General features: G+C 39.0%; 1 protein-coding gene and 1 long non-coding RNA gene across 2 annotated transcripts; one reads left to right on the top strand and one right to left on the bottom strand.

Moving 5' to 3' along the window:
* Positions 1-215: 215 nt before the first annotated feature.
* GATB (glutamyl-tRNA amidotransferase subunit B) lies at positions 216-43674 on the bottom strand. The gene is made up of 13 exons (XM_030008750.2): positions 43501-43674; positions 41296-41446; positions 27692-27805; positions 24353-24551; positions 23232-23354; positions 19862-19975; positions 18814-18898; positions 18398-18442; positions 16130-16319; positions 9443-9576; positions 8952-9030; positions 3254-3388; positions 216-679 (listed from the first exon to the last, which is right to left on the bottom strand). The coding sequence occupies exons 1-13, from the start codon at positions 43647-43649 to the stop codon at positions 551-553; spliced, it is 1647 nt and encodes a 548-aa protein (XP_029864610.1). The 5' UTR covers positions 43650-43674; the 3' UTR covers positions 216-550.
* A 152-nt stretch (positions 43675-43826) lies between these two features.
* LOC115347713 lies at positions 43827-69280 on the top strand. Its single transcript, XR_003925591.2, has 3 exons — positions 43827-43934; positions 45165-45318; positions 69219-69280. It is a non-coding gene; the product is annotated as an uncharacterized LOC115347713 (long non-coding RNA).
* Positions 69281-121896: the final 52616 nt, after the last annotated feature.

Raw genomic sequence — 121896 nt, 5'->3', positions numbered from 1 at the left:
TCCTTAAGAAACCAGGAAGAATTACAGCAGTGGATGTTGTTTTCCCTTCTGCTAGGCATGGAGGCACACGTGGTCTTCTTAATTACTGCTAAGTGTTTTAATCATTGTTACTAGTGTGCTTGCACTAATTTACAATGACTTGTCATTGTGCACCACCAGATTTCGTGTTCAGGATCTGTGAATTTCCCTTCTCACAAAAAGGCAGCTAGAAAAGCTGAGTTTACACTTACTTTATTACAAAACTAACCACTACAGCTTCAGCTCTCTGCATACGTACGGACACCCCTGGGAACTCGTTTCCCGTGGCTGTGTGGAAATCACATTTCTGAATGCCACACCAAAGTGAGGGAGATGCAAGTGACTGTATTATCTCCTGCTGTTCTTTTGCTCATCTGCCTTGGGCTGATGCATCCAGGGAAGGGTAGGATGTAATGCTGCTTGAAGTATAACCAACAGTCCTCATGCTACTGCACCAAAGTTCATTTGCAGTGAACCAGACAGAATGAAGCACATGTCTTCTGCAGACACTTGTATGGTTTTTCTCTTGTGGCTACTCTGACAGCTTCTTCTCTAATAACTGCTTCACCAGAACAGGATTGGATCGTCCTTGTGTTTCTCTTTGTACCAGCCCAATTAACTTATTTAGAACTTTTCGATTTCCTGCCTTTATCGCCATAACCTTTAAAGAGAAAAAAAAACCAAAAACAAAACAACAGACACCACTGTTACAGGAAAATCAGACATCTTCACTCATTCACAGCCAAGGTATGAATAGTTTTGTCCTTTCAGATCATTGTGTAGAATACTATATATTTTGGGCTAAGGTGTTATTTATAAAAACTGCCTTCAGCTTTGCAATAAGCTCCTGCTCTGCTCCCATGAGACAACAGCAAGTCCCTACAGCAGCAAGGCCTTACAACTAATAGAAAGATCTCCTCTTATTGAAAAAGTCAGAAAACACTTTTGGATTTTAACAGAGTCTGCTACTTGAACAGCGACTTCCTGGAAAAGAGCCAGAAAAATGAGATGGACTTCTCTTGCTAATAGGATCTACCTTTTTACTCAATACAGTGTTCAGTTATAACAAGTAATTTGCATCAAATCATAATCTATTTGATAATATTTGTGAGGTCCTTCAAGCACAGACATAGGTGTTTTTGTAACAGCATGTTACTTCCTTTAAGCAAGGAATCCTTTGCAACACAGCAATTAATTAACCCATCAGAAATTCAACCTCCTATCAGGCAGCTTGTGCATCAAACACTGTCACCTGCAAAATAGCAAGGGCCATATTTAAAAGCTAAGTAAAGCCACTGAAAAAAGCATTGGAAATTTCAGTTTCGGGCATTCCTAAAGGAGATGCTACTGCTGAAAGACAAGCGTCTGGCCTTCACATTGTTTGTGTGGCAGGGAAAACATTCTCTACATTGTCAGAGTTACTGGGAAAAACATGATAGCTTCAATTAAACAGGATGTCACATTTAGAGATATTAAAGGAAGGATTGCGAACATATGAACCACCAACTGTGCCAATACCAAGCACAAATGCAAATATTGCTGCTCATTATGGTATCCGAATTATTGGCAGTCTAAAATCTCTGTGACGTCACAATACAGAAAAGACTCATTACTCCTGATCTGCTAGAAATTACCTATATGGGACAGAATGCAGAACAATCCAGGTGATACTGCATTTTCATAAAGTGCTCAGCATTGTCTTGAGCAACTGTAAGTTAGTTCATTTTAAAGAAAGTTACTATCAAAAAGCACGGCATACTTTTTTATTTTCCCTGTCAAGTACTCAGCTGATGCTCTTTTGTAAGGTAAGCTCTCACAGCAATTTAAAGCAGTGAATTACAGGCCTTCAAGGCAGCTTTTGCCTTGGCAAAAGATCATCTGGAAAAAGTAGGGAAGAGAGGCCATTCTACTGCATTTGGCTTGACTAAAACAGTGGAAAACAGAGAGGAATTACATTCTCAGAAAAAGCACTATTATTGAAATGGGAGTGTAGTTATGGACCTTCAGCTTCTGCACTTCCCAGTCAGTTCTCGTGTTCTTTCTATCCACACTTGTGCTTCCGTACCAGTCTGAAAATACAGCAGCACTTTTATCAGGCTCTGCAAATGAGTCAGTCTGATGGAGGTCACGCCGACCTACTGCAAGCTCATTCTCTTTATCAAAAGCTCTTGCCGAGCTGTTAGCATCCCCCAATGAGATCTGGGGTGGGTGGTATTGTTCTCAAAAGATGTTAATGTTTTTTTCCAAATGGCAAATGTATCTAGACAATGTTTATGTTAGAAACAAGCTATTCACTTCTGCTTTTACATTTTGCTCCAGAGAACATATAAGCACTTGTTTTCATTTTGCTTTTTATAAAGCAGATTTTAGACTCTGTCAAGATCCCTTCCCACTCCTCCCCTTCATGATCAACAATGGTTTTTTCCCTTTTTCCCAGCTCAGACCTTTGTAGACCGATGAGCCACGCAGGCTGCTGCATGTCCTTCCAAGGAGATGGGGAAGAGCCAAAACCCCATCTTTCCTACTGCAGCATTTGTGCTGCTGCCACAGCCCAGCAGCAGAATAGCAGAGCGGACAGCAGCTCTGGAGGCACCGATGCTGCTGCCACAGGGGTCCAGCTCCTCCCCACCCCACAGACATTGTCAGGCAGGAGAGCCAGCTAGACTTGTCTCTTTGGCAGAGGAGGGAGACAGGGACATGGCGAAGAGACAGATGCAAGTAAAATTTTTGCCTTGCCAGCTCTGATACAGTCTCTAATTCCATAACTAATATATGCCTTGCTGGCAGGTAACTTCAATCTCCAGCTTCAGAACAGTTTAACATTGTTGCCCTAATATCACAAGAGATGACACAAAAATCAGAGTTATGTGGCCGGGTGGCCAGGTCAGGTTAATGGCAGTATAGCTGAAGAGGGAAAGAGCCCCACAGTTCTGCTTTCCTGCATTAAATTTTTATGGTCTCTCAGAATGACTTAGCGCATTAGCCAGACTGGTAATTTCTTCTGCTGATCATTTTGTGTATGCTTCAATTTCCAAAAAACCACTTAGTAAAATAAGAAAGGAGAAGAAAAGCCTGATAATAGCAGAGCAGCAGCTTTAATGCTCCTATACTGGCTCTAGAGCTCAAATGCCAATCAAAAGGAGGAAAAAAAAAAAAAGAAAAAGGCCATTTTAACCCCCTTTTTAGAGCCACAGACTGCCATAGCGCACAAGCTTCCCAGCACCATCATAATCACCTCATTTTCTTGTCCATCAATCACCGCCTGGCAGATCTGTTCAAGCTCTTTTTGATCCTGTATCAGTTCAAGTTCCTTTTCTTTAACAATTTCAAGAGGAGTCTTCCCTTCTCCCTTCCACAATTCCGCAAGCACCTGAAAACAAAAAAGACTAGCGAAGGTCAGTGTCTTGACGTGCTTACATGCAGTATTTCAGTTACTGATCCAAGAAGCCAGATTTTAGTTAAAGCAAGAGCAGATTGTCTAAATGTGAACAAACACAAGATTTAATCCTGCGCCTCACTGAAAGAGCTCTTGCACCCTCCCTCCTTTTCTGCATCCTGAAATAAGACAAAACATTTTCACTTACTGCATGAGTACAGGTTAATGGGTCGTAACCGGTGCTCTGCAGCCTACCACAGTACTGGGAGCTGCCCGCTACTACCAGTGATGGTACCTCTTCAAAGTAGTTTGCCAAGCGCAGCCCCCGTGTACCTCGCTGCGCTGAGCCGCTGCTCCCTCGCTGGGAGAGGGGGGTACCACAGCAGAGACTGTCACCAACTGCAAGGCTGTTCCTCCGGCAGTACTCGTGCTCATCTCGCATTATTCACAAGAACTGCCTGAGAGCAGTTAAGGAAATGCATCTCCATGAGCAATGTCTCTGCCCGGGAACTGACGATTAGCTGACTATTGTACCAAGTCCAATCCCTGGTAACTCATCCCATTACCAGTCCTCATCAGCAAGGTGTAATGAGGATACATATGACAAAGCAGAAGAAAAATAGTGCTGAGCAGAATGAATGCAGCAGCTCCAGCCCACCTATACATCACCTCCAAGTACTGGACTGCTGGGTGAACCAAGGCCCCTGGAATAATCACTTGTTAACACTAGGGTGTTTTTCTATGCTGTAGCAGGGCTATCACCCTGGAATAAACTTGAGAGAAGAGAACATTTATAAAAAAACAATTTCCTTGGCCAGTCATTTGCTGTATTCCCTTTGCTCTTATTTCAGAGCTGTGGGAGGAGAGAAAGAAAACCCTTATTAGAACAGCTGCTTGTGCTCCATCCTGAACTGAAGATATAATTGTATGTTTGGGCCATTGCTGTGTACCAATATGGAAATAGATGTCACATCAAAATTTCAGCATTAAATACTCACTGTAGGATGAAGATGCTGCTGGGATGGGGAGACGAGAAGGGGCATGCAAACTGCGTGTTAAATAATTAGCAGGACAGCAAGAGAACTTAGGAAAAATGAAGCACGTGGGGTGGTATTTCAACTATCCCAGCAATTTTCTTCAGCATGAAGGATTTTCTGGTACAAAGACCTTCAGATAAACACTTTTGTAGCCACAACAGGTATTTAAGAACCATGCATTGACACAATTCCTGCAAGAGGTGATTTGTTTGCCAGCAGTACCCCAAAGCTTTTTATGGGATCTTATCACTCTGCTGGAGACCTTGAGAGAGGGTAATGACATGCAGCTTTATTGTGGCAGCTACATCTTGTTTTTTCCCTGTCAGAGGGTTAAAGGCAGATCACTATTAAAGTTACTGATAAGCAGCCAGAGTTACAACCACTATAAGTAAAGCTTTCAGATATTTATATCTAAATAAATCAGTGCAGTATATGATGTCTTCTACAAGATCTTCCTTCTAGTGCAGTACTTAAAAATCATCATGGCAGTGCTACCTGGAACACCCCTAGAAAGAAACACATCCAACAGAGATTCAACCTGTCTGCAGCTGCTTGCCTTTTTATTGTTGCACTCCATTGCTATCCCAGGCAGCGCCCCCCCCCCCCCCCCCCCCCCCCCCGCCCTCCTTCCCTGAGGGACCAGGCAGGAAGATTTTTTGTCCTCAAGGGCTCCCGAGGCACAGGGACAGTACATCACCCCTCAGAAGAAGGAGCACAGCTCATAACAAAACACCCTGGAAAGTCTGAAGCACTGCACAAATCAGGGGCTGGACAATGAATAAGCCATGTCGCTCTCCTGGAAAAAGGCAGATGTGATTTTTAGGACTGGTATGTATTCAAGCAAGATGTCATGGGCTGCAGGCAGGGAAAATCTGCAACAAACAAAATCTACGCAGCTGACCATGGCAGAGTTACCCAGGAGCAACTCATTCATCAGGCTGACTTAGATCAGTGGCAGGACAGCTTGGCAGTCAGAGATCCAGCTCTGATTCCCTGCTATTCCTATGCCAAATGTCTCCTGGCACCGAGAGAAGCTTGCCCATCAGAAACCTTGAAGGCACCAGATTTTCCCTGTGACATCTGCATCATGTGTACTTTTCAATTTGGTAACAAGCATCTCCACTTAGCTAGTAGAGCAACAATGTTATCAAGGCCCTTGCTTGTTTACAGGTATGTAGGAAAGCAGAAAGAGATGTGGCCAAGACCTGTCAAAGATGCACTTTTAAAAATGTGTTTCTCTACTTGGCAAGGAGTACGAATCTAAAGAAAGCAGCTTAAAAAATTATTTAAACTCATTTACACAAACTGCCTGCACAACAGGAGGATCAAATTATGAAGTCTCCAGAGCCAAAACGAGAATCTCGGGCCTCATTTCCATTACTGAAATCTCAGTAGTTTCTCCTATTGATTCTTGGCTGAGCGTGATTAGATTTTAATGATGTTCTGTGGTCTCTACCTACACAGGCATAGCAGCAAACCATTGGTCAAGATGAGTTAATCAGGACTTACACGTCTGGCTGCCACGGGCATCATATCAAACATTTTGCAACTGGTGAACGTGCCAGCTGACTGCTGTGCCTAAGAACGCTCCAAATGGAAACCCTATCTGCAGTGATTTGCTGCCAAGGGTGGGAGGGAAGCAGCAGGCAGTACCACTCGAGTCAGTCCGCTGGGCATCTCTCCTTTCCAGTGATGGAAGCCTCGATGTCTGGCAGTTGTCCCTCAGCCTCTGACAAAAGTGAGGGGCAGGCTGGGTCCAGTCCTCCAGATGGTATAGCCGTAATTGTCAAAGCAGATGGTTCTGTTTAGGTTTGTGTACTGTACTCATTTCCCTGCTATCTACTTTAAAGTAGGAATGCCAAGTGAGTCCGTGGAAGTTACTCCTATGTGGGTGACCTATGCAAGTGCAGAAGCAAACAAGACCTGGGGTCTGCTCTGCTCCATACCCTGCTACAGATCCCCGATGAACGTGCAACAAGGGTGCTCGCACGGAGTTGCTCCAGCACGGCTCTCAGCAGCAGGGGCAAGTTTCTGCTTCCCTGGCCCAGGAACCAGCCTCTTCCCACAATGGCATAACTCAAAGGCAGGCCCCTTATGCCAGAGATACACTCGCTGCCAGCCCTGCAAACGAGAACCAAGGCCCCATCTTGGGCATACTCCCCATCAGACTGGTTTCAGCCCCGGGTGAGCAGCACCGGCACCTCCCACTGTGGGCTTCAACATGGTGCCTCTGGGGTGGGCCACAGCATGTGCCTGTGCCAGTCCCCTGATCCAGGACACGCTCACCCCACACCCCTGCACACCGGCAGAGCTGTAAGCTGCTCCCCTTTGCACAGGCACGCCAGTCTGAAACTGCTTCACAGACCTCTGGAGTAGGATGCTGTATCTGATGGCAAGTTGGGCGTGAGCTCTGTAATTACTTAAGTGGCAATTATGTAAGAACACAGTGCCCCTTCCTTGGCATATGCATCCTACCATACAATGTTCTGGGTCTATAATCAGTGCTCACGGCTTTTATCTGCCTGTGTTTTAGTGCCTTATACAGCAGAGACTGAACACAAAACCTCTTAAAAACTTTAAACTGTTAACAGCTTCCTGCAGTGAGCATGTATGTGTATGCATGTCTGTGTGCTCACCCCATTGAACCTTTCCATCCTTTCTCGTTGGATCTGTCTCTACCACTGCAGTTCATTCTCCCCCACCCCAAGAGCTGCAATTCATCTGCTGTAGTGTATATATAGCCCTTTCTGCCCTCGGGCCATCCAGTATCTCTGCCTACTGCTGAGAATTGTTATAAACATTTGTTATTCTTCTGACATCCAGGCAACCAAAATACTTTTCTAAATGTGGCAAGGTTTCTGCAGTTTGATAGCATCACTCAGTGATGGCAAACAGTACTGTTATTTCTCTGTGTCCAATTTCAGAGCACCGAGGACAACATGAACATTACAAGGAGCTGGTAATTAAACAAGAAAAGCATCTCTGAAATTCTTGATGTTTCATAACCTGTCAGAAGTGCTGGCACACAAATATATCACAAGGCAAGAAACTCCCGTAGAAGAGCATTAGTACCCTGTCTCTACCTCCACAAGGAAGCCAAGAGTTAAGACTGGAGTTCTGAAGCTTCCCTTTCAAATGCAGACACCAAACTGATGGGTGAGCCATAACCCCGCAGGCACAGAACTGCTGTGCATTCCAATGCTTTTCCTATTAATACTTTATCTCCTTTTTGAAGCTTTTACTTTTCTAATCCCAAATTTCCAAATGCACATGCCTGAAGTCAGGCACTTAAATCCTTATTTATGATGCCTGCCATATGCAGCTGGCTATTCACAGAAGCAGACCAACAATACCAACTGAATTAAGAACCACGAGCATCTCCAAAAAGGAAAACAAACCAGGAAGTTTAAGTGTCTCCAAGCAGGGTAAAGAGCCACATTTGCAACAGTTACACCTGGTTTATAATCATGAAAAAAATGAACTGACTTCAATACTATTCCAAAGTTGTACTTGGATTAAATCAGTATGTGCTAGAAAAAGATGGAAACCTGCCCTGTGTATTTCAGTGTTAAAAGCTTGAAAGCAGACACGGCCAAGTTAAATATCTTCACTGGAAGTTAAACATCTTCATTAACACTTTCACTGATGAACACCTGAGAAGAAGCAGTCATCTAATGCCTCATCTAGAGGATAATAATTAATCTGAAAAGACAATGCGTTCCACATAAATGAGCCAACAACAATTTAAGGTGAATGACAGACTATTCCCTATCACAAAAACCCTCCAAATTTTGTCAATAAATGCAGCAGTCACCATACCCATCATAAGCACTTCACAATTTTAGATACAAATCATCAAGAGCTGATTTTTCAGATAAAAATCAAGCAAGATGATATTTAAAAAGAGGGAGAAACTAGCTTTACCATCAGTACTTGCTTGAGAGGTCCATGATAGCACTTGCTTAAAGAAGCAAGGATAAAAAAAACAGCCAGACCAGTCCACTTTTGACTCAGGGGTACACCAAAGCAGAACCCTTTTGGTGACTACACTCAGGTGAATTATATCCTTTTCCACATGCTAATGCTTGGGAACATAGGCCTTACTGTCCCTTAGTACCTAGTAACTGATACTCTCAGCTTAATTGCAAGCCATGGATTAGCTCCCACTGACCTTTCACTCAGGTCTGACTCGAACTGTGAAATTGAGATCTAGTGTCCAGTCTGTTCAGAAGCAGGATTTATTTAACTGACTTCAGTTCACATGGCTTAAATCTACTATTTGGCTTGTGCTCCCTTCTAACACTGACTATGCAGATATATCTACAAGATTACATACACACGAGGCATTTTCATCTATTATATGTATATAGTATAGATACAAAATTTATCCTTCATCAACAGTCTAAATAATTTCCTTTTGAAGCAACCTATGTACTGGTACACACTGATTATGGAATTGCTACACGAATGGAGTAAGTGGCCACAGATTCAACATACAGTAAAATCAAAAAGGTACTTACCTGCTTTGCTGCTGTAGAAGAAATTTCTTTTTTTTCTAGAAGGTTCAGAAGGTCAGCCAGGAGAAAAGGACTGACTGGGCTACGGAAAAAGGGGGCAGAAATTACCTCAGAGAATACGGTAAAGTAATATATCTAGGCTACTGTTGCTTGCCTAAAGATCACATGGTTTAGCATGACAAGCTAGCATTTTTCCTCCTGATACACTATATTCAGCTATGGTATTGATAGCCTGACTATGCCTTACCATTGTCATATTCCAATGAGGGAAGACTGATCACTATTCTTAACTACATGGTCCTCTTCTCTGCAAGGTATTTGGTTAACTTCATTCAGCAGGATAGCATCAAGGCCTACACAGTACTGCCTAGCGTAACAAACTTCACAGATAATAACTAAAGCAGAAGTGAGCAATGGAGTGACATGATACTATTCATGGTACATGAGAAAAGAATCACTTTTGTTTCACCATTGTAGTAATCAAGAAGCCTGACCTTTCCTTCACTGTAAGGGAATGTTGTTTCAAATAACTGAGCAGGTCATTTAGAATCCAGCCGATCACTTTCTTTGGCTTCATTTGGGTCTGTTTTACCACATTCTCAAAGAATTCTGTTAATCCATCTTCATTCTGCTCAAGAAAAATAAATGCATCAAAAAGATACCAGAGTGGAAACATGATTAATTATACAATTACATTTGGAGTATAAATACTCAATCCTAAAGTAAACTTGGTTTTGTGAATTCATTGCAAAGTCACAAGACTTTGGAGTAATTTTATTAACATAACAGCAAACAAACTATGTTATGTCTAGAATAGGTACATAGAGCTTATCTGCCAGCCTGTTTCAATGGAACTTTCAATAAACGAACAATCTTCTTTCTCTTAAGTCCTCCCTAAAATCAGCATTTGGGGAGAAGCTTTCTCATCTTCTCATGTGTTTTAAGTACAGATAATGCTAGAAAATATAATGCTGCCATCTAACAGGCTGTCATGCTATCTTTTACCAAGAAGAGAGTTCTCCTGAAACTGTCTACAGATATTTCACTCTTGATCTTGGAATCACTTCTATTTATTTTGGATTGAAGGAATAAGTTTAGCTTGCATTCACCCTTCAATGATTTGGAAAGGTCATACTGTAAGAAGCAGGATTTTATTTTTCTAGTTTTTTCAGAGAACCTATGTAAGCTTTTCCACAGCACCCTAAATGCTCAGAAGGTATGACAGTAGGGGATTCAATTTATAGCCGAAGTGAAATCTGAGATTGTTTTTAGAAGAACAGATAACTGCACAGTCTGTTGAATGCTGTGCTGTTTGTCATCAAGGCATTGATGGATCTTTAACTGTAGCACAGAACTCATTAGGTCTACTGGAGGCTGAAGGGTTACAAGTGGCAGCTCCAACCTTTTCAAGGAGGAATCCAAATCCAGCGTGCCATTGGACTACTGCAGTGTGCAGCATAAACGCACAGGAGGACAACCCAGCTCTCAGAAGTTGAGAGGCAGCAGTTTAGAGACAGCCAAGGAGCTATTCTAAGTATACTGCCACCACAGCAAAAACATTTCTCAAGCACATACTGACTGCAGCCAGATCTCAGAACAGTTCCGAGCGAAAAGAGCGCAGGTACACACTAAACCAAAGCCTGACTTTTCCACTCAAACACATCCCATCAAAAGAGTCTCATTTGCCCTTGTTTTTAAAGGCAATTTATCACCATAGCAATACAGAATTTTAGACTTTCCTCCTCAAAACTTTCACAACACAAACTTCCAACAGCTCTAGATACCACATTTTTCATTGGTAATGATGTATGGCTTTTCAGAAGACTGCAGACTACTGCTCTCTGTTCTGTGAAACAGAACAAAATGTACTTAGATTAATGGTTCATGTGCTGTAAAACCGGTGTGACAAAAATCAGACCCATCCTCTTTACCTTGAGACAGTGAGCAAAGAAACCAAGTTCTCAGCCTAGGAAAGCCACTGACGTCTTTTCTCAACCAAGGTAAACCCAGTTTACAACTCCCCCTAGTTATCCCATACACACAGACATAATTCCCTTCATTTCCATGTCTTATAATTTAACTAGCAGTTACTTTGTAATCAAATTATGTAAAATCTAAGGCTAAACAGACTAGAGGAACAAACTTGGCTTAAAAAAAAAAAGTAAAAGGAATGACATGATTACCAAAGTACAGTAAACTCGATTAAAAACTGCATGTGTATTAAGTGGAATTACTAAAGTGATGCATTACTAAATACTGTACTCTTTCTAATTCACCTCAGGATTCAATAGCACAACCAAACACTGATTATTTAAACAGCAGGTTCTCTTCCACAAAAACACCTGTTCAATTTACGTAGGAAGAAGTGAGCACATATAAATGCTCGTTTCTTTACACATGCTGCAGAAGATTTTACAAACACTCCAGGCAGAGTAGGTCTAGCTACAACATTATGCACATGAAAACAATGTCTGCGGATGCCACATGTCTGAATGCAGGCCACACAACTCAGATGCAGCATGTCCAACACTTTCATCATGTATAGGCCAGAAAGCATATCTCTAGAAGTGAGCACATTCAGACTTCTGGATACCAACAGCCTGGCTGGAGCTACAGCTCTGACCCTCCTGCCAGACCTTTGAAAATCAAGGAAAAACATACCTAGACTTCACATTTTAATCAGATGATTTCCAAGGCAGCAAGAACAGAAAAGCCCAGGAATGCTCAGACAGACTTACATATGCTACCAGGTACCGAACACCATACTCACTACTTGTGCACATAAAACCATACATATTCCCCAAAATTCCTTTGCATTTTGTTGTAGGTTTTTTTTAAAGTGACTGTCATTTTCTGTAGCCAAAGAGTAGGAAAACCCAGCAATGCTAGACTGAAATGAATAAGGCAGAATGTCAAAACATGAAAATGACTAACAGAAATGAAACATTTTCCTTAACTTCTTGCCATATTAGAAAAATGCAGGCATAACTTGATTAGCTTCAATTTCTAGATACTATACTACTTGAACTTTGATTTTTTACTTTAATTTGTTCTGCATTTTGGTCAACTTTCCTCATGCCAAATTCACTCCAACTACGCCCTCCCCCATACCTGTCCCTTGTGATAGGTCTGAGCTGAAAACCACCACATGCTCTAACATGCTGGTGTACAGTAATGCTAACTGACTGTTCTCACTTAATGGTGAATAATGTATTTTAATATTCATAGATGGAAAACCAGAAATCTGGAATTGCAGCACCATGTTTGTGATCCAGGCCCACTTGGTGCTCCTGTTACACACCAAATATGCTGTAACTTATTCCCTAGAGTCTCACTGGCATGAAATCTGACACACCAATATTTCAACCAGATGCAAATTTCTTAAATATGGTTTAAAACTGTCATTTAATAGTACTGAGATGTCTAAAAAACTAGTGATGGAGTGATTTCAGATACTTTTTAAAGAAGTTTAAAACAACACATTATTTTACAGAATACCATGGGTACAATATTTAGGGACATTGGGTCTGTAATGCAAACTTATGCTTTTAAAGACCAATAATGTTTCCTGAAAAAGAAAACTACATCAATGTTCACAAATAAAATTTCATTTTCTGCTTTCTTATTCCCATTTTCACCATCACAGTTCCCACAATAACCAACTGTGAGGTAACAACTGCTGCAAAAATGTGCAAGACTGTCAGGGGAAAAAAAAACCAGCAAATCTAGCCTATTAAAGCAGACAAGCAGAGCAGTCAAAGAAAGTTCAAACTTTTTCCTACAGCTTCTTATAAAATGATTTAAGTTCTAAAAATAAGCATAAATTCACCTGCACACCAACGTGTATGAGGACGGTGTGTCATAAACTCAATGGTCAAAACCAACTTGTACAGCATCCCACTTTTGACTGTTTGAAGGATTCACCAATGTAATTGTTCCACCAAAGCAATAAGCCAAAGCCCAAGTGGAATGGCCTGACTAAGCAGAGGAACAGTAAATGCACAGGAAGACTTGGAATTCCGATGAGAAAGGAAGTGATCAGACTGTTTTTTTTCTAATGCTGTATTATGACAATCGATCTATTTTTTGGTTGGACCTCCCCAGACTTCAGCACACTTTTTGAAAACAAACCGTCACATTAAGGTCTACGCCAAAACATCTTATTTTTTTGACTCAATAGAAAGCAAGACAAAAATATTATAATACCATAACTGCAAAGTTGTCAGAGATCCTTCTTGACTGAAGTATTTGCCAGCCTACCAGTTTACACAACAAAGTAGAAATTGCATGCAGAAATTGAGTACCCAAATACCACGGAGTCTACATGGCTCAAGGAATTGTATCTTTATGAGTAAGAATGGTTCTGCATGAAGACAATCAGAAACTTCTTTGCAATTTATACAAAACTGTCAAAAAAGCAGCAGTTTACACTTAAGAAATTTCAGATATAAAGATATTAATAGGTAATGCTCTCCTTCCATTTCACTACATCTTGTAATTAGGCAAAGCAGGAGTCTCATTCTCAATACTGCAGTACATACAGGCAGCAGCTATTGTATATGAGAATAAAGCTCATGAAGCAAGCTCAGAAACTAACTTGCATGCTGAAGTACGGTATTGTCTTATTATAACTTTGGCGCATAATGTTTTCTCTAACAAGTTGGCGCAGAACAGGGATTTTGCATTTCAGAGTCATCCCTCTACCACTGCCATTTATTTAATGAGCACTCCTGGGTGCTCTAACTTGAAAGAATGCTCATTAGATTTGTGCATCTGGCCCTATCAGCAATCTTCTGCAACTTCTGATGTAAGCTTAACACGGCAACGGACATACCGTTTTCAGATGAATTAAGGTTAACTAGTCTCCCAGTGAACAGGCAAGCAACTTTTATGGAGAGTATACATGCTGACATTCTAATGCACAATAAAAGAAGACCAGCAATGAAGAACACATTCACTTCATGCATTCAAATGGATGCATTATCTTATTACAAGCTGAATCCCAAATTTCAGCTTGGAGCTCATTAATTGTCTTACATGCTGCAAAAAGGAAAAAAAGTTAAAAGGGAAAAAGCAAAGGCAATAGTGGATTTCAGAGAACAGGTGGAAAGGAAGGGCAGTCGATGAGGCAAATATATATGGCTAGTTGATAGAGGCAACAGAAACCACACAGCAGAAGCCCTCAATACTAGCAAAATTGAAATGCACAAGAAGTGGGCTGATGCCAAGTGAAAGGAGTGGGTGTACTGGGTCTGGCTGGGATGGAGTTTATTTTCTTAAGAGCAGCCTGTAGGGTGCTGTGTTTTGGATTTGTGACTAAAGCAGTGCTGACAACACACCGGTGTTTTGGCTACTGCTGAGAGCAGTACTTTCTCTTTTTCCCACTCTGCCCCCCACAGTGAGCAGGCTGAGGGTGGGCACGAAGCTAGGCAGGGACACAACCTGGACAGCTAACCCAAACTGACCAAGGGGATGTTCCATGCCATATAATGCCTTGCTCAACAAGGAAAACTGAGGGAAGGGCATTCTGGGGGAGGTAGTCTTTGTCATTGGTTGGAGACTGGTTGGGCATCAGTCTCCTTGTGGGAGGTGGTGAGTGATTGCATTTGCATCACTTCTGGGTTCTTCCCTTCCTTTTTCCTTCACTTATTTAAGTGTCTTTATCTCAAACCATGAGTTTTCTCGCTTTTGTGCTTCCTATTCGCTTCCCTGTCACACTGGTGGGGGGGAATGAACAAGGAGCTGTGGTGCTTAGCAGCAGGCCAGGGTCAACTCACCAGAGGGGAGGAAGAAGTAAAAAAAGTCAGAAAAAAGGGGTCAGGACCTATCTACCCTTCTGAGCTCTGTTTATTTCAATATGCGAGAAATATGTTGATGTGAAAAAATGCATGCATGGACAGGAATACTGACTGTGAAATCACATTTTGCAGTTATACAATGAAATAGAAAGGTAAGAACTACTGACACCTCTCAATGCTATCACTGCAGCCTCAGGACTTTAATGAGACTTATTACTCACCTGCCCACCAAACAGTAAAAGATCTGCAACTCACTAAAATGGCACAGCACCACAAAAGCAGTTTTCCTAACAGCTTTCTTCACAGAAAAGAACCATTTTTATTTTTTTCCATAGAACCAGCTTCTGTACAAGTGTATTAAACTACAGACGCACAAAGGAGGGATATTAGCTAGTTAAGTTAGGTGCACTGCTCTCCCTCCATTTATAGTCAAAGGAAAGGAACTCCTCCAGAGGACAATTTAAAGTACTTATGGTTCCGCTCTGAATCTTACTCTAAAGAAGTCCTTTTCCTTCTGTCTCCACTAATTACAGAGGTAACCAAAGCAGGACACTGTCCTAGCTTAGCTGACTATGTGAAATGTCTAATCTTGGGTGGGTATACTACTCCCCACACAGAGTTATCATTGCCAAACAGAGATAATGCAGTTTGTATTTAAGAAGCTCAAACTCCTTTAGAATAATTTTGGAAGTTAAGAGACTTTTCTGTGACTTCCTTACCTATATCCATATCTTGATGAAATCTCATGCTGTGCCACACTCTTTTCTTTCTCATCCCCTCTTCTGAACCTATCCCTGGTAAATTGCATTGTGAGGTCAAAGTTGACGTTGTACAGACATTTTGTATATTTACCTGAGAATAAGTCGGGGGTTTTTTTGTTTGGTTGGTTTTTTTCCAAAATAGTGTGGAAGCCAGATCAACAGGCAAGTGAAGCTGAAAGATTTAAACTTTGGGTTTTGCTTCTGCAGTCAGGAAAACATATCTATTAATTTGTTAAATACTGACAACGTGCCCAGCCTTGTACCAGACCCAAAGACAAGAAGAGCAGGCACTTGCAGACAAGGGTTTGTCAGCAGGAAGTTGTACATTTGTTGCAATCAGTCACAGGTGCATGCATGTGTAGACAGAGAAGATCAATATTAAATAATAGTTACTTGACTGCACCTTGCATAAGAAACACTTCTATGCACACTGTGTATGGTTTCTTTTCCCCACCATTCTACATATATGGCTCCAAGGTACAAAGTATGCATTGGACATATTTCCAACTAAAAAACATCCATGAGAACTGCCAGCTGGTTAATATGACATTTGTAAATCTTTTCAAAAAACGTGCAACTTTGAAGTTGCTAGACTTATTTTTGCACTTGATCAATAACCTACCAATAAGGTGAAGCTGTGTTCAGGAAGAATCCCATACTGTTCAACAAGCTTTGCTCTCTTCACACTGGGGAGGTCAGGCAGTCTCTCATGAATCCAGTCAATATTTACCACTTGCTGATGGTTCATATTAGCTGGCAAAGATTTTGCATCATACAGAATCAATGGAGGAAGGTTTGGCTCTGGCATAAACCTAGTGAAAATGGAAAAAAAAACCAAAACCAAAAAACCAAACCCCAAAACCTTTATAATTATTTTCACTCAGAAGCTAAACAAAAAGGAATAAAATTTATATCACAAGTTTATACTTACCTAGAAGTTGTATTACTGTTTCAAATGAACAAAATATTAAAAACTCATGCCTTGGCTGCATCATCATTAAGCAGTAAGAGATCAACCCCTGAAAAGCTGCAAAGCCTCTATTTTCTTTCTTTGAATATTGTCCAAGAGTCGATGATAGAAAAGGGGTGATTAACTCTTCTGCACCCAAAATAATAATTAAAAAACCCAATAAAACCAATAAGAATAGATATGGAAACAACTCACTCCTTTTGGTATCAAGCATGAATTGTGGATCTGGACCAAAAATGGGAGTGGACTGGCAGGGAAAAACCCAGATTGACAGCCAACTGCCAGGAGCGATCTGGGCAGGTTGTAACCTTTTCCAGACTAACTTCAAAAATCTTGATGAAATCTCATGCTGTGCTAAAAGCAAAGTTACTGCGCTCAGCAGGGTGCCATCACAGAACAAAAGCCTCCCTTAAAGAGAAGGCCAATTGAAACCACTGGAATAACTGCGATTGAAGCAGAACCTTACTCTTACATGATCAAATGAGGGGTTCAAAAATATCAGAATAAAGGACATTGGGCACCCTCTACATTTACTATAATAATCTCTATTTCAAATCTGCCTAAACATAGATTTTAAGTTTAATCTATAAAGTGCAGCAGTAAGTTACAAAAAAACTGAAAAACAAAGTTTAATACTGATCATAATCTTAGTAATAATCTTTCTGGTCTTTATTTGAAATATCTCAGACTCACCAGTTTTGCCTACATTTTCATGAATTTTCTTTTGCTTTTTTTCGAATTAGTCTTGTTAAATAAGCCTCATGCCAGCCCCTACCAAAATAAGGAATTCACAAAATGATCACTGACTTTTCTGCTGCATTTCTACAAACAGTAATTTAAAAAGCAGATTCAAATTTAAAGTTTGTGGGATGTTTTCAAAATCCTTGCTCTGCTCTAGTAAGATCAGTGGTAGAATACATGTAGATCTAACAGGAACACAGATATGGCAAAGCTAAGGGGCTCTGAAAGCTCTTCTGCAGAACTGCAATTCTCCATCTGGGAAGTGAACTCTGGGAGTAACAGGAAGACTGTCTCTAGGATGCAAAGCTAGGTAACTACTGGGAGGACCAGCGCTAAGATGGCCCTAACCAGGGGAGGAGGCAGACATGCACAGAACAGGAAAATGGGTGCCCAGAGCAATCAGCAATCACTGAGCTGCATCACTCTTCCCCATCTCATCCAGACACCACTGTGATTACCTCCTGTCCTAAGGCACTGAGCAGCTGTGCTGCTGCTTTCCAGCTTTGCCCCAGCACTTGTTCCCAGCAGCATTTCTTCCTAAGAGGACTCATGGCTTGTCCCCTCACCCTCTGTCTAAATCCTTCTTGGGTGGCTGTTTATGGTTTGATGGCTGTCATCTCACATGGGTAGAAGGCAAGAATTACTTAGCAAGGTAACATCTTCATTAGGTCTACAAAGATCTTACAGTAAATACCTGCCTATGAATGCTGACACCTTTCAATAGTAGTTAGGATTTTCAGACAGTGATTGTAATCTATGATCACAGAATTTAAGCATGGAGAGGCTCGGCCTGCTATCTGAAAATCATTTCCCTCAGTATTTTCTTAAACTGGGAGCAATGCTTAACTCAGAATATTCTTACGTTTTATGTCTGGCATTCTTAATAATGCAGGTGTAGTGGCCACAAAGTAAGCCTTCAACTTACCCCTTTGAGCTAAGGTACTCCAGCTTAGTTTTGGGGAAAAGTCTATGGGTTTTAGCAGAGATGAGACACAGTTGTAGATCTGAACTGCTCAGACTAGCACTGATTTTGATAGGTCTCTTCCCCTTCCAGTTGAAGGTAAACTTCCAATACATACTCACTATGCTGACAAACTTTATATGCTCATTACCCTGACTACGCTTAAGAAATGAAATACATTCTCAGTTCTTGAAATGTTAACTTTATTAAAAAATTACCGATAATCCTGTTTTCCTTCTTTGTCTCTCATTGGTACAGTGCACCTAAAATAAAAACAAAACAAGTAAGATGTGGTAAGTGGTACACCACAGAATTAGTTTTATGGTAAAAACACAAAACAAAAACTTTGCCTAATGAAGATCAGGAGAGCTTCTTAAGGCCACTTCAAAGAATGTATATATGTAAGAGGGCAGTCATTTTCACACAGACACTGCTTGATGTAGCACACAATCTGTTGTGAAAAAACCTCGACTTTAGTAATAAATTACTATCTGTGAGGAGACTATGCTTGTGAACATTAGCTTTAGAAGACAGAAGTTCAGCAATACTACAGTACCTCTCCTGATCATGTCACTAGGTATCCCTGGCACACCAAAGCTGCTATTCCTGATGTTCCTCCAAAATAAAAACTCACCCAAGCTTGGAATCAAAGGCTCTTGTTTCATTCAGAATTGTTCCTCCATTTTCAAGTTCTTCAATTTGCCTCTGTATTTCATAGTCTGACAGAAACAAAAGAAAAAAGAATAAGCTTGTTATACTGCACTATTAGCTTTTGTATACTCCACTATTTCATTTTTCAATGCTATGCAGTAATGGAATAGTTTGTTGTTTGAACCTTAATGAAATAAACAACAGTAGTTACAGGCAGAATTATCAGTCACTGTCCCTCTCTCCAGCACTGTTTTTTTCTTTGCATGTTTTCCTCATCTTCTTTTATTCCCTTTAAATAAAAAACATTTTCTCCCAGACAATGCAGCCAAGCTGTACATTCCTAGTGACCTTCCTATCACCCAGCTGAGTTTTCTTTTGGAGATGTAATAATCATCCTTTCTTGCTTGTACCTGAGCTGCATCTGAACTTCATCCACACCACCTACCGTACTCAGCGGAAAGCAATCATCTACATTGAAAGACACAGCTACTGCTAACATATTTCAGCAGTAAACATGCTCAGCATTGAATCATCTGCTTTACTCTTCTTGCAGGCAGAGGGTTTCCTCTGGGAAAGGGGTGACAAGCCAGGAGCTGAGGGTGACCACAGCATGCTGGTGGTCTGAACAGCATGGGCAGAGGCATGTGCTATTAACAGGGTCTACTGACAGTCTCAGTCAAGGTGAGGGGATGAGTTGGGTCCAGGATCCATCCAGGGAGTTCAGTCAGAAGCAGCAGGAGGTAAGTCCAGAGACAGAACTGGGAACAAGACTACAGAACAGGTCCAAGGTCCAACAGGATACAGGACTGAAAACTGGCACACCTGTGATGTAGCTCAGGCAAAGTCTGAAGGCCCCAGCCTGAGCTTAAATGGGACTTCTGGACCCATGGGCAAGGTGCATGGATGGGACACCCAGATGAAGCTAGTCAGGGCATTTAGGGCCAATTACTACACTCAGAAGCCTGACATATTTCATGTCAGACCACAAAAAATATCTACAATGCTCCTATAATGAAGCAACCATCATTTACCTACTGCTTTTGCCAGGAATCGTATGCTATTGATATTCTTCACTTCAGTCCTCACTCCATAAGGCTCTCCAGGGTGATGCACAGAAACATTGGCATCCACTCTCAGCTGACCCTCTGTAAAAGGAAACTTCATCAACAGAATAGTCTGCCCTGTAAACTAGAGTAAAAAATGTTGTCATGCATTAATAAACTGCATGTTATGTGCAGAGCATTAATAGTAGACTTCCATATGTTCAGAAAGGAGTAACAACCACGTCATCATAGTGTTCTGCTCGTGATTCCATCTCAAGACTCTGCCTCCAATCATTCAAAATTTTCTGAGAATACTACTCTTGAAAAAAAATTACTGCTCATAATTCCTCTCAGAGAAAACTGCATGGTGCAGTGCAGCACAGATCCTCTAAGCCATATAGTGATTCTGATTCACAGCTCTTCGGTAAAGGGCAGAATTAGACAAGCAATTTAAAGGGGTGGATTGTGAGCTTCCATTCCTCTAAAAACAGCATAAAAATACCTTTTGGAATTACAATTTGATGGACATATGCTACCCTAGCATAGAACACAAGAACTTACAGTTATGTTGAACAGATTTACTAAGGTGTTCTTGGAAATTTACAGCTCAAGGACAAAATGTGAGTAGTAGTGGATTTTTTTGTAATTTTCTTCCTTTCCTTCAAGAAACTGCAATCTGCCCTGCCCCGCCCCCCAAATTTCCCTGGTTACCAAAAACTGAAACTGAATACAAAGTTATATATAAAAGCATCCTGCACTTTTAGTCCAAAATGGAACAATGTCCTTAGAGATGTTTAATGACTCAACCACAAGTAACTCGTAATTGTATCCTTCTAAGTTTTATCCCTCTAAAGACATCCCTTCTGAGAAGAAAAGGCTTGTCACAGTTATTCAACTAGTCGGAATAAACCACCAGGAGGGGTTATACTAAAGAGAAATATAATTTTTCTCATATTGCACAGTGAACATCTGTAGCCTTCCTCTTTGGTTTTGGTTGGTTTATTGTTTCTTTTTAATTTCAGAGATAAAAAGAAACAAACACTTACTGCTTAGATACAGTAGCATTATTAAAGAGAGCGAAAAATAACTTGGACTTAAACCTGTGAAGACATCTACAGCTTCAGAATCCATTCTGGTCAATAGATGTAAATTGACTAGAGAGGTCTCGGTACACTTTGTAAAAGTAGGCTGGATGATAGTGCACTAATTTCCTCTGCCTTCATAGAGTCTTGCCAGACATGCAAATGAAGGACAAAGGTTCTGGAATGACCCAACAACTCTTTGAAGAAAAGTGTTTTGCATGTGCTTCCTCTTTGAGGTGAAATGAGTACTTGTTCTAAAAGAAGAATAGTCTTGTCCTACCCTTGCTTCATTTTGAGACATGACCTGCTTCTACTTGGACGTAGGTGTCAATGTGACAAGACAATGAAGTTAATCAGGCATAAGTGAAAGGAGAGCCAGGTCCCAAATGTTCTTAAAAAAGCTTTTTTCCTTTAAGCCCAGCTTCTTTTCCTTTCACTTTGCAATGAAATCATCTTTTCATCTGTTTGTTGTTAATGAAATAACACTGATAAAACCAGGCACTTGTCTTCACTGAACACACCAGTAGAATGAAGGTAAAATATGAGAATGTAAAGCTGTTATTTGAAAGAAAGTAATTATAATGAGAGAAAACCACAGTAGAAAGCCCCTAAATACCACATCAAAAAAAAATCCAAATACTTTTAAAGCCAACTATACTGGAGGAAAAATATTACCAACACTGGAATTCTCCTCCAAAGTCAGAAATCTCACTGCGATAAAAGATATCATACTGCAATTCCAATGGCAATCTTAGGGCCAAATTCAGTTGTGATAAATGATGGTGTATATGTATGTCCATGAAGGCCTCTGAAGAAGCATGCAAACTGGCTGTTTAATATTAACAACTGTGCCCCATTTGACATGTGTAACACTAGTGAGAGAAAAGATTCAGAAACATATATAATGTCTAGCAATTACTATTTCCCCCTACATTAAATTAGATTTGCATCACTAGCCAACATTTATTGGATCCTGTTTATTGAGTAATACATGGACCACTCTGACTCAGTTCTCTAGGAGATGCATCCACTTATACTATGGACTGAATTTGTTGCCAGAACAGCAAGGCCAACTGTCACAGGCAAAAATATAGCTTACATTGTGAACACTAATAGGTAGCTTATAATTGGCTGTATGTGTGGAGGGGATGAATGCCCAAAACTGTACTTTTAAACTCTCAAGCAGGAGCCTGCTATTTGCTAGCTGTAACCATGGGCTGGTTGTAAATTTTGGTAACATTAGGACTAAGCAAAAATGGCATGACCTGAATCCTCCAATTAACAGAGAGACATGAGACAGCATCACCTGTTAGGAGGCTGATCACACGCTGTGCTTCTGTACATCACCTATTGCAAAGACTGGGGCCTTAGGGTTCCAGAAAGAAGAGCTGGTGTCAAAAGCAGGGGTTCCCAAAAGAGGAAGTGGTCTCAGAAAGGTAGCAGTGATCTTGGCTAGAGAGATCCTGCAGGTGGGGGAGGATCCCAAAGATCAGAAAGATGCATGGAGACAAATGCCAGGGAATACCTAGGACCTTGGCCTCTTAACACCTGCGACCAGTATCTGCAAGCCTGCTGCACTGCACAAACCAACACAATTTTCTGGCCCACCTCCCCAAACCAGCACTGATCTCCTTAGTGGGAAGAGAAATTGAGACCAAGTGAACATAATGCTGGTGGGGAGGGAGAGACAGAGTGAGTGTGTGAAATGATCAAGTAGGGTAAAAGCTGCAGACTCTCTGGTTCTTAAATTAACCCCAGCACCCATGTCTGCTATGCGCTGTCATTTACTCCATCTCACCCATGACACCAGCACAAGTTTACTGCCTACACCCATTTTATGACTAGCTGCGACCTAACATACAACTTATAAGATGATCCATGCTCCCACTACTTTGTCCCATAACTTCTATATTCTATAACTAATCCTTACTACAGATCTTCTGTGCTGCAGTCCTGTGGCAAGCAAGAGAGGACAGACAGGGAGAAACACCACAAGAACCCTGGGGACATTCCTTCCTGCCTAGGTTTATCCTGTAAAATTATTGTGTGAGGCAATATAAAATCCAGCACTGCAAAGCTCTGCAGATGAAGGCAGGCCCGTAAGAACACCTGAAGCATGGCAGACATTAGGACAGGCTCTGAGGATTCTAAGAACAACAGCTAGAAAAGGCTATGCATTACAAGCAACCACAGAGCAAAATAACCAGAAGCTGCAAAACTCTGCAAATGCAGAGAATTACTGGTGACAAGGGAACATGCCCTTCCCCCTTCTGTACCTGCCATGACTGCCTGGCTGCTCCCAAGCGTTTGAAGAATGAGCTGAAGCTCTCTGACTGCTGCAGCTGCTTCTTCCCCACAGCACATATCAGGCTCCATGACAACCTCCATGAGGCCGACTCCTATCAGGGAAAGAGACAGGAGATTTTCAACAATAGCTTTTGATCTTGGCATACTAGAGTACAACTGGCTAAACACATGAAAGCACTTGGGCTTTTTTTGAAAAAAATAAACCCCCATGTATTATTTAGTAACTGTCACTATGGGCCTGGCTGCAGATTGCTGTAAAAACTTATCCTCCTATTTTTTTAAAGGAGCAAACAAACTGCAGACAATCCTCCACCCTTTGATGACATGCAGATCAGAAGAACACATTCCTCTTCTGCCCTTCTCCAAGAGAACTCCCATTTAAAGCTAATCCAATTCCAGATTCATATTTTTTACCTTAACCTAATTTTGGAACAGAGAGAACTGTAAACAGATGTAGTCTAGTTTTTAGCTTCAGGATCCAGCTCTCAAAGAATATGAGCAGCCACAGCCCTTAACTTCAATGGACACTGTAGCACTGTGTCCCAGTCAGGCTAGGCCATCCAGGTTGCTGCCCACGTTGTGAGCTAATTTGGTTCATTCCATTTACAATTCCAAAGTTTGAAGAGAAAATCTACATTTTTTCAAAGCTAATAATTAAAAGAAGTGTCTGACTCATGCACTGACAAATTCCAACAGCTGCTCCTTCTATACACAAACTTGATTCACTAGGTCTGTGATTTTTTTTTTTTTTTAAAGAACAACGGATGCAATGGCAAGAGCTATTTAAGCTATTTAAGCTGAGTGGCTGTGACTGACACATACAGTTTTGAGCAAACTGGAGCCAACAGATTCCTAACTTGCTATTGCCAATTGCCATCAACCAACAGCAATGAGAAAAGTCCACTGCCCGTTAAAAAATTCAAGTATTCCCTTGCTTCAAGTGTAATGGTCATTTTGATGCATTTTTATTTTCAAGGGGAGAGACATCAGGCTGTTTTTATTTTTCAGCTGTTCCCTGTCACCCATTTACCTTTAAAGACTCATCCTACACAGAAAGGAGGAGAAAAATAGGAAAATAATCCAAGCCTACCAGCCCTATTCAAGTCAACGAGAGTCTGGCTCCTTGTGTCATCATGAAGACTCTTTCCACTGTCTTGCTCCAACTGAATTTGTTTAATCCTCACAGTTTTGGTCACCATCTGGCTCATTTTGTTGTCTATGCAGAGACTGTATGACAGTCTTCCATTCACCGCAATAGGAACTCTTTGCTGAGTGATTTGATAGCCAGCCTGTCAACAAAATTAGCTTTATACTCAAATAAAACATTCACTTTTCAGAAAGCAGCAGCATGACCAAGTGCAAATATCATAGACTAAGAACAAAACTGAAAATGCAACAACTTCATAGTGACCTATATAAGAAGACAGAACACATGCACATATAAATTCAGAAGTTATTTTGCTTAGCTGGAAAGGAAGCAAGCTAGAAGATGGGTCTAGAATTTGACATAACTGTGAGAAGCTGGAGGTCTGGAAAAAATAAGAGCACTCCTCAATACAGACAAGTATAAGATACCATACTAATGCAGAAATAATCAATAATCAACTGCACAACCACCTGCCAAGGATGACATAAATTTTACTGATACTGCCTTGGGGCAGGAAATGGACTAGAAGAGGTTCTTCCAGACCTGTGGTTCCCTGATCACGTCTGAAGCCAGTTACCATACTCCATCCCCAAGCTGGGACTATCACTCATCCTCCCATCAGGCTGAATATCTCTCTCCACCTGTTCAGAACTTTACTTATTAGAGGGGAGGCGAGGGAGAGGGAAGGGGGGTGGAAATCAAGAAAATGAGAAAGCTCAATTTCATTAATGTAGCAATTTAAAAGATAGACACTGCAACCCCACATAAGGCACACAGCTGGTAAATGCCACCTCATGCCTGGGACTCCACTCAAAGGGGCAACTGCTAGCCAGAAAGCGGGCTGCCAGTGACAAGGTATTGGAATAACTGCAATGATGTAAAAATACAGAAGTGAATCAATTACTCTGTTGAGGTAGGGTCCCCATCTCTTCCTCCTTCCTAGCCTGCTTGTGCCCGCAGAGGTGAGAATTAAAAAAAAAAAAAAAAAAAAAAAAAAAAAAAAAAAAAAAAAAAAAAGCCTGCCAGATTTCAATGAATTGGGAGGAGCATTTGCATATTTTGCAGGGAGGACGAGCTTACTCTTAAAAGGTAGAGATGGTGACAGTGCATTGGAAAGGAGAACAATGGTCTGGCCCTGTGAACAGCTCAATTTATATATGCAATGAAGTACACGACCTTCTAGCCATAATCACTATGAGAAAAATAAAATAACTGACTCTATGCAGCCTATGCTAATCACACAGCTCTTCCCATCTCCTAAAACTTCTCATTAAAGTGATTTTTGTAAAGCCTGAAATAGCGAGTGACAATAAATAACAAGAATCCCATTTCCCATCCAAAGCCCCATTTTCAGGAGTAACAATAATCCCATTGTCAAATGACCCTAAGAGCTGGATTTATTTTATCTGTTCTATACAGCTCATTAGCCTAAACTCTGCATCTTATTACAGGGTTCCTGACTAGATGTTTCACTATGAAATGCAGGTCGGGCCATTTATTGTCAGTGCTTAAACTGCAGAAGTCAGCCAGTAGAAAGCCAGAATTACATCTTTGAAGCTAATAAAATGTGTCAGCATCTTCTTTAACCCAATTTCCATGCTTATCTGACCAGAGGATCCCGTAACTCATGTCTGCAGACAATGGCAGCCCATTTGGTGCTGTACACACCTTCTTCCACCTCACTCTTCTCTAAACACATGGATGCAGTTTCTTTCTTATGACAACATTCTTCCATATAGCTTCTATGCAGTAGACTGATAGCAGCAGACATCACAAGAATATGAGACATTGTTTTCAGTTTAACAGCAGAAGCACCAAAGGCGGCTTGCAAACAAGTTTGTGATGTTTTTGGTGGTTTTTTTATGATGTGTAAAGGAATTTTGAAAGTCGCATGTATTTCCTGCTATTTCACTTTTTTCTCCTTCAGGTCTGGAAATGGGCTTTAAGATAGTATTACAAGTAAGGAAAAAAACCAGTATTGACAATTCAAACTGGTAAGTTTGCGGTTTACATTTCCAGTAGCTCACTACAGAGCCCCCAACAAAAGGGCCTCTTAATGGCTCACAAACATTAGCAAAGTTATCCATAGAAACCAAATCAGTAATTATATCAACTTCACAGAAGGGCCACAAGTTCCCAACCTGGAAGAAAACAGAACAGAAATCTCTTCTGAGATCCAGGTCTCCAGTGGACACCTATAGCATAATTCTCTTTCTAAGGTGGGAAGCAATTGTATTTGAATATGTTTTGTGTAACTTCAAAATATTTCCAGTGCCTGAACAAAATAGTGGGAGAGAAAGTAGTTTGGTGAATAATACAGCACCTCTACACTGTAATATGGGACCTGAGAAATCTCCCACTCTGCTTCTCCAGATGTCCAGGACACCTCACCTAAAGAGAGGATAAGCTAACATGCCTGATCTTTCTCAGATAAAATAGAAATAAATTTTTTTATTTTAGTGCAGTCATCAGATCTTCACCCCAAAATAAGAGGAAGTAAAACTAGTGTCCTCCCTTTGACAGGTTAGTGTTAAACTGAACATTCAGTACAAATAAGCTGACAGAAAAAAAAAAGTTTAAAATTAGAAGGGTTTAATTTCATTAAAATAGAAAAGAAAGGTCAAACACTGCTGCATCCTGTCACAAAGACAGGAGTCAGGTTCTTAAATTATTTCAATATTTCTACACCCATATCAAGTGAAGCAAAATGCAGCTGACTTCCAGTGACACCTTCTACCAAATGTGAAAGTTACCAACAAACCATACTGCAAACACTCAGTTTCTCAGTTTGTTTGTTTTTTTAATTCATTGGAACCACTGACTGAGAAAGTTTTAAAGGGAAATTAAGTATTTTTAAGTCCCTAAGCACACACAAGAAGGACACTACTATGTTTATACCACTGGAACCTGTGTTTGTTATACATTCACTTTAAATGAAGGACTATTATCAGACTGCTTTTACTCTAACAGACAATTACTACTAAACACCAGGAAGGGAGAACTTAAGGGGCAAAGCAGCTCCAGCTCCCAATTCAATTACATTAAGCTACTGGAATCGTGCAGCTAAGCAAGGAGTCAGCAATCAGAGCAATCATATTTAATCAGTGAGCACTAGGGTACAGCTGTCTACTCATAAGGGCACAGTGCAGCATCCTGTTGGAGTGAGCAGAACACTGAATGAAAACAGAAAAAGCATCTCTTCACTCATCCCCTATTGCCATCCGTACTCCAGACTTGACCTTTCCTACAGCTGTAAAGGGACCAGCCATACTGTGTACTTACAGGCAGATCTGCATAGAAATAGTGTTTTCTGTCAAACAAGGACTTCTTGTTTATGCTGCAGTTGAGTGCCAGGCCTGTCATCACTGCTGCTTCTACACATCTCCTGTTGAGAACCTAAGGAAACATGACACATGGTTTTTGCTCAGATACTCAGTATGTAACAAATGTGTCTCCCACACATTGCCTTATATGGAGCATACATTCAATTTTGCTTGCCTTCAGCCACCACTAGATCTCTTTCCTTGTGTGGGTAGTTCTTATTCATCATTGAAGTCATGGTAGCTACAAATCTGCAAAGCTTTAAGATGAAAAAACAAGCCATTCAGTCGTTTTGTCATGCCACATAAGGAGGCGTGCACTGTTCTGGCTTGCTACTTTTGCAAACATTCCAGTACTTTTGAATCTTAGATGGTGCAAGAGACAAACCATGGCAAATGGTAATTGACTTGTAACTAGCTGTCAACTCATACTGGGAACTGGAAACACAGGGGATTTGGATTAGGGAACTGCAGTGTCATTTCAGTAAAACACTACAGTACACCTGTAACCACAGAACCACAGTGAATTCATGAGTATCTACAGGTAGATCTCAATGCTTTGCTTAACCAGGATGAAATTAAGCACACTTACATGCTGCCGTGGTTTAACCCCAGCCAGCAACTAAGCACCAGACAGCCACTCACTCACTCCTCCCTTCCCCACCCCAGTGGGATGGGGAGGAGAATTGAAAACAAGTAAAACTCATGGGTTGAGATAGTAGAGTTTAATAATTGAAATACAAAGAGATAATGATAATAATAATAATAATAATAATAATAATGATGAAAAGGAAGATAACAAAAAGTGAGTGAAACATAACCTGAGAAAGACAAGTGATGCACAATGCCAATTGCTCACCACCCGCTGACCAATGCTCAGCCAGTCCCTGAGCAACGATCTGCCCCTCCCAGCCAACTCCCCCCAGTTTATATACTGGACATGATGTCACATGGTATGGAATACCCCACTGGTCAGTTTGGGCCAGCTGCCCTGGCTGTGTCCCCTCTCAACTTCTTGTGCCCCTCCAGCCTTCTTGATGGCAGGGCATGAGAAGCTGAAAAATCCTTAATTTAAACTACTACTTAGCAACAACTAAACACATCGGTGTGTTAATAACATTATTCTCATACTAAATCAAAAACACAGCACTGTACCAACTACTAGGAAGACAATTAACTCTACCCCAGCCAAAACTAGGACACATGCTTTGCTAAAACAGAACCAAAGAGACATCAATTGATCTCATGGCTACAAGTATACATGCATTTCCATTACCCAGCTAACCCATGGGATTAAGGTTCTTGCAGAATGCCACATGATCTGAAGACCCAGTACGGCCTTCAGGAAGAAATAAAGGAGTTAAATGCAGTTTCTCACCATGGACCCATCACTCTCAGTGCTACACCCTTCTATCTCCTAGCAGTGTCAGGATGCAGAGGAGAAAGAAAATTCCACTCCAAGGAGTACTAACAAGCAATGTTTCAAAGTTATGTTTTTCCCAATGTGCTCTCATTAATTTAACGGTTGGTTTAACTAACACCAAATGGATAAAACTGAAAAGAAAGTAAGACTGAATTTGTCTTAGTACAACTCTGACATGCTCACACTTACAGTATTTTGAAACAGGAACAGAACTTTATCCATCTTATTCTGCACTGTACAGCTGCCAAGAAGACAACTTCCAGCAGGACCATTAAAGGGGCACATTATGTAAAAGAATCTACATGACTTCATCTGCATTGACCAGAACATAAGAGGCCTAAATAATGTCTTCTTCAATGTTTCTGACAGTATTTGCTTTTTATATTCTCCAGCCTGATTTCTGAAAACAGATTAAACAACTGTACATTTCCCATCATCCCATGTCTTCAGCCGGAAAAAGAATCTCTTTGCTTCAGTCGTCTAATATTTCAAAAATCAAAATAATAAGAGAAAATATAAAAAACTCTTCATGTAACAGAAACTTAAAAATTGCTTATACAGAAAAGAAATTAAATATTTAAGACATTTAACGAGGGAACTTTCAGATCTTTAGTGTAGCTATATATGGCTAACTAGAACACATCATCTGTTCAGGCATATTTTATTTATTAAAAAATTTAAAAGATATATAAAGCAAATTTTAAACAAGAAAAAAGGAAGAACCATTTCCCTTTGAAATACTGATCCACAGCAAAATGAATGCAATTAGTCCTGACTGTAATCTAAAGCAAAATTGGTAACTACGAAATATTAATTTATTTTAGTATCATAGCAGCAGTTCATTATATAGGAGATGCTCCTGTTTTCAGCAATTAAATGCTTCCAGACAGTACAGATACTTTTTTTTTACTGCTCAAGGAAACTTGTAACAGTGCTAGTCAAATTGTGCAATGTTTAAAATATCATAATATTTCTAAATACACAGGCAAAATTTCCTCCTACTAAAGCCTTATGGCATGATCCTGTTCAGCTTTACAAATTAGGGAGGACCATGCCAGTCAGCTCTTTAACAACTGGTCACCAGAAACCATTAGGGCTTCCATAAAGGCTGGGTAGACTCAAACCACCACTGTGTCAAAGTAGTGAACTGGTGTCTTGCTACGTTTCCGGATGGTGCAGGGGTTGTAACTGATTGTGATCGGAGAAAGAGACAAAACCCAACTCCAGAGTGTTCAGAATCAGATGACTCTCTACTTCCTTAAAAATCAAAACTTATCTGTTTAATACTGCTCCATTTCTGAAGGACAACTACTACCCATTCCAGTGATCATGGCTGTGCACATAAAGCAGACTTGTTTAAGCAAACTACTACTTTTCCTTCAAAAAAGCCTAGCTTTTCAAATAATCTGCAATAATAAACATCAATTCAGTATGTGAAACTTCCCATACTAATGACCTAGAATAAGTCCCCCAAGCTTGTTTATGCAGTAAGCTGTTATTAAGTTGACAGCTTTGACTAGCACCAAAGATTTAAATTACTGGCTTGAACTGACAAGCTGCCAGTCTGGTATGTTAGCAAAGTGCTGGCCTTGAAAGCAAGCTGTGTAGTTCCTGCAATGGCTATGGACAAAACACAAGAGCCTATCAAGCCTTCTTAAATACATCTGGTCTTCTAAAATGGAAGCATCTCTCCTAGGCATTTATTTAAAGAAATTCCTAGAGAGCTATCACAAAAGGAAATGTAAATTGTTTGTATTAGAAACTCATGAGAAACCTTAACAATGGCATCACACCACCAGCACCATTTCCCTTGTAGCTACACTATTCTGCTAGAGCACCATGGTAACTGAGCGCTAAAGGAATGAAAGAACAATGCAACCAAGATCTCTCTTTTTCTGATAGTCATCTATTCTTTATAGCTAGTTCACAAGTAGAAAGACACCTTTAAAAATTTATCATCTTTATTTGCAAGGTCAGTTTAGTCAAGACCTTGGTTTTAAATACAAGACTACTCAATAGCTATACAAAACTATACACAATACCTTCAACAGCATAAATATCCACCAAAAGCAATTTTTTAACAGTTTTTTCTTTAACAGCATGTTTACTCCTTATGTTAATACATTAGAGAAAGCTGGCCGCCATTTAGGTGAAGAGATATGTTTCTATATTTAGCAAATAATCATTTTTACATTTTAAAGAGAGTAGATATGCAGCTTCTTGTTTTGCTAATGAGTATTATATAGGATAAGTTGTGGGGAAAAAATGAAGAAACATCTAGATCTCTCTCCTGGAAAAAGTTTATTTTTGCTAGCTTTAAAAAAAAAAAAAAGTAATCTTTGTCATAACAGTGGCACCCAGGAAGCCTAAGTTATGAAACAAAGTATTCCTTGTACTAAACACATAAAATTAAAATAATTCCCCAGAAATTTTAGAAGTTTTTGATTGTAGGTCACACATTATTAATAAATAATTAATAAAGTAGATTTCATATTAATTGGCTATCTTAAGACCTTCATTCCTACTTATAATCATGAAGAAATCAGCCTTAATCAGATTAACTACAGGACTGTTTATCTAAGAAACATTTAATTTTAGCTCCTTTCCATTCAAAATAACAGCTGGAAGAAGGAAGTAGTGCAAGGTACTTAGCCAGCTCTCTGTAGACCAGGCAGTAATATTTAGAAACCTCAACAGATAGATCTAATCATATTTCCCAGTACTCCCATTTCATATCAGTCTGATTTTTATTTGCTTCCACTAATGGATATACTCAGTCTTACTATTCTTGCTGTGTTAAAAGTATCAACTTGCTCCAATATATGGTTCTTCGAAGTGCAATCAGAAGTTAAACTTCAAAATAAACTCCTCTTGTATCTACTTCGTCTAAATGTAATTGTGACTGTTCAGTCTGACACTGCAGATGAGTACTTCAATGCAGCGTTCTTCCTTGGCACCCTCCCATGCACACAGAAGGGCATAACTGTCTTGTAGCTATGCATGTACAGAACATACATTACAATAAATTAAGAGCTAACCATTTCCCAAATGACCCATTTATTTCAACAGGTCTAGAATCAGACCCCATCCCTTTAAGCATACAGTAAAAATTTAAAAAACAAGCCAACGTAAGTCTTGTCATTTGTTTGGTCTGCAAAGAGCCCACATATTCCAAAAACAAAGGTCTCTAACTGCAGGAGAAATCTGAATAGAAGGCCAGCTTCAGTTTAGGGTCTTCTGCATTTCAGTCCAGCATCTACTTCACAGCATATTTCCTACCCTAATATGAATATTATGTTTGTTTCCCTAAGGAAAGCAGCAAGAGAGTAGAGGAAGAAGCACCAGACATTTTAAATTAAGATCTTAGATTAATAGAAAGAGGTTTCAGCTTAAGAAGAGAACAAAATGGCAACTGGGAACCTGAGGCAGCAAAGGAAGATTGGGGTGGTGGGTGGGCGGGTGGCATGAAATATACCTTAATACACTTTGTAACTTTATCTTTCTGCAGTCTGGTACCAAAGATGTATGCTGCTATACAAAACGCATTATTATTCCTAACCTTGTCTGGTGGCAAAGTTGGCTTACAGTGATCTAGCACACACTCATTCAAGTCATTATCTTAAAACCAGGCAACTCTGACATTTTAAGAAGCACCCAGCTCCCAAACATTTTACTTTATGTGTACTCAAAGAATAGGAAGGCACACTTTCTCAAAGCTGAAGAGCTAGTCTGAGAGCTCATATCCCAAGGTTTAGAATTGGAGGAAGCATCTTCCAGTGTCAGTGATGACCAGAAAAATTCAGCAGCAGTAGGGAGAAATGCTGACCCCTGGGAATAAGAAAAATAGGAAGGTATCACCAGATACAAAGCTATTTAAATACTGACCAACCTCTGGTTTGCCCAGCCCTTTGAGACAGGGGTTGCTAAAAAAGCACAGAAGGAAAAATCCATTCAGACCACTGTGTGGCCAAAGGGCTCAATGGTCTCAGTGGAATAAATCTGTTTTCTGGAGTGGTAGGGAAGCAGCCAATCCAGTAGCACTGCCCCAAACTATTGATCTTTGTGTCTCAGATCCCAGCAGCAGCAGCTAAAACCAAATAAACTTCTACCACGCAGAACCGGCTCCACACAGGAGAACCCACAGGGAAGACAAAACAATGGTGATAATATGGTTCATGATATCCACAATCAAACACTGTGCTTCTATGGTGTTCCCACCAAGAAGTCCAGTATCCCTCTAACATCCATGCCCTCCCTGTTGACAGCACAGTGTTCTGCGTCTGCCACATCTTTTCCTGACCTGTTATAAGGATGGTCCCTCTCTTAATGCCAGCTGAAATTTAAACCATTGACAATGCTATCTGATCCAGGACAAGTTAAATACAGGAAGATGCAGGGAAAACACTTCACTGCTTCTGGAGGTAGGGGACTGAGCAATGGCTAAAACCTAAGTTACAGAATGTGGTAAAATCCAAAATCAACCAGAGCTTTGAAGTGGACCTTCTCAGACCTTTTTTCCTACCCTGAGCTCCACAAAAAAGGCTAAAAAAGACTTTTAAACATGAATAACATCTGCCTTCTTCACTATAACCTAGATTGTTTAACTTGTAAAATAGAGAAAATTCAGAACACTTAGGACAGAACAGAGTTTATAAACCAACCCCTGCCCTGTTTATCCTTGCAGATGGTCCTTTGCTTGTAGGCTTGGGGAGGGCCAGCTCTGTGGTTTTCTGAGTTGTAACAAATTCTGACCTTTGATACACATTGACTGTCATTTTCTGTCATTTCTAAGTCTTGGCTATCTGCTCTCTGCTCCTTCTTGCAATCTTTGCGTGTCTGAAAGCCCACACTAAACACACACTAAAAATTCCCAGCCCTTTGCTCCAACTCCCTCATCCCTTTTTCCTCCATTTACCGTCTCCTGAAAAACGCTTATTTGCTCTCCAAAGAGCTAGCCATCTTTCCCTGCAGGCTGACCCAGATCTCTTAAGAAAGCAAAACATACAAATTGAGAGTAAACCAGAAGTGGTCTATCACACATAGAGACAAGAATATATTAATTCAGGAAAACAATAGGCAACATAATGCAACAAGTCTTGCAAAAAGCTATTAGGAAAGCAAAGTAAAATTCTTTGTTTTAACAAAGTTGTTCTGGAACAGCAGAACCAACTAAGACTAATTTCCTATAAATAATTGCCCTAGTTTGTTTTACCTAAGTGTTACCTCAGTAACACTCTCTCCTTCATGATTCCCCCATCTTCTCCCCATTTCATCAAACATCCCAAATTGAGTATAAAGCATCACAAATATCTGAATAGCAGCAGCCCAACCAAATAAAGCTGAGAGCAGTGGGGAGAAGAGAGAAGAGACTCAACTGCTAATTTCCTCTTCATTTGCTTGCTAATATATTCACAAAAACCTCTACAAACCTGGAATTTTTTGAGGCAAATTGGCTGAACTTGGCAGTGAAATTGCAAAACTAGCATTTCTGTATAGAAAACAATGGTTGCAGTGGCAAAATCTGCACATGTAACTAACAAACGCAAGTTGCAGAAGCTTACATAATCCTCTTAAAATCAAATACATAGTCATAATATATTTAAGGTGGCAAGGTGGCTGATAATCAGAGAGAACACAAAGAAATTAATTTTACCCCAGGAACCAATTACAGCCTAATTGCACCAAGATAGGTTTCAAACAAAATACATAAACCTGATGGTTACACATTACAGGAGACAGCTAACCATGAAGAGAACAAAGACCCAGCCTACAATTATCTGTCATTACTGTTGGACAACGTATTTCCTAAATACCTTTCAATGAAAAAACTCTTCAAAGAAAAAATTGTTAAGAACCAAGCAGCAAGATGTCAGTTTGCAAAGTTAAAATGCTAACAAAGTGGTAGAACCATGATTGTTACAGAAACTTTTGCTTAAGAGAGCACTGCTTTCATAAACATATATACAATATATACTACCTCGGATTTCCTTAAAGGGAGTCACCTGGAACCAGACTGTCTACATACTGAGAGAAAATTAAACACTTAAGAATGCCAGAGCACATATAGTGCCTGGTAAGAGAAGTAATAGAAATTTGCCCCCAGAAAACCCACTCACAGTTCGAACTTAAAGAAATTCCCAGCGCACTAAGAAAAACTACTGCAAAAAGCTAATGTGTGTTTCAGCAGCAATTTCAGACTGAATCCAGAAAGAGGGGACACTGATCTGTCTAGTTGTCAGGTAATGGTCATGCTGTCCAAAAGTATCAAACATGGCACAATAACCGCAGTAACAGAACTGTGTGTAAGAAAGGAATCAAGATACTACAAACTCCTGCTCCCTGCTAAGAAGTACAAAAATATCTGTATAAAGCAAAAGGTAAAGCAATAAAAAAAAAAAAAAAAGACACAAAAAGAGATAAGAGAAAATACATAGATAACATCAGTGATGCATTGAAGGATCTACTGAAACAGGTGATAGCAAGATGTTTTATCAACTCAGTGCCGTTCTAACTGGAAAGTTCACATCAGCCAGAGGGATCTGTTAAGGATGAACAGGAAAGCCAACAAGAACAACAAAAAGAAAGAGAGCTCAGTAGGTAGCACAGTTACTGAGGTGTTAAGGAGACAAAGCCCTACAGGAATTGTTAGCCTTGACAAAAAGATTAAAACACCCAGAATGAGTGTCAGAACTTCTCACAAATAAACCAGACATAGCAAAAAGCAAGAGAAAACCTTACAGGGGACTCCTTCAAAGCTTGAGAGAAGAGCAACAAACATCACCAAATACTTCAAAGCACAAAAGCAGAGGCGTCTCCAGAAAAATGGCATTTACAGGTAAGTACGAAATAAAGCTAAGCTAAGCAACAGCAGTAACTGAGGAAGTGTAACACTTCTCAGATCCCACTGAAGGAGATTAGCTCCACGGGTAACCCTGGGGCTGTGAATGATCCTAGGAAAGAGAAAGAAACAGAATGAGGAACAACCCCCACCATAACCCAGCCCTAAAAGTCAGCTGAAGTAGGCCTCCCTCATCTTTCAAATACCTCTCCTAACCAGTACAACAGTGTTGAACTGATTACAGCTTGAAATTATGTAGGCAGGCTTTAATCCATCACGCACTCAGAAATTTAAGGGTCTATAAACTGCAAAGACATTCTCAGGGAGCAATGGTTTGAAAGCCTATTTCGTTCCCGTAGTTTTTTTCTAAATTATGTGGGATTTTCTATTTAGAGGCTTACTGGGACTGTAAGTCCAGCAAGCTGGGACTGCATGAGCAACAAAAGAATGTTAACCACTGACTATACAATGCATGTAGAAAACCCAAATATTATCAGGAAAGAAAGGACTGCAACAGAAAGGTGCCATCAATTTCTAAGAAAATATCTCCATTTTCCCCCTAAGTACAATTATTACATTTTTTACTGAAAGAAGTAACAAGCAGTTAAAGTGAACCTAGACATAAGTAAATGGTTTAAAACAAGCATGAACTCACTTTTTCCTTCAGGTATGGCCACTAATTTACTTTTAGAGGAGAGCTCATGGATACAACAACCTAGGCATCACGTCGTTTCAAAGAAAAGAAAAAAATTTATACAATGGAAGCTAAACCAACATGCATACAAAGACCAGAGATTGTCCAGCTCCCCAAGAAAGGTGCATGCAATTAAAAATATAGTTATCAAAAGTCAAGCTAAGAAGCAGGTTTTTTTCAAAGCAAAGTAGTACAAGAAGGGAGTAAATTCATATGCATGCCAGCAGGAATGTCAAAACAAAACTGAAAGCACAAGTTGGTAAAGCAGCTGTTGCAATCACCAGATTTAACAGGCACAGGATATCAAAAAATCTAGTTTCATGCTGTATAGCATAAATCCTGGCCTCAAATGCTGTTTCTGTTCCAATATGTATAGCTGGCAGACAGATCCACCAAAATCTCACACAAACCTCTCAGTGCCTTTGAAAGCAAATGCATCAGGTAAATTTTGTATATTAATAATATCTAAAATTCATGATAAAGTCTGATAATCTATCACCCAAGACATCTGGAAAAACAGTGGGTATCTGTCACTGTCAAGGATGGATGCAGTGTCAATATAGGAAGGGGAACTAAAGCAGCTCCACATCCCCAAAATGGGTATTAACCCTGTCACATCCCTGGGCAGCCATCTCAACAGCGCAGCACTGCAGGCTGGGGAAGGCAACAGCATGATACACGTGCTCTCCGCTACTGTGCAGCGTTGCAGTGACATTCCTCAGCTTTGGAGAAGTCAGAGTCTGGAGTTTAATTTGCCAGTGGTGCAATACCAGAAGGATCAAGGGCTAATAGCTGTTCTAGCCCTGCTTTCTTCCATGAAAACATGTATCTGGTTGCCCAACTGTCATTATATGGGTAAGAGAAGATATAGTAGGACCCAAATGCATCCTTCTAACACTATTTACAGCAGGAAAACGAAAGGAGTTTAAAACAAGAGGATATGAAAATCTCAGTACAGGATAGTAGTGAGTGAGTTGTCAAGCTCTCAAGGATGTCCAGTGGAACAGGAAAAAAATGTATATTCAGATAAAATCATGCATCTCATTATATTCTACAGCAGTGTTCAACACCAATCTTACTCTGTTTCTTGAGGTCAGAAGGTATTTACCTTTTCTTCATTAGAAAGAGTGCTTGATCATTACCAAGCATTTCCAAAAACTCTATCTTAAAAAAAAGATAAAACAGATGCTGTTCACACCGTGAAGAGAATGAAATGCAAATGCATGAGAAGGTGTCAAAAATTTCAAAATACTTAAGACTCTAGGGCTAACATTCATTCAAATCTTATTAGTTTAAACCTTGGTTATGTAAATCCTAGATTATTTCTTAGTACACTTGCCTACAAAGAAATAGGATCAGGCTTTCACTTTAGTCATGTAGGAGACAAATGTAAAATGTGCATCTTTTCATGTGATTAGCAACAAAGACTGTAAGCACAGACAAAAAGGTTTCAGCCTTTAGCTACTACATCTACCATCTTATTTCTGTAGCTGAGCTATAATTAACCTTTAGTCAGCCACCTCCATCATGAGACTAGATAATCATGGATTCTCTTTGTGAGCCCAGTCCTATCTTTATAAACCTTTATAAAGATTATCAGAATTTTCAAAGAGGATAAATCAGACTGCGAGTGCAACCACCTTTATGGATCCTCAGAAGAATTTTAGATCAGTCTGCAGGTATGATGCACTATATGCCACCACACGTAGCATAAAACTTTCTTTGTAACAGGTCCTCTAAAGACACCAAGCTAAGATCACTGCAAAGTCCATTCCCCAGATAAAAAAACCTCAGGCCTTTGCACATTTCATTACATGAAATGTAATGTAGTCATATGTAGTCCCAAAGAAAGGAGATCCTTACAGTAATTTCAATGAGATGCTATCTGGTCTAGTGGTGAAGGGCACCACAGGGCACAAAAAGTGTGCAGAGTAGCATGGGATGTGCCATCCAGTCTCACTGCTTCTAAATCTACTTTTCTAATCAAAGCTTTGCCACATTATTTTTTCTCATGCCAAACAAGAGTGCACCTGCATGGCTATTCTTGCCCATAGCTGTCTCTCAGAGGCACATTACGAGAGCAGCAGAGTGAAATGGCCATGACACTAACACTGTGATAGTCCTCCTAAGGCCTTCTTGCAGCAGAAGCATAAAATAAGCTGTATTACAGTACAAGAAGAAAATATAAAGAGGAGAGATGGAGGAGGGCTAAACACATTCTTCTAGTTTCCCCTCTCCTGTGCAGACCACAGTAAAGCCTCATGCTCACACTCATTAGTGACCCAAAAATGTATAGCAACTAGAAAAGCTCCCTTTAGCACCATTCCTTCTGGTCCCGTTGTGAAGCAGCAAATACTAGCATGGTTGTCTATCATAACCATCTCATGGTCCCACAGTAAATTTAAATCCCTGTGATACTGAAAACTGCCCCTATAGTTCTCAGTTTATAAGAGCAGTTATTCTCTGCTACAGACAGCACAACTAATGTATTAAAACTTTGCTCCTATTTTTTTCATTTCTGAAAAAAACAGAGTCAAAAGGAAAGGTCAAATATTTACCTTCTAAAGAATCTTATTAGGCTACAATCTTAACATTTGTTAAAATGTTGTGGTTGGTTTTTTTTTTTTTACAAATACCTGGAAATTTTCAAAAACTACCTTCCGTCTTTCAAAATCCACCAAAATCCAATTCTACTTTAGATACTATTGCCGTATACAAACACATATAGTTACTTCAAGAAAATAAGCCCAACTGTTTGATCCCAGAACAAACATTGGCCTCTGACACTAATTCCTGTGCAGCAAGTACAACGGGAAAATAAAGCTATGACTACTGACTGGATTTTGTATCACAGTCTAACGTGCAAGAACATGTATTTTGTAACATTCACTTTCAACTCTATTTTCACCAGTTACTACAGTGAGAAGAATGTTTCTTCTCTTCGTACAGATAAAAGCAGCTGGTAGAAACTAACACAGCATCACTACTTTTAAATTAACTTAACCATCCTGCTTTTTGCTTCTCAGGTGCGGTTATATTCTCTGCCAAAGCCCACATGTACTGGGGTTTTCTCACAAAAGTCATACCAAGCCTCGTTTGTAAAGCACTTCAACAGAGGAAAAATAAAAAAAAAAACCCTCCCAGATAAATAGTAACACACATAAAAATGACACTCTTAGTAAATACTCATTTTTGTTCATTCAAAAACAGTTTTCTACTTGACTGAAGATAAGCATTAGACGATTTATGAGGATTTCTGTGCATTAACAGTATGTTAAGAGAAGGTCTAAAACCAAAATCTTGAACCCTTTTAAATTTCGTGACTATTAACTCCATAACCTAGCCCTGCCCCTAAATGAAAGGAACTAATTGTCCATGTTTAAGTCTAACTAGATTCTTCTAAAACCGAACAATTGCATAAGATTCCCATTCTCTCTGGAAAGTTTTCAAAACTTCCATATAGTTAGATCTGAAACTCAGCCCTGAATTACCACTGAGAGCAGAGTGAATTCCAAATTTTATCAGCATCTAAACTTCACTTCCTTAGGTTTCAATACCTTTGCAAATACAGAATGAATATATCAACTCATTTATCTTTTTAAGGATCACACAGCATATATTGAGACCCTAGAAATGCAGCCATAAGTTAACTCTCAATTTCAGAATATTATTTAAGGCTGTATTATGGTGATGAAAAGCTTCCAATAGATTAAAAAAATATATCTGCAACTGGAATTCAAACCTCCACCTTAATAAATATACTCAGTGAAACACTTTTGCATTAAATAATTTGACCCCATAATAGTCCCCGTATGCTTGTTGCATGAAGCAATGCTAAGTCTATTCAATATTTTCACTGCATAGTAAGAGCTTCTGTTACACTTTTAAAATTATTATTTTTATATTAAACTTGTTAGATTCCCAGAGAATTCTACAGTAGTACTGTCATAGCCATCACAAAGGTATAATTAAGCTGTGACTTCAAAAATTTATTATGTTGTCACTAACAAAATCTCATTGCTAAGTGCTAGCTAGCTATTCTTATTAGTCCACAATGTCTCACACTGATTACTTTTTTTTTTAAATAATTGTTTTGCTCTGGAAGTAGGAATGGTTGACACTTTCCTAAATCAGAGACTTGCTACTTAGGAAGCAAAGTACCTGCATAGTGAGACATTCCAAATGGCAAATGGCAGATACATAAACAAACATATGGCAAAGTAACATCAAATGGCCACTCAGAAATCTAAGATGTTCTTCTCTCATAGGATTTTAAGTATCTCTCATATTTAAGGAATTTCCTGTGTGGCATACTAACCAAATACACCCTCTCTGGCCTCAGAGAAATACCGCAATTCATTCAGTATGTCGAAGAGACACTCCTTATTTTTTTCCTTTGCAGAGGATATCGAGTATCAGTAGTGATAAGTAGGGAGTGAGTAAACTGAAAAGAAACAGTACTAGGCATCTCATGTTATCAAACAACCAGAAAATAGAAAAATACGTAGAAGTAGTTCTATAATCAAACCTTGGGAAGAACAAAATATTAGAAACATACTCAAAGTTGTCTGACATTAATCCTGATATAAATCAAGTTGAAGCATAACTTACTGGTAAAGTTCCTGGTAAAGAAGCATCAAAGAAAGATACCAAAGAGTTAGGAGGTGCTGCAAACTGGACTTGTGAACCAGAGAAAAGTTTTGAGTTGGAACTGATCTGTGCATGGATTTCCAGACCCACAACTGGTACCCACGGGGCAAGACTGAAAAGGAAAGAGGAAAAGGGAAATACAATTTAAATATAGATGACAGTAAACTCTATAAACTTCTAAAAATACAAGAATTAAGAACTTTTCATTTATTCTAAGAAAAATGAAATTGTAATTATAAAAAAATTGTAAATGATGTTGTAAATACATCTACAGTATAATGGCAAAAGTTGTGCTGCAATACTGGAGAACTGCGACTAACTGACAATATATATGGAGGGGACTGTATGGCAAAGTGTCTTAATTATATGTAGAAAAGACTGCCGTAAAAAAGAAAAGTAATGGTCTGAAACTTTTTTCTTCACATGAGAAATCTTAGAAAAATTAATGAGGCAAAGTTGCATGCTGGATGAACCCTAATTTGGTACCTCATGAAAATCACAAAATCATCACAAATATCAATTACTTTTCAGGTAGTTTGATAAATCTCCAACAGACAGGTGGCATAATAAATTATGTATTCTTTGTCAGCTAGTCACTTGCATGCTGGGAAAGGTGGCTCTCCAGAGCAGTGTTAGTAGCATATTAGCATAAACATTAGTAATCTGGTAATAGAGAAATCATCATTTCATCTAGAGAGCTACTGCTCTCTGAACATAATCCACAGAATAAAGCTTCTCCATATCATCTAAAAAGTAATTGCAATTCTCACATCCATAACCTTTATATGGACAAGAGAAAAAGGTCACCTTTACAGTATGAATTGGTTGACAGTTTCTGTAAGTAATTATCTGGCCTTGTACAAATGAAGTGGCACAAATAATACTTCAGTGATGAAATCACATTTCTACGGCAGAATACTTCAGCAGTGTAAGCACCCTGATAGCTATAGGAGATAAGCAAGCTATTGAAAAACATCAAACAAATATATCAAGTACAGTGTTCTGTCCAAAGGTGAACATAATACACTGCCAAGATTTTAGTTCTCTCTCTGCCCTCCAACAGCTGAGGACATCCCTACAAACACCAAACTAGTGACGCAGAGGCCACTTATATTGCTGGTTTAAGAATATTATCATAAATGATTAAGGTTCAGATGTTTAAAGGAGCTAATACATTTTCTTTTACTGAAATGTATTTTCTTTCATATTTTCAGCTATTCATAAAATACCTCCAGGTTTAGGAAAAAATGGTGGTTTTTGTTTGGTTGTTTTTTTAATTTTGGAGGCAAATTTATTTCAGTGTTTCCTGCATTCTTCAGAAATGCATCCCCATCACATCATGCCATTAAAAATTACATCAGGCTTCTCTTAATCAGTGCGTTGTCTTACACTCAGGCAAAAAGATACATGTTATCAGTCAGTCCTCCAGTCCTACTAACAACAGCCATGAGAAACCTGAAGTTTCTCGCCATGTTTCTTCAAGGTTTGTTTATTTGTGTCTCTAAAGAATCAGCAGCATACTTCTGCCGGCGTCTGCACAACTTCACTTGGGTGATCAGCTGTACACAGAGAAACCGGCATCTCACCAGGAAACATAAAGCCTTGTACAGGCCATAACTTTCAGTTGCAGCAGGAATAAAATGTTCCGTTCCAGGCACACTGTCAAAATCTCACAATTCTCCGCTGGAAAAGAAAGCTTCCTTTGGACCAGAATAAGCCTTCAAAAACTACTTACGAAAATTGGTGCAGCCCTTGCTGTTCATACTGCGAACACGTGAATGCTAACTCTTTGTAACTTGCTTGCGTTGTGTCTGGCTCTTACCACAGCCAAACGTGTCAGTCGGACACAGCCCTACTGCTAAGACAAATACTGTTCTGGGGGCCTGGGGGAGGGGTGCGAGATAAATGCGTGCTGAGAAGGTGCTGCCAACCATCAGCAAGCTTACACCGCTCAGAAGATGACATTCAGAGCGGGCCCTGCTGCTCTCACCACGCCGCTGCCGCCCAGCTCCCGCAGCCGTTGCTCTCGTGCCCAAGCCCGGCGGCCCGAAACCGGGCCCGGGCCCGGGCCCGGCCCCCACCCTGCGGCTACGCCCTGAGGGCAGGATGCCCCGGCGGGGAACCACCTCCACCGGCCACTCTACTCGCGCCGTCCCGACACCGTACCCGCTCTTCCCCGCCGGCACCGCCCCGCCTCTCGCGTTACAGGAGACGGCCCGCTGCCCGCGGGGAGTGGGGGCGGGACACCCGCCGCCGCCGCGCTGCCACGCCCGGCGCCAGACCCCACCGCACCCCCGCGCCGCCGCCGCCGCCATTTTGCCTTGCTCGCTTGCTGAGAGGCTCCCGCGGCGCCCCCTGGGAAATGTAGTCCGGCGCGCGGGATGGCTGCGCGGAGCGGCGGGTGGGGGGGCTGGCGGACGGACTACAACTCCCGCCAGGTCCGTCTACTTGGCTCCGCCCTTCTCGCACCGCCCGGCACTTCGGGTGTGCCCCCGCGCGCCACCTGAGGAGGGCGGCCGCGGCGGGCGGGAGTTGCGGCGGGGGCGGGCTCTGGCGAGGGGAAGCGTCCGTGAAAGGTTCTGCTGCTCCTCAGGGTAGAGGTGAGGAGTCAGCTGCAGGCACGTACCTCCCCGTCTTCACTGGGGGCCGGGTGAAGATTGGGTCTGCTCAGATTGTGGTGAACGTGGGGCTTTTGTTCCTCACCTTTGCGGTGGAAAGGCCTCCCCTGCCTTCGTGGCTCAATGTAATGGCGCCCTGTTACCAGGCAGGTGCAAGTCCTCCTCACACACAGCTCTCCTGCTTACCTTTTCCCGGAGAGGTGTTTTCCCAGGCACCCAAAAACGTGGTAGCATTGGTGCGGGAAGCGGCTGCACTACAATTTGAGGGGGTCTCGAAAGGCCTTGATGCTTGGGTCTACAGGTCTTCTGCCTATCCTGAGAAAATCAACGCTTGTCCTAGAAATGCTGGAGCAAGAGACTGTGATTTTGTTTGTGTCTTTCTTTTAGCTGTTGTTTAAAATGTCTTAGGCTCAGGTCCTCAGAGGGGTTGCATGTATTTTTCCTTGGGGTTCAGGCTGTTACAAAACCAGCTGCTATTTTATAGATGGCATTTTGCAAACCATGTGCGTCAGATGATACGGTACCATGCAGTTGAAATCTTGGATCTTAACTCCCATGTATGTAGAGCAGCAAGGTCCAGTCTCTGCAGGGCCTGGGGGTGTCAGCGCTGTACAAATACATGGTAATAAAGAGCACTGTCCGGGGCAGATGCAAACATCTTAAATGCTGTTTACACAGCTACATTGCACGGACAGTAGAATTAACAACCTTATGTCCTAAGCCACAGGCCTGTGGAGCTTAAATGGGAATGTATATTAAATGTTGCTTATGTCATCGTTGCTTTATGTCAGCTACTGCTAATAGAAGCTAATCAGTCACAAACATACAAGTAAGACTGATTTCTTCCAGCAGAGGACAGTGGTGCACATAAGCACTTGACAGTATCTTGCAACCTTTATAACCTCTTGTCTTCCTAAGCTCAAATATGAGATGCTGAGTGGTTCAGAATCATATGGAAGATAATTTATCCAACTAAGAAAATGTTTTATAATGGTTGTTCCATAGCACTGATTTTCTAATACATTTATATTTTAAATGAGTTAAATTAAGGGGAGGTTCTTTATGAGAAAAACCAGTTGAGAGAGACCTTCAGCAGATGCTGATCTACAGTTACTTGTACAACATAGCTTAATTAGTTTGTCTCATTCCTTTTCTTGGGGAATATTCCTCCTTTGTACATCAAAGTGTGACCAAGGCAAAATTCCTTTCCAGTAAAGAAGAACTGGCCACAGGCCGTCTTGGACATGTTGTGGAGAATGAAAGAACATCAGTGTGACCCTTTTCCTTCTCTCCTGTTGTGAACCTCTTCACATATGAGATAACCTAGTATAAATCCTGTATAGCAGTCTTTAAGCCAATGGAATAGGTAAGAGGTTTTGATAATTTGATATGAGAAAAACCCTATTGTCTTTTGGACTTAGTGGGGGCCTATGCAATGTATTGTGATGAAGAATGTGTTTCAGGCTGAAGCTTTAGTATATGATTGTTATTTCTGCAACAGATTTATTCCTTTAACAATTGTCCTCCATGAACTCTGAATTTAATTATTATTTGATACTTTGTAGGGATTGACAGATCATTTCAACCTAGCTATGAGGGTGGGTTCTGAATATAGCTCTAAAATGTTTTTACTGTTGTAAAAATGGTAAGTTTCAGATTATTTTACTTTCTTTTAAACCTGTTATCCTGATGTAACAGAAGATTTCATAAATAATCACTAAGAAGTTAAAACCTTATGAATGTTAAAATCATGTTACTTAAAGACTTACTATGCCTTGATTGCCCAGAATTCTGCCCTCTGTGCATATTATTTAAAAGGGAGTAGACAACACAGAGGAGTTGAAATCCACTTTCTGCATTCCAAACAATTCCCCGGAAACTTTTAGCTGTATGGGTGTTGTCTTACGTAGAGAGGAGGATTGGAAAGTGTCATTGATTGTGATTTAAATTGTCTCAATGCTATTTTAATTCCTTTCCCAGAAAAAATCCTATTAGAAAAACCTTTTTCTTTGCAGCCCTGTGCCAGTGACCAAGTAGGTAATAAATGAAAGCTGACACATCCATATACAGGAAGCTGATCAATCACAGACAAGCAGGGAATAATTGCCTTTCCCAGCAGCTTACTTTGAGGTAGGAAAAGCTACGTATTTGTTCCCTATATACACTGGGCAGCAGCTTCTACTTTGCAGTGTGTTTACAGATCATGCTGTGGCTTGGAATAGGAAAACGTCTCCAGCACTGCATAAAGATTTGTGCAATGATAGTTCAGTACTAACTATGTAGACTTCTGTCTTAGAGACAGGAATTTAACCAATGCCTGAGAGGAAATTGGAATTTTGTGGAGGACAAAAACCTAACAGCACATCATTTAAGCCATAAACATGCAGTCTGTCCCATTTATTTGAAAGAAGATCCCTTTGAATTTCAGTTTATAGGGTCTGAGCTCTAAATTCTGCTTTCTTGCAAGCCATATTTAGCACACATACTTAGTCCTTCTGTGGACTATGAGATCTCCTTTTGGTATAGCAGGGAATGGGGTATTCAGACTGGGGTGTTTTTTAGATACCTCACAGGCTGCCTGCAGTGTCTTATTTCAGCATGTGAAATAAGGAACAGGCAGGAACCTCTGTTAGATTTTGAAGTGGAAGGTGTGTCTTTTGGAAGAGTAGATCTGTAGTCTATCAAATAATCAGACATTGCCCTACAGGGAAGAATAATGAAGAGGATTGTTAAGTTTGGAGGCAAGCTATGGTAAGGGATGTTTTCAAACTTTTAGGCCCCTAAGATCACCTGTGTACCTTGAAAGCGTTTTTTTCTCTACAGGTATAAAGAGGGAAATTTTCTTCTTTTTCTGCAACTTTCAACTAATATGGGCAATGATTTTCAGCCTGGACTATTGATTCAATTCATCTATCTACCAGTAATGGGAGATGGCAAATACAAAAAAATGTACTTGATCTTGCAGATTGGAAAACGGTATTTCTCTTGACCACAGGAGACAGTATTTAGGGAGCTAATAGAGTTGCCTTGTATGATCTGCTGACCATGTGTACACGCATGCAGGCAGTGATATATTGGGTACTGTGAAGGGCCTCATGGTTTGAGGGGTCTTGTATCAAGGTGTGTTAATGTACAAAATGACATCAGTTTTTATTGACAGACAGGTAGTGCCATTTTCTTTCATGAAAGTGTTATGACTCATGAGTTGAAAATAAGGGCCAGACTTGGCTAGAAAAAACTACCGCAATAAACATGTATGCACAAGCAATTTCTATAAACAGTAATGGAAATATAAAGGTAACATATACATATACATAAGTATACATATACATATTACTGTAGAAGGTGAATTCACTATTCCTCAGAGGCTATGTTGTGGGAGACTACCTGTATCTTCAGTTCAGCCATGAGAAACTATCACTCTTCTGTATTGGTTTTCACAGGGCATGTCTTGCCCAGAAGTGCTGCAATGAGCAAGTGGCTGCACCTGTGATTTGAATCAGGTGTTGGCAATCTTGAAAACTAGCACTTTGGTACTAGTATGCTCCTTGAATTAGTTGGCAGCAAGGTGGTTACTGGGTTTATTGAAGTTGGGGAGCTTTATAGCTCATTCCCTGAAGGCAAAGGTAGTGTTTGTTTGAGGGAGTTCAGAACAACTAACCTTGTCTTATGGTGAGTTCTACTACTAATCCTATTGTTTAATAAATTAAACTATTGGGTTTTTTTCCAGTGTGAAGTTCAGCTATTATAGGCATAAGAAGTTTTCCTAGTATATCACTGCCATATTGGTGTTGTATCTTGACTAAGTTCTTAGAAAATTCATGTTATGAGCCTATGTTACCTTTGGTATGATTTCCAGTTGCCCAGGAATTAATTTGTTTTAGCTGGAAATCAGTATGATTTACTTACAGGGTGATCACTCCTTTCGGTTTGGACCTGTTATAATATACAATGTTTTCTAAATGCTTGAGTTATAATTTAGGAATCAGGTCTGGTTTGTATTTAGGTACAGTTCAGTCTATAAGGGCTATGCTTTGGTGGTGGTGGTTTTCTTTTATAGTATGTTTTTCAAGCAATGGGAACTACATTTGGAAACAGTAGAGACTAGGCTAAAATCTCTAGATCAGAGAAGAGTCCAAAAACTTACAGTATGAATCTCATGTGTGTACTGTCTGTGATGAAGCATGCAGAAGAAAGTGATTCATAATGTTTAGCTGATCTAGAATTTACTAATATATTCTCTCTAATTGTGTTGTCATCTGCAAGAAAGCCTTTAAAACGTCTTTCCAGCCTTTGGTTTTCACTTTTACTCCATATAATAAAGAACAAGGAAGGATAAAGAAAAAGCATGTAGAAGCGAGACTCATTTGTTCCTGTGTTTTGTTACTTTTTGCATTGCATTTTTCTGTATTCTGTTTCTTCTGTTTACAATTTTCAACTGAAATTTCAAAGAGCTGCATTATGTCTGAAGCCTGTTACTTCCTAAATTAAGAGCCATAACTCCTGTTGCAGGCTATCTATGACTTTATACATAAGTCAGGGATATAAGATTTCAGCAGCGTATGGTTTCACATAACCAGTACTCGAACAAGAACTTTCTCCTTTGACCCCAGGATAAGGGAAGGAACTAAATGCTATTGTATAAAGTACAAGACTAAATCCTAATCTTTTGTTTCTGAAGGTAGCCTGATGTAGGCTTGATGCTTGTCGAAGTATCTAATTTTAGACAAACTATACCTTCCAAACTGCACTTGAGGTTTAGATTGTCTGTTCTGGTATCCTTTTAAATTGTTTATGGCTTCAGTTTCATATACTTATTTATAAGATTCCAGCTGACAGACCCACCCCAGGAAAAAATAGACACAAAGATCTATGCTAAATTTGTTAAAGAAGAAAAATTTTAGTTGAACAGTCAAATCGGGAATACGCATCAAAATGTTTTCCCTGACTAAGAGATGGCATTAATAATCAAAACCTTCAATTATTATTGACTTCTCTGTCATGAATAAAGCAAAGGAATTGTTTGAAAGAGTTGTCAAGCAACATAATGCTTGGAGTCAGCCAGTTATAATAATGACATTAGTTTAGTCTAAAACTAGTTTTTTAATCAAAAACAATTTAAAGTTGATCTCAAGTGTTAAATCCTGTCAAGGTACTGCTTTTCAGGGGGGGATTTCTTTAAAATGTGAGATTACTTGTAGGCTGAAGCCAGTTTGAAGAGGTTATATTTTAAAGTAAAATTATATTCCAGCGCCTTATAACAGTGCTTCTGGGGGCTGCCTTTATTGTTTTTTAGCACTAAGGATTGTTTTTAATTGTCTGGAGCAATAGTGATGTGAACTAAAACTGTTGACCAGATGGAACTCTGTGATTAATTACTGCACTAAAAGCGCAGCAGAAATGTAAATGAAGGAAAAGAAGGAAAATACTGCAGATAAATGCTCAAAAGCTTTGAACAGGGTTCCAGATCCTGAAGTGAGACAGCCCTGTCTCATCTTTTTTCCTATGCAACAACACAGACTTTTGTTTTGTTTGTTTAGGATTGATTTATAAGGTTATTTATTTTCAGAACTGTTTCTATATTCCTTGCCTTCAAATGTATACACCTATATGTTGCGTTATGCGTCACACAAGGGGGCTTGAAGAACACAGGTTGAAACCCTTATCCTCCTGGATATAATGTCTTTACCCTGGGACATAATTTTTTCTTTTTTTTAACTTTTATAGTTGCACTGCTGTTCTCATCTTCCCACAGTGCCTGTGGCATTTGAAGCAAAATCTGTATGTTCTGCTTTTTTAATAAGTGGCAAGAATGTTTGTGGTGGTTGTTTTTTTTGTTTGTTTTTTTGGTTTCCCCCCCCCCCCCCCCCGTACTGTATTTTTTGCCATACCTATGTGTTTGGTTACTTTTCCTGTGAAATAAAAAATGTAAACATTGCTTCCTCCTGAGCATGAAAAGAGAATGACAGTGCCCTTGAAATTATTCATCTACCTCACAATTAAATAATACTCATTCCTGTATAAACACCAGATACTCACATACCAAAGTGATGAGTGAAATACAGAAGAAAGTAAGTACTGCTGTTTAGTAGATTAGATGGAGGGATGCTGTTTGTTGGTGTGGTGGGGTTTTTTTTGTTTGTTTTGGGTTGGTGTGTTTTTCTGCAGACTCAGAAAGGCTCATTGCTTTCGAATCCTCGTTAGGATTTCTCCATGGACCTGGTAAAGACAGTTAGTGTGTTATTCACAGGCATTAACTGAGAGCTTGTAAACAGAGCCGTATTGTGACAACCTGGAGAAGTGTGTGCCTTTGTGTACAAAAAGGGCAGAACACACAGAAGCAGCACAAACGTATTTCCTGTTTTGTTACTTGTGTATCTAGTGTCCTAATGGAAAGGACTGCTAACAAAGTTGAATCAAGTATTTCATCTTGTGTCATTTATTCTGTCCTTGGGCTTTCTGTGGCACCATCAGCTTATGCTGACTGGTGTGAACTGCTGCTCACCAGTAACAGCAGCCTATTTCACATAGGCTGCTGACTAACCAGGATCTTTTTTCATTTTGTTTTGAACTTGTGACCTGGTTGCTAATGGGATAACTTGGCCCCATTGAAGACTCTTTGGGTGGTGTTTTGTACATACTATATCACAGAGCTTCTGTTTTCTGATTTTTTGTTGTTGTTGTTGTTAAAAAATATAAATAATTGTGCAGTCTTGTGGACAACAGCTGTATTAAAGCCATATGCCAATGTATAAAATACATTGCTAGTAGAATACCTCTTTTACTATTATTTTAAAGGTAAGGAAAATAATTAAGTGCTGTTTTGGAAGGGGGGGTGTTGTTGGTTTTTTTGTTTGTGGTTTTCTTGGTTTTTTGGGTTTTTTTTTGTTTAAACATCATCTCAGATTTGCCCCTTAAACTTCCAGTTATGGAAGTGCAATCGTCTCTGTGGAAACTTTTATTAACCGATCAATCAGTAACTGCTTTGGGACTGAGTTACTTCAGTAACTGATTAGTAAATTGCAGTCTGAAGCCAGAATGTAAGAGGTGTTGTGTTCTTTGCACGTGTTGGGGCAATGGCTCATTAAGTTTTAATACATTGGATAATCTTTGATGTTTATATTTCCTCCTTACCTTGTCTAGTATCTCAGCATGTGCAAGGAATTCAGTACAAGCCAGCAGCAGCACAGTATACTTTGACTTTGTCGGAAGGCTGCTTCTACAGGCCTTGTTCAAACAAAACTCTCAGGGACTTAAGTAAGAGTTTGGGATTGATCCCAAAACTGCTGCTAAAGCAAACCAAAAGAGTTAGCATGTGTTAGATGATTGCAATAAAGCCCTTGCCTAAGGGACTTTAGAGACCAACCTTCCAGCTTTGTGACATGCCCTTCTCTTTCCTCTCCAAGGATTAGCAGTTATAGTATGGTAGCACAGCTTTCTATCTACTCTAGTAGTATTTTGTCTCTCCTGATGCTCACTGCAGTGGCCTAAGTAGTGGTAATGGTCTATGAATGCATTGCTGGCTTTTGTTCTAACAATACTTTTGATCTCTCTTCTCTTGTTTTGCTGCTACTGTGTAGATTAAGGTGATACATAAGTGATTGCATAGGAAGTCTTTTTTCATCAGGATAGTACCAGTATGAGGAGAAGTGATACTCTACCAAGTCACTAGACAATTCATATGTTTTTAATGAATGTACAGAAGAACCTTTCTGCTAGGCCAGACATGCAGTAGTGACTGTATTGGAAGGCTATGTGATGTACCTGGCCTCGACAGCATGCTTTGGATTACTGCTTCCTGTGTTACTGAGGTGGAAATTCAGTGAGACACTATTTTGAATAGGTATGCAGCTGCCTTATGCATGGATGAAGGAAATAGATCTGTGTATCAAGAGATTTTATTTTTCCAATTATGATCTGCTATCTCATGGTACTAGATAGGAACTGTCTAGTTCAGGGACCATTTTCTTACAGCTATACGAGTCATGCAAAACTTACTATTTCTTTTAGGTCCTGAGAGGGAGAGATTTAACTTCCTCTTGGAGTCTTCTTCCCCAAAGCATGTCTGTTGTTTTCTTACAATGTTCTGAAATGTGGAATTAAGCATTAATTAGAAAAAAACACCAGAAAAACCAAACGGACAGAAATTGAAACAGCTAGTACTACTGGCACTCTTTCAGTGACTGGAAAGCACAAAGGACAAGAGCAGTACAACAAGCTGTGCTCTGAAATATGCAGGTCTGGACATACTGTATTGTAAATGTGTGTATATAGTGTTTGGTAATGCCAAGTAGCTTATACCCTCAATGAAAAGGGGTGAACTACCTTCCATGGTAGTTCCTGTGTGAATTCTGATGTCTTCTAATTACACAGTCTTGCTTGTGGTCATGTTTACTTCAACTTTCCCAATCACTAAATGTCTCCCAGTCTCCAGCTGTTTCATTTTAAAATCCATTTTTATTGTTATACACAGAAAGCAAAGACATACATTTAGTCAGGATAATTTTACTGTAACTTAAGGAGGAGAAAGAATGAGGAACTTACACTGACTGTATTTTTCATGGAATCTGCTAACCTCTTCAGAACTGAACACAAAATGAATTTGTTGTCTCTCTGTACCAAAGAGTGCTTGAAAGATTTGCAAATGCATGGTAGTAGCATAGTAAATAAGCAGCACACTGTGGATATATCTTTCAAAGGCCAAGGAATAGCTTAAATGGTATTTTAAATTGTGGTTGATATAAAACATTTCCAGTTGGATCATGTATAGAGTAATTACTTTTGACAAGTTAATTTTGCAAGTGTCCAATTAAGCTATTCATTCATAGCTTATCTCTTCACAGTGTGGCTATATTCACTTAGATGTTCAGGCTTGAATTTCTATTACGCATTTACGTATGGATCCAAATCCATGTGATGTGAATTCATTGAAATACTTAGTGTTGAGAGTTTGAACCCCCCAATCCAGATCACAAGACTGGCTTAAATCAAGAGGGGTGTGAGGTTGTTTTCTCTTCTCTTTTTAAGTAGTAGTAAGTGTTTTGTTTCTTAATTACTTGGCTTTATTTTTTTAAAGTTGTTTCATATTCTCAGGTTTTCTTTAAACTCACTTTAACAATATCAAATCAAATTTAGGGGTGTGGTTTCTCATGAAGCCACCAGATTCCCAAAGCTGGGACTTTAAATGGAATACCAAATATCAAAATGTATCTTAGAATTAAAAGATACAGAGCTACCAAGTCTGTATAAATGTTATAAAGTAAACATGAAGAGAGTATGGAGTATCGAATCTTTTAGATCCCAGGATGGCAGTAGGTATTTTCGGTGGATAATGGTAGCTGTTGATAGAAGTGGAAATAAACCAAGTCAGGAGCATACTGTGATTATTCAAAAGGTTCAAGGGCATCTGTAACCTGCTTCAATCAGCCAGGTGTTTGGTTTTTAGGAATGAACTAATAATATGCATTAAAGATGGACTTTGGCCTCTAGAAGCTTTAAAAAAAAAAAAAACAACTTAAAAAATTAGTATCCAGTGCTTATCCTCTGAGTGAGCAGAGCAGGATTACGGAACTGCCACACGATTAATCAAGCTAGTGATTATACCAAACTGAAAACTCAAGGGACCAAACTTACTAGGCCCTAGGCAGGTAATTTACACGATTTGCCCTGGTATTAGTAAAGTGAATTCAATAAGATGTATGATAGCAGTGGTAGCTAGTGTTTCCTCTCTGTCATCTATCCTGTTTTTTCACTTGCACAGAAACATCTCTAGTGGTAATGGGACTGGGTCAGAGCATAGCCGAACCTTTATGGTTCTTTGCTGCTGACACAAAAGTTTGTAGGTCGCTGCTCTAAATCCCTCTGAGGAGAGAGAGAAGCATGTTCATCACAGACATGACAGAAAACTGACTAATGCTTTCAGACTTTTTTCCTCCTTTCCTTTCCTTGCAAGCCTACTGCCCCAACTTGAGAGAGACATTGAGTTAGCTGCTCTCCCCCCACCGCTTCCTTCCACTTAAATTCACATGGGCACTCATGCATAGACTCGGGTACCTACATGGCTCTTTCTAGTCAAGACTTAAGTACTTCTGACTTCTTTCAGTTCCTTTGTCTGTTTTGAAACTTAAGCTATAAATGGATCTGGACAGCAGGTTTCACACAGGGATCTAGATATCAGGCTGTATCATCCCACACACATATTTGGATTAATTTCCTCTCTATTCTGCAACTCTCACATTGACACTTGTTTGAACACAGCAAAAGCCTAGCTTTCCCTTGCATGGCTGGAAGTCACTAATATGAGGGGCAGGCTAGGCCAGAAGAGCATGTGCTGGGAAAGAAAATTGGAAGTTTTGAATGTGACTTGGATTTCTAGGATTGCCAGGTGTGCCCAGCAGATTTATCACCAAGTTTCATTAGTGCCACCCAACAATGCAGTCTGTGAGCAGCAGTGATTCTTTTTCCCAGACTCTGTGTAGCTTGACTTTCTCGGAAGCTCTGCACTCTGGAGAAGACCCTCCGCTATAACTTACCAAGTAGCTCAGGATGCCAAGAAACCCTATCTCCCCTAAGGCTTCTGAGTTTATGTTCATCCCCCACACTGCTATTTAAGTACCGTTGACCTAGGCTTCCTAAACATGGCTTGTCTAATGCTATTTATCTACGTACTTATTAAACCAAAAAAATCTGACCTTCAGTATTTGTCCACTGGGCTAATTCTCTGAGATTAATTTTGTAAGAGATGGCCAAAAATCACTTTATATATTGGCTTTCATATCCAACTGTGGAATTATCTAGAGGATAATAGTAATATAAATCTTCCACCCAGGTTTTACAGCATTGTTTCTACTTTTTTCAGCACAGTTACAGTAGGTCTGGGTTCAGGTTCACGTTGTTCCCTCTTGCATCATTGCTTGTATGTGAGAAAATAATTGCAAAAAGCGCAGTGTTTCAGGGTACACCTCTGTTGACCTCTGTTTTGGTGCAGATAATGTGATAACTGCTGACCAATAATACAAACACAAACCAGTTTTAGTATAATTATCCTTAGCTGAGGCAAGAAAGCTTCCCTAAACTCCATTCCAATGACAGCAAAGCAGCAAATGGAACTCCTGTGACCTGCATTTCAGTGACAAAAGCATTAATGATGCAAAAGAAATATATTGGGGGCGGGGGGGGGGGGCTTGTTTGAAAGAACATTAAACCTATGCAGATTTTCCAGGTAGAAAAGCATGTTCAGATAGTGCAGTCTTAAGCAGATTGTCCCAAAGTTGGTGTGAGAAAGCTGAAGAGGTGGTAAAGTTTTGGCTGAAGAAATAAAGCGTTATTAGTGTTCCACTGAGTGTTGGCAATGCAAGGCTTCAGAAAAACTGGTTAAGTACCATTGCATTAATGTGTAATTTAAAACCAACCCGATGCTCTTCTATGTTATAATGGAAGTCAAATTGCCTCTTAGCAGTCCTATATGTTCACAAAGTGCAGATGTGGCTGAATGTTTTCTTCGCGTAATCAGTGGCAGCAAACAGAATTGTGGTATGTTTGAAGCTTGGTTTTCATCAATGCTAGTTTAAATCAAACCCTGGTGTAATGAGGACAGTGTCATTACAGCCATATAAGATGAATGTAGTCTAGGCTGATCCAGTCCAGAAATTCTGTTCATTGGGTAGAGGATTTTATGAATGGGCTGCACTTGCTCTGCTGCCTAGTAGTAAACTGGTGAATGCAGTACCTGATGCCCTATGGTTTGGGCTGCATCCTGCTTGGGCTACTAACTTGCCACAGCAATTATTACTGATGTAATGCAGTAATTGTGTATAGCATGCTGGCAATGAGTGAGTTGTGTATTTGGTTTTGATGTCTAGTTTCAAAGACATTTTAACCTTCAGTTTCAGAATTTGTTCACATATTTCATAAATACATCATTAGTGAAATTTAGTGCTCTCATTGTACTTCCTATCTTATGTCACTGCACTAGTATTTAATTAATCTTCATTTCATTAGCTATATATTCATTAGTGTAGGCAAACACTTGGGGCTGGATTCATTGTCCATGTAATGGGTGGTACAATGAAATGCAGGAACAATTGCGCTCTAGGGTATTTAAGTGAGGGGGAGTCTAATTTACATATTGGGACAATTCAGGGCTAGCCAAACCATGGTTGACAACCCATTCAACTAGGTTGGAATGGAAATGGAGGGAAAATATAGTCAGCAGAGGAAATGGGGTTTATTGAAATGTATGTGTGTGTGTATATATATATATATGGGCCTTTAGGGAAGTCCCTTAGGAAAGCAGAAGTGAGTGGCCTACCTGTTCTTCCCTTCTTATGCAAGAGGGAAGTAAATGGCCTCTATTCAGATTGGGTCAGACTGTAATAGTCACCAAGTGAGCCTCTACTAGGGCGACAGAGACATTGTGACCTCTGCTACCAGGTCTTGGGGCAGGCAACTTTTACCATATATGCTGTTTTCTCCATCTGTATACCAGATGTAAACACCATCCCTCCTACAGCAGAGAATGAGGCATGTGTCTATGCTTTGGTGTATTGGCACAAGTCATGACAGAGTGTAGGTTTGTGCTAACGTGCTGGACTGTGAGAGGTGCTGGCTGAGATACAGTCATGGTTTTGCCATCCTGCCTAGGATTACAGTTGTGCTGCTTCTGAATTTGCTCCAGCAGTAGAACAAGCTATTCGCTTATTCTATGCCTTGGCATAGGCATGTAAAACTAATGGCACACTCATCCTTTTTAATTCAGTGAGATTGAGGTGTCAATTACTAATCCTTATGAATATGTCATTTGATTCTGTCCTTCACAAATGTAGACAAAGTTCCATATGCTGATAGTAGTGTTTGTGTTGAATTGTTACCTCAGTCCACAGTTAATCTCAAGGATGGAGGAAAAAATATTTTGGGTCAAACCCTTCAGTCTTTTCTAACCTCGGTAATTCCTTGACTGCACAAATAGTCCCATAAGATTTCATACTAATAGAGACTATTCACTCAACTGGGCATGTATCTTAATAATAAAAAAATTATAATGTAGCAAGATTTTGAGATAAAATGAGCATAAGTAGCATTCCAACCATAATATTGATTAATTCACCATGTTTGTCCTTTATAGTTGCATGAAACTTTGTAACGTTCATCCTACTGGAGCCTGTAGGCATCCTGTTGGTTGTCAGTTTTTACTGGAAGATAAATAACATAATGAAGCTAAGAGGTTAATCAATGCATTGGTGCAACAGCTATTTTTATCAAGAGAAAGACCCCCAGAGACTTCCTGCCAGTGTGCAGTGCTTCAAAGAATTTTATTATTTATTACTAAAATATTTGCCTCATCTGCCTCCATGCTTGTTAATGCTACTGTGCTACCCATTAATAACACTTTTCATTAACTCCCTCTTATCTACCACCTCCTCCTCCTGCAAATAAATACTAGAGTTGCTAAATCATGTGTAGGGGATAAAAAAAATCTTAAACACTTTGAGAAGGGATTCAGGTTATCTGTTTGGTGTGCTGTGATTTATTTGACAAATGAACACAGAGAGGGATAGGGCATGCAAATATTGCTGTGTTCTTGCTTTGTCACTTTTGAAATTTCTCTTTCTTAATTTCCTTTATTTCAGTTCCTAAACACAATTAGAATGTACATGTATGTGTCAGGTGCAAGATGATGTGTATGTCTTCCTAGAATTTACAAAGATTTTCAAATTTTTTGAAAGAGAGAAATGAAGCACAGTACACTGGATAAGTTGACAGCTTTGATGTATTGCTTCTCAGCCGCAGTAATGCGTAGCTTTGGTTTAGGAAGAATATTCTCAGGCCTTTACCAGCCCTCAAGAAGTCTTACAGTAGATTGTATTTCCTAAGTTATTGCTTTATTCTTAGACTACTCTTTTTTTTCCTCACAAATTCAGGTATTTTCTATAAGATTTTTATCCAATAGAATTTTTTTTCAGCTAGTACTAGGCATTGTTTTTGAGTCCTCAAACCTGGCAGTTCTGTTTGCAACAGCTTTCAGTGAGTGAATGAACACTTGCACTATCCCAGGTCAGAAAGTGGAGATGGGATAAAATGGGTGACAGTTACATGCTACAAAAAACTTTGAAAAGGAAGAGGGTATGCACAGAATCAGGAAATACTCTTGGATCACAAAAAGGTGTACATGTCTGGGCCTGTGCTCTGGTGGTGTTCTGACAGGTGTTTGTCTAACCTGTTCTCACAGACCACTGGCAGTAGATATTTCCTACCTCACAGGCAACTTTTATTTCAGTCCTTCGCTATCTTTACTAATGCAAAACTTTTCCTAATATTTACCACAAATCTCTTTTTTGCTGTGATTGACTACTACTTTGTGTCCTGTCCACAGTGGATGGGCAGAACAAATGAATCCCTTCCTCTTTGCAGCAGTCCTTTATAATCCAGTAAGACTCTTACTAATACGTTTCCATTTGATCTCTTAAAGCTAAATAGTCCTGTGTCTGTCTTTCCTCATATGTGATATTTTTTAGATCCCTGATCTCTCTTCTTCTGTGAACTCTCTCCATGTGGTCTATGTTTTTCCTGAAATGTCATACAGAGATGTGAATCCATAGCTTAGCTGGTGTGTTACTTGTGCTGAATAGAGTTACTTCACTTATTTTTCAGCTTATATTTATGCCTACAAATGGCACGTCTGCTTTTCTTATTGTATGGTACTAAAACAAAGAAACATAAAATTATTTAATTCATATTTGTGATCCAATGTAACCACCAGATTCTTCCAACAGAACTGATACCTAGCAAGCTGTTCTTCACTGTGTGCTTTGACCAGCTAATTATTCCTGTCTAAGTATATGAAATTGTGATATGAACACTTTCCAATTACTACTAGAAGTTATGTAGTTTTTCTTAATGGACTAATTGTTCTGCTTGAGAGAAGGCAGGTTCTACCTCTTTCCTGTAAGAGAAATGATTGCAATACAGAAATAATTTTTATGATGGTAATTGAAAAAATTAGATGGTGAGTCAGTCTTCTCTAGGGTATTTTTCTGGGATTTAATGCTGTGTAGTCCATTTGACTTCTCAATAGCATATTAAGATTTCTTTTTTGAGTAGCATGTTTTTTCTTTTTTCCGTACTCTGAAATGGTTGGAGGAGGAGACTTGTCTTGAAAAATCTGTCTTTGCAAAGTTACAATGGTCTTGCAGTCAGAGGTGATGATCACAAAATTTCCGCAGTATGGAGCAACCACAATATGGTTTGTCCTGTCAGATCCAAAATTGTCTGTTAGAATTTCAGAAGCCTATAGGATTTTAAGGATGCAATGGTCTTTTTAGCTAATATTTCTGCCATTTCATTTTCATAATGTTCCCTTATAGGACTGAAGTATGACTGTAGATTTGAATGTGAGAAAATTCATGTGTTTTAAAGAGTTGTTTTTAGAGAGAATCAGTCCTTTGTATGCGAAACAACAGAGATGGAAATGATTAGCGAAGAGGGCTCTAATGGACTGGATTTTGTGCAGGAAAGTAAGTTCTGCCCATCTGGCTGGGGTATTTGAACTGTATATGATAGGTAGATTGTAAGACCTCCTCTGCCCAAAGTTCTTCAGAAACCATCACAGTGCAACCTAGTAAGTATGGTTGACTAGATGGAAAGAATGCTACCTCCTCCCAGATCGTAGCATACATAGACTTTGTTCAGAGGATCAACTTTAGAAGGAGAAAGAAGAGCAGCAAGTCTTTAATCCCCTAAGCGGGGAATCATTAAAAACAACCAACCAACAACCAAAAAAAACCACTAAAGAGGAAAGACTGAAGTGGTGCCAGTTGTCAAAGGAGTCTGGGAACTGTCCAAAACTTAAAATGCTTTCTCCTTTCTCAGTAACTTGGGTATTTCTGTCAGCATCCTTGCTCACTAAAAAGCTGTTATTTTGAGACCTTCATAGGGACTAAGGTGTGTGACATCTTGACTTTCACGGTCCAGCTGATCCCTAGATCAGAGATGGTGATGCAGGATCATGAGACTATTATGTGGGTTATTAATATTCACTTTTACTATTATTATTGTGATCCTGTGGATTTTGTGAAAAAGAACTACAGCTGTTGTAAAGTTCGGTGACTGATTTGTATGTATTGTTGCATAATTGCATCAATGAAGATTGAGGTGAGATGCAATAAATTGCCCTAGTGAAGCTTTTTAAAGCACCATCTGTGGTCTGATACTTCTGGGTCTTTAGAAGTGGTATTGTTCAGAAATCTGTTGTGTGGCATACAGGTGGCTCAATCTGTATTTGCCTGCTAATCAGCAGTAGCCTGTGTTGGTGGGGGATACCTCCACAATGAAAGACAATGGTACTTATCGTTGTTTTTTGAACACAAGCACTCCCTGCAGGCTATAACATAGTGTTTTATTTTGATTGTCAATTTCCCACAAGACCGAGTTTCTTGAAAAGGGCGAACAATAAACCAAATGCTCGTTATTGGGCTTCATGTATTTGAACACAACACAGCAATCTGATATAATTGATTCAATTCCACTAAGTAGCATATGATGATGATGTTATTTTAGGTGCACTGTACAGGGAAAACAGTAGGAAGAAAAACGTTCTAGTGTCGTGTCCTTATCTAGTGACCTTCAAAGCTGACCAATCTGTGTTACTGAATCTAAACCCAAAAACCCAATAATAGAACAAACAAAAAGAACACACCGCTCCACCAAACACAGCAAAACAAACCAACCAACCAACCCAACCCTCAATCCCCTGAAGACATTAGTCAAAGTTGATGTCAAGGAATCCATATTTAATTTGTATACCTTTCACCCCTCAGCTTCTTCTGTTAGCTTTTATTCCTTTATTGGGCCAAAGTCAGCATAAATCATATTGCCTATTCTGTGCCAGTTTTACAAGCAGAACCTTATAGGGTGGTAGCAGAGTAGTGGGAGAAGTAAGTTCCTATTCCAGGGAATTTGAGAGGTGTTAGCATTTGACCAGTTATCTTTAAAGGGGACAATTTAAAATCAGTTTTGCAATCAGTGGTTGGCCTTGGTGATATTTCTCACTACCACAGCAAGTAGTATATGTTATGCTATCAGCTAAACATTCCAGCACCTTATCTTAGCAGGTGCCTCCCCAGGAAGCCTACCACTAGGAAGGCAGAGAATACCTCACAGGGAAAGCAAACTTAAAATGTTAATTTTACTGCTTTGTTGTGCAGTGGCAGTGCTTATTTGTCAGTCAAGCTGGCATCCCATTGTACTTGAGTCCATGTAAAATAATGCATTGAAGTGCCAGGCTGAAAAGTGTAGTTAAAAGGGGCACAGTGTGACCAGAGCAGAACTTGCAAGTAGTGTGTATTACAGTATGGCACGTGACCGTATTATCCCTGGTAATCCCAGATCTCAGTATTTGCAATTTTGGCATTTGCCATGGCTTTCATTTAGAAGACCCATACTTTCTTCTATTGATATCTCACCCATCACTGCTGGGCACTTACTAGTCTTTAGTATCAACAACATAAATGTATTGCTATCATATGTTAATGAGATGGAATTTTATAGTATTAAACAAAATAGGAGTATTGATGTGAGCTTTGAAAAGGTTTCTTCCAGTTTGGCTAGGTTTTCTTATTTACGAGGAAAAAATTTCTTAAAAAAAAAAAAAAAAAAAAAAAGCTCCTGTAGTATTTGCCCAGAGCCTATCACTGACCTATTGAAAACAGTACTTTGAAGATGCTTCATTAACACTAGTTAGAATTCATGTTGCATAGTGCTGGTCGGTTAGAACTTGATTACTGAAGTAGTCTTCCCCCTTTGGCCCCCCTGCCCCCCCCCCCCCCCCCCATATATGCCTTAAGATAGTGAATGAGATAAATGTATGACGGGTCCAGATAGGACAGTAAATTCTGAGACCTATAAAAGGAAGGATTTTAGTAGAAGGTATTTGTTCACCTGTATAATTTGAACCCTGTTGTACTATATGCAGTCCCTTTCCTTCAGCCACAAAAGCTAACTCCATATCACTCTTATTTGGAAAATATTGCAGATTCCACTGCTTTCTGCCCTCAAGTAACATTTTGACTTGTTTATGCTAAAGCTTGATTCATAGTTTCTGAAATTAGTATGCTGCTAAAAAGGATGGATGAGATTGAAGTCTGTAACAAAAACTAGTGGAAAAGATTAGGGATTTGCAAAAGCAGGGACATGTCTTACAGAAATCTTTACTGCAGATGACCTTACTTCATTGCAGAATAGAAACCACAGAAAATAGCATTAAATCCTACAATGACAAGCAGTAAGTGCTGAAGATTCCGTATGGTATAATAATTTATCTTTAATCTTAAGAAGTGTTTTAGCTTATTTTAAGTGTTTTTGCAATGCTTCATTTCATGTCTTTTGCTATAGTTTTGAGCCAAAACCCTTTAAAGTCAATGAGAAGATAATATTTCACCTTTACATCAATTGGTTTTGGATCCAATACTATGACTCATGAAGCTCTGTGGAGTTCTTATTATTGCACTTGACTGATAATACAATGGCCATTCAAGTAGCTAGAAATTTAAACAGATTTTGAAAAACTGAACTCTTCTCAGCTTGCACACAATAGAAAACAAATTTGGATTTTTTTTAATATTTTGCCTTTCTTTATAAAGATGTTCTTTGGATATGATTTGTACCATTGTAGTTAATGCAAATGTAGTATCAGGCAACACTTAAATTTCAGTGCCTGTCTGTATTATTTTATGTGAAGATTAAATCCTTAGTTCACTTGTACATGCTTGTTTTTGATCGTAGCCTTTTTAGCAGTCTATAACTCAAGTAAAATAAAAAGAAGTGGAGGAAGGAGAAGCAGAAGACTTGCAAATACTCAAATGTAAAAGGCCTCACACCAGACTGATACTGTCATGTGTAGGAAAGGCTATATTTTGTGAATAGGTTCTTTCTTAGACACCTTCATAGTGCTTGGTTCCTGTGACTCAGAGTTCTGACATCCCACACATTCATGAGAAAGAAAGAAATTATTTTATTGCAGGAATGTCACTCACCATCAGATCAAGCTTCAGGACACTAACAACCTGTTTTTATACGCAAAGGGCGTATGAATGAAATCTAGGCTGTGGCAACATTCCTACTAACTTCAGCAAGAATTTGTTGTTCTTGTCTTCTGCAGCAGGACGTGTTACTTTCCTGGATTGCTGTTTTGTTTGTTCATGTTTTCTCTTGTACTATCAGTGGTGATGAATGCTGGTGAGATAATATGTGCCACCAGTCTGCTGTCTGGGGTTTTTTTTGGTTTGGTTTGTCTTTTTTTTTTTTTTTTTTTTGCCACTTATTAGTAGACAGTCTAGTAGATGGGATCTCAGGCTTATGTTCTTCAGCCAATCCTTTTACTTCTAGGTTAGCGTTTCAAGCTCACATCAGCTGTGATAAAGCACTAATATGATCTTGTTCTTCAGTAGCCAATGTGAAACACGTTACTGATTGCCGTGATGTTTATACATTGGGTCACTGACCATCACTGCAGCTGGCACATGGAGTAGGCCTGAAAAGAATGGAAAGTGGAAGCTCCTCGACCTTCTTACTTTTATTGGAGAGCTGATGTGAACTGCCTTCATGCGGTGTTTTGTCTGCGCCCTAACTCTATGCATAAATTCAGCTTTCACATTTTTTAATCTATCCCCCTCAAGGTCAGGGCAAATTACACTGGAACTACTGGTTTTGGAATGCAAAAGGTTTGTGCTTTGTAAGGTTTTTAGTGCTGGGATCTTCTGTGTACTTGTATCTACTTTAGAAACCCACAAAGCTTGAGGAGAACAGAAATCCCCCCACGTATGATACGATCCAACAACTGCAGTGTGATTATATCCATTGCATGTAATGTGTGCCTGTTCATACATGCTGCACACTCTGCATGTGTTTACAGTCCTGCCTGTTCCCCTTCTAAGCCACTGTATAAAGCTTGCACAAAGCCATTCCTTGGTGCTTTGAAGAATAAAGTAAATGCAGCTTGCTTGCTTGAATGAGAAGGTTGTATTTCAACCTTACTTAGGACTCTTTGCTACGCAGTGTAATGGTTTAATTTGACCATACCCTCAGAAATAAGAAGAGGAGGTGTTTTGGAGAGGTAGATATTAAGATGAGTTTACAGTAGTGATCACAAAACCATTTCTAAACTACACCACACCAGCTGCTCAGAAGAATGAAATTTCTTGTTCTGAAAGCTGTATTAATTTGAGGGAAAGCTTTGAACTTTATTTCTTTGTTCCTTTGTTTGACATAGAAAAGGAACCTGTTGTTCCAAAAGTTGGTTTGTTTTACTAGGAGGAGAGTTGGGTGAGAGAGATGCTGAAGTTTCTGCCTGGTTTAGAATTTCATGACGGTATGTAAGCAGTTATATCTCTCCTGAGCTGTCAGTAGCTCAGTCTTCTACTTTGATTAGACCCGTGACTAAAAAAATTACCATAATCCACTGACAGGCATGAAGAAAGCCATAATAAGACGGATAACAATGTGTCAGTTAAGAGGCTATTATATTTTACTGCCTTACTACAGCAGACTAAAAATCCATTCAAACTTACCATTGATATAACTAAAGCCTTTTAAAAATCTGCCGCCTGCCCTAGTCTTAATAACACTTATTATGCCGATGGGAGAAAGAACTAAAATATGCACCTGTTTACATGAGCATTTAGATGTCGACAGTTTTACTGCATGCATACAGAGTAGGTACAAATAGAGGGCCTTGGGTTTTTCCTTCTGTAAGCAGGAAACTTAGAGATCTGGGCTAGAAGGGAAGCACGGAACGAAGAGTATGGCTTTGAAACATTATGCAATGACAGCTCAGGCCTGCAAAGCCTTTTTTGTGGCAACCTCACAGGAGACTAGATATCTAGAAAGGGAGGTAGGCTCTCTATTTCAATCTCTACTCCTTTTTCCTGTCATCCCCTAAACAAAAAAGTTTTCAGGGTAAGTCAGTACAGGGTTTTGGAGGCCTTATGCAGATGGAGGTGTTACTGTACTTTTTTTTTTTTTTTTTTTTTAATTTCTTGGTATTGCAGTTGGAGATATTTTATCTGGCTGTTAGATTCAACAGGCCAAAGTTCAGTGTTAACAAAAAGGTTGGTGGCATTAGCTGTCTGCGCTTTGAGTGCAAGGCGGGTTGACCAGGAAACGTGTTGATCCTCTGGCATAAATTAAGCAACTCTAGGACGCAAATTTGTAATGTGCTTTTCCTGATGTCCAGTTGGAACTGGACAAAGCTGCAGACTGTGGTCAAGACAGCTTGTTATATCATCTGCTACTGCCAAGAGAATGTGGCTCCATTAGCATTATATTCCTTCTAGCAACCCTTACCCTCTTCATTGAACAACAGAACATCAGCTCCCTCAATTGCTCCTTACAAATAATGTTCTTTAGGCTGTGACCATCTTGGTGACCCTCCTCTGCATGTTCTCAAATTCTCTGTATCCACCTGGAACTGGACACAGATTCCTGATTCTTTACCAGCACACTGTTAAGTGGGATAATAACTCCCCTTGATTTGCTGGCCATGCTTCTGATACAGTCAAGTACTTGGTTTGCCTTGGTCATTATGAGTGAATGTTTGTAGCTCATGTTCAGCTTGGCATCTGCTGTATCTCACAGATTCTTTTCAACAGGGCTGAAACTTATCCAGCTGCTTCCCAGCATATATAGGTGCATGGGTTTATTCCACCCCAAGTGCAAAACTTTGCACTATTCTGGATTCTCACTGTTATTGCTTGACTGTTACTGAACAATATGGACCCCGGTATCAATCCCTGGTGTATGTTTCTTACTTTTGACTGCCAACCATTAAGCACTCTGGACCCAGCAGTACTCTTTGAGCCCAGCAGTCCAGCCTATTTTCAGCCTACCTAACAGTTTGTTCTTCCAGCCCATACTTCTTCAGCTTCCAAAAAACCTTACTAAAATCTAGATAGATTATATCCACCACTCTCTCCTTCTCCAGCTTGCCAGTCTATAGGTTGGCTAAGTATGCCTTACTGTTAATAATTCAGTGCTGACTTTTCCTGATTACCTTCTTGTTTTGTGTATTTGGAAACGTATTCAAAATTTCCAGGGCTTCAGGTGAGATTGTTCTTTGGGTTCTCCTCCTTGCTTTTATTAAGAACAAGCATAACACGCTGCTTTTTTTTTTTTTTTTTTAATCAGTAACCTGATCACCATGATTTTTCATAAATTATTATAATGATGTTACTATCAGATTGGCTGACACTTTCAGCCCCTTCAGGGCTCCAGGCTCTGTCTGGTCCTGTGGACTTGAAAAAATCTCATGCCTGTGAGTAGTCATAACCTGTCACTCTTCCACTGTTGGCTACACCTCTCCTTCCAAGACTATTCTGCCACATGCAAAGATCTGGGAGCAAAGTTAGCCTGCGAAGATGAAGGGGGGGGGGAAGATATTGCGTCTTCAGCAGCTTCTGTATTGTCTGTTGCTAGGTTCTATAGGGTTTGTGATGCAAAGCGCACAAAATTGCCTGAGATCTTAATTACCTGACAACTGATGCACTCAGTAGTTTAGGAACTTCTAAAGAAGAATGCATTTTTTTCATTATTTCTATAGCTTGTATTTCTCTCCTTTCTCTTCATCTGTGTAATGAATTTCATCACTCATTTAGAAAAATTGAAAACAGTTGGTCAAAAAGACTGAACCTGTCTGCAAGTTGGTAAAACCTTTAAGTTATGTTGCTAGTCTCTAGCATAAAAGACAATTTTTTCAGGAGGGTTTAACACAGTTTTTCAACAAGGTCTGGGAAAGGAGTGGACTTTGTGACACATTTCTGGTGAGCAAGTTAGAAGTAGAGGAGTGCTTGTCAGGGTTCATATGGATCAAAAGATCTTAAGATACTTCTGGCATTTCCATTCAACCCTGCTGTTTTGAAGAATATTTGAGAGAAGTGATGATGGATGGTAGTAAATGTAATAGTGAGGTCCTTTAGGGTAAGCATAGATTTACTTCTTTTGACTAGAGGAATTAATCCACCAGAAACTGTCTTAGCCCACAGAGGTTGTAGATGCCCTGTCCCTGGAAACATTCAAGGTCAGGCTGGATGGGGCTTTGAGCAACATGATCTAGTTGAAGATGTCCCTGCTTATTGCAGAGGGGTTGGACTAGATGACTGTTGTGGTTTAAGTCCAGCTGGCAACAAAGCACCATGAGGCTGCTTGCTCACTCCTCCCCCGCGGGTGGGATGATGATGAGAAAATATAAAGAAAAGCTCATGGGTTGAGACAAGGACAGGGAGGGATCACTCACCACTTATGGTCATGGGCAAAAGACAGACTGAACTTGGGGGGAAAAACCAAAATCAATTTAATTTACTACCAATCAAATCAAAACAAGGATAATGCAAATTAAAACCAAATCTTAAAACACCTTCCCCCCACCCCTCCCTTCTTTCCAGGCCTAACTTTAGTCCCGATTTTTCTCTACCTCCTCCCCCTCCAGCAGCGCAGGGGGGACAGGGAATGGGGGTTGCGGTCAGTTCATCAGACATTGTCTCTGCCACTCCTTCCTCCTCAGGGGCCTGACTCCTCACGCTCTTCCCCTGCTCCAGTGTGGGGTCCCTCCCATGGGAGACAGTTCTCCATGAACTTCCCCGGCATGGGTCCTTCCCACAGGCTGCAGTCCTTCACAAACTGCTCCAACATGGGTCCCTTCTGTGGGCTGCAGTCCTTCAGTCACAGACTGCTCCAGCGTGGGCTTTCCCATGGAGTCATGGCCTTCTCCAGGGTCATCCACCTGCTCAAGCGTGGGGTCCTCCCTGGGCTGCAGGTGGGCATCTGCTCCCCTGCTCACCTCCACGGGCTGGCGGGGGGACAGCCTGCCGTCTCACCACGGGCTGCAGGGGCATCCCCTCCTCTGGCGCACCTCCTCCCCTCCTTCTTCACTGACCTTGCTGTCTGCAGAGGGGTTTCTCTCACATTCCACTCCCCTCACTGCTGCAGGTTCCCCTTCTTATATCTGTTCTCCCAGAGGCGCTACCACTGTTGCTGATTGGGTCAGCCCTGGCCAGAGGTGGGTCCGACTTGTTGCTGGGGTAGCTTCTAGCAGCTTCTCACAGGAGCTACCCCTGTAGCCCCCCTCCCCTGCTACCAAAACCCTGCCGCACAAACCCAGAATGATGACCTTTAAAGGTCTCTTCCAAGAGAAACCATTCTGTGATTCTATAAAGCCCATGTAAGAGATCTAGGATGTAGGAAACTGGCAAGTGACACTTAACTCTTTTTCCTTTGTATGTGTTGTGTTTTTTGTGGTTTGTTTTTTTTTTTTTTTTTTTTTTTTACTAATCTAGTTAGAAAACAGTTTTAATATTGACAAGCAGAGTGCATTATCTATAGTCTTTAGTTTAGTTTGGTGAGGCTTTTGCACTTTCCCTGCAGTGGTTACTAGATTCCCTTCTCAGTCAAGAGTTAGCAGTCTGTTAGTTGAGGTTCTACTTTCTCTTTGTTTTTTAATGCACATGCATACGTGTATGCAGACTAACAGTGAGGCTCACACAGACAAAGAAATAATAAGGATCAACAACTGGCATTCCCTTTGCTAAGTGTGTTGTCATGGCTTTTATGTAGTCGTAGAATGCGCTGAATTCTTTTCTTGTACCTCCTGAATCTTCATCCTGTCCTTTCAAAACCATCTTAATTCATATCCATAATCTCCAAAAGCTTCACTCTTTTTGGTCCTCTGTCTTTCAGAATCTCATCTTTTGAAGATCTGATTTCTGCATAAAAGTGCATATACCTTCTGGATGCTGACAAGATACAGAAGTATTCTACAGCTTCCCTGATGAAACTAAAATCTTGGCGTGTCTCTTATCTGGGCCTGTCTGTGCACCTGCTGAAGCTCAATATAGCTGAAACAGAAGCCTTAGTCTTCCCTTCCAGCCATCCTCATACTTTTCTCTTGTATCCCTTAATTATGCCAGCAACCTTTCTCCTAGCCTTGGCAATGCAGTTTTGACCCACTTGTGTCAATGATAATTGCTGCTCTAAAGAGAATTTCCTTAGCTCTCAGTATGACCTCTGTCACTTCTTTCCTTGACTTCATCAACTAGCTCCATCTAACCTGTCACATTAAATGCAAGATGTTTGTCTTTTGTTTTCAAGGCTCTTTATTCTCTCCCACCTATCACATCTCCTGCATTATTATAACATTTCTTTCTGCCTTCAGTTGCCAATCACCATAATCCACTTAAAAAACTCTTAACACTTTTTTTTATGCTATGATTTATTTCATGGCAGGTGCAGAGCTGCAAACTATCCTCCTTCAAAGCCCTTCTAAAAAGTTTATTTGTGGTGCCTACAAAACTTTACTACCAGGTAAGCAGCTGTGTGTTGCTGAGACCACTATTCTTCATACTGACCAATGTTATCCCATTGTTTCCTTTTGTTTTCCCCTTTTGCCATCTGCTGTCTCTTATTCAATTTGTGGTAGTGGACTTTTCTTTTCTTTTCCTCCTTCATCTTTGTTCATACAGTGCTTAAGAGAGTAGCCTGAGTTGTACAGGCACCATGGTAATACTAACTATAGGGGACAACACTTATGACTATGGCTTTCTTTTCCAGCCATAAACCACTTCTTTGCATGCTGTGTTTGCAAACCTCCCAGAGAATAGAGTCAGCAGAAGAGAAGTTAAGTCCATCTGACTGATGTTTTTTCTCGCTTAGCATTCCACCTGTAAATTCGTGGGTATAGCAGAGAAGCACCATGTGCATGATTTGTGCTCCCTGGACTCATTAGGAACTTTGCTACAACGCTGTCTTCAAACAGGTCAAATTGTTGGAAGGACTTGGTGCATACTTTTCAAATGGCGCGCACTGAAAGAAACACTTGTTCTATTCACTTGCACCCATTGCATTTTGGGCTTTCCCTTCTGATTGCAAGGCAGCATTTTAGTATCTCTGCTTCTGTATGAGCCCAAATGCCAGAAACAGCTAGTGAATTTGATTGCTGTCTGTCAGCCAGCATTATCCCATTTTGCAGACTGCAAGAGAAAGTGCAAGTGTGTGTTGCAGCTGCAAATGTGCCACTTAATGGAACCCTATGAAATGGAGCACTTCTGGAAAGTATATTCCTTGGTTGCTGACTAGTCTCATGCTCTCCTTTAAGTTCATAATGTTAGGTGTGTGTCTATCAGATGCTTCAGTTTCATGATCATGCATGATGAGAGTACAAATCTACTCAGTAGAGCCTTATTAGAATTTGAATCGGTTCTTGTTTCCCCAGTATGCAGTTCTTTAAAGGGGGGCATTTATGAATAGATGATGGATTTTCACCAAGCCTGGGATAATGCAAGTCTTGTACTAGAGAGGTCTCATTTTTTGGCTAGATAGATTGCTGGTGGAAGAAGCCGACACTTGCTGTTTGAAAGGGTATGCTTTAATATTCCCCCATTCCTCCTGTGTATACTGCTTGCTGTTTTAGATTCTGAATCCTCTGAAGCACTGATGAAATCTGGAAATTATCCCCTGGACTATGGGTGCAATTGTAATTCAAATGAAATAATGATAATAATAAGACAACTTGATGTATTCTGACTGTATGTAATGCAGCAGACAATAGCTTGATATGTTTGCTATATCTGGACCTTTATCTGGAAATTAAAGATTTCAATTTTTTTTGTAGCAGGCTGCATTTTGCTCTGGCTGTGTTCAGAATTTCACATGTATCAAAGCCTAATATGAACAAATGACACTGTTGTCATTGCAGTGCAATTTGCAGACTTCTTCCTGCTTTTGGGGTTCCTTTTCTTCCTCTCTCCTCTTTCTCCATTCTCTCTTTTTTTCTCCAAGGTCTTTTCCTTTGTGCCTCTGCATTGGGTATGTTTTTTTCATCTCTCACTGATTACTTCTAGATCCAAGCACCAAAATAGATTTTTTTTTTTCCTTTTCTTTTCTTTTTTAAATAAAAATACCTGATCTTATCTGGGTCTTTTGCACTCAGTCTGTAGCATTCAGTGAACATATTCATGTATTGAAAGGAAAATAGAATTCAAATGTGAATTCTGTTTTGGCTGGAATGCACGATGTCATTATTACATTCTAGGTTTCATACGTACTAACCTGTGATTTTTAGGGACTGTGACAAGCTGCATATTAGCTGCAAGAAATGTATACTGCCATCATCACAACTATTTTCTGCTTTACGCTACTACTTTATTCTTCAGACTTTTTCTTGCACCATATGTGCTCTTGGAACAGCTTTTCTTTGAGCTTCTCTCTATCACAGTCACAGAAAGCTCCCCGTATCTTAGCATTCTTGACTCTGCTGTTAGCTAGATCCTGGAAAAGCACTGGAAATATCTTTACCTGTCCTTAATCCCGCCAAAATCAGAAGTCTAAACTGATTTGAGTCTTGTGTTTTAACTTCACTAGGTCATTCAAGAGAGATGGAAGGAAAGAAGAGGTCCTACAAGCAAAAAACAACCTTGAGGAAAAATATTATCTGCATGTGTACAGATTAGGTTTTGTTGTTTTGAAGTATTAGTAAAATAGTAAAATTAGTAGCATATATGTAGGCTATAGAGCTTGGGTATATTTTCAAAACAAGATGGGAAGTCTGCTTCTGAATCTGAATCCTTTCTGTGCTATCAAATGACCTTTGGGGTATCAGCTGCGGCCAGCAATCCCTGTATGTGTTCTGCCACTCTTTGCGCATCCTTTGTTGTTAAGTCCCGTAAGTTTTCTGTCTGTTCCTTTCTTTGAGAGGTTCCTTGAGCCAGCCCTTTAGTTTCTTCCAGCTGCCCAATAACATGCTTGCCACAGGAGATGCTCTGGCTTCATTCTTTAACATGTATCCCAAATACTTCCATCTTCTTTTTTGGATAGCTTTGGAGATAAAAGTTGTCAGACACTCTACTAAACTTCAGCATTTGTTGTCAGTTAATTCAATTTGATTGAATATCTAGTATTTTCCAGAGGCCTTTGCTTTCAAAGGATACTTACATGTCATTCTGTCCCTCTGTTGGATTTCTTTTATCTTGTATTCGTATGCGAGATGAACGTTTGCAGTTCAGTCTGTAGATAATGGCCAAGTTAGGATTGACTATGACTTCAGCTGTCTGTTTGTGACTTCATTGCATTAATTCCTCTGGACATTTCCAGTGGCTTCCATTATATTTCCAGAGTACAGGGATAACTGATCTTTTGTATTCCTTTGCCTCCTTATAAAGTACTTACTGAGAGACAGTAGGACACCATAGTTCCTGGCATTAGCTCCATGGTGTCACACTGGGCAGTAGGGGGAAGCGGATTTGACTCTTTAAAGTTTGTATTTGTTTTTTCATCCTTATTTATTTTTGAGATGTTAAGAGGCAGACTTGCTACTAACCCGGGGCATTGAGTGTGATAAATAAGCTTCTGGAATGTGTTTCTGCTGCATTAACTTGGTTGCCTTCATGATGGTCTGCCTGTCAGTACGCCATCATTTTGCAGTTACGTGTAGCTTCTCTGGATGTTTCAAGCAGACAAATCAAAGCTTACTGGCATGTTTCAGTCTCTGAGCTGTATCTGCAATGCTCTTGTATAATGGTTACCTTCCTTCAGTGTTTGGTGAACAGTGCATGTTACTGCAAATGGGAATGGCATTCCATACATGTGCAGTAGCAGCAGGAGCATGCCACAGCTGCACAGAGGTAAGGCAGCCTGGCACTCACCCGGGGGGAAAAAAGTTCCAAATCCAAGTGCGTTTTGAGGTCACTAACGCGTCACTGGCAGCGCTATAGTTACAGGGGGCCACGTAATTAACATTAATTGCTCACAGTTCATTGTGTGGCTCATGAAGTATTTACTGAAAAGCACCTCATCAGATACACACAGCTTTGAAGGAAGTGCATCTTCTCTCATGTACTCAAGCTCCGTTTATGTACATTTTTCCATGCATGAGGCAGTGGTATCAATATTATTTTTATTTGCATAATATTTGTGGAATGTTTGAGGTATTTTAAGTACAAGGTGTGGCAGAAGAAAGGAGAGTCATGGGCAGAAGCCAGCTCCAGCATGCATTGTATGTTAGTGTTGTGGGGTTTATTTATTTATTTATTTTAAATAGCAGGAAAGTAGAATGTCCTTTGCAGAGAGAGTGAGAGCAGATTTATCAAGTCTCTTATCTCTCCCTTTCTTCACCCTCCTTTCTCCTTTGTTCACATGCTTCTTTCAGCTCATTTTTGTATGGGTGGTTTTATTCTCTGATAGCGACTGCATTTTTTCCCTTCTTACAGCTTGTTGGCTACAAAGAGGAAGAACTGACAGGTTTGAAATAAATGTAATGATAGGTAATGGTTCATATAACTCTGCCAGTGCAATCAGAGAAAAGCACTCAAAGCACTTCCATATGATAGCTCCAGCACAAAATAAAGTTAGCAGGTTAAGATGAAAAAGGAAATTAATGGTGTAAGGGAAGAACTTTGCTGTTTTATTACAAGACCTAATGATATTTTAGGATTAGGAATGTGCTTTTTAATACTTATTGATATCTTAATCCCACCTGTCTGCTTTTTACAGCCCTTCTGCTGTTTTCCTATTTTGTTTCCTATTCTGTAACTTTAAAGTTTTGGACTTGAATCCTGCTCCAATTTTGTGGACCTCTGAATATGTCTGATGGCACAAACAGATTGACTTTTTTTTTTTAATTGCAGATGTTGCCTTCTAGTAGTGTGGAAAATAACTAACAACAGACAGTAGTTATGAAAAATCTGTATTTTGTCACATCTCCATGTCATCTTTTCCAGTGAAAATTGGCCATGACTGCCTGTACTTTTCCTCATAACTTTCATTGTCCTAAAATGTCAGTGGTCATATGTAATAACATCCTTTAAGTGTAGCAGTGCCTATTTGTCAGTGTTCCACAAATCTTTCTTTTTAGCTTAGCCTTTCATCTTTGCATTTGTATTGTATTAATTTTTAAAAGGACTGGTTTGTACCAGAACTGACAACCCTGCAATGCTTCTACATAGCTGCATCCCAGATCTGATTACTCTTTGTTGCTGTTATTGTTTGTTGTATTATATCTTTTTTTAGACAACACAGTGCTTAGAACCGAGGTTTTATTTCTACGTGAATTATTTTTGTGCCATGGTGATCCATGATGTATATAACTAGTGCAGCTGGTTGTGAATTTTCCAAGTTTTAACAAAAATTAAATTTTCAGCCTTTTAAAAGAAATTTGTATTAGGAAAGGAACCTTTGCTTTAGAACAGAATTGGGAAACTCACTCTAGAACAGCTGCTAGTGTAGTCATTAGAACTGTGTTGAGAGTCCTTGGTCTGCCTAGTTTAGATGAGGAACTTGCATTTTTGGTGTCACAGACAAAACCCAACCACTCCACTGGGGAGACTGAGAAGACTAAGTTGCTTCTTCATTGAGATATTGACTATTAATCAGGTAGGTTAGTGTTTCTCACTTTATCTAGGCTTGTTTTTGTTTGTGGCTTTAAACTTCAAAAGGCCTTAGTTATATCCTAGTGTATTTGATCTTCAAAGAACTTTACTGACTTTGGATTTGATACTATGTGATGCCAAACACATCCTGTAAGGTGTGGAATGCTTCTGCTTATACTAACATTTTCATGCTAGTTGGTCCTGTTACCTAATTAAACCATTTCCTGGCTGGATCTCTTGACTGTAAAAATAGTTCACATACATTATACCTGGTAGGTTCTAATAAATGCCTTTTACCATTTCCTTTTTTTTTTATTTGCTAATACGTTGCCATAGTCTCTCTCTCTGAATGGTTTAATTTTTTCCCCACAAATAATGCTTTTTCTTAATCACCATGCTATATGATTGTTCCATTTAGCACATATTCCCAGACCAATTATTTTACATTTTTCTACACTGCACTGCATTTGCCATCTGCTGGCCTAATTACCTAAATGATCCAAATCCTTTGGAATCTGATTGTATTAGTCTTTATTATTTGCTCTGACTCTAATTTTAGTATCATTTGAAAATCTGGAGATCTTACCATGATTGCTATTCTGTAAACCAGTGGCATAGGTGATGATTTGACTAATATTAGTACGTATATGTCACACTTCCCTTTTAAGTTTTAAAGGTAGTCTATTTGAGGGCAAAATTTACATTTGGTCACCATGTATGTGATCTTCAAAGAGCTGTACGGTTAGGTTTGATCCTGTAAGGCACTACCACATATTGCAAGGTACTGAATGTCTTCCACTTACATTGATACTGTCTAGATTATATGATGTTTATAAACTGATTCTGTTTCACAGTACTTTGTGAGGTGAGTGGCTATGTCCCTTCTGAGGCAGAAAGATGTGACATGTTACAGGATGTGGTAGGAAGCAGGTGGAAAAACAGGTAGATCTCCTGTCTAGAACTTGATTTATCAGTCAAAATCATCTGTCATAGTATTAACCATAAAATCTTGTAACAGTGTTTTCCCTCCGACTTGTCAATATTCATAGGAAAGGCACATGCCAACTATCTCTTTAAGGATTATAAATGTGAGGTAGGTGTCCTGGTTTCAGCTGGGATAGAATTCATTTTCTTCCTAGTAGCTGGTATAATGTGGTTTTGATTTAGTGTGAGAATAATGTTGATAACACACTGATGTTTTCAGTTGTTGCTAAGTAGTGTTTAGACTAAGTCAAGGATTTTTCAGCTTCTCGTGCTCAAAAAGGCTGGAGAGGCACAAGAAATTGGGAGGGGACACAGCCAGGATAGTTGACCCAAACTGGCCAAAGGGATATTCTATACCATGTGACATCCTGCCCAGTATATAAACTGGGGGGAATTGGCTGGGAGGGGCAGATCGCTGCTCGGGGACTGGCTGAGCATAGGTCAGCAGGTAGTGAGCAATTGCATTGTGCATCACTTGTCTTTCTTGGGTTACGTTTCATTCCTTTGTTATCTTCCTTTTCATCTTTATTATTATTTTTTATTCTTTATTTCGATTATTAAACTGTTCTTATCTTGACCCATGAGTTTTAATTGGTTTTGATTCTCTTCCCCAACCCACTGGGGTGGGGAGGGAGGGAGGGAGGGAGGGAGTGGCTATGTGGTGCTTAGTTGCTGGCTGGAGTTAAACCATGACAGTAGGTTAAATTCCGTATTGATGAATGTGTAGTTTTATCCATAGTTCATTATTGATTTGATTTTGAAAATTTATTTTGTGATAGGCCTAACTGCAATTGGCAGTTTTGCAAGTTAGATTAACTGGACACCTTATATAGCATTAAGATACCTCACAAGTTAAGTAGTTAATATCCTAATATGCCCAAAATATTTGCTGCCAAAGAAACCTGTGCTTGCATGCAAAAAACCTGAAACCAAACCTCCCACCCCATAACCCAAAGACTGAATTGAGGGCCTTTGAAATAGTCAAAGCTGGTAATATATATTTTCAACTTACTTTTATAATTTTTCAGTTCTGTTTTTACAGTATTTAGTGTGGAATCTGAATAGTGGATTCATAAGGAGCCTTTCTGGCTTGTGCGGTGCTCCGCACAGAATGTGCTTTTCAGCCTGGCATTTCACTGTGGAAAATAGTTGCCTCCCTACATATCTTAGCATCGCTGCTGAAATGCAACAGTATTGGCAAACCTTCAAGTGGATGTAGCTTATCCAGATTCCCCAGGAATCATAAGCTATTCTACCAAAATGTTCTTTTCTGGTAAAACTGAGTAATTTTAGATGCTTTTGTGTTAAAATATCCTGTTTAAAAAAAAAAAAAAAATCACTCTGCAACTGATTGATAGTCTTCAATGTGGTAGTCTCCATGCCATACTGAATGACTGTATGAAGTTTCCCCTATCAATTCCTCATGGTTTTCTTGTATATAGTATGTGTGTATGTGTTTGAGAGAGCATGTGAATATGTCAGTACATTAACATGTATCAACATGCATACACATTGTTCAAAATTGGCATGCATATCTAGGTGTGTGTGTATCGTGCTGGCATGAACTGTGGAAACAAGCTTTAGGTCTAGTCAAGAGTAGCACAAAATAATTTTCAGACTTCATGATAACATCTCTGATAAGTATCTTGCTTTTCTTTTGTGATAATAGTCTTTGGTGAGGTGTTTCTACCATTTAATGCTAACTACCTGCTAGTGCAAAAAAGGTTGGTTTTTTTGTTTTTTTTGTTTTTTTTTTTTTTTTTAAATCCACTTATTTGTATCATGGGGACAGGAAAGCACATGTATCATGCTTACCCCTCTGAAGACTTTTGAGAAGGAAGAGTAGCTGTAAATTGCAGGTGAGGCTCAACTGAAACTGAATTGGTATGTCTGACTAGAGCAACTCACACACCCACCCACCCAGCCCTCCAACCTGGTGTTCACTCTTGACTGGTAGTGCCCGTTTATGAAGAGGTACTTATTGACTGGGGCAATTCCCTTGGCAAAATGCACTCTATCCCCTGGAGTAATAAAAATAAATCAGGGATTTATGGGGAAGAGGCTATTGTGACATAGACCTAAATATAGCTTTTGGCTTTTATATGTTGTCAAGGCAGGTTTGAGGAGGTTGAATGATGCCTGGCATTTTGTACTGTCACGTTAATTGTTCACTTTTTCCTTTTACTTACCATGAGAAACATAATTTAAAATCTCTACTCAGTATATTGCAGTTTTTCACATAATGGTACTATCAAGTTGAACAGTAGAAAAGTTATCTGTTTTTATCAGATGTTAGTTTCAAAAGGATGGCTGTGGGTTTTTGCAGACTGTAAACGGGATGTCCAAATAAGTGCCATTTTTTCTCATGTAAACAAAGTAATGTGCAATAGAAGTGCCTGACATTCCTGTTGCTAAAACTTCAGAAACTTGTTGTAATATCTTTAGCCATGCTGGGTTCTTTATGATTAGCAATGTGTACGTGAAGCAGATTCTGGTTTCTGTGGTGATCGACAGCCAAAGAAAGTATTTCCAGTCCCATATCCAAGGAGCTCACACTCTACAGTTCCACTGTGTACTGAAGTATAGGGGAACACTTGTCTATGGGAGAACTAGGGATCAAGGCTTATGCTCTGGATATGTGTCTCCTCTTAAAAGCAATGCGGTACTCCATACCTCTCCACATCTGCCTTGTTCTATAAAAGAGCAATTTGTAGTTTCTGGGGTGACCTGTAGGCACATAATTGCAGTTTTATGGGACAAAGAATAAAAATACAGCCTAGGTTGGGCTTCACAGGTGTCTTTCAGTTAACTTTAAAAGCTAAAATGGCTTAAATAAAGAAACACTTCAACTTTATTTGAAACTTAAGCATATTCAAATATGATAATTTTTAAAAAATAATGAAAGTTTGCAGAGTGAAGCACTTGCCAAATCTTTTCCTCATCATTTTCTAAAATTCAATAATCTGATATACATCAGCAAATAAGAAATGAAAAAGGGGTCGTGACGAAAAGAATTTACATTATGTTTTCTCCTTTCCTGGATATGAGTCATTGAGAAGACAAATGGCCTTTATTAGATTGAAATTTAATTTAAGATTCCTCTGAATGAACATTTTTGTCATGTTTTATCTATTGATATACAGTAGATTGAAGAACTCTTGAACTGATTTTTTTTTTAAAGCAATTTTGCATATAGTTAGTCATTACAGGGCATCAAGTCGTTTTTCATTGTTTTGGGTTGTGTTGTTTTTCTAAATCCTTTCTGCTGCATAGAATAAAAATAAAGGGAAGAAGACATTAAACATGCGTAGGAGTTTATTTTCAGAACCATTTTCCCCATAAATAATAATGTTCCTGTTAAACAGTGTTTGTTATGAATGCCAGCTCTGATGCATCATAGGTTTTGTTACAATCTTAAATTTCATTTAACTGCTTGAGTACAAACCACTACTCACCCAAATGAGCCTTATTACAGTTAAAAAAAAAAAAAAAAAGTTAAAGAAATGAGATATGGTATAACAGTGGTGTGACAGGCAGTTTCAGGTGCTGTAGTGGCTGTACATAATGAGGTGAGCTGGGGACACTAGATGCTTGAATATCTGGTGGACTAAAGAAGTAGGGCTTAATTTACAAGATGCTCAGCATCTGCATCTTTGAGCAATGCCAGTTATGGAGAAGTGAAATTTTTATTGTTTCCCAGTGGGAACTGAAAGAAGCAACTTTCACGGGAATAGCTCCCTCCCCTTTCTAAATGCGTTCTTTTCCTTGTCTCTCAACTGTAACACTTCTTTAAAGAGTAATTATGTGCTGTATGTATTTGAACCACTGGCTCTAGGCAAATTGGAGCTGGCATTTCAGAAAAAGGAAAGGCATTATAAACTCCTGACTTTTTTTTTTTACTGCCCATAGCTATTGTAGCTGAGGTCATCTAGCCAGTCAAGCAGCAAGTGCACATCACAATTGAGGCTAACAGACAAACAAACAAAGCAAACAGATGAAGCAGCTGATAAGAGACAACCACTGAAGAAAAGCAGCACTCTTCTCAAGGCTCTGCCACAATTTCATTAAGGAAGTAAACACTGTTGTTCATTCTTTTTTACTTTTTCTTTCTTCAAGCATCACTTTTACAAAGAATTCTGCCATTTCATCATCTCACTAACAACACTGCCAAGAATATTCAGATACATTCAATGGATATTGTACCTATAATTTTTCTTTACCAGATCAAAAGCAAACAACAACATGGGCATAGTGCAATTCCCTCTCAGCTTAAAGGAAAGGTCTCAGTCTCTTGTACAGGAATTCATTTAATAAAGAAACAGAATTTGACTCTATAGGTACAGGACTGTGGAAAAACCCCTTGTTTGCTGCTCCTGCAAGTGAACAAATTTCTACCTATTAGTTCTCAAGAAATGCTGACCCAATTGCTTCTTTCCTGTCCCGTTTCTATGGGTCTCTTTTTCCTGACAAGGCACTACAGCATTCAGTTCCATTGCATGCGATGCAGAGCTGTGTCTGCATGGCTAGACTTTGTAAAAATTTCTTCCTGAAAGAACTGAACTTCTTATCAGGACTCCTTGAGCCGTGTGTGATTGTCATATGTGCCCTCACAAGGTGGGGTTGATATTATCCGTATGTAGTGTTGTCTGATCTTATGAGTATTTGTGGTGATGGCTGATGCAAGTTTTATAATAGGAGAAGAGGTTTCAGTTACGGTGAGAATAACTGTTTCAGTTTGTCTGCCTGATCCATTTGCAGTGCCTGAAGTGGAGCCAGTGATCAAAGTTGCTATGGGGGAAAGATGATGGCATCTTCTAACAATGTAGTAATGTTTCTTCAGGTGCAGGTAGGGGCGAGTATCTGAGTACTTCAGTTTCCTGCCCTTGTTAATCTCACTGTTCCTTTGGAAGCAACAGGTTGGTTGCTTTGCTACTCTGTGCTTCACTTGCTCAATGAAGCTGAGCGAGGGGTGCAAAGGTAAACCTGAGTACCATGGTCATTCTAGAAGAGGAGAAAAAATTCTGTAGCGTCTTCCTACCCCCCTCTTCCAGGATAGAAGGAACAGCAAAGACTTATGTGAAGGTTTCACCACAACAGTTAAAGAAACTAAGTTGCTACAGAGTTGAGGAAAAGGCTGTTTTGTGGACTGCAAGTTGATTAAAGACCAAGAAGTAAATGGTGGAGTCTGAGTGTCATAGTAGTCAGTCACTTTTTAGGTTGAAAAAGAGTCAAGAAAGGGGTCTTCAGAAATCACCATCAGTGAGTCAGAGGAGATAAACGTTGAAATCTGCAAGAGTGCAGTTGCTAAGCTTGTTTCAGAAGTCAAACGTGGTGTGCTCATGGTGAGGAACTCCAGCAGGACCTTATGAAGCTAGTGGGGGGTGGGGAAGGTGGCAGATCAAGCTTCAGAGTAGATAAAAGCGATGTAATGCATCTAAGTAAAAATAATCTAAACCATACCCACACAATGCCAAGCTCAGAACAAGCAATTGCAACATGAGGAATGTCTTGGAGTCAATTGAGAGATTTCTGAAATTGTTGGCTGAATGTGCAGTAGCAGTAGCCGCCAAAAGAACCAGCAAAATGGGGGGGCATTATAACAAGACAGAGGGCAGAATCATGGTGCTATATGAAGCCCTGGTATTTCACACAGCAGGCAGTGAACTTCTGGAACATGCTGTAAGGAGCTTGTAGAAGTAGACAATTTCAGCAGGTTTTAAGGGGATTGGATTAAATCACGTACAACAGGTCAATAAATGGATACTAAAGGATTAAGGCAAGGATGTATCCTCCAGCATCTCTAATGCAACACTTCCTGATGCTGAGGGAATATTAGAGGAATGGATTGCAGGCAGTGCCAGGCTTTCTTGTTTTTTCTGAATAGCATCCCCTAATGTGTCTCTCAGGGACAGTTTTCTGGGCTAAACGGTCTGATGTAGCAGGGCAAAGGCAAATGAGGCAGCTAGAACAAGTTGGGGACTGAACAGATGTGCCACTGAGAGATGGAAAGGAGGAGTACTAATGGCAGGCTGGGAAGCACCAATGCCATGGTGGGCAGACTGGTGGGGAATGAGACAGGACTGTTTTGCGAGTTTGGAGGGTGGAAGGAGAGAGAGAAGAGGTGGACCAAAGATGAGAACACGTGCAGTGGAAAATGTGCTGGTAGCAAATTTACCTTCCTCAGTAAGCTGTGTATAGTGAGTAATGCTGATTGTTCCTCTGACACATGGAATGAGTCCAATGAGGTCCAAAATGAGAGAAAGAACAAAGATTTAATGTAGTAAATCTCTAAGCTAATATACAATTTTTCATACATGGCCATGATAATACTTTGGTTTGCCTAGAAATGAAAAAAAGTAATTTTTAAAGTTGGATTGCTACTGCTAAGATATTAGGACTCATAAATTATTCAGACAGTTACTATAGCTTAAAATGTACTTCTTGTAAGCTGCAGTAACTGACAGTTGCTGTGCCATCTGACTGATACAAAGGTGAGGAAATACATTAGAGGCTTAAGCTTCCATATAAGTAATATAAAATCTACCATGGCTGAAGATTTGTGAGAAACCTACTAAATAAGAGAAGAAGAAAACCTCATCAAACTACTGTTTTGTTTAGCTTGTTGGAGCTGACTTTTCTATATCTGGTCCAATTTGAGTTGAGGGAAGTATGACAGCATTTAGAAAGCAGATCCATGAAGCAGAGGATGAGATTCTCCAGAAGCATGTGATGTAATAAGTAAATAGTCTCTTATCTGGGCCCCAGGCAGGCATACTGAACCTCCTAATAGCACTTGTCTATGCTGGAGCACACCTGCTACGTTACAAATCCCAAGTTAAGTGATGTTCAGTACCACACCACTGTGAAAGACTCACAAGTACATGTTAATGATAGCATTGTCAGTCCCCCACATTTGAAGGCAGAACATTTACTGGCTTGGTGCTTAAGTTGTCATGTATGCTAACAATATAAAATGAGGCTTCCTCCGTTTTTGAACTCCTAGCTTCTCCTGAGTTAGCTAGTGTGTTTTTATGTTAGCTAGCCTTACCGGCTTTCTCAGGTTTACACTGTGAAGTGCTTTTGACGCTTATTATAGGAGCCCTCTCTGGACCGTGTAACTAAGTGATAGGACAGACATTCATGTGACATGCTGCCTTGCCATATGCATGTTGCAGCTTCATTCAGGTTCTGAAGCTGTAATTCTCTTTTCCTGCCTCTGTTTACTAACTTTATTTTCATAGTGCCCCCTCAATTTAACTGGCCTTCCTTGATCTTGTATGTTCCTTGTACTATTGTAAATTGCATATGCAACTGTAGACCATTGCTTCTCTTGAAGGCCAGGGAGAGAGAGAAGCAAGAACCCCAGAGCATTGTGTATTTTCTGTGGGTCAAAGCTGTTCTCAATCCTTGTGGAAATGGTGTGAGCAGCTCCCCAGTCAACACCACCTTGACTGGACAGGCTGAAAGGGGAGCATCATTAATAATTTTACCAGTTCTATCTTGCCCTGTCAACAGCTCTGGCTGATTTCTCTGCCTCCTGAGGAAAAGCAGCCATCAGAAGAGGAGGTTGTACTCGGTAAGCAGAAAATTCCCGTGGGGGCCCTGGGCTGTGGGCACAGTTGCTGTCCATTGGTTGAAGCCAGCAGCTCTGCAGCTGATGTCTTTCTGGCCTACCTCTGCAAATAAAGTGTGAGACTTCATGACAGAATCTGTTGCCAGTTACGTTCAGCAGAACAAATAAAGGTCTCTGACTCCTGAAGTTTTTAAGGTGAAAAGCAAACAAGGAAATCTTGTGTCTTTTTCTTAGAGCAGACAAAAAGAATACTGAAAAAACCACATGTTGTTTTCTGTTAGGGCTTTAAATTCAAGAGAGCCTGCAGTAGATTTGTCTTTCTCCTCTAAGTCATATCAGAGTTCCTCATGGTCAACATAGTCTTTTCTAGATGTTTCAGTCTCAATTCTCTGCTCAGCATCAGCATTGCGGATGAAGTTTGTTCTGAGGTCTTGGACTGGATCCCCAATATATGTTGGAGGATTCTAAAGTTTGCTCTTATACTTTTGAGGCCACCTGGAACAGTGCTGGAGGAGATCTAGAACATGCTTGATCTTTGGACATGTCTCCAGTATCAAATGCAGTATGCCATGACATACCAGTGTCATGCCATGAGATGCCTTGATAGTAGAAGTCTTTTCATTTATTGTTTCCCAATGGGTTTAAAACTCTTGTGTGTTGTAGCAACCAGGGACTGCTAAAGTAGCTGTTATTATTCTAACCGTTAGTATTGTTGAGCCAAGATTTGGTTGAATCTAGGTGGTACAGTGGCTAAAGGCCTAAACCGCTGTCCTTCACTTCTGCCAATATTTCTGTACAAGGGGCTTTGTTGGGGTTAGTACTGCAGTGGGAGATTAAAAAATGAAATGCTAAGGTATTAAGTTGTAAATAGAACTACAAACTACGGTTGTGCATGAAGAAGAGACTAGAACATTATCTGTGCCTTGTGTATGGATTTTAATCATCACAGAAGTGTATGAGATGCTAATAAACATAAGTGGATTCTATTTAAAAAACAAAACAACTAAAAATTTTGGTTTCACTCTATAAGGCAGTATTCTTCACCCTATTTTGAGGAAACCTTGAAGAACTAAATGTTCTTATCTCTCCTTTATCTAGATTCCTAAAGATGCTATGGGAAAGATGGTGGCCTATGCATTTCTTCTGTACAGCATGGGGCCCATACGCTCTTTTTGGAGCAGGGGAGGGAACAGGGAAAAGCTCCTGCAAGGGCAAAGACAATTACAGTTGCTAAAAGTAGGAGGTGTGTATGAGGGATTTTTTTTTTCTTGGCCTTTTTTAACTGCTAATAGTAGATTCTGTGGGTGTACAACTGCTGACAGCCACATATAAACAGTGCTGCAGAATTCCACTATCCCTGCTGCAAATTTTGGGCCTGTTGTGCTGTAATTTCAGAGCTTCTGTTTTTGTATATCCAATTATAGATCTTATTTTGGTGTTGAAATTTCAGCAGGTGGCTATAGTAGGCGCAGATCTAGCTAATTTTTGTGTATTGAATCATAAAAGCAAGCGGCAGAAACAAAGCTTGGTTGTAAGCTCAGTGTGATTTAGGCCCTTTTTTCCTATTAAAAAGAAAAGGCATACAAATCCTTATAGACTTGAACCCCTCTGAACAGAAAAATTAAAATGATATGCAAGCTATCTGTGCTTCACACATACACTACATTGCAGATATATAAGAAATGATAAACAAGAATTAATTGTGTTGTAAGTGCACATAATCTCATGAACTGTTTTCCACTGAAGTCATAATTAACTGTCTGCATGCATAGAGCTGCCCAATAATGTTTCCTAGCAGCACTTACCATCAAGGACTTGGCATTAGGTTAGAATGGTTTACATAGAGCCAGTTAGAAATTGTAATTTTCATCAAACAGTACAGTACTTTTGTCTGTTCTGATTAAGAACCACACTCATTTTCTAGCTTAAGATGTAGTGACAAGTGTCAAAGCAATTTTTTCATTTAACAACATATTGAAGCATCAGTGCTACTGATTACAAGCAGAGGAAAATCATAGTCTTAATGCAACAAAAAAAAAGAATGGATGTAATTTCATGTCCATAACCTGGGATTTTTGGACAGTAAATTTGAAAGCTATGTAATTTGATAGTTGAATGATCTTTTTTTCTGCCTCTGCCCCCACTCCTATTAGAAGGGAAAATGATCTCCAGGTTTGTATTGCATCTTATTTTAGCTAACTAGTCAAAGGAAGTAAATGGAAAGAAATCATATTAAATTTTCCAATGCCATATGCTAATTCAGAGACAGAACAAAGAAATTAAATATTTTTGTAACTAGTTCAAAGGTAATCTCTCTGGTGATCATGTAAAATCTAGACTTCAGCATGAGTATGCTTATGAAATGCCTTCAGATATCAGCCCACATTACAATCTGCTATTTTGTTTTGAATGAATGTGTCGTGACTAGAAGTTTAAGTAGTAACTATGGATAAGATTGAATGCAGCACTTTAATGATAGCCCTTTTCAAGTTAGCTGCTGGAAATATTTTCATTTAATTTGCTGAAGTCCATTGAGAATATAATTTTATGTTGCTTTCTATAAAATTAACAAACTTGTGATGTTCAAAAGCCAGTGCCAAAATCTTAATTGACATGGGCATTATTTTTTTTTTTTTTAGTCTTAAGCATGTTGTTTCGAGAAGAAGCATCCTGTCTGAAATAAAATTATCTTTGATCTTTAAATACTGAGACAAATTCAGTTGGAATATTTTGCATGTGTTTCAATTGTATAGAGTATTTGGTTTTCTGTGCTACTATTTTAATATGTTGTACCATAACACCATTAGTTTAGAAGGGTGGCCTTGCTGGGCTTTGTCCCAGAGCATTCATTCTCATTTTCCATAGTGGGGTGGAACTGGTTTTTGTTCATTCTCAAAAATTTTAGTAAATCTGAGTTGGAATATTGTATTTGTGTTAGCGGTAGTAAGATCACTTGAGCTCAAGTATTTTAACTTTTATGAACTGTATGTCTAGCTTCTGGTCCGTAGGAGTGCAAAAGTCTTCTGCAGTGAAATTGGCGTGGTTTCACCATGCAGAAATGGGATGTGTGGGAGGACAGGAACTGAAAGTTAAACTCCAAAGAGATCAAAAGAAGGATATATATATCTTTTGTTAATGAGAACTCAAATCTGAAATAGCATCTTTCTGATCCTGTAAAGGACAGGAGGAAAGCAGTGAATTGAGATGGGACACACTGGCTAGGGGAGCTGGCACAGCATTTCTTCTAATCCTTTCTGTACCATCCTCTGGGATAGATGTAAGGTACAGACAGACTTGGATTTGCTCTGCTCATTCTCAGAGGTGGCCACACATGAGCTTGGTTTGGTATTAAATTAATGTGCCCTGTCTCTCAGCCTTTTGAGGACTTTGTGGAAGAGCTTACATGGTTCCATACATGTTCTTGTAACCAGGTCCAAAAGGGAACCTGCACATCTGCATTTTCTCTATGAACAGAGCTACCTATGCATGCTGGAGCTGGGAAGGGGCGCTGAAGCTGTGAGACAGATCTTGTAGTTTTCATTCTTAATATAGAAATACCACTACAACTGAAATAAATACTAAGGATTTTTGTGTACAGTTTTCAAATCAAACCCTTTAAAGAAAACTGTATGTTAAGTCTAAGTAGATGCTACATTGCTCCAAGCACATATAGCAGTGGTATTTCCCAAATTCTATTTCATTGGATCCTTCATACTGTATTCCAAAGTATTTTTGAACTGAGGAATAAGGATCCACTAGTTTGCAGTCCTTACTAGGACAACTTCTTTGGGCTGTTGCTTCCAAATAACCTGAGCAGCAGTTGACATATGAACCTAGTTGGCAAGGATGCCAGTGTAGCTATTTCTTGACGATGATGCTAAGAAAGGCATTTTCTTACTGGCCAGTTTTTCATTGTTATTTGCCCTAGGGTCACATTCAAATAGCTTTAAAAGAACATGGAAAGTAAATCAAGGAAGTTTGAAGACAACTAATTATTTCATATGCAGATATGATTTGATTATATATCATTAATATCTTTATTTGCCTTCAGTATTCTATATTAAATAAAAAGGTTTACTGTTAGAGGAAAATGGGGGGGGGGGGGAACCCACCAAAACCAAACCTACCTCAACCCCCTAGACATTTTCCAAATCAAATTTCATCCCAAGATCACTAGCAGATAAAAACACTCAGATCTGTTACAGTCAGGGCAAAGCAGTGCTAGAGACTGGACACAACTTTATGAGTTGTTATTCAAATGCGGGTTCCGGATGTTTTTACAACATGAAGATGTTTTGTGACTGAAGATGACCCACCATCTGTCCTCTCCTTTTTCTGTCTTGTTATAGATTTCTTGAAGTGTTCAAGGCATTAGACACCGAATGCGGAACACTGCCTGTTGATAAACTGCAGAGCCTTTGTTTGTGACCCTGTATGAGGAGTCTCAATTTGGAGTAATGCTCTGACCTTCAGTGTGGAGCAACACTTGTATTGCTTGCATGCCTGTGTACATCTCTTTCTGAATGAAGTGCTCAGTGTTAGCTCTTTGAGGAAGTGAGTGGCCTCAGGAAAAAAAAAAAACAAAAAACCAACTCTAAAAAAGCCAACTAGTTTATTAGGTTGGAGTTATATTCTTTCACCCTTATGGTGTATCATAAAAAGGGGCATTAAAGTTTAGATGTTCTTAAACTCTTGCCAACTAGAACTTTTCTGAGCAAGTGGGTCGATCAGTCTTTGTCATTTGGGATCTTAATTTGCTAAGTTGGCTACCTATCTTTTTGCTTTCAAGGGGAGCTTGGTGAGGTGTCCCAGTTTATTAATGTGATTACAGCCTTCGATGTAGTATTTTTGCAGGGGCCTGAGGTTGTGGGAGACTACATTCCCTACCTGGCTGCCCGCTGGGAAAGAGAAGGCATTCATCCAAGCTACTTAAGAAAGCTGGCACTGTTCTTTGACTTTCTTCTCTGAAACTCGCAGAACTTCTGTCATACTAGAGCAGGAACAGTTTAGCACGTCCAAAAATTTGACTTTTCCTCTCCCCATCCTTCCTGGGTAAAAAACAAGTCTCAGGTCTCGGATCCTCACTCTTTCCCAGACTTTTCTTCTACACATGTAAGAGTAACCTCTGAAAAAGGAAGTACCTTGACGAAATTCCCCCCATGAAAACCCAAGGGGAGTAAAAGACCCCCTGAAATTGCCTGTTGCCAGACTTGGAAAATTAAGGTGAGTGTGTGAAAACTGTATGAAAAGCCTGTATGGGGCAGAATGCAAGGGGGAAGCATGAGTTTGCACCAGGAGCAGTGAAAGGCAGGTGAAGTGGCAGTGTTGATGTTGCCTGGGTGACTGAAGAGATGGGAGATGATGGCTGAGGATACAAAACTTCATTGATATGAGTGCAGAATTTATATGGTTTTGGCGTAAGCATACATTACTGTTGAACTGGGACCAACACACATATTACATTATGACAGTGAGGCTGTGGTTAAGATTTTTTGGGAGAAACTATGAATGGATATATACACTTCATAGAAATGCTTGTGCTGTCATCTCTGTTGGCATTCATGTCAAGATGGTTGCCATGAGGGTCAAAAATTGCATTACTCAGTTTATAGCTGTAAGGGTTCCAATACCATAATTGTGATGCATGCTGTGGATGAGGAGGCGGCATTAAAAAATAGCTTTAGAAGAACCATAAATAGAAGATATTTTTAAAGGCCTTTTATTTTGTAACATTTTGTAGAGAGTATAGCTTACAATAAAACCAGTCTGTCCCCTTCATGCTGTCCTCTGTTAAGGTAGGAAAACTGCCTAATCTACATACTGTGAGTTCAGTATGGAGATGAGCATTTTCCTCATTGCTCCAGCCTGAGATGTTTTCACTCAGCACAGAGTAGCAAGAGGTAGGTAGCTGCCTAAGCTGGAATTATGGAAACAGTGAGAAAGGCCTTTCATCACAGACTGGAGGTGGTATGCGGGTGAATTTTGTGGGTTCCCCAGTACATTGCACACTGAATCTCAAGAAGAGCTCATCGTATTGATAGTATAGGGTAAAGAAAAAAGCATCTTTTCTAAAGATAAACTAACTAAAACCAGTAGCTTTACACCGCTGTGATCCTCTTCCGTCTGACAAACCCTTTTGTGCAGAAACAGGCTTTGATCAATGTCGTCCTTATATATAATGGATATAGTTCTATTTCTAGCTGTGCTATTTTCCAGAAATATTTCTTCAAGAACTACACCATACAATACTGGGTTTGGCTTTAAAATTATGAATATTCCTATTTTAAATTGTAGAACTGTGATTCATTTTAATAAGCTATGATATAATTGCTAACTGATACTCAAGTGCATGTTCAAGTTTTTCAAGAATATCTTGTTTGCTGCATAGGAAATTGAACTCTGTCTTTCTATCAAGTACATGCAATCAAATATCTGACTGGGTTGACATTTTAGCCTGCTTGTACAGCATGTTCTCTGCTGCAACTCTAGGTGAGACATTCTCCATTTGGGTAGTATATCTCTGTGTTAAGCTAGGTACATGGGGGCAGGAGTAGAAGCAGCACTTGTCTTGCAAAAATACGCTATTGAGCTGTATTGATTTCTCATTTAGCTGTATTGGGTGTTCACCCTGGAAATCCAGCTAGGTTTCTAGTTGCTCATGAGAAGGCTGATTAGTATCATGTTATCTAATGAATGCATATAGGCACCGAGGGCTTATGCATCTTTTATGCGTTCTGAACAAACCAGAAAAGACATCTATATGAAATAATGAACTGCCCAGGAAGTAAATCATGGAGCTTGTTAAACTGTACAATTAAGTTGTTTTTCAGGTTTTGGAAGGCAGATATAAACAATGGATTAGTAGTTCGATTATTTGTCTGTGTTTTAAACCAGCTGTGTAGTTTGAGATTCTGCAGTGTAAGATGAAACAGAAGAAAGATATGATTTGGAAACCTGATGAATCAGGTTAAGCATATGTGGCCAGAACATTCAACTCCACTTGGGTTGGTCTCTGATTCAGGTTTTGTCATTATATGACCACCCAGGAGTTCCAGATTTCTGCTGAGGATTTTCTGCCTTTCATATAGCCTTTCCAGATATTTCTTGAAGGCAGTATTGGCACATCTTCTTAGGAACACTCTATTATGCTAATTGCTCTGGCTGTGAGACTGGGTCTATAGGCCAGTACCTTGCATGTCTCCATTTCAAATGATGTAGATACCAATGGTGGGTGTGTGGCGACTACTTTTTAAGGAAGGTCAGACAGCTAGTGATGAGTTCAAGCTAGACAAAGCATTTTTCGAAAAATAAACCAAAAATTACTGTTCTGGATCATAGGAGGTCAAAATGGTTTGTTCTGAGTGCCCAAGTAAAGTGCTTTCAGAAAGAGGGTGATGGAACACTCATATTTCTCTCTGAAATCCATTAAGAATATTTTCCATTCCATCTTTTGCCTTTTTCTTCACATGGTTCCTTTGATCATCGTTGCAGAGAGTGTTCCTTATTTTCAAAGTTAATGTCCAGTTGTGTATGTGCATGTGTTGGAAGAGGGGAATGTTTCATTCACTGCCAAAGTATGCTTTTACAAGTGGGAGAGTTTCATCCTGTTCTTAAGGACTGACTGCATATCACATCAAACAGGACGTGCAAATTTCCACATGTTTATCTTAATTTTAATATAACAATTTTGACTTGGTCATTTGTCTTAGAAATGCAACAAAAAGAAGTAGGAAAACTGAGGCACATACTATAAACATAACAGCATTGCAAAATGTTCTCACATTCTTTCTTCATGAAGTATGCAGAGGAGGTTTTGACAAGGAATAGCAGCAGTCTAGCCTACCACTGCGGTATTAGTCATGTGATGGCTATAAAAAGTAAATCCTTTAGTGGTAGTCTCTTCTAGATTGGACATTATCCAATTTTTCTAGTTTCAGATTTGTATTAATGTCTGGGAAGTTAAGATTTCTTGGTCATACTTTGCATTTCAGGAATGGGCTTGGACTTTACCCTGTCCATGTTTCAATAAAAAAGATTTTCCGTTTATTTAGAGAGAGCTTTGCTGCTGTTTATTAAATGAGAGGTGTGCTTAAGAATGCTTCTTATAAGTACTGTATTGTCACACCTTCATCTTCAAGCAATCCAGAAAGAAAGTATCAGCTAGATAAGACTATTGGAGCAGAGGCAGTTAATTGCAGGCGAGCTAAGGGAGTTATTTGCAGGGGAGAGAGGAAGACAACAGGCAATCGGAGGCATGGGTGCTGTTAAGAGAGAGATTCTTGGGGTAAGCTTCCATGTAAATAACACTGCTGATTTTAGAAGGTTTATGTTTGGGTTTATGTAAGCTTGAATATATGGTGCTTGTAACTTCCACATGCTTTGTATTCACAGAACTTCAAATAATCTGACAATTGTGCTTCCTCTTTAATATAGAGAAGATGAGTTAGAGTCCAAACAGGATAAGTTTGAATTTTACTTTTAAATGACAATTGTTGTTTACGAAAGTAATGATTTTTACACGGAATTAAGTACAGCTTAGTCAAAGGCAATATGTAACATGCTGCATACCTCTAAAGCTATGGACTTATTTCTGTTAGTCTCACTTGATCATGCTATGCTGTCCAATAAGGAAACTCTTCTGTTGATTTCATGGTGCTTTGAATTTCTCTTATATGAAAGTTTGTATATTATGTCTGCCTCAGGCATGATGACAGTACTGGTAGTAGATTACAGAAATAATTGCACAGTGAAGCTTAATACGAGTATGGTGCTCGTATAGAACAAAGTTGGTCTTGTAAAATGGGGCCTTTGTAAGTTACTGCAATGGAAATAAAAGGACAAGAATGAACATCTGAGCCTATCGCTTACAAAGCAAATAAAGTGCAAAAGGAAAAGCAGTATCTTGAAGAAAAGAAGGAATAATAGGATGCTGTTAATGAATTTATGATAGCAATTCTGCCTGTCTAAAATTCTCAAGTCCAGCAGTCAAACCATTCCCCAGGATTATTTATTTTGATTTCATTTCACACAATCAAACTGAATTTTGCTAGCCACTAATGGTGTGGCTTCAATAGCTGGACAGATGACTGTCCTGCCAAATGTGTTCTCATCTGTGGTATCACCATCTGCTACTTTAAATGGGAGAAGCATTGTTAGTATCTTTTGCCAGATGTGGTTAAATCTCTCACTTATTCTGTGGTAATAAAAGTGCTTTCACAGGCAAGTGAAGGTGTATCAGATTTGGTTTGTATAGGTAAGAAAGTTTGCAAGCTTGCTACTGTTGAAACGGAGTGGAAAAAGATGATATCTGGACATAGTGTATACCATATACTCTTAGTGGAGTTATGCCTGCCTGTCAGTATCATAAAAAGTTTGCAAAAAATTAATCTTTAGCGCAGAAACTTTTTCAAATGATTGAATGGAGCTTATTGCATTTCAAAACTTCATTCTCAACTTTTTTTATTGTTTAATGTGTAGATCACTCAAGCTAATATGTATATTTGAAAGTAAAAAAAGTAAATACCACTTTCTTCATAACAACTTGTAAAAAATTAAATGAATTCTGCATTTTTTTTTGTTATTAGATGGATTAATTTTCAGATTAGAGAGCTCTTAGATTTGACTGGCAGTGCACTCAATCTCTAGCACAAATTCCTTTCTTCCTGGGTTGTTCTCTTTCTCCCCCCCCACTGCCCTTTCATCTCTGAATTTCAGATTGACACAGGGTAGTATTGGTTTTCTTCGTTTTCACCACTGTGACTCGGGGTAATTGCTGAAAGCCCTGAAATGAGGAAGAAGTTTAAAGTTTAGCTGGTATAGGAATATGTTATTTTTAGCTATATGATTACATCACAATCTAGGTGCATATCCCACCTGTGGTGTCTCCCCTCAGTTCCCCAAGAGGACTCTTTCTAACACTGAGCTGTGTTTTTCTTGAAAAGTAGCCCTCTACTTCAGCATGGTCTAGGTTGGCTCAGCAGGCTAACATAGGTTGTGGTCACAGTCACAGTGGCAGTGCCCTTCCTGTTTCACCTTCTCTTAATTGCAGCCTTGAGGTGACAGGTTAGCGAACATCTCATCTCTCTAGGTGAAACAATGCAATTCCTCTTGGGCTAAATTTAGGCATAGAGAATAGCCCTCCAGTTTGGCCTTTTGTGCTAATGAAAGTGGCAGGCATTTCTACACCCTTCTCCTCTGGGAGCCTGAGACTGGTAGCTGATTAGAGTGACTGAAACTTTTTCAAAGCAAGTATTATTTATTCACTTGAGGGTATACAGGCTGTTATTATTTAACCCCTATTTCTCATTACTGTGAGCATGTTTTGACTTACCTTTGCCTTAATCTTTCTCTTAATCCTTAGCAGTAACCTTCACCTATGAATGCAGGAGAAACCCAAAGGGACTCTTGGGGCTTTCAGTTGTCACTCCATAAAGACCGATGTGCTTATCGCTCTTTCCCCTTCCTTTTTCTCAGGATATATTTTCAATGTCTAAACTTTTTCAAGGCAGTAGTGTAACTCTGCCTGGCTCAGAAAAACATCTCCTCAACTATTGGCCTAGCTCTTGGTATCTTCCTCCTGTGCAGCTTTCTGCTTTGAAGAAATGCTTTACTTCTATTTTATTTGTTTTGTCCCACATCATTCTAGACTAGCAATTTAACAACAAGGAAGTAAAACTGAAATACATAGCATTAAAATATAGATAACACCTCACTCTTCAATTCTTTAGTGGGTATTTTCTCTCGTTGCAGGAGTCTATTGAAATAGTAAAGTTTGGCAAAAGAGAAGAAGACATGACTGTACAACCTGAGCTTAGTAAGGATGCAGGTTTTGTGTTATCTATAGTAAGAGCCCAACACTGAATATCAGACCATAAAGGAACAATAAATGTGATCATTAATTAGCACACTGGTTTATTTCCCCACTTAATTTGTCACCTCCCCATTCCTTTTCTCAGGGGAAAAAAAAAAAATTGATACTGTAAATTCTAAACAAATAATGTTCAGGCAAACAAAACTTATTCTGCAACTAGTGTTTATAAATCACCCCCATTTAGTCCTCCTAGGAACTCTGAAATCATGAGTGTTTTCCAAACATGCTGATGGTGAAGGATGTTGAAGGTAATTATTCAATAAACCAATTCAAATTTCATCTCTGTTCCATTGATCATGTGTGTAAGTTACAAAATTGCTTGCTTTGGTGTATGTTGTCTGAATCCCAGTCACCAATATATCTGTTAGTTGGTGGCAGTCTTTTCTGGATAGTCTTCATTCTGGCTAGTCTAAATTCAGTTTATTCCATATATAACTGGACCTCACTTCTTTAAAGGTTGTTTGTAGTACATATACCTAACCAGTATTTCTACTCAGGAGATACTTGGTTTTAGTTTGCAAATAAATGTTTGACCCTTCAGGTTAAAGATGGAATGTCTTACACAAGGTGCTGGATGTCTTAACTCTGTTTAATTTAATGCACAGGAATAGGCTTAGAAGATCCAGTCCAAGTTTTCTGAAGATTTAATTTCCTTTGTATTAATAAACTTATTTCAGTCTAGGAGGAGTTGGGCCCATAGAGAACTACTGTCCTTGTTACAATCCTTAGTATTTTTGTTTGTAATTTTGAGAATCAGAATCTCTAAAATTGAAGAAATGCAATCGTGGTGACTTGAAGTGTGGCTTCAAATGCTGCTTTCTCAACTGATGTGTCTTCCCATACAATAATTACAATAAGAAACATAAATAAGCACACACAAACAAAAAAGAAAAGGTTGTGGTTTTTTTTTTTTTTTTATACCATCATTTATTAATAAAAACATTGGTTTTTTGCATTAGTGCAGTGTTAATATTTCTTTTGGGGGGACACACAGAGCATCCTTTTGGTAGGACTCATATTTTACTGTCATCATTGGAACTTAGCAGGCACAGTGAAAGCTACAGTGCTACTGATTTAAGAGATAATAGTGTAGGCCTGTCCCAGTGTATCATACTAAACTTTTCTGTGATGATTTGTGGTACCAAAGGGAGAGGTTTATAATCTTGAAAGGTACAAAAATTACATTGGTTTGAATAGAGCTGTGAGAAACATATCCATTACATGGCTCAGAAAAAAAGAGGTTTATGGTCTGGGAGGGAAAAATAATCTCTAGGAAAAAAGTTAATAGCAGGTTGGGCTATGCACTCGAGTTGTGTATACACAAAACCAGCATTTTTCAGCAGGTGAAGCTTTAAACTTGAGGAGGTTCAAGAGAGTGCTGTATATGGGGAAAAGACTAATAGGGTTCAGTCACTTATGTTAGTAACAACAGGTACTACTTGCGCTAGCAAAAATAAAGACTGTGTCTGAAAAGTGGTAGCTTTGAGAGTTTAGGAGTCTGGAAGTGGAGTATAGCTATCTTTATCTTTAGCCTTCTCAAATTCAGTCTTAGTAGTGGCCGTAAATTAATTTGTTGGTAGATGGAAAATATTGACTTAGTTGGTCACTGGGGAGTGGGTTGGTGATACCAGTCTGCTTCTTGGTGAAGAAATGTCTGCACTAGAAAAACTTGATCATCCAAACTGGCACTAATTCCTGTCCTTGTTTTCAGCCTCAGCAGAATTGCCAAGAATGAATCGGTCACAGACTGATGCATCTATTAAGTCCTGAACACAGCCCATATAAATTAGGGTTCAAAAATGTTAGTATGTCACTCTGGATAGCACTTGAACTGTCTTGTTGCTGAACAAGGGATTTCAGACCTATTAATGAACTACCTTACACAAGTCCTTGAACATAACTGTAAGTTCCTTTGAATGTAATTTTAAAAGTTAACTTGCAGTATGGAATGCAGCATACCCACTTTCAAACTCTAGGTGTTTGCTGTTCACAAAAGCTCTGTTACATGTAAAAATAATGAATTAGAGATATTCAGCTTGCAGCAGTGTATGGCTTTAGCATAGTATGGTAGAACAAGCAAAACTGTTTTCAGGTGAAACCTGTTAGCATATCCACAAGTGTTCTGTGTTTTATAATTTTTTTAGTTTTCAGCAGCAATGGCATTTGAAAGGTTTATGTTCTGGCTGGTAAAGGAATTATTATGTCTGATGTCAAAACAGTGGAAAAATGGTGGTGTGAAATGTCTATTGCCTAGGCAGTTGATGGTACCTAGCATAACCAAGAGCTGTAGTAATGGAGTTGGAAAGTATTTTGGAGGCTGCCCAATCCTTTAACCATGTCTTTCACTGCTGTGTACCAAAGGTAAATGTAGCTCTGATGGATTCTAGCCAGCTTGTTTCTCCTCATTGGAGAGACTTATTCTGCTGTCTTTGCAAGGTGTATGTTCATTCTTTTCAATATTCATAAGACATATGGAAGGGCTTAATGTGATTTAAAAAGAAATAGGATTAGCCAAACCGTGAAAACTTAAAGGATTTGAATAGCGCTAGAAAAGGGCACTATCAGCAATGGAAAATACTCTTAGTTTAACTGTCTGTAGCCACAAGTATACTCAAAGAGCTCAGAGTACAAAGCATCCTGACTTTTGTACAATACTAGTTTTCCTTTTAACCCCTTTTCATTCTTGATCAGTTAGATCCAATTTGTGACCTGGAGTTATTTCTTTGCCATGTTCTTATTCTTTTGTACCTGCACCTCCTGTTAGTGATTGGGAGGAGCTGCTATTTCTGACAACAGCAATGAAGTCTGTTTTGCTTTTTATCTGCCTGATAAAGAGAAGGCCATTTGGTAAAGGATTATCCTGCATTTCAGAAATTACTGAATCTGTAAGGACAATGTTTCAATTAAGATGTTGGGCTGAGGTTCAGGGGAGTTGTTTTAGTACCCAACTGACAGAATTCTTGTGTGAATTTTGTCTGTTGTGATTTTTCTTGGCATAAAGGGTGAAGAAGAGGAGAGTTGCTCATTTTGCTGACACCCCAGTTCCTTGGGGAGCATGCTGAAATATTAGTTAATGTTTTTAAGAGTTCTCACATGCTACAGAGAAAGGGGTCCTGTAAATGTCTTCTGAAACACTGACTCCTTGTGTGGTCATTCTTTTTTGCCTGTGATGAAACATCCACTTTTTGTCTCTAATAAACATGTAAGTGTCGTACAGCACTAGCATGGCAAATACTAAATACTATAAATGTTGGTATAAGGAATGATGTTTTACAGACTGTACCCATCACATATGTATATCCCTTGTGCTAAGCAACCTTACTAACAGTGGGGAGGCTTCAGGCTGAATAGTCAGATTGAGTTATTTTGCAGATGTCCTCCTTAATTCCATCCTTTGGTTCCTTCATGGAACCAGCCGCTTCCAGAAAGGGTTTATCTTCACAGATATTGGAGTAATTTTAGCAGTAAATTTTGGTATTTATAGCATTGAAATATATGTGCCTCAGATATTGCAGGCAGAGATGATTCCTTCAGCTCCACGATTAAAAGGGTCAGGCTCAGAAACAAATGACAAACATGGTCATAAACACTATTGGTTAAGGCAGTATATTGCAGAGGGAGCATAGAGTACTTACGTGCAGGACCAGATCCCAGAATTAACCTTGTCTGTTTTTCCCATTGGAGAATGACAAATCTCAAACTCAGCACCCACTGAACATTAATATCATTTGTGCTGACAAATTATTGGTCTGTAGGGAAAACTTCTGGGGACTGTTGTCTTTATTTCAGCTAACCTTGTGTTTATATTGTGAAGTACTTGGAAAACACACTGCATGTAGTTTATTTTTCCAGATATTCCAGTTCACTATTTTTTGTACATTAATTTCTGACTTGTCCATATTTACATGCATATATACACTATCATAAAAAAAAGTTCTGCAGTGAAAGCCATTGTCATTATTTAGTTTTAAACCAAGTCAGTGAGACACTAGCCTTATAGATTTTATTTTGTGAGCTGCTTATGCTTTTCCTTTTGCTAAAAAGCTTAGCTGTACAATATGAAGAGTTGTTCAGAATTGCCTTTTAGTATCTGACTTGTTGGAGAAAGGCGGGGGAAGAGCTTCTCTCTGGTGCACATACACAGGAAAAAACTCCTGAGAAGAAAGGAGCATCGTGAAGTTCAAACAGTGCTGTAGTGTTCAGGATTTGTTTCAATTTCTGAGAAGAGAAAGAAAATATTTTATCCCCTGAGGCTGAGGCACAAACAACTCTGGAAAAGCAGAGTTAGCTGCATTTTTTAACCAAAGAGGAGTAGGGGTTGTGTAAATTTCTCCTCTCCTTCTGGCTGTCCTGTTGCTGTGTGCTCAGGATAGGTGTATGGTCAGAGTACAGTATTTATAGCTAGTACAGCAAAATTAGTTTAGGGTACTGATTTGACAGAAAGTTCCAGATATTCCAAACTAGAAAAGCCACAAAAGTTTGCTGTTTTGTAAATAAATAGATAAAATCAGTCCTAAACTTGAGCATAAATACATAAAGAACAACTTAAAAGGATGTTTATAAGCAAGGATCTTTAATAAACTGTTCTTATACAAAATCCAACATTTCATTTCCTATTGATATTGGTGGAAAAACTTGCTTTTGCCACAATGGGACATGGATCTGGCTTATTACTTATTGCTGTAATAAGATCTAGGAGGAAAAAAACCCTAATTTAATTGCCAAAGATGCTGTGCAATAATAAAAGTAATTCATGGTCACTCCCCCTTATTCACTTCTACCTCTGATAAAACTCTTGCAGAGATATCATGTGCTACTATATTTGTAATCCTTCTTAAGAACTATATAAAAATTCTGTACTCATAGTAAGGAAAGTGTTAATATATAGTTGAGGTACAAAGAATGCTAATGATGTTGATCTCTATTTTTTTAATTTGTGAATGCTAAAAGGCAAGTCAACTGAAAAGAACAAAAGATTGTCTGGGTTCAAAATAAGCAAATAAAAATGTTGGAAATTTAATTAATCCCCTGCCAATTTGTCTGAAAAATACCTGAACTTGGTTACTTCTGACTCCAGAATTTTGAGAGATCATTCAACTGCTGATGCAATTGAATTTAAGCAATTGCATTTTAAATTACAACTTTTTTTAGTACATCTAATTGGTAGAATTAGAAAATACAAACTGTACTGGAAAATAACAGGAACAAGGATGCAGTTTTTTAATGCAGCGATTCAGAAATTTGTAGAACAACCTTTTTTGAATGTTGACATTAATTTCAGATGTGCCTTAACATAATGCCTAGCAAAGGATTTTGCTCCTAGTGCAAAGTCTATGGAAAGGCAACAGCTGAGTGTTTATGTGGAGCTCTGTGTAGTAGAAGATGTATAACTGCAGTGATTTTAAAGGAGTATTGAAATAATTATGCTTTGAGGGCACAGTACTCTGCAAGCACTACTTGCAATGCAAAAGATGAGAGGAAGAAAAAAGTATCTCATATACTTCATAGGTTATTCTTACCTTCTTGCCCCAGCCAAAGTTCTGGTCTCAGGAGGGAGAATGCTTGCAACTACTCTTGGGTTTATAACTTTATACTTATATTGGTCATTCAAGAATTAGGTTTTATGTAACACCTCCTTATCCATGGTTCTGGGCAAAAAAGAATGAATTGTAACTGAAATCTTCAGCTGTGTAATGGCTGAAATGGGGCAGTGGTGCAGGAATGCCATGTTAGTTCTACCCAGCTCTACCAACCTGATCATGTAGGGCTTCAGTCAAGTACATTTTTTAACAGACACATAATGAGTAATCTATAGAGTTGATTGTGACTTTAGCTATAGGATTAAGCAAAAGTATTTTGATTGTAAAGCAATGCCCAGATTATTTTTTATGTATGCATGGGTAGATAGGATATGAGGTAGTTCTGGCCTGTTGATTTTAAAGGTATGATTATCATCTTAATACAAAGATAAATTTATTAGGATATGTAATATTTGGAATTCATTGTATGACCATGTTTTTTGTGGGTTTTTTGTTTGTTTTTTTAATTTATTTCAGTGCTACTATACTTTGGTATATTGGTATATACTATTGGTCTTAATTATAGCAACGAAAATTATAGAAACGCCACTGGAGTTAATATTATACTGAAACTACAAAACTGTAACTGAGGACAGAAGATGTGGTTACATTATTCTTCTTGTTATTTTGCTTGCCTCATAGGTATATAATATGCTGTCTGTAAAAAAAAAAAAAAAAAAAAAAAAAAAAAAAAAAAAAAAAAAAACCAAAAAAAAAAACCCCAAAAAAAAAACCCCAAAACAACAAAAACAAAACAAAAAAAAACCCAAACAACCATCCCCCCCAAACCACCCCCCCACCCCCCGAGAAAAAAAAAAACCAAACAAGCAACCAAACCAAAACCCAACACCTGTCTATGCCCAAAAAATCCTACAGAAAATCTAAATACTCTGGTATTTGGATCAAAGAGAACAAACTGCAAACCAATAAGGAATAGGATGCTGAAGTGTAGTCAGTTTTAGTCTAAGATACAGCATGATGTTATTTTCATTCCAGTGACTCTAGCCAAGCTGAGGTGCATTACCATTCACTTCTGTGGTCAGGACAGTATAGGTATGTTCTCTCACTGGAACTTTTGCTTATAGGAGGCAGGTCTGAGGAACTCTCCTATGGAACTGTAATTGAGAGAGATTTTAGCAGTAATGTATAATTTTATTAATTAAAAAAGGTAAAATTAGTATTTACAAGATCTCAAGGGTGAAAGCTATCTACTCAAGAGTTTTAAGAGATCTCTTGGTTATTGAATTACTGAACTAAGAGGTGAAATCTATTACTTACACTGCCCTCAGAATTTAGAAATGAAAATTTATGCATGCTTTTAAATTTCTGTAGGAAAAAAACAGAAGGTCTGACTTCCACTCTGGGCATATTAGTAGAAAAAATTAATTTCAACTCTGTTTTATAAACATGGATTAAACATGCTTATAAACGGGATTTTTATCCCACCCCGCCCCCCAAAGAAAAACTATACCTCACTAATCTACTAGATTTTTTTTTTTTCCCCAGAGTTTTTGAATTGTGTCAATGAGCATGAATGTGAGTGATCTGCTTTGTACAGTACTCTGAGATTTTTCAAATGTCTTTTGAAAAGAGCCCTTATAAACAGCTCTTGCAGAAATTAAGCTTGATTAAGTAAGTGGAAAGGTCTTCCTGTGGATGAGTAGTTACTTAAAGACAGGAAATGAAGTTGAGGTAAAAATAGTCAGCTTTCACAATGGAGAGAGGTAACTCTTAGAATCTTCCCTGTAGCACTTTGATTCTGGGATTTTGCCATTTAACATATTTATGAATGAGCTGGATAGGAGATGAAATAAAAGTGTACTTAACTATACTTAACTTGAAAAACATGCAGTAGAGTAGATGAAGAGGTATATAGAATAGTTTTCACACGAGCAGAGACTGAAGAGACTAAGGCTGTGCTGCCTAGAAAAGAGTCAACATAAAAGAATATGATACAGACCTGTAAAGTTATGAAAAGAAGAGAAAAAGTTGCTAGGGAAAGATCACTCGCTATTTCCCATAGCACACAAATTAGCAAATTGTCAGATTGAACACTTAAGACAAAATGAAGTTATTTTTTCACACAGTGTAAATTTTTATATTTCGTCAATTGTCGGAGGATGTTTTAAAATTCAAAAAAGCTATACAAGGGTTAAAAGAGGTTGAGACAGTTATAGGAAGGACTGTCTGTTAGGTGCTATTAAAGATGATGATCTGGAGGAAATATAACACTCAGAAAAGTCCCATAAGGAACTGCTAATGATAATAAATGTTTCCAGGGTTGCTGTTCTTATATCCCGCTTATGTTCCTTTTATATTCTGCTTCTGGATATATTTTTCCCTCCAAGAGAACTTCAGAGTCTCAGCACAGCTCTGCTGCAGTATATGGAAGTTGTCAAGTTACCTTAGGTTTCCACTGTTTGGAACTACTACACAAAGCAAACAGGGTTTATAAAAATTGTTTAAGCCTATGTAAGTAGTTGTTACTGTCATTATTACTGTATGTTATTGTTGATAATTTCTGTTGCATAGTACTTAAGTAGTCCCTGCTTATTACATGGATGCCAGACCCCACAGAAGGAACATATATTTAAGGAACTAACAAAATTGTAGATGGCAATAATTTCGCTTACTACACATTAATTTTTACAGTTGGCTTTTCCAGACCCTGAAACGTAACATTTTTCAGAAGGATTAAAATGGCAGTATTGACTACCACAGGACAAAATCATACTGGCTAAGCTGAGTCATGTATCTTTTTTTTTTTTTTTTTTTTTTTTTTTTTTTTTTTCTCCCCCCCCCCCCCCCCCATGTCTTTTAGATACAGGCTTAAGACTTCAAGAAAAATCCCAGCCTTTGCGTAATATGCCTGTGGATGTGAACTTTTTAAGGTTGAGTCTAACCTCAGTGGGGAAAAAGCAGGAGCTACTGCATTGAACAAAATGGGAATTTGGGGTAGATTAATTAAGAAAAAGTGTTTCCTTTGGCTTAGGGTAATCTCTATGCAACAAGTCAATATGAAGAATTACTATTCTTGATCACCAGTGATCTATGAGAATACACTTCCATTGTGCCAGTCTTCACACGATGCTGGGATCACATCTTGGGGTGTTTGTAAAAAGAAAAAATTCCATTAAATTGTACTGAAATTTAATCTATATTGTGCTATGGCGCAAGGGTGGTAAGAGAAATGGTGTCCCCACCCCAGCTCTTTTTTTGCACCTGTACAGTTGTTATGAGCTCTTATTAAGAACAGTTGCAAAAAGGGGAGCTTTACAAAATTTAATTTTAGTGGTATAAACTTGTGACTAGCATTCCGACAGAATGCTTATATGTCCAAGGACCCTGTGGCTTTGGATGATTGTGGATAAATACTAATCTGGAAGTTAGTTTTGTTAGATTCAGATTACGTTCTGATGTATGGTAACAGACTGGTGCTAGGACTCTCTGATAATCAGTTTCAACAAATGAAAATTAATTGTTATGTTTTATTTTCCTTGCCCACGCAAAAGGTGAGGGCAATTCTTCATGTTGGAAAACTGCAATTTCATTGCCCACAAAAACATTTAATCTTAAAAAAACAAACCAAAACACCCACACACACCGAAAAAACCAAAACCCTAGGAGAATGTGTTCCAGATAATTGCTGGGTTCTGTAATGTTTCCTTAGAAGGCTACCAAAATTTATGACGTGAGCTGGGCTAATGCTAGTATAGATGCCAAGCTCTGATGGTCAGGTAAGAGGCAGCTTAAACACATGCCCACCAGGCTGTCCTGAAAGCTCTCGGGCTTTCAGAATAGTCCAGAATTTGGGATAAATCATGTTTGCAAAAGCTCTCTAATATACTAGAGTAAGACAGGGTAGGTGAATACTATTGAAAGCTTTCATTTTCTTGGTATGAAGGATACAAAAGAAATGGAAATATGGGGTGTAGTTTGCTAGGCTTTTCTCCCCTCGAATATTCCAGGTTTTGTGCTCTGAAATAGAAATATAAGCTCAATTTTATGTGTCAGTAGACTTAAGGATTATAAAGTTGGGGATTATTTCATGTTGCTGACTGCAGAAATATTTGAAATGAAATCCGATGTTCTTGCTTTCCTATTGTCTCTCATTTTTATAGGTAAATGAAAGTAAAGTAGTAAACCCTTACTTCAGTCAGTGAAGGCTGAATAGAGACAGGGAACAGATTGCAGTGCATGGAAGTAATGCCTTCTTATTAAATCACTTGATTTTGAGAGTAGAATGAGTGTTTAAAATAAGGAATACTGTATTGATAGTTTAACAGGGTTCATTGGTTTGAAAACAATTACTGTATTCTAAAACATCTCTAATTAATAGAAACTTAAACCTGTCATATCTTTTTTTTTTTTTTTTTTTTTTTTTTTTTTTTTTAGGATGGCATTGTATTTGTGTTAAAACATCTGTCATCTTGTCATGTGTAGGAATACTTTTTCCTAATGGTCAGCTTGTCACAGTTAATTAGTCATTAGACATATGAACAGTCATAAAGCAATGTGACTTTGAAAATTATGTTTCTATGCAACCATAACTTTGAACTCTGAAGAGACAATGTACTCACTAGATATTTGTGCTACAAAGCAGACTGTAAACTACCTTCATTCACAGGGGCTGAGGGAGCATGCAGTTTTCTGTGTGGAACACTTCTTGCATTTACTTTTAAGTTTGCTGCATGCATGTATCCATTTTTGATTTCTTCACTGGTTTTTAATAATGATGTACAATTGCACAACTAAATTTCTGTATTTTGAAGTTCTTTCCTGAGCTCCAGGAAAAAAATAGTCAATACTGACTAGTATTTTTTTGCGTGCCTCAGTTTTGCATCTCCCATTTGACATCAGAAAGCCCTGACTGTCCTCTGAAAACAAAAAAGTGCTTTATATGGACATGAGGTTGCCCCCTCAATCACTGACTATCTAACAATTTTGAAATACCATGAATTTACTATAGGATTTGTTTAGATTAATTGGAAAGCTATGAAAATTGAAAAAATTTGGACTTGTATCCAGACTTGAGAGAAATCTGACATTAGGTTTTTTATTCAGACTTATCTCTTGTTTTTAACTTCTTGTGCTGGACCCTCTTGATCCTTGTTTGTTTTAAGCAAAGCTGAAGGACATTCAGAATCCTGCAGGAGATATGTCATTTCCCTATTGGATTGGCTCTATGCTATAAAAGAAAATGAACCCCATAGAGTAAGTCCATTCATAAAAATGATAGCCTGTTATTTTTGCAAGAGGCTTTTTTTTCTACCAAAGGTAATTCGTGATGCCCTACACTCTATTCATCCTCTTTTAGATAAGGTGATTTCCATTTCACAAGAATTAATGCTTCAGCATATAGGAACCAGTTATTATTAAAACTCTCATTATGGTGGTCTGAAGAATAGGTAATTGCAGAAGGATCAGAAGCTAGTGGTAAATGTATGTCTCTAATGAATTCTATTCAGTTTCCAAAAACATAGCAACTTATATGTCTTAAATTATAAGGTGATTCTCCTTTTTTCAGTATAATAGTCTCAGTAGACTTTTAAAAATATTAATAGGGATGGAAGAATTATGCAAGGGGAGAAGGCATGAATAGCTGATGTAAGAAGCTGACAACAAGGGCTATGGGTACATAGGTAGCATTTTCTTTTTTAAGAGTATTCTAAATTCCAGTAGACAATGAATACCTCATTGATCTCCATGTGTTTGGGAAGAATGAGTAGCTAGTGCCTCCTAAGTCCCCTTCCCTCACTTTATAACCTAGTAGTTAGCTGTCTGCTGAGTTTGGGATTCTGTATGGGCACCTGACACAGAGTAGGGGATACAAATGCCATTCATTAGATGCTGGTAAATGCTTAGGAAAAGCAAGATAATCTATAGCATCTTCCCTCAGAGGTGAGGGAGAGAATGCTTCCAAAGGTAGCCACAAACTAAGGAAGTCACTAGGAGAATAAGTAAAGTAGGCCTGTGTGACATGAGAGGTGGACATCTGAGGTGGTATGGAATCAAAGAGCCTCCATGCTGACAGACCTTTGTCTAACAGGTTTTGGGATTAGAGGGTTTGGGAAAGTTGTGGCTTAAGCGCTGACCTTTGGGTCTTTCACAAAAGGTCCTAAGAAATTTAGAGAAAAATCAATTATGGCAGATCTTTAGAGGAAAAAGAGGTAATCGGAGACAATGTGATTAAATCTATCAGTGGGCAAATAGGGGTGTTTTCCCAAGGCCATAACTGTGTGGAGCTGCAGTTTCCCAGGACCCATCCAACATTTTACAATCTTTTCATGCAATACAGCTATTCCTTTCTTTGAATTAAGCATTCAGCCTGCAGCCTGACTACTGTGTAAGAGATCCATGACAAAATTGCAGAAGAGGTGTAACTAGTTTTATGAATCAAGCTCTAAGCTCTCTTACAGCTCCATGTACACCCTAACAAGCAATAACACTAAATGTCTTGGACATGAAAACAGTTTGCCAAATGCTGGGGTAACAGAATAAACAAACATTAACAAAATGGAGTCCTGCTCTGATAAATATATGGTACATTACATATTGACAATGAGACTCTCAGGACCAGATTCTCCTCATCTGATTTAGACCAGATCAGCCTCATTAACTGAAATGAATTTACACACGTTCTGTAAAAATCTGAATCTAAAGTTATGGATTTCTTCTGTCCTTAGGGATGATTTGCAAACCATGTTTCTTTTATTCCATATGGTGTCTTGGGATTATGGTGCAGAATTCAGGCTTGGCCTTGAGTAAAGCAAAGAATCTGCAGCTTGCCCAGATCAGATTTGGTCCACAGTCAGGGAAGCTCTGCTGTAACAGCATGATGAATCAGGAAAAGGTAGCTAGCTGGTAAATAGCTAGGAGATCCTCAGGCTGTCTTTTGAATGCTGATTTTTGAATGGATACATCATAATAGCAGTTTTTCCTATAGACAGTGAAGGTTCATCTCTGAAATCAGGGTTGACAATAAGCATTCTAAATTGTTCTGACTCTGCAGAGGTAAAGTATTAGTAAGGCTTATACAGTCACTATTAGATGTAGTTATAGGTTATCCTGTAGCTTCTCCAAAATCTCAAAAATATTCTTTGTATGTTGTTTGTTGCTAACAAACTATAGAGTACCTGGCAAGGCTCTTAACACACAAAAGCATCACAGGGAATAGAACTAGTGAATGCATCTCTAGTCATCCAGCACCATCTAGGCTTGCACATGTACTTAATGGAGGTTTGTGCATTCAGCAATATATATCATAGAAACATTCAGATTGGGAGGCACCTCTGGAGGTCAAATGGTCAAACCTCCTACTCAATGCAGGGCCAATGCAAAGGCTAGGTCAGGTTGCTAAGGGCCTTGTTCAGTAAAGTTTTGAGTATCTCCAAGAATGGAGGGTCCTCATGTCCCTGTGCAATGCGATCTAGGGCTTAACTACTTTCTGTGAGTATGCCTTCCTGAGCTGGGGATAGTCATCATCTTCAATTTAAACCTGTATGTTGTAGGACATCTTACTGCTTCTGTCTGTACTGACATTAACTGATCTCTGGCTTCAGAGGTGGTGTTCTGCTCTTACAGCAATTTGCAAGACTCAATTTTGTTGTTGTTTTTTTGTTTGGTTGTTTAGTTGGCATGCAGAGATTGAGGAAAAAAACAATTATTTGGCAGAAATTTCAAACTAAATAAATCAGAGGTGACTTCAGGACGGATATCCTTGTTCTGAGTTGTCTTGAACTTAAGAAAGCTCAGCTGAGGAACAAGACTTTGAAACTTACTTTGCTCAAGCCTAAGTCTGCAAGAAATAAGGGAGGGGGAAAGTAAATCTAGTATGGTATATGCTATTTCAGCTTGTGCTAGTGTTACTTCAGCTTGTGGGTGGTTAAACAGTTTTGTGCTACAAATGTTGTGCGGTAGATTGTGTACTGCAATATATTGTGAGATCTTAAAAGCAGATGACACAGCTAAGAGAAAAAACTCAACTGCAGTGCTCATGTTTTTGTCTTTGCATGTGATTTAGAGGAAACAGACCTATGATTTAATCAGCTGCTGATCTGAACAGTTGGAAATGATAAATTCATACAAAAATAATTATATCTCTTGCTAAAATGATGTTTCCCTGTTATAATGCATTTTACATGTTATGGATATAACTCAGTATCTTGAATATGTCTCTCCAAGAAAAGTGGAGAAGTGCTTGTGTTACACCATTTTTATTTTTATTTTTTTTCTCCCCAGGGTTGTTGAGGCTGCCAGGTTTGTCCTGCAGTGTAATTCAGAGGCTCTTCTTGATTTCATTAACTGGCCACAGTCTCCTGGGCACGTTCTGCAGGTTCATCTTGCTTTTGATTCTGGAAATTCCTTTGAGATATTTAAATGATAATGTGCTCTGAACTGTTCTTGCTTGGAACTTTGTATACTACGAACTGCCACCGTACTTTCTTATAGTGGCTAACAGTTGCCTTTTGTGCAAGTAAGTCTTCCTTATATTGGCCGCAGTTCAGCACAAATCCAGATTCTGACAGAATTTTTCATGCTTGCTATTGAAGGACATCATTATCTCCTATGCAGAAGTAAAAGAACTTCACCAGGTGTCTTTAGCAGAATTGCATACAAATACTTACAACATAAAGGCCTTTTACCCCTTTCCCCCTTCCCTTAGAAAGGTCAAGAAATGTGCTCCCTGAAAGCGATCTCCTGAGGCCTATGCAAATCTGAGGAAATAACATGAAAGAGGATGATGTGGACGAAGTACTACATTAGCTATGTGTCGTCTTCTGCTCTTTTCTCTAGTTCTCTGGACAGTACCTCTTATTGAAGCTAATGTAATAGAATAATTCAAGTCTCTGTTCTAGAAAACACCACTGTCTTGGGAGATGAACACAGAGCAGTTGATCTAGTGGAAGCTGGTACTTCCTTAGATGAGTTCTCCTTACTTCTGGTAATCTTTGGAAAAAAGCTAGAAACAGCAAAGATTAAATTTTTCTTGATTGTTTCACAAGCACTTAGAATTTTGAGTTATGGAAGAACTCCACTAAAAATGCTTTTGTTCATGTGATATTTCTGTAGTTGGTTCAAATAACCCAGTGTTTCAGAGATTTCACCAGAGGAAATTCCCCAAAATGCAACCTTTGAACATATCACAAGTTGCTGATTTTGCTTCTAGATTCCTGTTATGAATTCTCTAGCGTTTTTAAAGTATTCATAGCTTTTTTTTAGAATCACATATATTGAATTTGGAGTTCAACTCTAACCTTAAAACAAAACAAAACACACCCACCCCCAAACCAGCTTAGATTTTAACAAAGCATAGATTCTCTCACAATTGGGTTAAAAAAATTTTGACAACCCAGGCTGGGATTCAAGGCTATTGTAAAATCTGAAACTGTGCAAGTTTTGACAAGGTTTGATAAGAACATTCTAAGCACTTCTGAAGATGCCCACACTTCATATATTTGACACAAAGGATTTTCTCTATAAGCAGTATTTTCCAAGTCTCAACTACAAGTTGAGAGATTAATGAGAATTTTCACCTTTCTTGCTGGCATATTTGTTTGCCAGAAGCAAACTGATTTTCCTTATTAGCAGAACATTGCTGATACTCTTATTAAAACAAAACAAACAAAAAAAAAAACCCACTGGGTGAAAATACAGAAGAGTAATTGTTGGTAACAATGTGCTGATGCTATCCTTTTGTCTTCATCCTAATTACATATTGAGGGAAGAATCCCTGTTATTCAGCCCAAAAGAGCTCCCTTTCTCTGCAGTCTTCTCCTGGTATATGCAGGGAAATAAGAGTATTGTTAATACAGTGGAAGCCATATAACATGTACACATTATGTGTAGTGGAGGTGTTTCCTGGATGTCATGTGTGACTGAAAACTAAGCAGCTGTGACAGCCTCTTCCGTTCTCTCTGTGCCAAGCTTCTGCTTTCCATGCAGGAGAGACTATGAACAACTTTCACTCTGAGACACAAACTTCAGTGAAGATTTCAAGTGTTAATTTACCAATTAATTCAAGACTGTTGTAGTTACAAACCCTCACCCAGCAAACCATCTGTGGGATGCTGCTTGTTGCTGGGTAGGCTTGGATGCTTTGGTAGGCTTGAATTGTTTGGCAGTTGTGGCAGTAACATTAGCCCTTAGCTAACAGTACTGGATCAAGAGCTCCAGCCTTGAGGGTTGCCGTGTGTGAAAGCTGGTGAGTAGGAGGATGTGGAACTGGGCACTGTGGCCAGATTACTTAAGTGGCTCACCTTCATCACTGTAGAAATGAGGCAGGCTCTAGCTCCAGTAAGGAGTGCACGTGTAACCCAGTGCCACTGAATCTGGAGCATGTTTCTTATGTGATGTGGTGGACTTCCTTGTCACTTTGTTCCTGGTGTGACAATATCATGTCAGCTGAGTGTGAGCATTTGAAGAGGGGTGCCATGTATGAGAGTGGGGGGGACAGTGAGGCACAAGGGTGATGGGAAGTGCATGTTGAGGAATCCAGGTTGATTGAGGGTACGTACCGGAGGGTCCTGAGTTTTTTTTTCTCCGCTGCAATATTCCAACAAGGCAACTTTTATGATACCCTGAGTGAGACTCAAGGCTAGCACAGTATGAGCAAGCAGCAGATTTGGGCTTTGAAAGGCATACCTAAGCACTGTAACAGGATAATGTAGACACAACTTGTTAAAATCCTCCAAGGTTCCTGTGTGTGCAGCAGGAAGAAGGAAGGAAGAGTATCTAACAGGAGAGAAATTTGAATCTGGAAACTTTTGAGAAGTCAGCTTAAGCTCCTAGAGTAGTCTTAGTGGAATTTACCTGCCAATAAAACTTCTGAAGTATGTCTTTCTCAGTCTCGTAGTTAGTCCTGATCTCTACAACTTCATTAAAACTTTCAAGAAAACTTTACCTGGGGTTTGATGGAGAGGTCATTTTTGAGATAAGATGGAAAATTCTTGTTTGAACAAACCTTGATAGAAGAACTTTTTTCTCCCAAGCTTCCTATTTAAAAAAAACTCGTATCAGAATAATCTACAATTTGGGTAGAAAATAGTCTCTAGGATGGCCATGTTGCTGTTGTAACAACATCCAAACTTCTTATAGCAAGGGGAGATTGACTACAGAAAATATTCTTAGTTTTCCAGCTTGATTCTTCCATATAGCTTGTTTGACTACTTTTGGTAATTTTTTTCATTAGTTCGTTCATGTTTTACTGTCAGGATGTTTCTGACTGATAGCATTACAAGAAGGAAATTATTATGAGGAAAAACTAAGGTAGGTAGTACCCACTGAGATTGAAAGGGAAAAGATTCTGACTGCAAAAGTCATACAAATTAGCTGAAGGACCCTGGGAGCTGTCACAATACTTTCAAGGCATGGTTTGACTAGATACCAAATTTGGTTGTGTTCCTTTAACTCTGGAGGCATTAGAAGTTCCCTGTGATGAGCCCTAAGGGAAGTTTGCCTTGGAGCATATTTCTCCCCACTGTAACACTTCCGTGATGCAAATTATAGATGCATGATTGCAATCTCTAATTGTGACAGGATTCCTATGTTTTAGCTTTAATGAAGCTACACGATAGTTATTTGGCAATATTAGGGCTCATTTAAAAAACTGTATTGATGATTAAACGGCAAATACCACTATATCGTTGGGAAATCTGTTAGCAATAGTTACTGTTTCCATTGCCTCTAGCACGTTCATCAAAGGGATAATAAACAGATACTTTTTTGAATTTTAATGGAAAAATTGTAATGCAGTCATGTGGCTTTAAAATTCAAAGGTCTATAAATAATGAATTATTTCAGTGATGGTGACTGTTTCCCTATCTTTAGGAAAAATAGCATCTATATGTTGTACTTTGTTGCTAACAGCGTACTTTAATATTTATGAACTGCTGGTTTTCTATAAACATAGAAATTTGGTAGTTGTCACTGTAATAGTTTGTTATTTATATGCTTCTAAATTTTACAGAAGCAGAATACTATTAGTGTGTTAAATTTGAACTAACCAGAAACATCCTCTTTTACTGTTACATTGAACGTAGTAACTTGAAAGCTACGGAAGTGCTGTCATATGGCCTGTCACCAGAAAATGGTCCACAAGCCTTGGCTCAAGAGAGGTCAGTAGGCCACTGTGTGTGTGCAGGACCTCAGCCTGCAGGCAGGAAGCAAATTAAAGAAGCAAGGCTTTCTGTTTTCAGGATGATTTCTTATCTTGGGATAGAAGGGAGTCATTGTGTCAATAACTAGATTACTTGATTAGGAGATGGGCCTCGCTGCAGTTGTATAGCCCCATTTTCTAAGACGAGTTAATGTCATTTGAATTTTATGTATACTGCTGGTGTTTTGAGAGGCCTCTGAACATGTTATAAAAAGACTGTGATTCACTTCCTCTCAAGCTCAGTTTGTTTGGACACTCCAACATTAGTACATACAAGCATCTGTGATTTTCTAAATCACTTTAAAACCTTTTAAATCTAAGACTGTCCCAGGCATATGCACTTGCTCTGAAATTTCAGTTCATCTCTGAGACTTAAGATTTATTTGATTGAACAAAATAGCATGTTGGAGGTGTAAAGTAGGCCTTCAACATTTATTGAGAGAGTATTTTAGCTGTCTCAAGGTATTTTTGTTTTGTTTTGTTGAATTACCAAAGGACTTGTGGAAGTTCTTCATTGTTTGACAATAGTAGCTGTATGTATGTTGCTACATGCCCTTTTCGGAACTTTGCTGAGTCATAATAAATATATATGCTCTCTACACAAACTGTTCCATCACTTTACTCAAGAAGTGTCCAGTTCAATGTTTTAATCGTTTTTGCCTCTGGACAAACAGTTAAATCGACTCTGTTCTTTTTGTAGATGAAGAAAGATGCAGTGTTGCTTCTAATGTACAAAACTTTGACATGTACTGTCTGTTTTGTTAGTGAATAGCTTTCCTCTTTTCTCTATCTTTCTAAATGTAGCTCCTCTGCTGCCACTTAAAAGGGTGTTTTTGCAAAATAAAAATTGTTTGAATGAGAGTATCTGAATTATGTTCTGCAGGGCCTAATTTTTAGACATCTGGCACGGGAAACAGAATCCAGAATCTAGAAGGAGGTGCTTAAGTCACCTAAAAAGGGTGCAGGGAACAGGGAAGAAGGCATCTCTGAAAGGCAACGCAAAGAAAGTCACATGCTGCCTAAGGAGCCATCTAGAGCAAATAGAAACCACTGTGGCGGCTTCTGTCTTTATCTCCACTCTATCTTAATCTCCACACTCCTCTAGAGCCTAGCTGCCTGCTAGCAGCTCCAAGAAAGGTGTTTTGCTGTCTGTTATCTACAAACTACAATAATCTTTTATGAACAGGTTTCTGCAAGTCACTTGTTTTTTGTTTTATTCCAAAGAGTTGAGAAAAAGTGACAATTTTTGGTTTTAAGACAGGAATTGAAAATCTAGACATAGGTGCCTGATTGTATTTTTAGATACCTGGAAAGCTTTATAACTCTGGCACTGAGTACCACATTTAAAAAAAAAAAAAAAAAAAAAAAGGCATTTCTGAATGTTATGCTATTGGCTTAACTATAGACAGGTAAATAAGGGTTCATGAGGTCTGAAAGGTAGATATTAAAAAAGAAAACCATTTAAAGCTGATAAGACAGTAGGTTTGATTTTCATTTTTTGCTGTGTTTACCTGTTCGATAAAAATATATTTACCTTAAAAAATCTCTGAAGAACAGTCCACATTGTGCAAACAGTTTTATTCTTTTTGAGAACGAATAAAATCTTCATTTACTTCTATTTTCTCCATAGTTGCATGACCTTTATCTGTTCTGTAAATTAGTTTTCATACTAGTTTACAATGCATTAGAATATAAATAATTTGAATTATGATGCACGGAGTCCACTCCAATGTACTTGGGTATTCTGTAATTCATGCCAAAATTTGATTTCCGAGGCTTTGTCCATAAAGACAATGTCTGGCTCCATTGAGGATTTTGCAGAGCTGTTTTTTACGTGTAGGTTCCCATACGTGTTCAGTGATTCTTCTGAATACTGGTCTAGACTGAGGTAAAAAGAAAACCAAGAATGGGACAGATAAGAAAACCCCAAAACAACCAAAAACAGAGGAGGAGGAAATGCAAACAAATATAGAGCCTCTCCATAAGAAATATATATGCAGTGAAAATTCAGATCATCACTAGCTGAACCAGTGCTGTGTAAAGCATAATGTTGCTGTGTGGTTTGTATTTGCTACTTGATTTTGCTGCAGTTCTGCTCTTTATTTGTATGCAAGCTCCTACTCAGATGTGGGTACCTCATCCACAGTTCTCAGTACATTCAGTCTGAAACTGTCCTTCAGTGGCTTTTAGGAAATTTTGGATGAGCTTCAATGAGTCGAAGGCAGAGACAATAGTTGTTCAGATGCCAAAGTTTCTTGCAATATATAGTCGTTCTTATGATACACTTCCAAAAAAGAAGCCTTGGTGAATGACAAGCATTCAGTATACTTTGAGACACAATTCCTACTAGCAGTGCTAAAACAGAGGCAACATCTGAAGTTAGAGGCAGTGGTACATGTTTTGGTCACATTAGCAGCAAACACTACCATCAGCTTTAAAGGAATTAATTAATGGAATTAAATTTTCTCCTCCCCTAGCATGGAATAGCCAGGTTTGCACACAGCTTTGCTGTGCTGAGGACCACTGCTGGTCACGACTTTGATACGGACTAGTTAGCTGAGTGGCTCTTAATCCTTTTGTTAAGCAGCAATGACTATAATGCTTTCAAATGAAGGTGACTTTCCTGTATTCGAATGAAGAATTGTCCAAATGTAGTTATGTGGAGATCTCCTCCTGTATTTTGTGCTTGGCTCTGTATAAAGACATTAGGTCTGGCTGAAATCGCACTCGTATTTTTCAGTAGAGTAAAAATGATAAAGTAAGATATTTCACAAAAATGTCTGGATACTGATGGATTATTTGGGTTTTTTTTTTTCACTTAAAAATGTGCATTGAAGTATTGGTATCTTATATCTGAGGTGCACTCCTTGGGCTCTTGTCAGGACTGGAAGTTCTCATGCTTCCACCCTCCTCAGTGGACCACAACTACAACTCTTAAGAGGCAGCAAATCCTAGAATTCCCACAGGTGTCCCCTAAGAGATAAGGAACAGGTGGGAATACTGTGTTAGTTTACGGAGATATAGTCACATAGCAAGAACTGAAGTTTTTCCTTATAATCAAAACACATGTTTTTTTTATCCTGAAAAGGAATTAAAAAAATTTAAAAAAATCTTTCTGGTGGATACATTTCTTAAACTACCTTTTGGAGTTAATAAAAATGTTTTATACCAGAAGTATTTAAGAATACATCTCTTGTTTTCTATGTTAAAACAAAGCCTGAAACAAAACCCTGTTCCCTGGTTGGTTTTTGTTTTCTAAGGGAGGGGGGAAGTCAGTTACCACCTATTTCACTTTTCACTAATCACATTTTCTGACAGCAAAATGTTCACCTGGATAACTTCTAATGAGGCTGGCATTGTCATCTATTAAAGTATCCTAGATGATAGTATAGAGTCCCCAAAATGCAGTTTCTAGAGACATTTCTGTAGTGTTTCTTTTCTAGTGTAATCCAAATGTTCAGTAGAAATTAAAGTTGATGGGCTTTTTTGTTTGTTTGTTTCCCTGTGATCAACTCTTTTCTTTATGATCAGCTTTTACTTATCCATATCCATAGAGCTGGATTCATACATTAGCTGTTAAACACTTTCAGACTATGAATCTGGGTTTTGATCAGGCTGCAAACAGAAGCAGGCAGGCAGAAGTGTAAATTATTTAATTCAGTTGTTTGTGGCTTTTTGGTTTGAGGGTTTTTTTGGTTGTTGTTTTGGTTTTGTTTGGTTTGTTTTTTTTTTTAATAACAGGTACGCAACATTTCAGTGTAGCAGTATCGTTATTAATGTCAGCTAGTAGCCTATTACTGAACAGCCATTACAGACATTTTAATTCAAGTATTACAGAATATCAGAGAAAGGAAGAAGCAGAAGTTACCATAGGCAGGAAGAACAGGTACTGAACTTCATGGATCTTAAAGTGAATTAATTCAAACTTTCAAAAAATCCTGTTTTGTAGTAGCAGTAAGGGCCTCTGTATCAATCCTTTTTAAAGCTGAATGGGGACAGAGTGCACCATCAGCTTTGCCAGAGGCCCTTAACTATCCTTGATCTTTATTTGCCAGAGGCTCTTAATCATCCTTGATCTTTATTTGACAGATAAATGGCTCATACCTTGGTTCTTAATGCTTTGTTTAAAACTTTGAGTGAAGGGGGAAGAGTACAGCTCGCTCTCTACTTTGCCTAACAAACATATAGGATGCTTTGGTCTGGTGTAAATACATAGTGTCAAACAAATCTCTGGAAGGACCTTAATAAAGATTGCTGACATGACTGTGTGCATCGTCCTAAATTTCTCCAATAAAAATGGTCTCTGTAACAGCACTGAGCAACACTGTCATCTGGGCTGAGCCCAGCCTCCCTGCAGTGGCAGCACTCCGAGCCTGTGGAAAATGGCTCTTTTCTATTTATTTCTGCATCTGCAGGATGCCTGAATTTTGGCTAGATCTAATCAGTTGACTTTTTACGTGATTTATGTCAAGCAAGTAGTTAGCTGGTTGTCTTATCTCTGCTTGGGCGCTGGGACGGAAGATGGGCTTTTGTTCTTTTCTAGGCAGGTTCTTAAAGTGCCTTTCTCTGTTTAGCTTCTGACAGGTGAAGGTGTAGCTGGCATGCATTCTGACACTTGCTCGTTTCTGTGTACGTGTAACCTGTTCTTTTGTGCATGTGTGTTTGTGTTTAAAGGGCAAATAAATATTATAGCTCTCTTTCCACACTTAGGTCTTTTAAAATATGGAAATTCCTTTCAGCTCAGCATGAGGGATCTGGCAGTGCCTTGCTGAGAAGGCTGGAGCTGGCTGTGAGGCTCCTACAATGAACAATGACTTCTGTGAGTTTACTAGTACTGTAATTCTTGCTGGTTCCTTGTTACTTTCCTTTGTGTAACTGTAACACAGTTTAAATATTAGTCACAGAAACAGTGCTGTCTAGCTTGTGGTTTGTTTTCTGCCAGCTCCTGTTTCTTTTTCTTCTTTTTTTTTTTTATTGTGTGTCTTAGTTGATCTTTTTCTTAATGGCTCAGCTCCACCTGAAAGCAGCTGCTAGGAGAGTATTATTTTTCCACTTTAAAACACAGGGAGACAAAGGTGGGGGGAGTGTGTGGTGGAGGGCGGGTGGGGGGAAGAAGAAAACTTACAGCTTAATGACTGCAGGGCTTCCCAGATGCCAAAGCTTAAGATGTCCTGTTTGGAGGAAGCAAGTCTGAGTCATGGCTGACATTCTTCAGTAGAACATCTATTAGCACTAGTAAAAGGCTGTAGCATTTGCTTTGAGTGGGAGACAGTTTTCTTCCTTTAGGTCAGTACCTAGAAATAAATTCTAAAGACCAGTTTAAAATTGTATTTGGTTGAAAATAGAGATTTAATAACCACTTTTGACCAAAAGTTAGACATTGCCATTGTGCTGTTCTAATGCACAATGCCATTGTTGCCATAGAAGAGATGAAGCCTTACTTAAGGGTATTGTGAAGAAACCTTTTCACTGTTTATGAAGTAGCATTTGTTTCTGTAAAGTTAGTTTGTTGTAAAAATTCAGTTGAATAAGCTTTAATTGTGGTATAGCAGTACAGAATTGTACTTTGTATTTGTATTTGTAAAATACTATTGTATTTTAGGGATATGTGTATTTTTAATGTTACCTTAAGGAGTCATAGAATGTGAGCTTTTACTGATGTAGTGGTAGAGCATGAAAATGCCTGGGTTTGTTTTGTGTATTTTGCACAGTGGTAAGAGAGGCTACTCTTCTGGATGTGCTGCAGTGAGCCACAGATCAGGAGTACTAAGATGCGTAAGATTCAGACTATCCCAAGTCCTCCCTCAGGGCTTGACTGGAACATTTCACTTGCCTCACTTTACACCCTTGAGTAATCGTCCTTTTCATTTTAAGCCTTTGTTCTGTTGGCATCTCCTTCTCTGAGTAATGTTACCATTATTTCTGTTCAGGAGAGACAGACCCTTTTTTCTCTGAGAAAGAAGCCATGAAACCTCTGGATCTGAAGACCAAGGATTTCGTTTTTAAATAAGTGTTCTTGTAGATGGTACCTAGCAACTGAAAGAGGAAAAAAGCCAAGGATCCGTGTACCATGTTCAACATATATGTAGCAGCTGTACGTAGGTGAGAGTGGTCACAGGTCTGTTGTGATTTATGACAAGAGCTGCACAAAGCCTGGATGAATCTGGGAACTTTTCCCCACATGTTTGGAAAGAGATTTCTGGAATTGCAAACTGAATTAAGCTTGCTTTTTTTTTTTTTTTTTGGTCTTTTTTTTTTTTTTTTTTTTGCCTACCATTAAGATGTATTGATGAGATAAGGAAACACTTTTTCCAGAGAGAACTGTTATGGGAGACTCTTGTGCGTGCTCTCAGTATTTCCTGATACAAATCCCAATGGCAAGGCCTTCAGTTTCTCTGTGGTAAGTTAGAACAGAGTTCATCTGTGGCTTTTGGCACAAGTTTATATAAACTGAAATCTGCCATTTATGGCCTCTCCATCTGATATTCTCCACGATACAGTGGAAAATATAAAAGCATTTCAGAACTCTTTGGGGGTTTATTCTGCTGTGCCAATTTATTTTTTGTGGGTGTTTGGTTTTGTACACTATATCGTTAAGTTATATGAAATACAGGACTAGGTTATATATTAAAATTTCTTTGTCTTTGCTGAGAAGATGCTTAGCCTCTGGTTTGATTATGTAACCAAACCTGTATTTTTTAAAATTTTAAATGAAGTGGTATTAAAAAGTATTCCTAAATGAGAGTGTTATGCTTGAGGTGAAACTTAAATCTCTAGGAAAAAAACCAAGTTTCCAAGAATTGGTTTTCTCCTCTGAAGTCTGTTCACCTTTTCCTTGTAAAACTGTAAGTGTCAAACCTTTGAAAATCAGGTCTTAAAGATCCCTAGATGTGATATAAGTGGGAAAGCCTGAAAAGCCTTTGATTAACAGAAAAAACAGATTTCAGCTGAAGTTTAGCTGTACATCTTGAACATCACTTTACTTGGGCTTTGGTGTTTCATGTATGTCATGGTTTAACCCCAGCTGGTAACTAAGCACCATGCACTCACTCCCCCCCACCCAGTGGGATGGGGGAGAGAATCGGGGGGAAAAAAAAGTAAAACTCATGGGTTGAGATAAGAACAGTTTAATAGAACAGAAATAAAGAAACTAATAAGGATAATAATAACAATAATAAAATGACAATAATAATAATAATAATAAAAGAATTGGAATATACAAAACAAGTGATGCACAATGCAGTTGCTCACTACTTGCCAACCGATGCCCGGTTAGTTCCCAAGCAGTGATCCGCCCACGCGGTCAACTCCCCCCAGTTTACATACTGGGCATGATGTCCCATGGTATGGAATACCCCATTAGCCAGTTTGGGCCAGCTGTCCTGGCTGCGTCCCCTCCCAATTTCTTGTGCCCCTCCAGCCTTCCTGCTGGCTGGGCATGAGAAGCTGGAAAATCCTTGACTTAGTCTAAACACTAACAAGTGTTTAATAACAACTGAAAACATCAGTGTGTTATCAACATTATTCTCATACTGAACCCAAAACATAATACTATACCAGCTACTAGAAAGAAAATTAACTCTATCCCAGCCAAAACCAGGACAGTATAGCTGTACTAATACAAAGCCATTGGTAATAGCTATACTAATGCACACCTTAAAGGTAGGCAAGGAGAGTTTCTGTTTGTCCTAGTTACGATTATTTCAATCTTACAGTGAAGTAAATTAAAGTAATTTAATCCAAAGTTATCAACAATGAATTAATGCAAACTTGCTGTTTCTGTCTTACTGCTAATTCACACCTGAAAAAGGCTTTTAGAATGAAGAGGTAATTGCAGCAGCTCAATATTTTGTTCAAGCATCACTAGTCCAAACCTCTTTAATCTGTAGAAGTAGGTTTCAAATCTCTTGAGAATAATTCTGGTCTTTAAGTGGTGGGGGTTTCTTTTGGTGTGGGGATTTTGGGTTTTTGTTTGTTTGGTTGGTTTGGTTTTGGGGTTTTTTTTTTAAGTGTCTTGCAGTTAGTGCAGTTCTTGATTCTTGGCTTCTCATACCCTAAAAATTGACATAAACCGGCACTGCTCTTGAAGGAGCCCCATACAGCCTCGTCTCTGTGCATAAACAAATATTTGCAGGGCTATGCAACGGATGAGACCTGGGAGTTGATCTGGATTTAAAAACTAACCTGACAAATATCCGAAGTTGTTTACCTTACTTCAGGACAGCTCCCAGATCCTGCTCACTGAATGCATGTGCCAGAAGAGAAGCAGCTGTACACGGAGGGGACAGAAAAGGCTGTGGGTGGTCCACCTAAAGTGTGCGTGGAACTGGAAATTACCTTCCTGGAAGAAAATGGAAGAACTATAGTTATCTAATATCAGAAGAGTCTAGGATCAGTGAAGGTCAAACCATTCAGACTTAAGGTTTTCTCCAGCCAAGAAAGCTGAAAAGGTCACATGGGAGAGCAAGTTGAGATTTAAAAGCCTGCTTTTTGTGAATCTCAGATGTTTAGAATGTTAAAGTCATGTTTAGATCAGTCCCTGGGTTTCTCTAAGTGCTTATCCTAGTAGAAAATGTTGCCTTTTGAGATGGATTTGGTGTCAATATTTTGAGAACGGTGCTGTTGTCTGTGACAGGCCTGCTACTAAGCATATAACTGGCAATCCATTTCCTCTCCTTCATCATAAGTAGCTCTCTTTTTATGGAATGTAGCAAACAATATCCTTAGAAAGCTTACACAGGAAGTTTTGGAAAGCTTTTTTTATAACAAAGCTTATACATTTTCTGTAGAAGACTTCATGCACTGAGAATTATAAAAGGACTAGTGTATGTAGAGTAGTTAATTTTTTATTTTTGTTTAACACCTAAGTTTGCTAAAAGTATGGTTTGAAATTGTTGCAACATTGTGAATTTGACCTAGATTTGTCAAATTTTGCAAATATTTTCTGTAAGAGAGAAAAAGGTGAGGTCTTTCCATGCTGATGTGAGGTAGAGTACTCCAAGTATTCCCTCGCTGATGCTGGGGAAAATATGTCTATTCGCTTGTGACTCTGCAAGTAAGTCAGAGGCAGGCACAATGGACACAGTGGTTTTACTGACCTGTGCAAACTGTGGTGATCAAGCACATGACTGCTTGACAGGTACTTGGTCAATTCTGACTGAATGATTGTGCTATCTTTTATAGTAATTTCCCCCCTTTCACCCTTGCAAATTCTTTCTCTCTACCACTTCCATCCCCTCCAAAATAAACATTTACTATTTCCCCATTGGTCCTGATTTTGCTGATTTTTACACCTTTGGTATTTGGCATATCATTGCCCAAGTAATTTTTGCCATGGTTAACAATTCCATTAAGCTGGTACCCCTGTTCTGTTATTATATAATGTTGCTCCTTTCTGCCATTTCTTATGTTGTTATCATGTTAGTGTATCCTTCGGTCAGGGTTATCTTTGCATGCATATTTCTTTCTCTTTGATATGAGGAAGCTATGGCAGTCTCATGTTACTAACTTGTTAGTATAGCTGTACATTCAGGGTGCACTATTTATTTGCATCCCTCAACAGTTTTAATGGACAGTCTTTTGAGAAAGTGCCCGATGCCAATGCTGGCCTTTGTGAATGCAATGGATAAAACATGCAGCAAGAAAACAAGTTCTGTTCTTTAGTCTGTTTTGAGGGAGTTTGTATCTCTTCTGCTGTGGGGAAAATGCTCTATTCTGATGCAGTAAGGTATTTGGAGTCAGTGGAGGCACCCACATTGTTCTGCTTTGCAGAAAAAAGTGCTTGGTGGGATCCAGCTGGAATCTAGAAGAATGAAATATGTAGGTATCTACTTTATGTATTTTTCCACACTGGCTATGAAAAGGAAAATCCATTATCTGCGCAATCCTAGGTGTCTCTTGCCAACAGCAATTTTCTACTACTGAAAGATTCTCCCTACAAAAGAGGAAATTCCAGGGGGCCAGATACCAGGAGTTGCAAGTTACAAAAATGCAAAGCAGCTGGAATGTGTCCAAGAACCTGAACCCAAAATATTTGGTGGTTATGTAGTATTTGGTAATTCATATATTCCTAACTGCTGAGACTTGAAAATGGAGACAGCAAAGAGATTTGAAACTCAAAGTGTGCATTTCAGAACAGTGCAGAAGTGGCAAAAAACTGTGTAAAAAACAAAAAAAAAAAAAAAACAAAAAAAAAAAAAAAAAAAAAAAAACCAAAAAAAAAAACAACAACCAACCAAAAAAACCCCAAAAACCAAACAACCAAACAAAAACAACAACAACAAAACCCCCCAAAACCAAAAAAAAAACCCAAACAAAACCAAACAAAAAAAACCCACACAAAGATGAACATGCATTTATCTTCATCTTGAGTGATAAAAG

This window comes from Aquila chrysaetos, chromosome 1 (assembly GCF_900496995.4).
Source record: "Aquila chrysaetos chrysaetos chromosome 1, bAquChr1.4, whole genome shotgun sequence".
NCBI lineage: Eukaryota > Metazoa > Chordata > Aves > Accipitriformes > Accipitridae > Aquila > Aquila chrysaetos.
This window is presented reverse-complemented; position numbering and strand designations above follow the sequence as displayed.

Excerpts from the sequence above, each read along its gene's own strand:
- GATB (XM_030008750.2), bottom strand. The coding sequence starts at position 43,649 with ATGGCGGCGGCGGCGGCGCGGGGGTGCGGTGGGGTCTGGCGCCGGGCG. Across the intron at positions 41,447-43,500 it reads GTGCCGGCGGGGAAGAGCGG|TCTTGCCCCGTGGGTACCAG; the intron begins GTACGGTGTCGG and ends TTTCCTTTTCAG. Across the intron at positions 27,806-41,295 it reads CTTTACCAGGAACTTTACCA|GTTCTCAACAGGAGATGTGT; the intron begins GTAAGTTATGCT and ends ATGTTTCCTTAG.